Raw genomic sequence first — 144,179 nt, 5'->3', positions numbered from 1 at the left:
GGAGTGGGACCGTCAAGCTCTCATCCTTCAGGACACCATATTTGAAAAGAAGCAACATGGAACATTGATCACTGCAATCGATCTGACACACTTTTTATTGGGTGAAGTGATAGGAGTTAGGTCGATCTGGCCATGGTTCAAAAACAAAACCTTGTCACTACCCACCACTGTGAGAGTTGGTATGTTGTGATTGCCATAGAGGTGTGCTGATGGAGACTCAAGTTGATTCGACCAAGGTTCCACTATTGCTATAAATGTAGGTTCTTCTTCACTACTACTAGATGTATCTCTATCTCTTTCTTCATGATATGAATATGAAGATATAGAAGATAGATGATCCGTTTTTCTACATTTACAACAAAAGAACAACTTACTTTTACACTACATCTCGTTAGTGTCTTTTAAGTGATGATCAACAACTTGCTCATTAGGAAGTTTATTTTCAATCTTCTGGGTGTATTCCTCTTGGATGTATTCTTATTCGTCTTCTTCCTTTTCCTCTCTTTATCTCCAACAATAACATCTATGATAAGATAATATTCTTTAAGATTTTATTCATTAGAAGAGCAATAGGGTTATTCAATCTTTAATGGTGCTTATTGATTTTCTCCTTCATGGAGGATTTGCATCTTGTCCCATACATCCTCTACAGATTCATAAGGCATAATTTTCTCAAGTTCTAAATCATGTATACTATTGAAAATTACATTCAAGGCCATAGAATTATATTGTCATTCTTGATTTGATGTTAGATTTCTATTATGTCCATTAGTTACTAAATGCCTTGCATTAGATCCATGAGCTACTAGTTCAGATTTCATCATCTCCTTCCATACCTCATAGTTTGCATAATTAAACAAAGGCACACTTTGATGATCCATTAAGAAATGGTACCCCATCTAGTATAATCCAATCTTGGTTAGCAATGATCCCTTTAGATCTACCTTACAATGATTAAGTTGTTCCTCAAGGAACTTACTCTAATACCAATTGTTGGAAACCAAGTTAATACTGAGAGGGGGAACGAATTAGTATTAAATCCAATTTTAAGAATTAACACTAGATTTAAACATTTTATCATTCAACAGAATATCATGTAAACATCTCATAAAATACATAGCCACACCCTAAACATCATTCACATATGACATTTTTTTTATGTGGAAATTGTTGGCTTTAGGTTGGGATGATCTAGGTTCAAACATTTTACTGCGCACCAACAAAACCCTCAATCATTGGCCCTTTCGGCAACGAACTACAAGCATATCACAGTTTCTCTTGAAGTGATTATAGGAGGATGCAGAACCAGGTTTCTACAGCCTTGAGGGATGATGTGATGTGGTATTTTTATGTTTTCTGATACTTAACGTGCAATTATTACTTCCCATTCATACATTACTTTGCCACATTACATTCATCACTTAAAGCATATCATATAAACCCTTAATCATTACCACACTGTAATAAAATGCAACTGTAATAAAACTGTTATGCTACAACAGATAATAAGAAAAGATACACATGAAGACACAGATTGTACCATGGTTCATCCCAATGTGGGACTACGTCCACAAGCACTGTTGCTTATAGTAGAGAATTTGTACAACAAACAGTTCTTGTCCTGTGCAATCAGATGCAGGCAGTCCGCACACTCAGCTTTGGACTTAGGCCTCTGCAAACTCAGCTGCAGAGCCTTGCCTTCTTGCCCAAAACCCCAATTCACAAATATACAACCATTCAACACATGATGTAATTCTTCAAGACTAGGTTGTCCTCTTCTTAGTTATTCATCCCTATATACTATTACATCGAGGGATATATCATATACCACAGTCCATATACTATGGACTCCCTTAATACAAACTAATATGGTTCGAAAACCATTCATCACATAAAAAATAGTATTCTTTTACAAAAAGGGAGGGGCGTTGATCCGCTTCGAATCCCATATACTGATATATTGCGCAATCCACTTCGTGCTCCATTGCATCCTTTACTTCATACTCCACTCCCAAAAATGCAGAGTCTTCATCAAAATCTAAGCCAAGTTGGGCTGCGCCCAACAAGCCCCCAACACTCACATGTGACTCGTCTCGAGTCACTAAGGTGCTTTGCCTCTGATTTTTGCTGTGATGCTGTTGTAGGCCTGATTGAACTATTGCAGCGATTCTATCACTTGCTTGTCCTCAGTGCATGCTTCCTCCAACAATGCTTCTATCACATGTTTTGCAGCCTTCTAAACCAACATTATTTCCCTTTGTCGAAGCTCCTAAAGCTTCTCATCCACTACCTGTGATAACTAGAGGGCCTCATCTTGCCAAGGCTGAGTCCTTTCTATCAAAATATGCTCCTCCTTCTTTAGTTCCTCAATGTTCTTCTGGAGGGCCTTAATTTCAAAGATCTTTGAGAGCCTCTGTGAGATTGGTAAGGTCTTCACAGATGCCTGAATATCTTCTAATTGTTGTTACTTCTACCACATTTCTTCCTGCAGTTTCTGTACATTTGGATCTTCCTGCAGTGAAGTCCAAATTTGCAAACTTTCATCTAACAACTTCCCACAGTCTGCCAATGCTGCGGAGATGCTGGCCATTACAATCTTTAGGTCAGTCTCCCTCTGATCCCTTATTTCCTATGGTGTAGTTGGTTGTAGCTTCATTTGCAGCTCACTAATCTACATTTCATACTTAAATTGCACTTCGACAATTTTGTCCTTATACCCCTTCACTGCAAGGCCAAGCTTCATGACCTTTTCTTCTACTGGCTCTTCCTCTCGGACATCAAGGTCCAAAATCTCTTTACATGTGGCTTCAACCACCTCCTTGATCTTTTGGCATTCCTCTGCCATTTGATCCTTTTCTTGCATCACCTTCTCAAGTTTTTTCCACAACGCAACACACTCTTTTTCTACTTGTATATTCAGTTGCGATGTATGTTGTTCCCTCAGCTTCAATTCTTCAATTATCTCTATGTGCAACTTGTGTAGTCTTGGCAACGAAAGTGCTGCAATGTTCATGTCAACGTGCTTCCATTCTTTAGCCTATTGTTTCAGTTCGGAAGATTCAAACTATAAGGCTCCTGCAGGTATCTATGCTAGCCTCACTATAAGCATAGGCTCTATATGCCTTTCTGGTCCAACCCTTTCCTCTATCTGCGTAGGCTGTCTGCCCGTCTGTGCCAATATCTTTAATTCTGTGATGTGTTCTGCAACACTAGTCATAAATGCACCATAGCAATATTAGACTCTGTTCTAGGATTTTGTTGTTGCTTCCTGCATCTTTCCCCTGATTTGATCTAAGTCTTCTTCAGTAAGGACCATGAGATCCTTCGCCTGCATCAGTTTTTTCTATTTCTGCCTTTTCTATCTCCTTGGTCTGCTCATCTCCCACAAGAGGATATTGTTGACCATCATTATGCTGCTCTTCCTCCTTTGACTCATGTTCATCTTGCTCATCTTTTCCACTGGCTTTGCCATGCTGCAAAGTGTCCACCTCTTCTGCTTCTGTTTCACTGTCTCCTGTTACCTCCAGTGGGGTCATCCATTCTTCGGGTCATTCACGTATCTATGCCACAAGATCATATTCAATTACCATATATGGCAAGGCATTCCATTTCTTCTTTGCATCCCTGCGCGCCTGTATGTACACCTTGTGAAAATCTGCTTTGAACTTCGCCACAAATCTATATTGCTCGTATAAGCTTAGAGAGAGTCGGGGGTGTTGGTTTACTAGCATGTATAAATACATGTGGTACATTACAAAAAATATTTTTTTCTCTTTTGCACGTGATGTGTTGGTGGTACACCACACTGATGCATACCTCACAACTTCACAAGTATCTGTAGGCACCTGAGGGAACTGCGACTCCTCTGGTTCTCTCCATGCCAACATAGCAATAATCAAAATCAACCAAGCATAGTGGAAAGTTGTACCTTTCTCTTGGACCTCACGATAGTCATCGAGAAACTCTTTGCATAAGTATCCAATCCAGTTATACCGAACCCCATTGGCACACTGCATGGCTAATGACACCACCGACATAGGAACTTCATTCGCACGACATTTCCTCATAATCTTCCCGGCCAATATGTGCGTCGCGAAGTGAACTGCTTGGTCATTGATTGAATTTATGTCATAGCCCCTCTTTCCTTTGACCAACCTAAACTTTTTCTTCATATTTTCCACTATAGCATGGTCCTAGTCTTTTCCAATGAACTCCTCCATGGGGTTCCGTCCTTGGTATGGCAACCTTGTGATCCTCCATATCAGCATAGGGTCTATGTGGATCTTATTCCCCAACCATAAGTTTCCATTATGTACCAACACGAGCAATTGCCTCACACACGCTGTCATCGCTGTACTTTTGCCGAAGTGTGGCATGTTCAACATATTTAGCAGTCCTTACTGTGTCAACCCGTTCACCCATTGTTGTGGCTCTAACCTTGTCACTTCGCTGTTTGGTAGTGCACCTGTTTCAAATATCGGTCTGGTGCGAACTAAGGCTATGTTTTCCTGCCATTAAAATCATAATCCGTGAACTCGAGCTGTCAAATGTTTCCTAAAACTTCTCCTTTAAAGGGTATTGCTTCTGAAAATAAGGGTGTAAATGTGCCATACTTCACATCTTTTGATTCCTTTATAGGTTTGGCATTTGGTTTCCTCGACGAGATGTATGGTGGTAGGGGTGATAAAAATACCGCGTCGCCTTCCTCTGCCTGTATCTCCTCCACTTATTCATCATTGTCTTTGATTGGCTCAACTTTTTACTGAGGTTTAGTGGGTTTCTTATTTGGTTTCTTGTTGCTTCTCACTTCCTTAACCAAATTCTTTCTCAGGGATCTCCTTTGCTTCTACGGTGATGGTGATGGTACTGCGGGTATCTGAGCTGATGTTGTGGGAGCACCAACGATTGCTATGACGACTACTTCCATGATTCCTTCTATGCCTCTTTCCTCGAATATACACACAAATTCTTCAGTTGACAGAACGCTCATGTGTAAATTTTCTGCAATTTCTCCGCACTATGAAAACTCAAACTCTCGATTCAACAAAGTTCTTAATCTAGGTAGAAGGCGACTTATTTATAATAATTCTACACTTCAAACCCCATCATTATATTTTATTTTATCCATATTGCATTCAAATTTTCTCATTAATTCCATATCTATCCTTAGATTTTGCCAATCTGTCCTCATAAATGTAAATTTCCACGTATTTTTCCCTTTTAACTGTCATGTTTTTGTTTTCTGGTGAACTTCGAAGCATTCCACACTATAGTTCACATCCCATCTTCTGTCATGGCTTCTACGAACTTCGACATACTCCAGACTGTAGCGAAGTAACTTCCTACATCGAAGCTCTCTGTAGTGTAGTTTATAGTCCAGTGCCCACTTTCAACTACAGGTGGCACTAAGACTTTTCTTCTTTCTTCCTCAGAGCGAAGCTGTAGGGGTAGGGCTGTCCCTGTACAACTTCAACCTACTGCCATTTACTTTTCCCTGAATCACTTCTCCATTTAACTTCGCTAACTGAACTGTGCCTCCATAAGTAATATACTTGATAACATATGGGCCTAACCAATGCATTTTGAATTTTCCTGGGAACTTCACAAACTTACTGTCATAGAGGAGAACAAGGTCTCCTACCTGGAACTTATTTTGTTTAATATGCCTATCATGCCAGGCCTTTTCCCTTGCTTTTTGTACTTGCTGATGGAATCCTGCTATAAGTCTGTCTTCTTCCAAAGAAATCAATTGCGACATTCTTTCCTCCATTATGTCAGGGTCTACCATATTTGTAAAGGCTGCAATCTTTAAGATAAGGACAATGTTTTCCATGGGAATCACAACTTCTTGCCTATAAACCAACCTGAAGGGTGGCTGACCTGTCAACTTCTTGCATATAGTTCTATAAGCCCATAATACAGCTGGAATCCTAACGTCCCAATCATCTCCGTTTACATTGCATACCTTAGTTAGTGCATTCTCCAAATCTTGTTAAATGCTTCCACAACTCCATTGGCCTGAGGGTGATAAGGAGTACTCTTTTGGTGATAAACTTGGAATTCCTCAGTCATTGCTTCAATAGTCCTGTTCAGGAAATGTTAACCATGGTCACTCATCAAGATCTTTGGACACCCAAATCTAGATAGTATGTATTCAAAAATGAACTTCATAGCAGTCTCTGCGCTGCGATATCTTACTGGTTGTGCTTCAACCCATCTTGTCCAATAATCAATTTCAATAATTATGTACCTCGCACCAGTCCTCTTTCCAAGTGGATTGATAGGTCCAACAAAATCAATAGCCCATTTATCAAAATCATGTAATGTAACTTGTGGTATTAGCGGCATCTCATCTCTTCTTGAAGGTTTTCCTATTCTTTGGCATGTATCACAAGCTCTGTAATACTCCTTTGCATATCTATGTAGTGTAGGCCACCATAATCATGCTCTAAAAATATTCCGCACAGTAGCTTTTCCTGCATAATGTCCACCAGCTGTGACCTCATGAGCCTCTGTTAGAATGATTTTCCTTTCATGTTCAAGAACATATCTGCGCAATATCTCATCTTGTCCCATCTTATATAAGTGTCCTGCTATCAATGAAAAATCAACTGCCTTTACGAATAATTCTTTCTTCTGCTTTGAAGTATATTTTGAAGGATCCATTCCTGTGTTTAGAAACTGAATAATGTCTACAAAATGATCATTTGCAATTCTGATTGCAAATAGTTGTGCATCAAGGAGATTATCTTCTATACTGGTTGGTTCTTCACCTGTTTCCAATCTTGACAAATGATCAGGTCTTGCATTCAGTCTTCTTGGCTTAACAATAATTTCAAAGTCATATTCTTGGAACAACAATAACCATCTGCAAATATTCCCTCCTAAAATATGATTATTAACCAAATAATTTAGTGCATAATGATTTGTAAACATCTTGAAATGTGATCCCAGCAAATAATGTCTAAACTTCTGCAAGGCATATACCATTGCCAATCCTTCCCTTTCTATAGTTGTGTAATTCTTCTCAGCTTTAGATAGTTTCCTACTTGCAAAAGCTATAGGATGATCAATTTCTCCTATACCAGGCTGTGCTAGTACCACTCCCAAAGCTATACAAGAAGCATCCACATGTACATGAAATTCCTTATTCCAATAAGGGAATACTAGTATAGGAGCAACTACCCTCTTTTCCTTCAATATATGAAGGCTATTTTGACATTCTTCATTGCATTGAAAAGTAACATCTTTCTTCAACACTTTTTCCATAGGCGCAGTAATTTGAGCATATCCTTTGATAAACTTTCTGTAATATCCCATGTGTCCCATTGTAGTGCAAATCTATCTTACTCACTTTGGTGGAGGAAAATTCACAATGATAATAATTTTTGCAGGGTCCACCATCAATCATTGCTTGCAAACAATACGTCCAAACAATATACCAAAAGGTACACAATATATGCATTTATTTAAGTTCAGGGAGATATGATATTTTCTACATGTATCAAGCATAAGTATTAAACTTCCAGTACGTTTTCTCAAAAACCCAAATACTATCCAATCATCAAATTATACCTCTAGAAACTTGTGGATATATTCTTTGAAAGTTGCGACCACCACTCTTGAAAATATAGCAAGGGAATTCTTCAGTCCAAAAGGCATCATTGTGTATTGGTATGAACCCCATTCTATAGCAAAGGTGGTCTTATGTCGATCTTCAGGTGCAATTCTGATATGATGATATCTTAAAAATCCATCTGTAAATAAATAAACTTTCTAACCTCCTACCTTGTCTAATACTTCATATATTAAAGGGGTAGGGAAAGGATCATGCAAGCATGCATCATTCAACTTCCTCAAATCAACACAGATCCTGATTTCTCCTTGAGTTTTCTTTTCTTGTATCACCATAGGAATTACCCATTCTGATTCTTCCATAGGTTCAATGACTCCCGCAACTATCATCTTATCCAACTCAACTTTTACTTTCTCCTTATACTTTGGATTCAATCTGTAAGGTCATTGCTTGAATAGCTTCACATCAGGCTTAAGGGGGATCTTCATAACTCCTAAATCTCCTACTATACTCTTCATTACTGAAAACTTAGTGGGAAACAACTCCTGATATTCATGAAGCAATTCTCTCAATTTGTTTTCTATTTTTCATCCCAATAATATCCTATAGTTGCAAACTTCGGTACCTCTTCTGATCCTATATTTAATTTCTTTGTATTTACTAGCTTTGTTATATCTGGTATCTTTGGCTCAGATCCATTTACTTTGCAGTGCCCTTCTGATTCTGCTATGTCAATGTAGCGAGGGTCTTCTTCTTCTTGTGCAATAAGGTTATAGCATTCTAGTGCATGTTCTATCTGCGCAACCCAATCAGGTTGCTTCCATGTCCTTGAAGCTGTATTTTCAGATCTTTTGCTTAACAATCTAAAGGGATGAATCTATATATGGACAATCATATTCAAATCTAAATGTCAATATAAACCCATCAACCATAGCTTCCCAGCTCGCAGTACCATGTCGAAGATCTGTTTCTAAGTACCAGTTTTGAGGAATTGTTTCCAATGTATGAATGAACCCATGTACCCATTCTTGTTGTGGAATTTTCTTCCATGTTGTAGTACATGTTAGTTCTAGTCTTTGCACCCTGTCACCAGGGATCAAAGTGGGCTCTTACTATGTCTGGTTTTGAGATATTTTTTCTACATGATCTTCAGTGCAAAACATGTCATAAGCATGTTCATCAGAAGCAGCTTGGAAAGAGCTTTCCAATGGTATATCACACTCCCAAAACCGGTTCCTGGTTCAGAAGATATGACCAAATGAATGATTGACTCAAAGGTCTCCCCGTGCAGTAGTTCATGTGTTTAATGATCTTGAGGAAGCTAGGAGATGTTAGTGGCTGGATTGTGATAGAGAAGAAGAGAACATAGCATTTGAGGTTTATTACCATGTTGCTAATCCTCATCTCAACATATGGCGAGCTCATTTCTCTGCTTTAATTGAAAGAGATATCCATGAATCTGTGCAGAGGGCATTGTACATTGCAGACAATGATTTTGCTGGTGAAAGGTATACAGTTTCTGGTCTCATGGTTCTAGAGAAGAATTACTTGGAGATTTATAGGTATGAATCTTGGGGAGGTTCAACTATTCCAACATTTATGACTTGACAACAATTTGTTCCAACAAGATTACTAATGCAAATATGCATGATTATATCAAGAAAGCTATTAGATCAGCACTATGTTACCTAAGATGCAAAATACACGGTTTTATCCAACAAACTTGGGCGAGGCAATTGTTATGGACTATGATGCCGTGGGATATGAACTCTGGAAACCATACCTTCGTGCCATGATGGAAAGTGACATGAAAGCAGTGAGTATAGGTTCAAAGAGTAAAGCAGAGGTTTTGGAGACTTGCTTGTAGCAGGATTTCAAGGGACTGTCATGGTCTACCTATTGAGTTGAAAGTTTTGTAGTCTATGGATTTAGAGGCAAGGAAGAACCTCTCTCCATTGGAAGAAAGAAAGCTGCTGAATTTGCTAAGGAAACTGTCAATCTTCATAGGAGATCATTTAAGAGATATGGTGTCTGGGGAGATTGGGACAATCCTCATCTGACACTTGCACCAGAATATGAAGCTGCACAGATTGAAGTGTTTGGCCAAATGGTTCTTCTAGGTTACATATATAGAGGTCGGAAACTAGTTCATTGGAGTCCTTCCTCACGGACTGCACTTGCTGAAGCTGAATTGGAGTACCCTCAGGGACATACATAAAAAATTGTTTATGTTGTTTTCAAGTTGGTTAATTTGCATGAGACTTCCCCTAATGTTTTGAAAGATCTTTTTTCGAATGCGGGCTTGGCTATCTGGACTACAACTCCATGGACAATTCCTAGAAATGTTGCTTTTGCAGTGAATGAACAACTTCGTTATGTAGTGATCGAGGTACATCCATATGTGCATGAAGCAGAAGAGATTGCTTCTACCACTGGTAGAGATCAAAGAAATCTTGTTTCTACCCTGAAAAATGGACGAAGGAACCAGTTTCTTGTAGTGGCAGAAGATCTCATTTCCACTTTACAATCTAAGTGGAGAGTCAATCTTCAAGTTAAGGGAACATTTCTTGGTTCGGCTCTTGAGTATTGCAGAACATAAATATCCTTATGACTGCAGGACTAAAAGCCTACAATATTTAGAACAACAGAATAGTAGTTTGGGGCAGTGATGCATGGTGGTACATGAACACTGAGGAACTTCTCCTTGAAAATATTGTGGTGAAGCTGGAAAATATAAAAAAGGCACTGACACAATGGATGTTTGGTTTGATTCTGGGACTTCATGGGCTATTGTTGTGAAAGGAAGAGAGGGGCTGTTTTGGCCTTCTGATTTATATCTTGAAGGAAGTGATCAACATAGAGGTTGGTTTCAGAGCTCCTTGTTAACTAGCGTGGCAACTAACAAAAGCAGTAAGGAGATGGCCCTATAGTGTTGTTCTTTTTTATGAAGTTGAAAAGGCACATAATTCAATCCTCAACACTTTGCTTCAAATACTCGATGATGGTAGACTCACAGATGGACGAGGTCGCACAATTAGCTTCTCAAACACAGTCATTATCATGACATCCAACCTTGGAGTAGAGTTCTTGCTTGATGCGATGCCTGATAACACAAAAATAAAAGCTACCAGAGATAACATTATGAAAGAAGTTGGAAAAAATTTCAGACCGGAGCTGTTAAACAGAATTGATGAGAATAATAAAATATATATTGACTCAGTACCTGAGCAACACAAATTACAAATTTTATTTAATTTTTTTTTGAGAGCCAAAGGCCCAGCTTAGCTCCAAGTTCCATGTTCCCCTACATCCACAAACACAAGTCAAACATCAAAGCCAAGCCAATCTAAGGAGGTGGCACTGCGCTTCTGGCCGTGGCGCTGTGCATAGGGCCATCCTTAGCTTCACATCAATGCAGGACACTCAGCATTAGGAGGCATCACCCATCATCTGTGAGAATCATTTCCATGAGCAAGAGCCATTATAGCGTGCCAAAGACATCCTATGAAACCCATTACAATGCATGAGATCACAGGTGTAAAAAATGTTTTTGATTGTTTCAACGCAATTTTGTTTTATGTCCCAAAAGTTCCAGGCATAAACATGGCAAGACGGGAAGCTTCCATCTTCTTGCACGAGCTTGTGACCTAATATAGTGGGGAGGCAGATGACGATTCCATTTAGACTGTATACAAAGAGTGTAGCCATGATATAAGCAGTGATACAAAGAAGCTAGGGGCGCTGCACGTAGGGCGATTCTCAAGGGGCGCTGCGCGTAGGGTCATCCTATAAAAAAAGTTCTGAAGGTGCCCGAAATTGAGCAGAAGGTCCTTGATGCAATGAGTAGTGAGCCTTGGGGCCCTCATGGATCAAAGATGGCAGATATTGTAGATGCCACTAGAAATTTTCATGAATATCAGATGATCGTGGGTGTGCTTTGGAAAAGGGCAAATGATACTGGCAAAAACTGGTGTAATGTTTACAAGGCATTGATAGTTCTTGAGTATTTGGTTAGACACGGGTCAGAACGTGTTATAGATGAAGTTAGGGAACACGGTTACCAAATTCAGACTCTCTCAGATTTTCAATATATTGATTCGAGTGGGAAAGACTAAGGACAAAATGTTAGAAGGAAGGCTCAGGCTATTGTTGCTCTTATCAATGACAAAGAGAGAATACGAGAAGTGAGACAGAAAGCTGCAGCAAATAGCGACAAATACCGAGGAAGTTCATCAACTAGAGGAAGTTACAAGCCAAGCACATACTCAAGCACTGGTGGTGGATATGAATATGACGAAGATCGATCTAGAAGCCGTTATGGGGGAAGAGATGATGATCAGACTGGATATGGGAAAGAGAGGGAATTTGACAGATATAGGGATGATGATCGATATGGCAGAAATAGTGATTCCTCTAGCAGAGATGGAGACCGTTATGGATGAGATAGTGTTGAACGTTACAGTCGAGATGGTGGGGACAGGGATCTTGAAGATGAGCGGTACAATGCAAGAAGAAGTGATAGAAACTATGACAGAGGAAAAGATCGTGCCTACGATAATTATGAGCACGCAATGGTGGCAAAGTTTGTAGGCTTGAAAACAACAACTATTAAAACATTCTAGATTTCCACCGATGACACCTTCAGCAAATCGACAACAAACCTATTGTTCCGTTTTGATGAGATTTAATTAGGTTATAATTTAATTTATGTTATTTGATTGCAACAAATATTTTATTTTGGTTTTTGTTTTAATTATTTTGATTCCTATGTTTAGGAAATCATAATTAATATGTAATAGGGTATATATACGGTGATTTTGAAGATGCATGGGTTCAATTTTTGCAGCAGAGAGAGGCTACTTGGAACTGTGTAAAGTTTTTCTTGAATATTATTTTAACGAAGCAGTTCTTCCCTTTAGATCTGGGATCAAAATGGTGTTTAATGTTTAGTATGTTTTTCCTGTAGACTCACTTACATACTTTGTTTTTTCTACTATTTCTTGTTACAACATTATCTAAGAGACGTGTTAGGAACCCATCTACACGTGATGCTCCTTTCACAATGGTTTTGTTGTTAAATGTAGTGGTTGTCTTTACAGAATCCATCCTCTCTTAGATGCTCTGTTGAGTAACCCTGTGTTTCTCTGTCTTCTAACACTGCTATTGTAGATCCATCCCCTGATTGATGCCTGCAGGGTAGCAGGCTTTCTCCCTTATTCTTCTCTCATTTGTAATCTTTTATCTGGCTAAACATTGCACTTGCTTTGCCCCAAGTTTGCCGACGGAAACTAGCCTCGAATCCATACCCCAATGGTCCCTTCTCTTGCTGTTTTCAACCCACAACTTTTAAATCAAATCCCCGCACCTCATAGCTAGCCTAAGATTCACTTATTGCAGCCACATTTTGTTGGCATAGAGAGAGCCCTCTCTGATCTAGCAGGGCTAGATGCTAGATCAAAAGCATGGTCTATGGTTACCTCAGAATTTCCTTTTCTCAGCCTTGAGGTTCATTCCGAGTGCTAATAGTACATAACCAAATATGCTCCCTGGGACAGGTTTCACCATCATATTTCAATTCCATCTCTGTGTTTATCTAACCAAATATTATCCACATTAACCTTCGACATTCTTTCCAACCTTCTATATTCTTCTTATGTGTACCCCACCATCTAGCAGGAGTAGCTTTTAGGGCTATATCCAAAGCTAAGAATATTTGACTTTCTGGAACCTTTTCCTCATAATCTTTAAGAAAAACATTCACATCACCTAAGCCATCATAAGAAGACAGGTTACATACCTCAGATGGCATGCAACAAACTGATTTAGTATCTCTTGCACAATGCCTTGTAGATAATTCATGTAGTTTGTTCTACCAAATCTCCGATTCTTCTTTTGAGTCTGATGCACAAGAACTATCATGCTACCAAGTTAACTTTCCAGCTGCAGTAGGGTTAACAAAATCCTGTACCCTTTCTATCAATTGATAGATATTGTCTATATCAACTGCGCAATATTCTTCTCTAACTGGCCCTATATACATTGCTCCTTCTGATGGATCCAAGGGAAAAAGTACCCTCCTATTATTCCCTTCGAATATCATTTGTCTATTCTTTAGATTAATTATAGCCATGTTATTGAATGCCCAATCAAGTCCAAGAAATTCATGATAGGGTTTATTGTCATCCACAATTTCTATTACTTCAAAATTAGCAGCAGTGCGAACTCCTTCAATGTCCACTGTCACACCTGATAGTCTTCCTAAGGGGAAGATCTTCTGCTGATTTTCCATCCTTAGCTGAATAGGTGACCATTGTAAGTTTGAATTACCCATTAACTCCCATGTCTGCTTCGTCACAACATTAGCTTCAGATCCCAGATCTAAAATAACTTGATCCATCTCATAGTCTCCTATCTGTGCACTAAGTGCCATTTCTCTTCCTGTTCTCTTCTGCAAATGCAAATTGTTAACTGCACGTGTTGTCCTTTGAGATGATTCTAGGTTAATTAATCATGCCAGAGCATCTAAAATGTTTTTTTTGTTTTAAAGTTTTTTGGATGACCAATGTTATGAACAATTTGAAAACATGTGCTTAAACTTTAACACTTTCCAAATAGAAATAAAGGGCTGTTTATTTGTCTAAAATAGTTAATTGATTTTAATTGAGTGAAAAGAAGAGTCTTAAAGAATTACAACTTACTAAATATTCAAACAAAACATTTAATTGATTATAAGAAGGAATGCCGGTATACAATGTTACCTGCTCAACAAAATGTATTTAACCTAATGCGGATGGGTGTGACAATTTATTGATATAGAGGAGTTTATAATAACAAACAATTTTACAAAATAATCTTTAATTATTGTTTATAACTTCACAGGGGATTTAAGATAGACTGATATTCAGTTCAATCTTACCCAAATTTTCCCATAAAGACAAATACATGAAGAAAAACATAATGAAATGAACACATAAGAAAAACTCACGAGGAGACAAACTATTTGAGGCAAATCCAAAATCCTTTCATTATTTTGAAGCAAATCTCCAGCTTGATTACACTTCTGCTATGAAATCTCATCCAAGGGTTGAAACCTTAATAACTTGAAGGAAGAGTTATTTATACAAAATGAAAGATCTTCTAGAGGCCTTTTTAACAAAAATATAAAAATAGTACAAAACTATAAGAATCCTAAAACTGCTGAGTGCTAGCACTATCTTTAAGGAATTTGTTGATGATCTAGTCCCCAAAAAATATTGGCTATCTGTCTGTCAGTTGGTGATGAAAGTTATTCAATAATTTCACATAAGTGATCCCACCTATCTTCACTTGGTATAGAAAGATTAACCAATTTTCTGTAGACTTCATCAACCTTGATATAATTTTCAAAAGTAGGCTTATTAACAAAGATGTGTTTGATTTCATGCTTGATTATTAAATCAAAATCCAAAGCTTCTAAGATTTCCTTCCCTATAAGGTGACCCTTTATACCTGCAAATCTAGCTTTATCAGTTGCAATTGCATAAATCTTTTGACAATACTACTCCAAACTGATCAACTTGTCATTTGGTGCCACTAATCCTGGTGTTAGAGTCGGTCTAGTAGCCCTCCACCAGAGATCAAAGCTCTTTGCATTCCATGATTAGGTGTCTCATCAGTGTGATCATGTTGCATTCAGTTAGGCATGCCATAACCCTGGTGGAGGAAGTTTGTGTCTTTTATTCCCCTCCTGTTTGGCACTGCTGGTTCGGGTTTGCTTAAGTAAATAAAATCTTCATAGGGTCATTCATCTTGTTTTAAATTTCAAGGTCTTAGGTCTAGGGTTGAGTCAATTTTTGTCTTGAGAGGTCATAAAGGACCAGCAGGCCAGAGGGATGTCCTTCATAAAGCATCATTTCAATAATTCTCATCATTGTACAGCTAAATTTTCACCTTGTTTTCAAAACTCTGTTTTTGAAAAAACAAAGGTCATTATCTCGTTTTTGTAAAAATTGTAAAAATTTCAAATTCTCCAAATGTTGAAACGCAGCCTTGGTATCCTTTTCCAAAGCATCTTAGAAGCTATCCCTGCAAAAATTTTCAGAAGAAATCATCATTTCAACCAATTTTTTTCAAAAAAAGGAAACCAGAAGTCAGAGCCAATTAATTCAAAAAGTGTTAACACTCAAACATTATAAAGTGGGTTTTGAGCAAATAAAAATCAAAAGGGAGCCTATAAAAGCACATCACTCTTCATTAGCAACTCATTTGTCTCTCACAAGCCAAGTGAATCCTTGCAAAGGCGATTTCAAGAGTCATTGAGCAAATTGGGCAGTTTCAGGGGCGCGCTATGCATCAGGGTGGGCGCGCTACGCGTCAGGGGCGCGCTACGCATCAGCGCAATTTTCTCAGTGTAATTTTGTTCAGGCGCTACGCATCAGAGGGGCGCTACGCGTTGGGCAAGGCGCGCTACGCGTTAGGTTTTTCGCCCAATAAACTGCCAGTAAGCTACCAAATCCTCGTTTCTCTCAAGCAAATTTTAGGTAGGCCTCTCCTCCATGGCTAGTTTTGGTTTTGCAAGATAAATGAGAAATTAATATGTTAAAATGCCATGAAAATGAGAAGTCAAAACCCTACATTGCTGTGGAAGATTTAAAGACTTAATGGTGCTAGGGTTTCAAAATATTTTGCTGTCCAAGGTTGCCCATTTTTGATCCCTCTTTTCCCTCATCTTCATCAACATTCTCCTTCAAATTTTCCCATAAAATTTTATAATCTTCCTCTCTAAAATCCTTAAAACCTACTAAATTCCCAAACCCTACTTCCACCTTAAAGTCCCACAATATTATGATTTCCCATGTTGCCTTCCCTAAATTCCTTATTTTTGTTTATTGTCCCTAATTCCCTCATGTTCCCCTATCCCTAACAATCCCCTTGTATTTATGTCCCCTTGGTGACAGCATTTGAAAAAGTCAAAAAACAGTTACTTGGGTGCAAAGTCAGCAATACATTTCAACCATCTTGCCTTCAAAACTATGTCAGAAATCGAATTAGATTATGAGCAGAGTTATGACAGTGATTCAACACCGGAGGTAGAAGTGCCAAAGAGGCATCACAAGGGTGGTAAAGGTGGTCGGCATGTGAGGGAGGAGCCCACTTCTTTGGATCATTTGCAAGCTTGTCCACTTGCAATGACATGTTTTCAGTATCAATCATGCTTTGGATATTGTGAGCGGATCTCACAAATTCAACATCACAGAGAACTAGTCCGCTTGTTTGTCCTACATTTACACAATGGTCATGTGAACCTTGCAGGAGTGGATTTCACCCTATCACCCGAAATTGTTGCTCAAGCCACCGGGATACCAAATGTTGGGGAGGAGTGGAACAAGCGCCAGCAGTTAGATAGATTTCATTATCAACCATATATCAAACCCGGGTGTATGAGACACCTAACTGCTGTTTTTCCCTTCAGATTCCTAAGGGATGAGTATGCACCCTTGATGAGGCTCATTATGCGCTATTTCACTTGTGAGGGCAAATTTTCATGTTTATATTCGTACCATATTCGTTTGTTGATGCATTTCACCCGGGTACGAATGATGAACATTCCATTTTTCATGTGCTGAAATATAGAGAGGATGGTGCCCTTAGTGAAAAGGAAGAACCCCGCACAACAACACAAGAGTATATATCATTATGCACTAATCGAGATCATAGTGATGCATCAGTTGGCACAACAAGGTATTGCTTGGGAGGATTTCATCTCTCGCGACTTCTTCACGGTGCCACAACCACCCCCTGAGATTGTCCATGATGAGGGAGGGCCTTCACATCAGTTTCACATTCCAGAGCCCGAGCATGTCAGCACTCCAGCATGTGTTACATATCAGAGAGGCCACAGGGCCTTATTTGCATATGCACGACGAGTATTATCTCCACACCAGGTGGAAGGGGTCTCGCCTTCTTCGTCAGCACAACGAGTGTTATCTCCACATCAGGTGGAAGGGGCCTCGCTTTCGACAACAACACAGGTACAAGAGAGAGGCAAGCAACCCATGATTGATGAGGGGCCATCAGGTGATCCAGACATAGACATTATTGACTTTGACATCAGTTCTCCTAGCTTGGAGCTAAAGGAGATCATTCAGCAACAAAAGGCTGAAAATCACTTGTTGCAGCAGAAGTTGGAAATGAAAAATTGGACAATCAACTACTTAGAGCAGCGCAACAAATAGTTAGAGGATGAACACACTCTTGATGAGTTGCGGAGGATCCGAGAAGACCGGAACTTGGCTCGCAAGAGACCTGGTGATTTGACACCTATTGAGCAAGGGTCTATGCTCATTCAGGTGAACACTCATTTAGAGAAGTTGCTAGCCAAGGAAAACAGGGACAAAGATATGCTCTGCCACATGAAGAATCATTATTGGGCCCGCATGCATGTGTGCAAAGCAAAAATGAAGGTACTCAAAGGACGATTGGCCAAGGCACTAAAACGGAGGAAAAGGCCCGATCCACTTCAGATTTTGGTTGAAGCCTCCTTGAAGGAGCATGGTGCTCAATGATACACCCCAGCTAAAAATTCAGAAAATTTGGAGCAATTTTGGTCAATTTTGAATTTTTTTTTGCTAAAAACAGGTTTTTGCCCTCAACGCGTAGCGCGCCGCGCACTACCCTGAAGATGGGGAGGTACATTTCACAAAAACTCTACATTTTTGGATTTGTCATGACAAATTACACTTGCTCAGCCACTTCCAAGACATTTAATTGAGGTTTGGGCCCCCAAAAGGTCAAAAAACAAGCAAAAAATGACCTTCTGCCACTTTTTGGACACACAGGAAGCAGTCTTGGGAGATTGCATTTTTGGAGGGGCAAATGGGCACCAAATTGAGAAATTCCACTTGGGATGGAGAGTAGACATCCAGAAATTTCCAACAAGCCCACTTGATTCTCATTTGGATGCCAGGAAGTGCCCCAAAAGTGGGCTCAAAGGCGCGCTACGCGTTGAGAAATGGCGCGCTACGCATTAGGGAAATTTGCCAGTTTTTCATCTACAGTTCAGGACAACGCAGCTTTTGACTAGTTTTGACTTTTCATGGGATTTTTCACCCCCTTTGATGTAACTAATGTATTTTCATGATGACATGACACTTTTTTACCTATTCTAGAAGATTCATTCATAAAATAGTAAAAAATTAATGAATGAATTGGTTTCCTAACTTATAGAGGCAAGTTGTTTTGATTGCCTAGATTGTAGTGCTCAGTTTAGAATTGGTTGAAACAACTCCTAGGATGATGAGCTCGATCCCTAGAGGCAAGGGAATGTGTTAGCTTGCCTATATTATGTACTTTCTTAGTCATTTTCATGGTTGGACTCTTGAGGGATAAGCTTAGACTGTATTACTCTTTGTATCTCTGCAATTTTGGCAAAGGAAAGACCAGGGTTTTGCAGCACTATTTGGGATTCCTGTGGTGATTTGTGTTGATGGTGTTTTTCTCTCATGTACTTGCAAGTTTGTTATGTGTATCATTTTCCTACTCTTCTCTTCTGAAAATTAAGTAAATGAAGTGTTAAGGTAGAATTCATGGTTTCTATGCTCTGCCTTTAAGTTTGCTTAATATCTATGTTTTCATCTGTTTAAGGAGAACTCCTGATGGTTTCTTGCTCTCCTTAGCTCCTCACCAGTCATACCTATCCATTCACTTCCTTCAAAGGCATCAAGACAATTTCCTACCTTGCCCCAAAAAGACCTCTGCAAAAACTGTGTCTCATCCCCGCACCCAAAATTGCCGTGCTCAGTTTTCCAACAAAACCCTAAAAATTTGAAATCAAACTTTCCTTATCAGTTTACTAGCCTAAAATTAGTGTTCTTTATTGGTCATCTCAGCCCTTTGAATACCTTTTGTCGAGATAGACCCGGAGAGAGCCCTCTCCTGTCCTCGTAGGGCTAGCTACGAGGCCAAGTGGTTTGATGTTGCCTTGGATTTTGCCTTCTTTAGCCTGAGGCCAAATCCGAGCGCTAACACCTGGCAGTCCTCTCTGGTTGAGTAAGTTAAACTTGAAATGAAACCTTTGGACAACAATTTTCAAGGCTTGGCACTTGGTCTCTAACTGAGTCATGAGATTATTTTTCTGCAAAACCTTCTTAATCTACATAATAGTTTCTGTTCTGTCCAAAATCTGAATCTTCTCTAACTCGACTCTAGTTTTTGAATTGATAACTTTAATCATGTCCGTGGCTTCACTTGGTTTATCCTTAAGAGGTTATATAACTTCTTCAGTAGCTGTCTCACACCTATTTATGAGTTCTTCCTGTTAAAAAATAATCTATATGGAGGGCCAAATTTCAGTTATAGCCTGACTGATGTCTGCCCAAACATTTTCCAACTCTTCTATCCTTCTGGTCAATTTATGGGTATTCTGCATCTCTTGAACATAAAGAGTGTCATTTTTAATCTTCTGAGTCTCCAGATTCTTAAATTTCTTGTGAAGGTTTTCATTCTCTTGTTTCTGGAGAGACAACTCAAGTATGACTTTATTCAAAACTCCTACTGTTGATGTAGACTCTGATGATGCTGATTTCGATTCCCCTACTGTCCTTGACATTGTAATAGGTATAACTGTAATTGGAGCTATGGCTACTTGAGCAGATTCCTCTTTTTCTTTAAGCAATTTCTCAATTTGCTCTTCCATTATCTTTATCTATACATTTTTCTCAATGATCACCTTGAGCATTTCTTCTTTGTTCTACTCGCTTTCTGCTATCTCCTTGGTTTGAGGATCCTCTATAGAATGTAGTTTAAGTTGCTTCCTTAATTCTGCAATGTCTACATTCTTCTTTTTAATAATGTTCTCTGCAGCTTTAACATCAGTGGGGTCATACCCAACTTTGATCACTAAGTCTTCTAATGATTTTACCTTGTTATCCTTTGCCAAAGAGGATATCTTTTCTATCTTTAATTGTGATTGTACATTTGAAAGAGTTGTCCTTAGTTTTGATAATGCCATAGCAGTGTTAGTCATGGTTGAGAAAATCATCTCACTAGACTGCCTATGCATGTCCATCTAGTCGATTGGATGTATCTGGTTGGCATCAAAGGAAAATACAGTCTTCTTATAATCTGAAGAAACCTTTGGATAAGGAACTTGGGCTTGTAGGAATGCAATTTGCATTTTGCCTTTTTCATTGTCAAAAGCTGTCAATAACCTGTGTTGTGAAGTTGATGTCTGTTTCCAAAACCGAGCATAGGCATTTGCCTTCAATGATTCATTCTTCCATTTAATTTCAAGGAACTTAGTGAAGATTTTTGGCTCCTCTTGCTCACTTACTACTACAGACTGGGTGATCTCCAAAAACTTCTGTGAAACTGAAGAAGAGGATGGAGTGGTGATTACAGTTTCTTCTATCCTTGTAGAAACCTATGAATAATCCAAATTGATGATTATAGGCTCTTTCTGACTTAGAGTAGTCGTACCTTTGGAGTCAGTCCTTGATTTCTCTTGATAGATAATGAATTCTTTTTCACCTTTTTCTGATGATGAAGATTCTTCTTTGGGCCTCTTGTCTTTCCTGCTTTGAGAAGTGGGAGTCTGGAGGGTAGAAGGAGGTAAAGTTTGTTCTTTTGCTTCCTGAAGTGTATTCTCTTCCCATTGTTCTTTATTTCTGTAATTTTCAATCTCTGGTCTTGGAGTATGATTGTAAGGTGCAGTTTTGAGTTCCACCCTTAAGTTGGAGATTATACTGAGTGGGTCATAAGACCAGGTGAAACTTGGTTGGAATCCCATTTGTTTGAGGATTGAATCTGCTTCAATACCTGCTGATATGGTATTGCAAATAAATGATCCTACTTGTGACTTGATTTTGAATTGAGATTTCCTCTTCCATGAAATGAAATGTAGTTCATCCATATTAATCATTTGCCTAATATATTCTAGAGAGAAAATTCTCATTGGAACATATTTGGGCAATTTGTATGGAGCTAGTTCAAAACCATATACTCTAATCTCTGTATAATTCTGGTAAAGATACCAGTCCCCTGTCTTGGCTTTGTCATTGAGATGCAGGATCCTTTTGATTTCTGGACTGATCCCCGGCTCGCTCTGATTTCCGAGAATCTATGCAATTGGATGAATAAAACAGTCAATGAAATCTAAAAACTTGAACTCAATTTAGTTCCTCTTGATCAATGAAGTCCACTGTGTGACTGATTGAATCACTTGCTGATCATCCTTCTTGTATAAAATTATAGGCAACCTGTATCCTTGTTGAAAAAGGATCATATGCACTATCACAAAGGAATATTTAAATACTCCTTCAGTAGTAATTTTCATCAATTGTTCATGCATACTTTCAACCAAAAATTGATTGTAATTATACATGAAAGAAGGTTTGTTTTCTTTGGAGAAGATGGATAGATAACCTAGAATAGATTCATCTACCCATTGATCTATTTGGTAACCTAACAATCAAGAAATTAAGGAAATGATGTGTTTAGCTCTCTCAGGGAACATGGATGCTGGATAAGGAGGGTTCTTTTTAGGAAGTTCAACATCTTATGGAAGAAAGATCTCAAAAAATTGAGCTCTTTGGGGGAAAGTGAGCTTATGGTATATATCCATTAAGAAAACAGTGGAGAAAAAGCTAAGGTAAGTATTTTAAGGGATAAGAAGCATCTTATTAATAGTTTCAGGGGTGATGGATATCAGAATGTATCCATTTTGAGCTACCACAGTTCTCTATAGGGGATTGTACTTAGCTTGAAACCACATGACTAAGTCAGGAAAAATATGGGTATGAGGAAACATGTACATGGGAAATAAATATTCCATAAGTTGATTTCATCTTCAGAGTCCTGGTAAGTATGCTTTAACCAATGGTGCAATTCGAACATGTCGAATTCACACTCTGTGTCTCTAATTTTGAAGAACTGGTCAGCTAAGGGAATCTGATCAAGGTCTAGGATATCAAAGACTTTGGGATTTTCCAGTGATGAAGTTTTACTAGCAGAGGGCTGGTCTTTTCTTTTAAGAGCCATTATTTTCAGAATTAGGAGGAAGAAATAACATAAGGTTTAGGAATGAAAATACCTAACAAAACAAAGGTTTAGTTGTGATGGTAATTTTAGTTATGTCATAGAGCATAAACAAGGAATAATCGAACTTAGGAAACAAATGAATCTGAATAAAAGAAAATGTGAGGGAAAATTGTGTAACGAGGATGAAGGGCTTATTTATAATAGAGAATACATTACTGTTAAGGGAAAATGTTACTGAACAAAAATATTTTCATTTATGATGAAAATCGTTACTGAATAGACAGATTCTCATTTATGGCCAAAGGAAGAATGGTAACGGTTGGAAGAAACAGATAGGTGGATAGAATGGAATGGATATGGACACGTGGAGTGAAATGGTTGGGGAATGGAAGGCGCAGTAAAGGGAATGACTGTTAGCGGGATGACGTACGCGTGAGGTAGATAAGAGGATTTTATAGGGGACGTAGTGGTAAGTGGTAATGAGGGGGGGGGGGGGAGATGCGAAGTGAGGAGGGAATGACACATTGCAAGGGGCCCGCCTTGAGGAAAACCACTTTTCGGACCACCCCCCCACCGTTATTGCCTAATGGTGGAAGGGGGTGCAAAATGGCTTCCCCACCATTGATCTGGGCAGGGAAACAAATCACTGTCCAAAGGTGTCGGCTTCTTAGCACTTTGCGAAAAACTTGCTTTCTCGTTTATGACTTTGTTTTAAAACATAATAAAGTTTAAATTAATATAAAAATTAATCACCCTTAAGAGGTAATTATTGACTAATCAATCCAACCTTAATTTAATATATCCCTTGGCCAAATTTTGGGAATGATAGGCCACAATTTATTCTATTATATCCTATCAAATAATGTTCTACCAAGATTAACCAATTTGGTGAAATTATTCACTAATATAAAACATAAATTTAAATTATTTGATCATGATTAAAAAATATGATTCAATCGAACGATAGGTTGTGGCATTTAAACAAGCTGCACACAAAACCTTAATTTATTACAATGCAATTTATTTCTTTGAAGTGGCATTTAAACAGATTCACTTATACAAATTTTGATTTTCTTTTGATGGGGTTTCATTTTAATTTTAATTTTATTCTTTATTTTTTCATACCCTCTTTTATAAATAAAAAACTAACTTATCAAAAATAAAGGATGCTACAACATTGGCTCCAACTGGGGACTGCTTCCTCCTGCAGGTTGCAGAGAACTCGTAGATCCATGTGCCTTCTCCTCAGGCTAATGGGGTCTCTGCTGAAACAAATACACGCTGCATGTAAAATAAACTCTCTGGTGATATACATTGATGAATGAATGGGAACCTCTCAAATTTCCCATTGACAGGCAATGAGGAACACTGTCCTTCCAAATTCTGCCGGATGAAAGTGTTATTACCCTTAACCTCAACAATGCTAAAAGGTCCAAACCAGAGGTTATCAAACTTTCCATGTTTTCCTTTGTCTTCTCTTCTAGCATCCCATCTTAATACCAAATCACCTTCCTTAAAATCTCTTTCCCTAGCTTTTCTATCAAACAAACTTTTCATTTTGTTATGATATTTCCGAAGCTTGTAATGAACTTCATCTCTATCTTCATTAAGTTCTATAATCTGATTTATCCTTCTAGATAAATCATTAGGATCTTCATTTTCTTCTTGTAAAAACTTCATGACAGGAAAAGCTAAATGTGTGGGAAATATAGCTTCTTTACCATAAACAAGTTGAAAGGGAGATTTACCTGTCGATCTCTTTGGTGAAATCTTGTTGGCCCAAAGTGCATAAATGAGATGACTATCCCAACTCCTTTTATGATCCTCCAATGTTTTCTTTATGACTTTAACCAAACTCTTGTTTGAGGACTCTGCCAATCCATTTCCTTGTGGATAGTATGGAGTAGAATGATGCAACAAGATTTGGTATTTCTGACAGAATTCAATCATCTTGACACTGTTGAATGTTGCTGCATTGTTTGTCACTATTTGTTGGGGGCATCCAAATCTAGACAATATATATTCTTCAATAAATTTAATAACTACAGTATCAGTTTCATTTCTGACTGGAATGGCCTCTACCCATTTGGTAAAGTAATATGTGGCAGTCAATATCCATCTATGATGACTACTTGATGGAGGATAGATTTCACCAATGAAATCCAATCCCCATTGAAGGAAAGGTGCTTGGACTAGTACTGAAACTAATGGAAGTGCTGCTAAACTCCGCTTTCTAGCAAACATATGACATTGAGTACAACTTCTAACCTTTTCTCCGACTTGTGCAAACTTAATAGGCCAATAAAATCCTACTCTTAAAATCTTGTGTGCTGTAGCCATCCAAGCATAGTGCCCTCCACAAATGCCTACATGAAATTGATCAATAATCCCTTCTGTCTCATTTTATGTTAAGAAAAGTAAAAGGATGTTAAGAGGATCCTTCCAATACATATTTGCATTAACAATACAATATTTTATGGCCTTCAACTTCAGTGTTTTACATTGATTCTTTGTAAATTCAGATGGACACTCAAAATCTCTAAGAAAATTCACAATATCAGTGTACCAATTAGATAATAAAAATTTATCATCAATATGAATTAGAATTGATTGGTCTGATGAAGAAGGTTCTTGTGGATTCTTCTGTGTTGGGATTTTAGAAGGTTCTTGTGGATTCTTCTCAGTTGGGATTGCAGAAGGTTCTTGTGGATTCTTCTGTATTGGGACTTCAGAAGGTTCTTGTGGATTCTTCTTAGTTGGGATTTCAAAAACATAATTTATTCCCAAGATCTTACAGTTTGACTCAGCAAGAATCTTAACCAGGCCTTGACCTTTTACCAACTTTGTGGTTTTGATAATGATCATACTCTAAAATCTTAGTTATCCATCTCCCTCTCCTTCCATTAGTATCAGGCTGAGTCAACACAGTTTTAACAACACTATTGGGTACATAGGCAGTAATAAAAGAATGAAGGAGATAGACTCTAAAAGCTTTCAGGGCTTGAACTAAAGAATAGGCTTGCTTTTCAATAATGTCATATTTCAGCTCAACATCTCTCATGACTTTACTAAAAAAGGAAATAGGTTGGTCATCCCCATATTTATTCTTTTGCAAAAGAACAACAACCAAGGTAGTTTCAGAGGCAAAATAAAAGATACTAAATGGTTCAGAATAATTTGGGCTGGCTAAAATGGGAGCTTCTGCAATAGCCTTTTTAATCTGATCAAATGCATACCTTGCAGGAATGGTCCATTTAACTTCATGATTCTTTCTTAGCATATCAATGATATCCTTAACTATTTCAACATAATTAGGAATAAATCTTCTTAAACAATTTATTTTCCTAAGGAAAGCCCAAATTTCCTTCCTATTCCTTGGTAATAAAAGTGCTTGTATAGCTGAAACTCTTTTAGGATCAATGACTACTCCTTCCTTAGAAATAATATTTCCAAGCAATTTTCCTTCCTTGAGTGCAAATAAAGACTTTTTGGGATTAAGAGAAATCCCAAACTTTCTACACCTGTCAAAAACCTTTCTCAAATGCTTTAAATGTTTTTGGTCAGAATTGGAAAAAACAGTCAAATCATCAAGATAAATAACAACAAATTTGTTTGTCTTACCCACAAATGCTAAATCCATAGCTCTTTGAAAAGTAGGTCCAGCGTTAGTTAACCCAAAAGGAATTCGGGCATACAGGAATGTACCCCAAGGAGTTGTGAATGATGTCTTTTTTCTATCCTTTGGGCTAACCATGATCTGATTGTATCCAAAAAAACCATCTAACATAGAAATTCTATTAGCTCCCGAAAATTTCTGAAGTAATTGATCCATCTTGGGTAATGGATAATTATCTTTCAAAGATTATTTATTCAAATTCCTAACATCCACACATAGTATAATTTCACCATTCTTCTTTCTCACTGGAACTAAATTAGCTACCCAATCAAAATATCTCAATGGAACTATAATGTTAGCATCAATTAGCTTTTTGAGTTATTTTTCAATATCAGGAAGGAGGACAAGGTTACTTCTCCTTCGTTTTTGCTTAAAAGGTTTAGCCTATGGTTTTAATGGGATTTTATGTTCAATGAGAGATGTATCATATGTCTTTAGTTCATTATAAGACCAGGAAAAAACATCTTTATAGGCTTTAAGGAGGGCTAAATATTTGTCTTTGGCTTCCATTGACAGGGATAAATTTTAATATTTTTGATTTCTTCAGAACTTCCAATATTACAAATTTCAATATTTTCCTTAGGCGAATTTGATAATGGATTTTTGGGAACATCATTATGATTAAAGATCTTCTCAAGAGGGACTAACCCTTTAGGAATAAAATTGTTAGATAATTGAATAATGCTATGATCAACAATTTTTGAGTCAAATTGTGGTGTTTGATTTTCCTTGTTAAATTCATGATTATCAAGTTGTTCTTCCTCAACTTGCAGGGTTGAAAAATCATCAATTACTTACAAAAAGGATTTTAACTGCTCGTCATCATCAAATATTTGCCAATATTTAAGTTTGTTAGGAATAGATGGTCTATACATAACTTGAATTTGATATTAGACAAGCATTTGATTAGGAACTTTAAAAGAACTAGCAAAAACAACCAAGGAATCTGCATGAATGTTTTGATCTCTAGCAATAGTAGTGATGTTGAATGCTGAAAAGAAATTATCTATTGAATCCCAAATCTCATTACTATAAGATCTAAGTCTAGGGTGCTTAGTTTGGCAAATATTCCTTACATGTTTGACAATAAGTTATGAATCACTGAATACACTTAGATTTTGCACCTTAAGACTGCTTGCTAATTCCAATCCTAATAAGAAAGATTCATACTCTGCTACATTATTAGTCACATCAAATTCAAGCTTATAGGATTGGGTAATATTTTCTTTTTCTGGTGAAATTAATATAATTCCAGCTTGTGCTCCTTCCTTTGAACAAGAACCATCAAAGTACAATTTCCAAATATGAGTGTTGATGGTTTTAGGCTTGTCAACAATGTTTTCAATAGTAATTCATGAATTATTTGATGATAATTCAAAACATCCAAAGTCTTGATCTACTACATAAATAGGGTGATTCCTAGCTTGATCAGATTTACAAACAATATTCATGAATCTCACTTCTCTATATAACATGAGATGCTCCCCCCCATATACAGGAATGGTATCATAAGACATGTCCATTTGAAGGCTTCCTCCTAATTTGGGACAACAAGATCTTGATAATATCATGCCAAATTTGGGAGGGATATCAATGACTAAAATGTCTAAAACCACACTCTTAATAGGGATCTAAGCTAAAGTAACCACTAGATCTTTTATAAGTCCAAGACAAGGTACTTTCTTGGAGTCAAAAGTGTAAAGATCATGATAAGTTCTAGTGACCTCTAATTGCAGTTGGTCCATGATTACCTTTGGCATCAGATTATGGGAAGCCCCAGAATCTAACATGCAGTTATATAACAAGAAATCATGAATTTTTAGAGTCACATAAAAAGGTGGTACATTTTCATCAATCATGTCTAAGTTGGGACCAAAGACTACAGAAGGTTTTTCATCTTGTAGGCTTATTACATCCCCTTCAGCATCAACACTAGATGACTGGATCCATTTGAAACTTGGTTTTTATACCCTGGATTATTTGAAAGTTCAGATAAAGGAATGGGTATTTTAACTCTTTCCAGTTCCCTTTCAACATTGAAAGTGGTTAAAACAGTTTTATCAATTAGAGTTGTTTCAGCTGTTTGATTCAATGGTTGAATTGTTGTTGTTTGAGTTTCAGTAGATTTGATTTGAGGTTCATTTACAATGGGGCTTTTTGGAGGTCTACCAGGCCCTGACCTAGGTCTTAGATCGTATCTCCTATTCAATTCTACAATTAAAAACTCAGAAAAGGCCTGATATTTTGAAATTTGAGAGTCTTCTTGATCTTGAGAAGACTGATTTAAAGGGAGAGAAACAATAACATTTTGTAAATATGAATGATCTAGATTATTTATATCTTCAGAAATCAAAGGGCCATTGTATTTTGGTTGCTGGTCATCAATCATCAATGGGGGTTAGATCTGTTGATCAGTATTTGGTCTTTGCAAAATTTGAGTTTAGGGAGCTCTTCTAAATTGAGTTTGAGGTCCAGAAGCGGTTTGTTGAATTGTTCTAGGCTGATTTTCTATTTTTGAAATTCTATTTAAAAGGTTTCTAAGTAATGATGTGATCTCATCTATCTTTTGATCTTCATTTTTAGTTTTTGAGGAAGATCCTTATTCCTTGAATTTCATTTTCTTTTCATCTTTTTCAGCCTTGGCTTTAAGTTTCGCTGATGCTGACCTATTAGCCTCAACTTCTATAGCATTTGTTTGCATGTCTTGTAGGGTATGAGATGTCCTTTCCCTAAGCATGATTGCAAAGTCATCATCAAATGCTCTAGAAAATTGAACTTTTTTCTGCTACCACTGGTGGTTTACAGTTAGGTGGCATCTTATGATAAAGTTTATTGAATCTTTTATGAAATCTTCCACTGGTTCACCATGGTTTCTTTTCAGTTCTTCAAATTCTGTAAGATAGTAAACTGGATCCTTCTTAACACCCCATTGATTCTTAAATATGGTAGTTAATTCATTCCAAGAATGAATTGAATCAGCTCTCAGTTGTCTAAACCAAATCCTAACGTTCCCCTCTAGTGATTGAACAAATAATCTCATATATACATCTTCATGTTCAATGTTCATATTATTAGCAAAATCCAAAAAGGCAACTAAATGATCTTCAACAGACAAACCAATTTCTCCATTAAACCTTGGTAGGTGTTTTAAATACCCATCAGGAAAATTATTGAGCTGGTTAGGAAGATGTAAGGCAACATACCTAGCTTGAATAATAGGTTGAAAGACAACCATATTTGAAGATGAATATGAAGATGAATCAATAGAAGAGGTGTTAGATGATGTAGTATAGGATGAGGAGGAAGATGGTGAAGCCGTAGGTGAAGATGGAGGTGTAATGGTGGGCAGAGGAGGATGGGAAAGTGGAGGATCCCTAAAAGTTTTTAAAGATGTTTTGATAACTAGCTTCTGAATCTCTGTTTCAACTTCTTCTTTATTTTCAAACAAAGGGTTTGAACATATAGAAAAAGTTTCCCTAGTATGGGCAGAAGTAGATGGAAATGTATAATGAGTGGGGGAGATAAAACCAGTTTTAACTTCGGTAAATGTACATCTAATTCTTCTTCTGACTTGGGTGAATTCGAAAATATTTTAGGGATTTTATATGATTCCAAATAATGGACTAAGAGAGTTGACTGTAGATCAACCCCTTTAGATAATAGTTATAAAACCCTAGGTGTTATATAAGCTAAGTCTAATTGGGATGGAACAGACCTAAAGGGACCAAAAGCTGAATTATCTTTGGGCTGTAGTGGTACAAAAGAAGAAGCATAAGCTTCAAGTCTCCTTCTAAAAGAGGCTTCTCTTACCAGTCTCTCTGGATCAGATAATGGAGAAATAATTTGAGAATCAGAATGAGATCTGGTATGTTTTGAAAAAGCCAACTTGGGCTTGGGGAGTTGTCAGGTGAAATATTTTAACCTACAATTCCTTTATTTACCTTAAAGGAAAAGTATTAATCGTTCTCCCAGAGAAAATACTTCAATTTTCGCTCCCCAACAGTGGCACCAATCTGATGTTGTCCTTTGAGATGATTCTAGGTTAATTAATTATGCTAGTGCATCTAAAATGTTTTTTTTTTTTGTTTTAAAGTTTTTTGGATGACCAATGTTATGAACAATTTGAAAACATGTGCTTAAACTTTAACACTTTCCAAATAGAAACAAAGGGCTTCTTATCTTTCTAAAATAGTTAATTGATTTTAATTGAGTGAATAACAGAGTCTTAAAGAATTACAACCTACTAAATATTCAAACAGAATATTTAAATGATTATAAGAAGGAATGTGTATTGCTGTTTTAATCAACCTTAATTGACTTAGACTGCAACATTAATTATCAACCCAGGGTAGGTCTCGCTGTTTCAATGGAGTTCGCACTGTTTCTGCCGATACACTCCAGTGAAGCATAAGAAAATGCAGAAAAATTGTAAAAGATGTCGCTGATCTAAATTGCTGAATCAAAACATGCATGTAGATACAAAAAAAACTCTACAGAATTAAATCACAACTCGCAGCTATTGAAGTAAAGGTGATCCACACAACAACTAACATCTATTCCAGCTGGTTACTATTACTCTGTTGATTAACTTTGTGTAACAACATAAGATAAATAGAAACAACAACGAATGCGATACACGATTTGTACAACAACAACGAGAAACCATAAATCAATGAACTAAACTGAAATGTACACTACCTAATCACTACAATCCCTGCCGAAGAGGAGGGCCCTTCCTCCTCAGCAGGGCGCAAGAAGAACACAAAAACTGATTAATGAATCAGTTGGAAAGTAACAACATCACTATGCCAATTGATATTGAATAAGTTTAGGATTACAGAAACAGAGTAACGATACTCTTCTATATGCCGTCTGCTAATACATAAAAAGTTGAGTCTTTTATAACTATTACAACCCAAAAATTAGAAAGCAGATCAGTCATGAGAATATCTCGATTCTCATGTTGATAAAAAATAAAGAAGTTACAACTTATTACTAAATAAATATACACCGGTTGCAACTGCTTGAGTCTTTTTGCTTAAAAAATACACAATCCTATTGCTGAAAACTATTATGTGGAATAGTACCCACATTTCCAGCTTCGGTGCAACAACATTGAGAAAATGGTGGTTTGGGATGATGCGAAATAACTGACGACAACACTATTGATGTGACGACGGATCCATGTGAGGAGTAACAACATCTGATGTGTAACAGCTACCTGTAACAACATCCAATGTGTAACAACAACAACCTGTAACAACAACAACTTGTAACAACAACAACCTGTAAAAGCACCTAGTATATAACAACGGTCTGTAACAACACTCAGGGTGTAACAATGAACCGTTCTACCCTTTCCTGCAGTTAATCCTTACTGCCTGTCTACTTCAAAGCTTCATTAGCGTAAGCCAACATCTGAAAAAGATGAACTTCCCAAAATACTCCTTCAATGCTCTCCCAGTTAACCACAAAAAAATGAATAAAGCCTCGTATTATTCGGTAAAATACAACAAAGTAACATGACAGTAAAATGGATTAAAAAGGTAGAAAAACAAAGAGTTTGGTCATATAAGGGCACAAGCTTGGAGGACAGAAAGGTCAAAACAGGGGAAAGAATGTACAGAAAATAAGTAAAAAACCACACCCAACATCTCCCCCCAACTGAAGCAATTGCATGTCCCCATGCAGAATCTCAGTTCCTTCTACTTTGCCCCAAGTGGAAATCTGTGAAATTGTAGGTACCAACAGTATCATCACCCGGAGCTATGAATCCTTGATCGGCCATTAACTCACATGGCCAAGATTCCTCTTCATAATCACATAACTGATAATCGGGCTGATACTCCTTCAATGGCAACCAGATCAAAGGGAATTTGAACATGAGGCTAATCCAGAATGCCCCCAGTGTCAGCACAATCTGAGCATATTCTGGCACCCGTATAACAACAACCACAAAGTTCTTGTATTCAAAGGGGTCTCCTTCCTGCAATTCTGTATTACAAGCCTCAGTGCACTTGAGACATTCAACTAGTGCTTGGATCCTCATGTTTGCAAACAAGTTGAGGCAGATCCTCATGATTCTCTTTTTGTAAATGGACGATTGATATTTGATTTCCGGATTGCTTAGGAACTGTTTGAACTCTGGCTAGAGTTCATAAGACATTCCTGGTTCAGCTCTAACCCAAAATGCTGTCTTTTCCTCATTGGTCTCTATTGTTTTCTTGGCCAGTTGCCGCTCAATCTGATTCCGCATAAATGAGAGGAATGCCCGCAACTACAAGTCTCCCATGAAAGAAAGGAGACTCGCCACCATCATCGTGCTCATATGTTCACACATCATATTGTATAAGAACAACTCGCACAACAAATTATGATCATCAAAATCACAGGAACGGAAAATTTCCAGAAAAGTGTGGGTTAAAGAACCCATATAGGACTTGTTCTCATAAACTGCCCTTAACTGGAATAAGTAGTAACGTTCCCACAGGAACACAGGGTATGATGGGGATGGACGTCTGCATGCTAACAGGTTTAGAGCAAGGTCATGGAGTTTGGTCTTATCAAACGTCAGGTCAGAGACCTCCCGATGTAGCTGATGCAACTGTTCATCCTTTTTCTTCATAATTTCTTTATGCCTCCGTGCCTCCTCTTCTCTTTCCCATTCTTCTTTTAACCATTTTTCTCTCAGGGAATCTGTTATCACTTAAGAAGTCTAATGCCCAAATTTCTCACACTAGTTTGATGGTAAACGTTAGTGCTAGTCTAAGTTTGATTTTTGTTTGCCTTAGAGTCTGAGTCTTAGGAGTCTTGATGGTATACCTAAATAAATGTCAATTATGCATTCTCATTCATCACTGGTCTCATAACCATGTGTCAGATTTGTTCAAAGATTACTATGTGCCACAAATCTCTTTAGGTGATTTCGTAGCACATAAATAATTTTGAAGTGTTTTCACAGCACATGGATCCTTTTTAGCAGTTTTGTAGCGCAACATGTTTTAGGTGATTTCGTAGTGCATAATCCAGATTTTACACTGGATACGCTACGAAATCAGATATTCGTGCAATCCGCAGCGAATCTTTCCTAACTGTCAAATCTGTCAAGTTTAGTTATGGTTGCATCATTCACTGTCAGCTTATACACTCCACATATCATGTCCAACCGCTTATCTCCATCATTACAACCGCTAGGTACATTGGTACACACGGATTTCAAGTTCCAAGAAAAGCCAGGTATTCACAGTCTTAATGATGATTGTATTTGTTGCATGAGGAACAAGTCTGCAAGTTTTCAATTTGAATGCATTGTTATCAAGCGAGGCAGTTATCAAGCGAGGCAGCCATTCAAGCAAGGCAGAGATTGAAGTTTGAGCAGCAACAGTGTTTCAAACCTTCATGGAGGGATCGACAGAAAGAAAAGACCACAGATCAGGTAGATGTTTGAGAAACGAACCTGAAGGTGTAGACATTATCTTGAAACACAAAGAAGTTGAGCATGCATTCAAGCAGGTTGGATGTTGGAATTTTTGTGAGAAACTACAGGGAGGTCATGCACAAATCACCAAGGAATTTGCTTTGAATTTCACAGGGCTGAATTCAAAGGTTGGGATGCTCGAATTGCAAGTCTCACCAGAGGTAATATCCACAGTTACTGAGATTCCAAGGGGACAAGAAACTTGGTTTAAGAATTTCAAATTTGATATGACTCCCTATAAAGAGTTTCTGAAGCCAGAATACATTGACTCAGATTTAAACAAGTATGTGCCTAGAAATTATGTCAAAGACTCATATGCCAATCTGCTTACCTGTATACAGAGGTACCTTACCTGTGAAGGAAGATATAAAAAGGTGTATTCATATCATTTCAAGCTTCTGCTACATTTCACAGGAAAGATATCCATTGATCTACCTTTTTACTTATTCCGTAGCTTAAGTAAAATGTGTGATAAGGTGTAGCTAAGGAAAGAAACCTGTGAGACCTCATTGTTTCGCCACGGTTTAATTAAGTTGATGGTTCTGCATGAAATCCAGAGAGTCGGTAGAGACTGGCCCACATTCATATTCATGTCTGGTTTCAAGAACAAGACCGGTCTCAGTCCTCAAGCTACAAAATATATTCCAACAACAACTGGTCATCAGGTAGAAACAAGATCCAGGAGGTTTTCAAAGTTAAAGGCTAGGAAACAAGTAAGAGAATCCACCAAGCCACTGACTATCCAGGATACACCCCAGCAGTCCCTTAAAGAGAAAACTTAGGTCAAAGAAAGTGCACATGAATCAAGCACAGGTGAAGGAGTTCAAAGAAGAAGGACTAGGAGCCAGGTAGCTAAAGAAAAAGGCAAGTTAGTGATTATTGAAGAAAGCCCTGTTTCAAAGGGAGACTTAAATGACTTACTGCAAGCCATTGATATTGAAGAATCTCCCCTAGTTCAAGCAGATTTTATAGAGTCAGGAAAAGACAAAGAGAGTCAAAGCCTCGAAAAAACTCAAGTTTGATGATTAGGTTGATCAATTTGTCTTTAAGCCCAGAAGACCCATAACGAGGAAGTTTAAACAAATACAGGAGGTACTGCCAAGAGAAGATGAAACAGGGGAGGTGACACAGCCTCATGAAGGAAAAGATAAAGAAAAAGCAGTTACCCTTCAAGAAGAAGATAATGTGGAAGAGTTGAAAAGGAGGTTGGAATTGGAAAACTTTGAAATTGCTAGACTGAAGAAAGCTTCCAGGAAATTTGCAATCAAGGAGGCTTATTTTAACCAAATGCAAGCTCGGTGGGAGGACAAAACATTTCAAATACCCGAGGTGGTTGATTTTAATGTTCAATTCCGTAGCTGGACTGTCCCTGCCATAAAGGAAGTGCAATTCATCAGAAAGGTCAATTCAAACCTGAGAGCTGGGATTAGAGTCATGAAGAAACAAATTGAGGACTTAAAGATACAGTTAAGCCAGCAGAAAGAATCTCCTTAAAGAAGTCCCACATCAAGTAAGGTTATGTTTCAAATTTTGATGGTTTTCCTTGTTATATTCTCTCTTGAAGAATCATACATGTTCACTCAGTTTTGGAGAGCTTTGGAGCAATGGAAAAGGATGAAATAGCAAAATTTTGGGTTGAAACTGTGTTTTTGGAATTACACAGCAGTTTCGTAGCGCGCTACGAAACTGCTGAAAATGGTGACTAATGCACAGCAGTTTCGTAGCGCGCTATGGAACTGCTGAAGCTACATAATTTAAACTTAGTCAACCGATTTTCAGAGACCAAGGGAAAAGTTTTGAAAAAGAAATATCTTCAAAGGATAATCTAAGGTATCAACTTTCAACAAGGTCAAGACAGGTGGAGGAAACATATATTCGAACCCAACTCTAAACTTTTTGTTATAAAGTGATCATATTTACTATAGTCCATGATATGTCAGACAACTTGGAGGAGCTTGTGTATTCACACATGGAGAAGGTTGACAACACATCAAGGACGTGGAATTCTGATATATTTTGCATAATCAAAGATGAAGGGCATGGTTCATTGGATTCGAATATCTTTGTGGAAAACTAAAGGCAGATAAACAGGGGCAATTCCCTACTTTTCAGGGGCAATGGAGAAGATGTGACATTGAGGACCAGTATGGAGCTTTGAACATCCACCACAACCAAACTAAAAAAAGACCACTTGTCAAAGAACGAGAATGATTGTGATTAAGGTTATTATTAGCATGATATGGAGTTAGACTCCTATTTGCCTTAGATTTCTAAAAAGTCTACTTAGTAGTTTGTGACATTTAATAGGTAGTTAAAATTTGAATAGGTGTCATAAGAAGTAGAATTCGAGTTCCCCTCATGTTGGAGGAGGAATCTAAACTTTATAGAAGAATGCTATATATAGGAGAAAGAGCAATATACCAAGGGTTGGAAATTGATAAAAAAAAAAGCTCTGATATTTGGCTTATGTAAAGACTCTGTTTTTTTTGGTAATACAGTACTGGCTTATGCTTCTCAAGAATCATAGAGAGTTCAATGTATGAGTTTATTTTGTTGTCTTTTCAGGTTATCTACAGTGTTATGAGTATTTGATTACTTAGAAATCGCTTACAGTGTTCTAATTTCCTTCATATACTCGTAAACTGCCTTCTATGTGTTTGGTGTGCTCTATATATGTTGAAATCTGAATGCCTTGACTTTTATGCAAAGCCAACCCTACTATTAATTGTTAGGCCCCTATACTACTAGTGTAACACCTTATTGTTATTAGTATAACCCACTTATTATATTGATGTACCCATGTAGTGCCCATATTGTTACTATTGTGCCTCATAGAAGCCCACTATTGTTATTATTATGCCCTTACATTATTATTGTTATGTCGGCTCTGATTATGTTATAACCCCTTAGACTCCTATATATAGAAAGGAGGTCTTTTCATTTGTATCATCCAAGAATTGTTCATTTATGTAATGTAAAGGAGGTTTCCCCCTCGAAAAGGCTGAATTCTAAGGCGTTGATCTTTCTTTTCTATCTTTTCTTGAGCTGGTTTCATAACATTTGGTATCAGAGCTTTGGATTCTAGAGTTTCGCTGCTCCAAACAGGTCATCGTGGCATTTTCGCTATAAATTTTTTCTGTGACGTTTCAGAAGCCGAAAAAAAAACCCATTTGAGAAGAATTGACGTTGAACCTTGGGTCCGAATTTCAGATATTTTTACGTGATATTTTCGGAGATATGATCTGAGGAAGTTGGTCTTTTTGTAGACTCCTGAATTACACTCAAAACAGGTGACCTGGGGAAAATCGTCATAACTTTCTTTCTGAGCATCGGATTGAAATTTCGTAAGAAGGTACAGAAAGAGGACAGACTGTAGTTTCTGTTTATATATTGTTCAGAGTCAAAGGTTGAAACAGCGACACGTGGCACTTCATACAAGTTCGCTCTACTGAACTAGTCTATAATCAGGTCACTGCGGGAGATTGTGCATAACTCTTTCTTGGAGAATCCAATTTGGATCAGACTTGTGGAATTAGAAAGAGGACACAGAGGGCTACTACAGATCATACTTTCAGAACTTAAAGATTCGAAAGTACAGAGTTACAGTCGTTTCAAGGTAGAGCTCCTAAAATCAATAAAAAGCAAGATGAGGAAGTTTGATGGCAAGGATCCGGTAAATTGGATACTTCAGATGGAGCAATATTTTGATATACATGGTGTACAATTGTTACAAAAGGTATGTATTGCATCTTCATATTTAGAACCAGATCAATTTTTAAGGTACAAAGGGCTTTGTTCTCGTAAAAAACTTGTTACGTGGTCAATTTTCACGGAGGAAATGATAGCACATTATGAGGATACAAAGAGCAACACCTTCTTTAGAGCAACGCCACAACAATTGGAAAGAGTAAAAGGGCTTTGTGACATAATGGAAAGCAAAATTATGGAAACCAGGAAGCATACCCCTCACAACTATAAAGATGGAAGTGTTGTTTCTCCCAGCCTTCCACAACCTACAAGGGTTACACCACAACAATTGGAAGAAAAAAGGGAAAAAGGGCTTTGCTACAATTGTGATAGCAAATGCACTAAAGGTCATAGGTGTGCTGAGAAGAAATTATTTTACATAGAATATGAAGAGGAGGAAGAAAAGGATCAAGAAACATCAAAAGAAGAGGATATACGTCAGGACACCACCCCAGAGAAAGAAGAAATGAATCAGACCATATCTTGTAAAGCATTGGCAAGAATTACCACTCCTCAAACTCTCAAGATAGAAGGACATATCAAGAAGAAAAAGGTGCAAGAAGTGAAATATCACATCAGGAAAGAAGAAATGAATCCAACCATATCTTGTAATTCAATGGATGAAATTACCACTCCTCAAACTATCAAGATAGAAGGACACATCAAGAAGAAAAATGTTCAAGAAGTGAAAGATCACATCGAGCATCAAGAAATATATCCGACCATATCTTGTAAAGGACTGGAATAAATTACCACTCCTCAAAAGATAGAAGGACATATCAAGAAGAAAAAGGTTCAAGCAGAGAAAGATCATATCGAGCATCAACAACAAGTTCTCCAACTTTTAAAGGATAACGCCACTTCGGTGCAAAATCAAATGAAACAACAGGTAGATCAACATTGTAGTGAAAAATGTTTTGATGTAAGTGACTGGGTATTTTTACTGCTACATCTCAAGCAAGCTATTTATGAGAAGGAAATGTTGGTAATACTACATGCACTTAAAAAATGGCGACCTTACCGAATGGGAAGACGCTTCAAGGATGAGGATGTGGAAGCATTGTTTTGTGCTATTTATATTATCCAACCAAATTGGATAAACGAAGCAACGGATGGATGGAAGAAGAACGAAGAAGTATGGCCACTTATTCAAAAGTTGCAAAAGATCCCAATTCAAGCAATATTGCCAGAAATTGAAGAGGAAGGAAAAATCATATTGGAACCTGGAGCAATCACAAAAACAAGAACCCGACAGCTACGAAATCGATCAATTTCAAAGTATCTCATCAAGTGGAAGAACTTACCCGCTGAATATTCCACATGGGAGGACAAGAATTTTATATAGAAGCATCAAGAACTACTCAAGCGTTGAGGACAACACTTTTTCAAGGAGAGGGGCATGTTAGGCCCCTATACTACTAGTGTAACCCCTTATTGTTATTAGTATAACCCACTTATTATATTGATGTACCCATGTAGTGCCCATATTGTTACTATTGTGCCCCATAGAAGCCCACTATTGTTATTATTATGCCCTTACATTATTATTGTTATGTCGGCTCTGATTATGTTATAACCCCTTAGACTCCTATATATAGAAAGGAGGTCTTTTCATTTGTATCATCCAAGAATTGTTCATTTATGTAATGTAAAGGAGGTTGCCCCCTCGAAAAGGCTGAATTCTAAGGCGTTGATCTTTCTTTTCTATCTTTTCTTGAGCTGGTTTCATAACATTAATACTGAATCATATATGACTCCATAAGCCCAATGGACACTTGTTAGTTGTGTTTCCACCATTTTCATTTTTATTTGTTTCACAAGAGTTAGCCATCTTGATCATAATAAAAAACCTTTAATCCTTTGAGAGAGCCCTCTCAGGCTAAGGAGGCTAAGCCTTAGCTAAAAGATTGGTTTGAAACAGTTACTTGAAGTCTTCCTGGTCTTCAGCCTTCCAGGGCTTGATTTTGAGATAACAGAATCCATCATTCTCTTATGTGTCTTGAGTGGACTAACTCCCACCTGTAGAGAGAGTGCCAGCTGCTTCCATTTTTGCAGCTCTGCCAATAACAATAATTTCTTAGAACACCATCCTTCAACAGGACCCAACATTCTCCTGCATGCATCATCAATTAAAGGTGTAGCAGCCTCCTGAGGTTGAAACTGTCCCACCTCGGCTGCTAGTTCTTTTGTAACAACAGCTTCGTAAGTGGGTTTTATCACAATTTCGTTATTTTCCTGGTCAACTTCCATTTTTGCTGCCGGTTCTTGTGTGGCAGCAGTAATATCCACAGGCTTCTGTTCATCGCTTCACTTCAGACCAGCTTTGGGCTCTGCTGCTAGTTCTTATGTAACAACAACAGTGACCATCGACTCTTGGATATTATCTTTCTCTTCCTCCTCTTGGCTGATTTTCTCCTCCACTTATGTTCTTGGTGAAACAATAGTGTCAGCCAAGGGTTCCTGTGTATCCATTTCTTGATCACTCTCTGTGGATTGTGTTGTCTCGGTTGCTGGTTCTTGTGTATCAACAATGTCCTCGACATGTTCTGGTGTAACAACTTCCCAGTTTTCAGTTTGAATTCCCCTCGAGGTAGTGTCTGTTGCACAGACTTTGAATCCAGCTTCCACCAACTTCTTAGCACAGGCTACGCACAGAGTGCCTGGGATTTCTCCCCTTTTGGCCCTATCCACGACCTCTGCCAAAGTATCCAACCCTAGGGCTCTTGGATCTGCCTTTCCTACTGCTAGTTGTTCCCTCAGTTCTTTAATTTCTTTTTCTAAAATTTCAATTTTCGACAGCAAAGACTGGGTTTCGCTCTTACCAGGTGAAGGAGGTTTTTCTGGTTGAGCTTGCTCCTTGTCCTTTTGCTCGACTGCTTCTTTGTCCTTTATCAACATGGATGGGGACTTTGGGTGCCCACTAACCCTTATTCTCTGCTTCGGCCTTCTATCGCCAATCGGTTTATAACCCGACTTCTTGCTGACCCTCACTGTCAATCACTGGGGTTGCTCCTTTGTTACCTTTGGAGTTTCCTCAACCGCCTCTGTTTGCCTTCTGCGAGTGGTTGTTAGGCCCCTATACTACTATTGTAACCCCTTATTGTTATTAGTACAACCCCCTTATTATATTGTTGTACCCATGTAGTCCCCACATTGTTATTATTGTGCCCCATAGAAGCCCACTATTGTTATTATTGTGCCCTTACATTATTGTTGTTATGTCGGCTTTGATTATATTATGACCCCTTAAACTCCTATATATAGAAAGGAGGTATTTTCATTTGCATCATCCAAGAATTGTTCATTTGTGTAATGTAAAGGAGGTTGCCCCCTCGAAGAGGCTGAATTCTAAGGTGTTGATCTATCTTTTCTATATTTTTGTGAGCTGGTTTCATAACATTTGGTATTGAGCATCAATAACAAGTTCTCCAACTTTTAAAGGATAACACCACTTTGGTGTAAAATCGAATGAAACAATAGGTAGACCAACATCGTAGTGAATTTTTTTTTGATGTAGGTGATTGGGTATTTTTACTGCTACATCTCAAGCAAGCTATTTATGAGAAGGAAATGTTGGCAATACTACATGCACTTAAGAAATGTCCACCTTACCGAATGGGAAGACACTTTAAGGTAAAAATGGATCATGATAGTCTTAAATACTTTTTAGAACAACTATTATCTTTAGAAGAATAGAAAAAATGGGTCACAAATATGTTGGGTTATGACTTTGACATCATGTATAGAAAAGGGAAGCAAAATTTTGTTGCAGATGCACTCTCAAGAAAGGATGAGGATGTGGAAGCATTGTTTTGTGCTATTTCTATTATCCAACCAGATTGGATAAACGAAGCAAGGGATGAATGGAATAAGGATGAAGAAGTATGGCCACTCATTCAAAAGTTACAGAAGAATCCAATTCAAACAATATTGCCACAACTTGAAGAGGAAGGAAAAATCATATTGGAACCTGGAGTAGTCACATAAACAAGAACCCGACAACTATGAAATCGATCAATTTCAGAGTATCGCATCAAGTGGAAGAACTTACCCACTGAATATTCCACATGGGAGGACAAGAATTTTATACATAAGCATCAAGAACTACTCAAGCGTTGAGGACAACACTTTTTGAAGGAGAGGGGCATGTTAGGCCCCTATACTACTAGTGTAACCCCTTATTGTTATTAGTACAACCCCCTTATTATATTGTTTTACCCATGTAGTCCCCATATTGTTATTATTGTGCCCCATAGAAGCCCACTATTGTTATTATTGTGCCCTTACATTATTATTGTTATGTCGGCTGTGGTTATATTATGACTCCTTAGAATCCTATATATAGAAAGGAGGTCTTGTCATTTATATCATCCAAGAATTGTTCATTTATGTAATGTAAAGGAGGTTGCCTCCTCAAAGAGGCTGAATTCTAAGGCGTTGATCTATCTTTTCTATCTTTTTGTGAGTTGGTTTCATAATATTTGGTATCAGAGCTTTGGATTCTAGGGTTTCGCTGCTCCAAATAGGTCATCGTGGCACTTGAGCTATAACTTTTGTTCTGCGACATTTCAAATGCTAAAAAAAAAATATTTGGGTTGAAATTTTTATGAATCTTGGGTCTGAATTTTATAGCTTTTCGTGCTATATTTGCGGAGATATGATCTGAGGAAGTTGGCCTTTTTGCAGACTCTCAAATTAGTCTCCAAACAGGTGACCTGGGGAAAATCGTCATAACATTTGTTTTGAGCATCAGATTGAAATTTCATCAGAAGTTACAGAAAGAGGATGGACTGTAGTTTCCTGTGTATATTTTTCAGATCCTAAGGTTAACACAGTGACACATGGAACTTCATACAAGTTCGCTCTTCTGAAAAGGTATATAATCAGGTCATCTTGGGAGATTGTGCATAACTCTTTCTTGGAGAATCTAAATTTGATCAGACTGGTGGCATTGGAAAGAGGACATAGAGGGCTACTGCAGGTCGTAATTTCAGAACTGGAAGAACCAAAATTACAGAGTTATAGTAATTTCAAGATCGAGCTCCTAAAATCAAGAAAAGGTGATATGAGGAAGTTTGATGGCAAGGATCCAGTAAATTGGATACTTCAGATGGAGCAATATTTTGATCTACATGGTGTACCACTGTTACAAAAGGTATGTATTGCATTTTCATATTTAGAACCAGATCAATTTTTATGGTATAAAGGGCTTTGTTCTCGTAAACAACTTGTTACGTGGTCAATTTTCACGGAGGAAATGATAGCACATTATGAGGATACAAAGAGCAACACCTTCTTTAGAGCAACACCACAACAATTGGAAAGAGAAAAAGGGCTTTGTTACAAAGTGGAAAGTAAAATTATGGCAACAAGGAAGTCTACCCCTCACAACTATAATAATGGAAGTGTTGTTTCTCCTAGCCTTCCACAACCTACAAGGGTTACACCACAACAATTGGAAGAAAAAAGAAAAAAAGTGCTTTGTTACATTTGTGATAGAAAATGCACTAAAGGTCATAAGTGTGCCGAGAATAAATTATTTTACATACAGTATGAAGAGGAGGAAGAAAAGGATCAAGAAACATCAAAAGAAGAGGATATGTGCCAGGACCCAACCCCAGAGAAAGAAGAAATGAATCCGACCATATCTTGTAAAGCATTGGCAAGAATTACCACTCCTCAAACTCTCAAGATAGAAGGACATATCAAGAAGAAAAAGGTTCAAGACGTGAAAGATCACATCGAGAAAGAAGAAATGAATCCAATCATATCTTGTAATGCATTGGCCAAAATTACCACTCCTCAAACTATCAAGATAGAAGGACATATCAAGAAGAAAAATGTTCAAGAAGTGAAAGATCACATCGAGCATCAAGAAATGAATCCGACCATACCTTGTAAAGAATTGGAAGAAATTACCACTCCCAAAACTCTCAAGATAGAAGGACATATCAAGAAGAAGAAGGTTAAAATAGTGAAATATCAGGAAGAAAAGTATCAAGAAACATCAAAAGAAAAGGATACTCACCAGGAACCAACCCCAGAGAAAGAAGAAATGAATCCGACCATACCTTGTAATGCATTCATCAGAATTACCACTCCTCAAACTGTAAAGATAGAAGGACATATCAAGAAGAAAAGGTAATAGTGTTGATTGATTCGGGTAGTACCCATAATTTTATTAATTGTAATATAGCCAAGGACTTGAATTACTTCCTAGATCCAGCACCAGAGTGTCAAGTGACGGTTGTAAGTGGAGGAACCATAAATTTCTCTGGAAAGTGCCATAATATCAAGCTATCCATGGGAGAATATGTATTGAATAGCTCAATGTTTTCCGTTCCAATGGGTGGTGCTGATGTTGTACTAGGAGTCCAATGGCTACAATCCTTGGGTACAATAGCTTTTAATTTTCAAGAACGTTTTATGAAATTTTCTTCAGAAGGAAAGGAAGTTGAATTAAGGGGTATCACAGGGAAACCAGGAAAGATAATCAACTCTGATGGAATGACAAAGCTTCTAAAGAAAGAACAACGAGGAGTAATTACACTATTATCTTCGCTAACTATTCACACATTGAAATCATGTTTTTCTCCAGATCTCCAAAAATTCTTGGACAATCATTCCAAGGTATTTGAGACTCCCAAAGGTCTCCCACGTATTCGTGATCATGATCATGCTATTCATTTTATTCCAGGATGTGTTCCTCCAAACGTCAAGCCTTATAGATATCCATATGCCCAAAGGAGTGAAATTGAACATGTTATCTCAAAATAGGTCCTGATAGGCTGCTGGTCAGGTTGACTCTAAGTAACTATTTCAAACCTACTTTAGGCTGAGGCTTAGCCTCCTCAACCTGAGAGGGCTCTCTCTTGATGGATTAATGATTTTGATTAAAGATAAGATGGCTAACTCTTATAGAACAACTGTAAAAAATATGAATGGTGGAAACACATTAAACAACTATCCATTGGGCTTATGGAGTCAACAACACCTCAATATAACAATGAACTCAACCTTACATGGAAGTCAGGGCATTCAGCATTTAAACATTCAGAACATAAACTGATATGGGACCACACAGTTTATAAATGTATACAGGAAGTCAGAGCACATTCAGTGAATTCTGAGTGATTATACATCCATACCACTGTAAGAATTAAGAAAAGGACAACATCACATATTCTGAACATAAAAAATCCTTCATGAATCCTGAGAAGTAAAGTCAAGCATGTATTACTGAAAATGAGTCTTACATAGGCCAAATACAAGCTTTTGCATAAAATTTCCAACCCTTTGTACAATAGATCTTATTCTATATATAGAGCTCTTTACATAACTGAGATTCCTCCTCTAGCATGAGGGGAATTCGAATTCATCCTACTATGACACCTATTGATACATAAAACTAATTATTAAATGCAAATGACACCTAACTAGCAGTCCTAGAGACCTAATACAACTAGGAGTGTAACTCCTTATCATGATTCAACAACCTTATCTAAGAATTTAAAGCATTATTTGACAACTTGCAACCTCAAGAAGTCGAATTTGATGAAGCCTCCCACGTGGTCACCCAACTGCTGATGACAAACCCTAGAAATTAGGGAACATGTTTCCCTGTTTTTAGGTTTAGATCCTTGAAAATTGGCACGTGGGACAGATCCTTTATATCTTCATCCATGACACATTTTACGAAACTGAAGGAGGTTTTTGTAGCCCATGTTGTTCAGAACAAAAACCTCTCCTGGTTTTTGAAAACATTTCTCCAGCTGTCTAGAAACTGTCATTGAAAAACATGTGGCAAACAGGAAAAATCCGTTTTCTGAAATTAGGGTCTCAATGAAAGCTTAGTATATCCCAACTGAAAACGCTTATGAATAAAGTGAGATAGGTTATTGTAGCTGGAAATTTTATGAAGAGAAACCTCCCTCAGAATTCCAAAATATGTCTTCCTGTAACCAGAAACGGATCTTGAAAAAGACTGCTAAAACTAGAAGACAAAGCCTGACTTTCAGCAGTTTCGTAGCGCAAGTTTAACCATAAATTTCTCCCACCTCAGAATGGAATTGAAGAAACTGAAAGAGGTTTATGTAGTGCAACATGTTAGGAAGAAAAGCCTCTTTCAGTTTGCAAAATTAAGTTCTCGGTTGCTCAGGAAAGCTTTTGGAAGTTAACTAGTAAAAACAGTTTTTCTGCTAAAACAGGCTGCTACAGGGGTTTCGTAGCGCACTACGAAAACTCCTAGTTCAGTGATTTCGTAGCTACTTTCAAAATTTATCCAAAATGATGTGAGATATGACTTCCAAACTCATGGTGAGGCTTCTAGGACATGGAATGAGGCTGTCAAACTTTGATGGAAAAGAGATATGACCTTGAAAGACTTCTAACCTTATGACCTAACTCTTAAAGCATGGAATGACCTAGAGACCCTTTAACACCATGACTAAAAGAAGGGTTTGTAAATGAGAATGACACTAATTGTGATGAGCTGACTCAAAACTTATAAGACTATGATTAGAAACAAGGCAACTTACCAAAGCTTAGAGACAAAGATTTTAGGGTGATAACAGAACATATGGTTGCAGAAATGGTAGAGGTTGGTACAATTATCCAACCAAATTTGATAAACAAAGGAAGGCATGAATGGAAGAATGGCGAAGCAGGGTGTGAACTCATTCAAAATTTTCCGAATATCCCAGTTCCAACAGTATTGCCAGAACTTGACAAGGAAGGAAAAATCATATTGGAACCTGAAGCATTTACAGAACTGAGAAGTCGACAGCTATGAAGTCGATCAATTTCAAAGCATCTCATCAAGTGGAAGAACTTACTTGTTGAAGATTTCACATGGAAGGACAAGAATTTTATATAGAAACATCAAGAACTACTCAAGGGTTGAGGACAACACTTTTTGAAGGAGAGGGGCATGTTAGGCCCCTATACTACTAGTGTAACCCCTTATTGTTATTAGTACAACCCCCTTATTATATTTTTGTACCCATGTAGTCCCCACATTGTTATTATTGTGCCCCATAGAAGCCCACTATTGTTATTATTGTGCCCTTAACATTATTATTGTTATGTCGGCTCTGATTATATTATGACCCCTTAGACTCCTATATATAGAAAGGAGGTATTGTCATTTGTGCCATTCAAGAATTGTTCATTTGTGTAATGTAAAGGAGGTTTCCCCCTCGAAGAGGCTGAATTCTAAGGCGTTGATCTATCTTTTCTATCTTTTTGTGAGCTGGTTTCATAACAGTGGTCCTGGGCCTTTTCCACATGAACTCTTCCCAATTCTTGCCCTTTCATCTCAAGGCATCCATCACAATGAGTTTAATAAGGCCATGGATCGTAACACACGTTTCTAGATGTGTAACTGTTACAGGGAAAACTAGTGTCGATTCGAACTGCTAGTCCCACTAAGACGGGTAACTATCTTAGAAACAAACAATGAAAGCTTTTTAAGAGTTCCTTTAAATGTGATAGATGGAAGAGAAGAAAAGAGGACCAACCTGGATCTTCCGCTTTGATCCTAGCTTGATTTCTCCTTCCCTTGATAGAATTTTCCACTCCTCTCCTACTTATCCCACTTCAAAGAGTACCCGTAGAGTCAAAGTAACAACAAACTATCAAAGAATCTCTATATAAAACATCATAAAAAATGCGGAATCAGAAACACATTGACCATACAATTGCATTCATAAACAATAAGATTCACAAATACAAGATCATATGGAGGAAAACTCAAAGAACTTTATTAATAGTAATGTAAGAGAGGATTACAACCTAGCTATCTGATCCAGCGTCATCCTCCCAGTTGTAGAAGCCCTCTTCACCTCATGAACAAGAAAATCACCCAACAATGCAATGTCTCTTCTCACCAAACCAACAACACTTCCTTACAAAATACAAAATTCCAGCCTCTAGATCTCTCAGATGAGGGATCCATTTATAGATGTCTTGCAAGGGTGTGAGTCAGCTCTGGGTTTTTGATTAGTGTCATTTCGCTGATAACTCTTGGTTCCGCTTGGATATTTCATGATCTCTTACTCATCCTTGGGAAAATTCAGAGAGGCAAGTGTCACAGGAGAAGTTTCTGGAAGATTCCATGATCATCCACCTTGCAAACTGTCTCTGCCATTTGTCTATTCTCGCTCATCACACCCCACAGAAGGCCATTTGAGTATGCATTGCACCTGGCCAGTTAGGCAGTCAGTATGCATCGCACCTTGCCCATGGAGTAGTCTGTATGGTCCAGTTTTGGCCAGTTTTGAGTAGTTTTTCAGGTGGAACTTCTGGGAAATGATGTAATCAGTTGACCATGATCCTTTAGGGTGTGAAACAACACTTTTAGGGACTTAAGGAGCCCTTAGTTTATGGACATATGAGTTTGGGGTTGTAGTGCCCAAATATGTCTATAACAGCTGCCCCCTAAAGCATGAGGTCGTAAATCTTCTGATGTCAGGTGAAATGCTTTATTCATGAGGATCCGAGGTATTCGAACTGGAAGGTGACCTGTATAAGATACAATACAATACATCATCATCATATATTTTCATGATCTAGCTGAGGCGGGCATTCCCATGCTCAGCTTTATAAATTCATTTTCATGTACATAGGATGGACAATCGTCTGCTGTTGTAGACTGGTGATTCTTCGCATGAAGAGTCATCTTCCCTGGCTTAGATGACTATCGGTGCAGCTTCTATGTACAAATATGTCTTTATTTTCCTGAATATATCGTAGCTCGGATGGATGAAACTAGATCTGGGGTCTTCAAAACTCGTCCAATCTTCGCCCGATGTACAAGTCGGTCCATGTGAAAAGATGTTCTGAAGTCGAACATGGAAAGACATTGCCTGACTACCAGCTAATGATGTAAGCTGTTAACATATGCGAGAGGAGTCACCGATAATGATGATGACCCTCAAGGTACTACAATACAATTTACGTGGTGTGAATATATGAGCCAATGTCGAACACCACGCAAAGTCTTTCGGTCGAAGGTCATTGATGTAAACCTGTTGCCGGAAGTGAGAAACTTGCCATTGAGGCATGCAAGATTCAAAGTACTGAAAGGGTTGTTTCTAAGTCAACTTCTTAGATAATGAGTTGATGTCGACAAGAAGTGACATGTCGTAGGAGGGCCTTGATGTATCCCACATCTACGACGTGAAACAGAGAAAATGATTTTGTGGAGGTGAAAACGATATGATGATATGAGGTTCAGGAATGGCGGTCATGAAAAATGAAGCGTGGATGTAATGCAGTGGATGAGGCGTTTGCTGGATGGTGAATTATTTGAATGACTTCTCTTGAACATATTAGTGACACTGATATGGAATGGTGGCGTTAACCCCATGGATGGCACGGTGGACCAATGGTGATGGTGAACGGAAAAACCCAACCCAACTCAATCACGGTGATGGAGTGAAAGTGTCATGTTCAAGAGCGACTTGCTACCAATAGAGTTCTCAAGTTTTCTTCCCATTTTGCCCTAGTCATTGCTGACCAGTACCTCTTTATTTTTGACAAGATTGAGGAGGATAACATATGCTTGGTCTATAATTTTCCCTTCAGGCAATCCTGTCGCTCTGTGTTTAGCGATCCTAGCGTCAGTGAGACTCGTTCTTGTCTGGGTGGACAAGTTTGTTGCTATTGTTTTAACGAGTTTAACGACAAAGATAACTCAGTCCTTTTCATGTTTAGAGAGTTTGAAAATGGACGAAAAGGAAACTCCAACAGTCCTTTTTCGTGGCATAATCCCTTAAGTTCGAAAAAGTGTAAAATAATACGAAAGGGATGGCTTTTCGATAGTTTTAACGAGCTGACAAAGACAAGCGCTCGATCTTTTTGATTAATAATCCCTCAAGTCCAAAAAGATTAAAATATATTAGAGGGATGGCGTTCCCCTTACTTTAACGAGCTGGGAAGGCCAATAGCTCGACAATCTTTTTATATTTAACAAGTCTAAAAAGAGTTTAAAAGAGGCTCGTTTTTGAGGAACGAGTGGTATTTCTGGGTAGCAACTGGTTCCAGGTAAGTTTGGAACTTCTCAAAACATGGCAGTGTGAAGAGGGTGGCAATCAGAATCACTTGTCGTAGATGTTCCTCAAAAGGGTAAACAATCAAGTGGAAGTGTATGGTTGGACAAATGAAATGGAGGTGACGAAAGGAACACAACCAAAGTTCAATAAAGGCAGATAGCAAAGTGATCACAAAGATTATTTACCAAAGACGGGTTTATTTTTTAATGAGCTTGAACCTTGTGCCAACATGTGCTTAGTGTAGGTTGATTTTTTAACGAGCTTGAACCTTACGGGAACATTGCTCTTCCCAGTCTTTTGATAATGTCTCTTGGTAGATTTATTTTTTAATGAGCTTGATCACTACTATAACATGTGCTCATGACCTTTTCATGTAAGCTAGAAACGACCGAGCTACGAGGTTAAAGCGTTAATAACCTACAAACTAAGAAAATCAAAGGCCGCTTTTCACTTGCATGCAAAGGTTTGCATGCCCCCGGGTCTTTCAGTAAAAGCAAAGTTTCCAGGTTACCAAATGGAAGTTCCTGCGGTTAGGCAGGATTGTTTTTGTCGACAGACAAAACTCTTCCTTTGCTTTATCTATCGAAATAGACAAAGGTGATTGTTGTGAGCCCCAATCACATAACGTACGAAGGTGAATGCTGTGAGCTTCAAAATTGTACAAAGGAAATAATCGCATCATACTGATCACATAAACTATACAGGAATGTTATCTGGTCCAAGTATTATGACCTTTCAAGAAAATCTCTCTTTTCCTCTGGGTTCGCCTGCCGAAGCAGACTAGGGTGCATGCCCCCTAATCTTCATCACACTCACCAAACTACTCGCGGTAATTAGGTGGATGGGATGAAGATGGAAGAGACATTGTTGATGCAAAGAGACCATTTAGGGATGATGGTTGATTTATAGCTGTGTTTGAACCGGGAAATGAAAGCTGGTCGACAAGTTGCACCAGTCTGCCTTCATGTGGAAAACACATCACTCGAAAGAATGTGGAGACAATGGCTTCCATGCTATATATATAATCACGTCCAAGGAGTAGATTGTAATCTAGTGGACCTTAGACTACCATCACGTTCAAATAAACGGTTTTCTTCCTCAAAGTTATCGGTAACTTTGGAAGGATCCCTAATGGTTGACTGGCTCCTTTGTTAAAGCCCAACAAATTTTGTTTTTCAAGCAAAAGTGATGGTTAACCAAGCGCTTTCCAAGTAGTTGAGGAAAGGATACTCACCAAAGCCCCTTCATCTATGATTGTGCCAGATACGATCATTTTGTTAACCTGTACTATGATTTGGAATGGTACATTAGGTTGAAGGTGAGGTTTCGCTAGTTGGTTCCAATCAAAGAAAATGACTAGATTGCTCGGAGGAGGTACCGAATAAATGTACGGATAAGATTCATGAACTGGGGGGGTCTCTTCCTGTTGTGAAGGATGGGTGGATTGCCCCCAAGTTCATTAGACTCTATATCGATAAAAAGCATTTGAATGGTGTCATTCTCATCCTCTTTGGAGACTATATCATATGAAGGTGGATTTTCTTAAGGCAAGACTGGATCGATTTCCATCTCGACCAGTTGACTTTGGTCCAGTATGGACTCAGAAGGTTCACTTTCAATGATAGGTGATTTGATCGACAATTGAGGTATGTCAATCGGGTTTTCAACTAGCGAAGGACTTGGCAAGAGTTTCTTGTATCCAGGTGGAAGTTGCTGCGGTGAAGCAAGACGGTTATCCAAAATGCTTTTGGCTTCGTCCAAAAAAGGACAACGGTGAAGAGTGTGATCACCTTCACATAACCTACATGGAACTCTGAAGAGTGTCGATTCGAACTGCTAGTCCCACTAAGACGGGTAGCTATCTTAGAAACAAACAATGAAAGCTTTTCAAGAGTTCCTTTAAATGTGATAGATGGAAGAGAAGAAAAGAGGACCAACTTGGATCTTCCGCTTTGATCCTAGCTTGATTTCTCCTTCCCTTGATAGAATTTGCCACTCCTCTCCTACTTGTCTCGCTTCAAAGAGTACCCATAGAGTCAAAGTAACAGCAAACTATCAAAGCATCTCTATCTAAAACATCATAAACAATGCGGAATCATAAACACATTGACCATACAATTGCATTCATAAACAATAAGATTCACAAATACAAGATCATATGGAGGAAAACTCAAAGAACTTTATTAATAGTAATGTAAGAGAGGATTACAACCTAGCTGTTTGATCCAACATCGTCCTCCCAGTTGTAGAAGCCCTCTTCACCTCATGAACAAGCAAATCACCCAACAATGCAATGTCTCTTCTCACCAAACCAACAACACTTCCTTACAAAATACAAAATTCTAGCCTCTAGATCTCTCAGATGAGGGATCCATTTATAGATGTCTTGCAAGGGTGTGAGTCAGCTCTGGGTTTTTGATTAGTGTCATTTCACTGATAGCTCTTGGTTCCACTTGGAGATTTCATGATCTCTTACTCATCCCTGGACGAATTCAGAGAGGCAAGTGTCACACGAGAAGTTTCTGGAAGATTCCATGATCATCCACCTTGCAAACTGTCTCTGCCATTTGTCTATTCTCGCTCATCACACCCCAAAGAAGGCCATTTGAGTATGCATCGCACCTGGCCAGTTAGGCAGTTAGTATGCATCGCACCTTGCCCATGGAGAAGTCTGTATGGTCTAGTTTTGGCCAGTTCTGAGTAGTTTTTCAGGTGGAACTTCTGGGAAATGTTGTAATCAGTTGACCATGATCCTTTAGGGTGTGAAACAACACTTTTAGGAACTTAAGGATCCCTTAGTTTTGGACATATGAGTTTGGGGTTGCAGTGCCCAAATATGTCTATAACAGCAGCCGTTTTCACAGCCCCATCCATGTGTATAATATTGCCCAACAAGAAATAAGGAAGGATGATCAGCTGCTGATGGCGGAGATGGTTCAACAATGGGAAATGGTAATTAAACAAAATTGTTGGCCTTCCCTCACAAGTAATGTACTTAATGAGGAATAGAGCAACATCCACCCATGGCTGGGGGAGTGACAGCCTATCAATTCCCCTGCCTTTCTTAACCAATGACTCGCTTTCCTAAAGAAAATCCCCTTTTAGTGAGGGGTCATTAACCTTCCTAGTAAAACATCTCTTCCATTCTGTTGGAAATCCTGTTACTCTGGTGATAACTTCTTCCAGGAAATCCAATTTCAATCCTTTGAATTCCATCTAGTTTCTTTCCAGGTTCTTTGCGAATTCCATGGCCACACCATTATCCGATCCTTCCAATCTTCGGAAGAATTCAAACCAGCCCGCATCTTTAAAAACCTAGCATGCATCAGGGCAATCTTCCAGGGATTCTGTATACCCTGGCTTGTGCCGTATTGTTGCTCCTCCCATTGCCTATGCAATTCAGTGCTGTTTCACCTTCTTATCCTTCCCTCCGGCACACACTCTAGCTGTTTCAGCCTATACTGCTATCTTCCTCCTCTCTGAACACTCTGAATGGGGATTCAATGCTTCCAGCAAGGGTAAATGGTAGGGTGGCAGGGTGGCACAGGTGAAGATTTTGGATTAATATTTGGCACGCATGGTTCATACTGCTCAATGAATTTTGCCTTAATGGTGAGTCATGGGGAGGTCTCGTCAATGGTGCCCTTACCCTTTTTGGTATGATTCAACATTAAGTAACAATAACTACCAAGTCACATGCATTAATTGCTGGATTTTTTTTAAATAATTACAAATCATGCGACAATCAAGTTGCGATGTGATTCATTCCCCCTAGCTTAGTTATGATAGTCGTCCTCAGCCGTCAATAGTCACATTAAGTTGCCATAATTACAAAATAAAACGAATTCATTATTACCTTTTTTATGATGTACCTGGGTGACGTGGGACGAAGTAATGGGCGGCACGATGTCGAATCATCCTCGGGCAACGAGATGCACGAACTTAAATCTGATGATGAGGCTCACGGTGATGTTTTTGCTGTTTATTACAATAGAATATCTCGTTTTATTCCTAAAAAGTCGTCGGCTGTTACAGGTGTAACAGCCAAGACGACTGATATATATTAATTTAATTTCTTCAAAAAGATAAAGAACAAAAGATCATGTAACAACACTTATCACATGATATACTTTGGAATAACAAATGCTGTTACAGAGGGTGTAACAGCCGCCACCAGGTGATTTTCAACTGCTACAAAAGTGTCTGTTTGCACCTGAGAAAGGTTTTCACAACCAAATTATTGTTATTATTATTTTTATTATTACTGTTATTTTTTTTTGATGGTGTAACAGTCGCCACCAGGTGGTTTTCAACTGTTGCACTTAGTGGAAAAATTAAAATTTTTGCAGCACAGGGGGGCTTTCCCCTATTCCCGTTTGTAGATACGAATTTGTGACAATGTTGAAAAATGAATCCTTCGAGGTAGGTTTTTGATACAACTGAAGATGGTGCCCGTTTGCAAGTAATGGTGTCCTTGCACTGTCAATGGTTACCAAATTTACAGTCCCATTGTCAAAGACTGCATCTACCTCATAAGGACCTAGCCATTTGGTGTAGAGCTTACCCTTGAAGTCTTTAAACCTTGAGTCATATAAGAGAGCCCAATCTCCTTTCTGGAATTTCTTCTTCTTTATAAATCTATTGTGCCACTTAGCTCTCTGCTGCTGGATAATCTTTGTTTGCTGGATACCAGCCAACTGTTTCTCCTCCAGTTCATTGAGAAGGTTCAATCTCTACGTTTGTGCTGTAGCCAAATCCAAATTGACTTGCAATGTTGTCCTTAGTGTTTTGATTTGAAATTCAATGGGGAATAAAGGGTTCTTTCCATACACAAGTTCATATGGTGAGAATCCAATGGTGTTCCTCCATGTAGTCCTGTATGCCCATAACACTTCTAAAAGTTTGTTAGCCCAATTTCTTCGATGATTGGCCACAGTCTTAGTAAGGATTCCATCAATGACTTTATTAATGCTTTCTACCTGGCCATTCGACTGTGGATGGTAAGGTGTTGTGATTTGGTGATAGATTTTATATTTTTCGACCAACTCCCAAATCTTATGAGATGTGAACTACGGTCCTCCGTCTGTGACTATCTCTCTGGGTATGCCAAACTGGACGAAGATGTCTTCAAACAGAAATTCTGAGACAACATGCTCTGTGGCTCTAGTTAGTGCCTTTTCTTCGACCCATTTCGTAACATAGTTAGTATAGACCATGATGTAGGATCTCTGTTTAGATGAAGGATTGATTGGTCCTACAAAATCTAGAGCCCACTTCTCAAAAGGTTCTATGACGATCTGGGGCTGTAACGACATCTCATCTGATTGCAGTGGTTGGCCCATCCTTTGACAACTATCACATCCCTTCACAAACTTCTTGGCATCCTGAAATATTGTTGGCCAGTAGTACCCTGTTGAAAGGACTTTGTATCCTGTCTATTTGTCTGCGAAGTGTCCTCCACAAGGTTCCTCATGGCAGGCTTTGAGGATATCAAAGACCTCATCCTCTCTAACACAACATCTGATCTGGAAATCAGGTCTAGTGTGATCGAGATTCCCATATATCCAGGTATATGTAGCACTTTGTTGTATGATTTTATTTTTCTCCTTGGAGGACAAATACTGGGGAAAATTCCCTGCAACAAGATAACTGGATATATCTTCATACAAAGGTGAGTAAGTAGAAATAGAAAAAATATATTCATCAGGGAAAGAATCTTCAGTAGGAGTGCAACTATCATCAATAGTTAGCCTAGAAAGAAAGTCAGCTACTACATTGTCTTTTCCAGGCTTATCTACAATAGTGATATCAAATTCTTGTAACAACAATAACCAGCGTGTAATCCTACCATTTGTAATTGGCTTATTCATTAAAAAACGAATGGAAGAATGGTCAGTGTGTACAAATACTTGATATTCGGTGATGTAATGCCATACTTTATTAATGGCGTGCACGATTGCTAAGAACTCCTTCTCAGTCATCGTGTACTTGAGCTTAACTGGAGTTAGATTTTTACTTATGTAGTAAATAGCGTAAGGTTTATTATCCTCCAGTTGGCCCAAAAAACACCTACAACAATAACCGATGCTTCCGTAGCTATGTGAAACGACAGTTCCCAATTAGGTCCTCACAAGACAGAGCCGCTGATACACAACATTTCAGCTTTAAGAAGGCCTGCTCACACTTTCATGTCCACAAGAAATAAACATCCTTCATGAGCAAGGAAAATAATGGCGATGCAATTCTTGAATTTTTTTCTCTAAATCTTCTGTAATACCCTGCATGCCCCAAGAAACTATGTACCTCTTTCTGCGTTTTGGGGGTTGGAATTCTTAGAATGACCTCTATTTTTGTAGGGTGTACCTTGATTCCGTCAGCAGAAATGTAATGTCCAAGCACGATCCCTTCAGTCATCATCATGTGACATTTCTCAGTGCTTAAGGCAAAATTAGTCTGTACACATCGCTCTAGCAATTTTTCCAGATTGACTAATGTTGTTTCAAAAGAATCTCCATAAGGTGTGAAATCGTCCATGAATATTTCTAAGCAGTCATTCAATAAGTCAAGAAAAATTCCTAGTATTTCCCTTTGAAAGGTTGCTGGCACATTATAGAGCCCAAAAGGTAGCACTCTATATGCGTAGGTTCCCCAAGGACAAGTAAAGGTCATTTTATCCTGGTCTTCTGGGGCAATATGTATCTGATTGTAGCCACTAAATCCATACAAAAATGAAAAGTATTTCTTTTCAGAGAGAGTATCAAGGCCCTAACCTACAAATGGTAATGGAAAATGGTCCTTCTGAGTGGCCTTGTTGAGTTCTCTATAACCAACACAGACTCTCCACTTGCCATTCTTTTTAGGAACGATGACAAGCGGTGACACCCACTGATTGTCAGATATTGGATAAATAAAATTAGCACTCAGGAGTTTTTGTAGTTCTTCTTTCACCACTTCCTTTAGTGTAGGGTTCATGCAGCATTGTGGCTATCTGACTGGTTTGCAGCCATCCTTCAAATAAATACGGTGAGTTCATAGGTTAGGCTGGATCCCTTTAGTATCCGTACAATCCCATGCAAATGCCTTTTTATACTTCTGTAACAGCTATAGCAACCATTGATTCTGTTCAACAGTCAAATTGGGATTAACATTCAAAAAATTTCTAGATTCAATCTCAGTTGGGTTGCTAGCAATATTTGGAGTAGTTCTCATTTGTTCAAAATCTATATCTTCCACCTCTTCCTCCTCATTTGCATTTTTAATAGAAGCAACAGAAAGTGAATTACTAATAAAACCATTAATAACATCATCTTCTGTCTCATCTTTGAAATACTGGGCTTTCCCCAGAGTGAGGAGTGGTAGGGAAAGATTTGACTTAGGCTCAAACTCATCCCACCAAGGGTTGTACACATCCACTTTTGGTTTTGGGGGATAAAGATTAAGGTTTTGGGTTGCTTGGCCATCTGAGATCACCATGGATCCCATCCTGCAGCCTATGAATGCGTCTGTAGTGGCCAACCAAGGTCTCCCTAAGATCAAAGGATGCCCCCCCAAATTGGATTTGGGTTGTAGAATAAGGAAATCAGCCAGGTATCTCCAGGAAGCTATCATAATCACTATATCTTCTAACATCCCCTCAGGTTTAACATAGGATCTGTCTGCCAATTCTAGCACAGTAGGAGTGTGTCTGAGTCCCTATAGCCCAAGAGCGATAAAGAGATCTTTCATCATTACATTAATGGTAGCCCCAAGATCAATCAATGCATTGGTAATGGGATGATCATTAATGTAGACGATGCCTATGGGATTTCCTGGATCATGGTACTTAATAAGGAGAGGCTAAGCAGACATTAATTCAGATAACTTTACCATCACATGTATGGTGGCAGGGTCTTTAGGCTTCCTCCCAGGCTACTTGATGCATAAATCTCTCATTGTCTTGGCATAGATGGGTACTTCCTTAAGGGCTTGCAACAAAGGAATTCGTACATACAAATTTTTCAACTCCCTAAGGAAATCAGATTCAGGCTGTGAAGTCATCCTAGGTTTGGCTAGTCTCTAAGGGTACGGGGGTTCCTGCGTAACAATAGTTGAATCTATTGTTACATGTGTATCAACGTTCCCCAAATTAGCTATTACAGATGTAACAGTTCTTCACGGGTTGGCTATTACAGATGTAACAACTTCCTCTGTATCAGCTGTTGTAGACGTAGTAGCCACCTCAGAGCCTCCTACTTCTCCTTTGGATGGTTCACAGTCCTCCTCTGTAATGGTAGGGGAGTGACTGGGGTTAATTACTGTGCCCAATCAAAATTGTATTTCATTAAGTTCCACGGGGATAATAAAGTTGGTCTGGAAGGTTGTAGGAGCCTCTATGCCTTGAGCTACTTTATTGTTTGGGTTTAGGTTAGGTTGCATAGGTAGTTAAGGCTGCACAGGTGGTGGAGGAGTAGGAGCTTGGAAAGGAGGTAACTGCAGCTATTGCTGCATGGGTGGTGTAGGCAAAGCTAAATTATGGGCATTTCCTCTCCAGTTCTGGTTCCAAGGGTATGGTTGGGATTGAGGATATTGAACAGGAGGAGATGGAGACCATTGGTTCTAGGGTGAAGGGAACTGAGCTGAAGGAGGGGCAGAATATTGCCATGGATATGGTTGGTTATTATATGCATTGTTCCATGAATTGAAAGGGAAAATGTCTTGAGCAGACATGGAGGTCGCGGTTGCCATGGCCTCCTTGGTGCGATGAAGTAAGAGGATTGCACCTCTTCGCTTGATTCTTTGAGTACTACCTTTAGTCTAGGAAGATCTAGACACTTCTCTGTCGAATGCTCCAACTCACAGATGTTACACAGGCTGATGCTATTCAATTCGCATTCCCTATGATGATGCTTCTTCTGACAAGTCAGAAAGAACACGGCCAGGGGTGTATCAACTTCTTCTTGTGTATTTTTGATCTGTGCTACTGTTATCTAGGTTGAGAGAGTACTGAGGATATCGGTCTTGAAATTTTTGAACAAATTTTTGATCTCCGCTCTAGTTACTCCTTCACCTGCAGATTTTTGTATTCAAACTGAGGCATCCCAAATTGTACTTCTTCCTTTAGACGATCCTTGGGAGCATCGTAGGTAGAGCTTTATAATTTTGGCGAACGGCTCTTATGATATATCCCCATTTCCTAATAGGTTCAGGGTGTCAAGGTAGTCATCCCTCATTCCTCTGATGAATATGGTCTTCAAGATTTCCGGGCCTAAATCGCTATGTTTAGACCTCTTTAGATTGTAGTGGAACCATTCCACATAATCTTCCAGGCTTTCTTCCTCATTTTGTGTCATTCTACATATCTCTTCCCTTAAGTTCCTGGTCCTACAATAGTCCTGGTACTTTGACAAGAGCGTCTCCTTCATAACATTCCACATTGAAATGGAAGTGGGACCTAATCCCATGAACCATCTCAAGGCTTCTCCTTTTAAGGTAGCAGGAAATAGATTTAGCTTTTGAACATCTGCTATATAATAATAAATTCTACATAGGACATCAATCTCAAACAGAAATGTACCTGGATCTTCCATAGTCATCCCCTGAAAGGATGGTAAGGATGATAGAGGAATTTTTTTCATAGGAGCTTCACCTCCGATATTCCCGATTGGGAACTCAAAGGTGGTGGTAGTGGTGTCTGTTTTAGCATTTTTATCATTGTTGTCTCCCATGATGAATTCTTCTAACCCTTCCTGTAGCAGACGTTCTTCGAGCTGTGTTTGTGATGGCCCTGCAGACGTGATTAATGCCTCAGATACCACTGGGGTTGGCTGTTTCACCGCACTACCTGTATCCGGATATTGATAAATCAACAGGTGTTTTCCACCTCAGGTGTTTGATGTTCGCCCTTAGTTTCTCCTTGACCCTCGATCCTCAAATTCTGGCTACTAACTTCCCCTTCTCGCTCATAAATCAAATCCTTAATCTTGGGGGTATGAGTGCTAGCCTTAGAACGATATGGTCCTGAGATGGAGGGATTGGAGGTTTCTGCTTTCGCTATGGGAGTAACAGCCTTCTGCGGCCCTGTTTTCCTTGCATTCCTTTGAGAGCTGGACTGTTCTTTTTCCGCCTTGGAGATTAATTCTTGGATAAATGTCTTCCTTCCCAAATCTTCACCCTTCGTTTCCTTTTTACGACCCATCATTCCTATGACTTATTAGAGTGGGGGTGATTTCAGTGTCTCTATAAGTCCTACAAATGCACACATGGACCCTATGTGTATTAAATCACACTCTAAGTGCCTCAGTCTTCGACAGTGGTGAGCTCGCCCAAGTATGTTAGAGCGATGTGCAGGTTCTTACCTCTCATCTTACCACCCAACGACTGAAGAGCTGAAGACACACTAATCAAAGCATCAAAATTTCCTAAGTGTCTTAGTGATCACAATGGTGAGCTCGCCCAGGTATGTTAGAGAGATGCGCAGGTTCTTAACTCTCATCTTACTGCCCAAGAACTGTGGACTAGGAGCACTATATATCAAACAAACAACTTGGTTGACTGTATCGTCAACTTGCCATCCTCGGCAACAACGCCAAAATGTAGTGTCGTTTTAATCAATCTTAATTGACTCAAACTGCAACATTAATTATCAACCCAGGGTAGGTCTTACTGTTTCAATGGAGTTCGCATTGTCTGTGCCAATACACTCTAGCCAAACATAAGAAAATGCAGAAAAACTATAAAATATATTGCTGATCTAAATTGCTGAATCAAACCATGCATGTAGATACAAAAAACACTCTACAGAATTAAATCACAACTCACAACTATTGAAGTAAAGGCGCGCCACACAAGAACTAACATCTATTCCAGCTGGTTACTATTACTCTGTTGATTAACTCTGTGTAACAACATAAGATAAATATATACAACAGCGAAGGCAATCCACGATTTGTACAACAACAGTGAGAAACCATATATCAATGAACTAAACTGAAATGTACACTACCTAATCACTGCAATCCCTGCCAAAGAGGAGGGCCCTTCCTCCTCAGCAGGGCGCAGGAAGAACACAAAAAGTGATTAATGAATCAATTGGAAAGTAACAACATCACCGTGCCAATTGATATTGAATAAGTTTAAGATCACAGAAACAGAGTAACGTTACTCTTCTATATGTCGTCTGCTAATTGTTATAGACATTTTTGTGCCTGCCTCGAGCATGAAATGTCCATAATCTAAGGGATCCAAAGTCCCTAAACATGTTTTTCCTACCCCTAGAGGAACAAGGCAAACTAACCACAGCAATTCACAGAAGTTCTCCACCTGAAAACACTAAAAAACAAGCCAATTCTAGATCATGTCAACTGCTCCACTGAGCATCTGCGCTGAATGTCAACTGCTCCACTGTCTACCTGCGTTGAATGTCAACTCCAACAAAGGCTACCTGCGCTGAGCGTAATTGGACAAGTGGCAGGCTCATTCCTCAATGTGTCAATGCCCAGGAAGCTTCCAAAATGACACTTGCATCAAGGAATTCGACTGGTGATGAGTAAGAGGTTCCAAATCTCCAAGTGGAAGCAAGAACCTCCAAGTGGACTCAAGAACTGAGAGAGAAAGAGGACACTAGTCAGATCTCAAGCTGACTCATCCTCTCTCCAAAACATCTATATATAGATCTCTCCTCCATGAGATCAAAAGGCTGGAATTTGGTTATTGCAAAGAATTGTTGTTGGTTTGTGACTGGAAACATTGGGTGTTTAATGCTTTGAAGGGAGCTGAAGAAGGAATTCCATTTTGCTGGGAAGGAGATGCTGGATTGGAGCCCTATGGGTTGTATCTCTTCCTGAACCTTGTTATCAATCAATAAAGCTATCTTGATTCTTTCCTATATGCTGGTGTATTTTGTATGATTGCATTAGTGTATTTGATTTACTTCTAATCCTGAATCATTTATGAATATGTATATTTGCCTTTGTATTGTGTTCTTCTCTTGTCGCAAGTAGTTGTTCTCTTGTCACAGGTAGCTGTTCTCTTGTGATCTCGTGGGAATCAAGTAGCTGTTCTCTTGAGCAAGTGAGGAGACAAGTAGCTGTGGACACACAAAGAGAAGAGGATCTAGATCGAGGGACAACCGGAAGACAACGGTAAGTCTGCCGATCTCCCCTCTTTCACATTTCATAAAGGAAGAAATCATAATAGCTGTATTTGTTTGTTGCTAAGGCGCTGTCACACCTTAGGTGGATAGGATCTTCCTGCATAGGCATTTTTCCCCACAACAAATTGGCGACTCCACTGGGGAGAATTTGTTTATTCATTTCATTTGTGTTTCAGTCATTTGTTTACTTCATAAACTTGACAGCAACTATCGAACTGCATCTTTCCCGGATGCAAAGTAGAAAGTTGCTGCTTTGATCCAGTTGCTGGACTTGTCTATGATCTAAACTAGATCCACAAATGATTTGATGATCCTTGTGATAGTCTTTAGTACCCTCTCAAAGCATCCCTCTGTTTATACCTTGCTTGTGTTTCTGATTTGGCCTAAAACAGTTGATTTTTGAGCATTTTATGACCCAGAACCCAGGGGAAACGAGAGTTTCTCCTTCAGCGCAGGCACTTTGAAGGCAGTCTGCATTTCAACGCAGGTCCCGTGAAGGCTACCTGCGCTGAATGTCAACTCCACAGTGTTAGACTTGCGCTGAACCAGTTTAGCCTTGTGCAGCTGGGGTTCTTTGCTGTCTATTTCCCTGTTTTGATCTCTGTTTTTTGTAGCCTTTAACCAGCATAGGTACCAGTCAGATCACTCCTTTTCTTTGCTTAGATTCCGCCTCCTTTTGTACAAAAAGATTGTGAATGTTTTTATGTGTTTGTGGCGTCATTTACAATTTTCCTTTGCATGAGTAAAGTAATCATTCTGTAGCCTTTGATTCAGATCTGATTGTTTGTGATCTTAGAAGAGAGTTCATTGGCTGTTTTCAGATTGATTATAGATTTACTTTTGCTTATTGGTTTGAATTTGTCTCTTTTGAAGTGTCAAAACAAGTCTTTATTTCGAAAATCGCAAAGTGATTGTAATCTCTTCTACCCTTGTTGATTTCAAAGAAAGTGAACTTGTTTGTATTGATCATTTTAAAAACAAATTCAAAGTTGTGCAAAAAGCTTTCTTTGTAGGCATTTATACTAAGAAAGTGGAAAACAAACACCTGCATTGTGCATTTTGCATTTGATAGTTTGCATGTTGGATTTAGGGAAAGTGCATTAGAGTGTGCTGATTGCTCTTTGAGAAAAGATAGTATCTTTCTTTTCCCTTAGTAGCTAGGATTTTCAAAGTTGAAAAGATAATAAAGCTTGCTTATCATCTTAGACTGCATTTAGGAATTTGTATCATACATCTCGCGGTGAACCTTGAAAGGCAAACTTTAAAAAGATCAACCTAAAATAAACTGAATGAACATAACAACGCTTTGTAACATAACGCACAACATAGAGGTCTAGGCTAGAGACGTGTTCCGGCGTCGTTAAGCCTAGTGACTGTCGATCTCGTGGAAGGTGGGTGATTCCTCCTGAGGGACGATAGCGCTAGTACGGATTGTGCTCCCACGTACCGTCGCGTATATATTGGGAGACCCCTATAGGCATATATCTTTTATCCTTAGGAAGCCGTGTCGGCCGCCCTACTGATCGCAATGCAGTGAACACAGCATTCACGAAGATCGACCGCCCGTACCCTAAAAAGTATTCTGCAGTTTTGCGAAAAGTTTGGCACACCCTCTGCCTAGAACTCCAGAGCAGTTTCTTTTGGCCTTTTTCAGACTCTATAACAGAAAAAGTCCATCCGAGCATTTGTCACTTCGGGCTCGTTAAAACATCGAAGGAGACTAGAGTCATCTTTAGCTTTTTCTCGACTCTTTAAAACTAAAAAAGCAAGTTGTGTCTAAAGCATCGTTAATAATTTATTTTAAACGGAACAATCACCCTTTAATTCCTGCGTTGATCTTTAGGTTGAAAAGATGGAGCACACCAACCAAGGAATTCCTCTTGGTGGAAATCCTAGTCCTTTCTCCTCTTGGGGAGATGTTGGTGCACCCCACATGGCCACATTGTCGCTTCCAGGACTGACAATTGGCCTACCAGTTTGGCTCTTTTCAACCAGTGCCGTTCAGAACACCACCATTCCTGAACAGTCGAGTCAACAGTTAGATCAGACAAGAGTTGCCTCCCAGCCTTCAACTTCATCTTCCTCCCCTCCTTCCTTTTCGCTTGACGGAACCGGTCGAATTAAGAACCAGGTTGCTAAGGAGAAGAAGGAGAAGAAGAAGAAGGAGCCTAAGGCGACTGGGGGCAAACAAATGTCATCTAACAAAAATCCACACACAGCACTCGTAAGGCCTAAATCGCCATGCGTCATATGCAAGGGAGACCACTTCCATAGAGATTGTCCCTGTATCCCCCGGATACTAAGAGACTGGTCCCCCCGTTTGCACAATTCGGTAGCATCGACCTTTGATATCCATGCCGATTGCTCACCGTCAACTAGTGGGAGTGAAGCCCCAGGACAGAGCGGGAAAGCTAAATTTCCCTGCAGACTGTGTGAAGGCGATCACGCCATCCACCGTTGTCCCTTCTTAGACGAGGCAAAAAGAGTTCTGGAAGATCGCCCAATTTTACGAGCGCATCTCCCTCCTGGATATCAAAGACTCCTGCCAAGTCCCTCACTAGTTGAAAACCCGACTAACCCGCCCAGGTGGTCAGCCGAAGCACCTGTCATTGAAGATGAACCGTCTGGATCCATGCCTGACGAAAGTCAAAAGGTTGATATGGCAGTTGACCCGGTTTTGCCTTCAGAGGCTCCATCTTCGAATGACACCATCACAGAGGAGAATAAAGACGACACCGTCCAGATTCTCTTCATCAGCACTGACTCTGATGATCAAGGGGGCAATGCCACCATTCCTTTATCGCAGGAAGGAAGTTCATCGGAGCGATATCCGACAGTTATTCGGTCCCACCACCAAGCAACCTCGTTGTGTCCTTTGATTGGAACCAACTAGGCAGACCCCGGTTGCCAGCCAGTATACCGTTCAGAATTATTTGTCAAATATACAGAATGGTAATGGCTGGCACTATCATTGATGAGGGGGCATCTGTGAGTATCCTTTCCTCTATTTCTTGGAAACCGCTTGGTTCGCCAGCGCTTTTACCTGAGATGAGAAATCTATCAGGTTTTGATAAAGGAACCAGTCGACCTTTAGGGATCCTCCCCAATGTGCCTATAACATTGAAAGGGAAGACCGTTCAAATGAACGTGATGGTCGTTCAAGGACCCTTGGATTATAACCTACTCCTTGGACGAGACTATATATATTGCATGGGAGCTGTAGTCTCCTCACTCTTTAGAGTAATGTGTTTTCCGCATGAAGGAAGAATGGTCAAGCTCGTGGACCAACTTTCGTTTCCCGGATCACACATCGCAAATAGTCATGTACCATCCCTAAATGGTCTATTCATGCAAGAAGTGTCTCAACCCACGGTCCGTCCTCCTGATGAGCGCGAGTAATCCGGGAGGATATGACTGGAACCCAGGGGGCATGCGTCCTGGCCTGCTTCGGCAGGAAAACTTTGGGTATAGAGTAGGTTTCCGCGGGAGAATATGACTAGTCCGTACCCCGTCCGTGGTTGGAAGAGGGGTTGTTCTGGAATAAGATTCTTTTGTCAAAGTTATGTGAGAGGGCGGGGGTCGTCACTCACCTCTGTCTATTTCGGTAGACATTGCCGAGGAAGTGTTTTGTTTGAAAGATTAACGAGACAATCTTTGGGTAACCTGAAAGAGGTAAGCCTCTCCCGGTGAAACGAAAGTTTCGATGGCAGAAAAGTAGAGGTGACCTTGAAACTCTGTTTTATACCTGGGGGCATGCAAACCTTTTGGAGTGCAAGCAAGGGACGACTATTTATTTTTTAAATTTTTAGGTCCTCCCTTTAAACCTGTAGGTCTAACCCTTTAAACTCGTAGGATTAGCCGTTTCCGAACTTGCATGAAGAAAGGATGGGGAGCAAAGCTTAGTGAGATGAAGCTCCATAAAAAATAGAATCTTGATGAGACACTCTTATCAAATGACTGGGTAATCGAGCAGTTTTAGCATAAAGTTCATGCTCGTTAAAAAATAAACGCAAGATCCGAGCAGTTTTAATGCGGTCTTCATGCTCGTTAAAAAATAAATATAAGTAGTGAGCAGAGTTTCCTCCAGTGTTTAAGCTCATTTTTAACTAAAAAATGAACCTATCCCGGTAAATAACCACTGTGAATGTAATATTATCAGCCGTTAAAGCCTTGGTCGTGTTTGCACCTGCCACCTCCACTTTTCATTTGGCCGATCGTTCACCTCCATATGATTGTTTACCCATTTTGAGGAACAGCTGCGAAGAGTGATTTCACCTAGCCATCCTTGTGACACTGCTGTGATTGGAAAATTCCAACCTGTACCTGGAATCAGTTGCTATCCCTGTTTATCACTCGTTCCTCAAAAGACGAGTCTTCTTTAAGCTCTTTTCAATTGACTCGTAAAATATGAAAAGATTGCCGAGTTTTGGCCTCCCAGCTCGTTAAAGGACAGGAAGAGCTATCCCTCCTCTAGATTTTAATATTTTTGGACCTGAGGGATTATTGCACAAAAAGATCGAGCGCTTGTTTTGTTCGGCTCGTTAAAGATATCGAAAACTCATCCCTTCTGTATTGTTTTATACTTTTTCGGACTTAAGGGATTAGATGACGAAAAAGGAATTTTGGAGTCGAATTTATGTACCTTTTCAGACTCTCTAAAAATGAAAAGGACCGAGTTATCCTTGTCGTTAGACTCGTTAAAATTGTTAAATAGCGACAAACTTGTCTTTAGACGAGAACGAGTTTCACTATCGCTAGGCTCGTTAAAACATAGCGATGGGCTTGCTCGAAGGGCATGTTATAGAACAAGCATATGTTATCCTCCTCAAGCTTGACAAAAATAAAGAGGTACTGGTCAGCAATGACTGGGGAAAAATTGGGAAAAAATCAAGAAAACTTTGATGGTAGCAGGTCGCTCTTGAACATGACACTTTTCCTCCGTATCATAATCGGGTTGGGTTGTTTCATTCACCGGTCACATTACCATGGTCTCGCCATACCATCCATATTTGGGGTAATGCTACCGATCCATCGCATCAGTGTCGCCATATGTTCAAGAGAAGTCGTTCAGAAAGAGTCAACCGGGTCCCATCCACTGCCATACATTATCCTTCATCCATTCATGACCGCCACCCTGAATCATATGTCACAGATCGTTTTCACCTCCATTAAAATCATTAGCTCCGTTCCATGTCACTGATGTGGGATTCATCAAGGCCCTCCTTTGACGGATCGCTTCTTGTCGACATCAGCTCATTATCCAAGAAGTTGATCTAGGAACAACCCCTTCAGTACTTTGAAGCTTGCATGCCTCAATGGCAAGTCTCTCACTTCCGGCGACATGTATACATCAATAACCTTCAACCAGAAGATTTTGCGTGGTGTTCGACGCCAAGTCCTTTATTCACACCACATGAATTGTACTGCAGTACCTTGAGGGTCCTTATCATTATCGGTGATTCCTCTCGCGCTTGTTAACTGTTTACATCATTGACCGATACTCAAGCGATGTCTTTCCATTTTCGACTTCAGCGCAATTCTCACATGGATCGACTTGTACTTAGAGTGAAGATCGAACGAGTTTGAAGACCCCGGATCTAGTTTCATCCATCCGGGCTGCGATATATATTCAGGAAAGATAAAGACATTTGACATGTACATCATTGCAGCAGATGATCATCCTACTCAAAGGATGATAATTTCGCCAAAATTATCAGTCTACCATCAGACGATCGTCTGTTCTATGTACAAAAATGAATTTATAAAGCTGAGCATGGGAATGCCCGCCTCAGCTAGATCATGAAAGCAGTATGAATCATAATGTATTGTATTGTATTTTATTACAGGTCTCCTCCCAGCAGATGGATGAACTTCGGACCCTCCTGGATAAAGCATTTCACCCGATAAACGGCCTCATACTTTAGGGGGCAACTGTTATAGACATTTTTGTGCCTGCCTCGAGCATGAAATGTCCATAATCTAAGGGATCCAAAGTCCCTAAACATGTTGTTCCTACCCCTAGAGGAACAAGGCAAACTAACCACAACAATTCACAGAAGTTCTCCACCTGAAAACACTAAAAAACAAGCCAATTCTGGATCATGTCAACTGCTCCACTGAGCATCTGCGCTGAATGTCAACTGCTCCACTGTCTACCTGCGTTGAATGTCAACTCCAACAAAGGCTACCTGCGCTGAGCGTAATTGGACAAGTGGCAGGCTCATTCCTCAATGTGTCAATGCCCAGGAAGCTTCCAAAATGACACTTGCATCAAGGAATTCGACTGGTGATGAGTAAGAGGTTCCAAATCTCCAAGTGGAAGCAAGAACCTCCAAGTGGACTCAAGAACTGAGAGAGAAAGAGGACACTAGTCAGATCTCAAGCTGACTCATCCTCTCTCCAAAACATCTATATATAGATCTCTCCTCCATGAGATCAAAAGGCTGGAATTTGGTTATTGCAAAGAATTGCTGTTGGTTTGTGACTGGAAACATTGGGTGTTTAATGCTTTGAAGGGAGCTGAAGAAGGAATTCCATTCTGCTGGGAAGGAGATGCTGGATTGGAGCCCTATGGGTTGTATCTCTTCCTGAACCTTGTTATCAATCAATAAAGCTATCTTGATTCTTTCCTATATGCTGGTGTATTTTGTATGATTGCATTAGTGTATTTGATTTACTTCTAATCCTGAATCATTTATGAATATGTATATTTTCCTTTGTATTGTGTTCTTCTCTTGTCGCAAGTAGTTGTTCTCTTGTCACAGGTAGCTGTTCTCTTGTGATCTCGTGGGAATCAAGTAGCTGTTCTCTTGAGCAAGCGAGGAGACAAGTAGCTGTGGACACACAAAGAGAAGAGGATCTAGATCGAGGGACAACAGGAAGACAACAGTAAGTCTGCCGATCTCCCCTCTTTCACATTTCATAAAGGAAGAAATCATAATAGCTGTATTCGTTTGTTGCTAAGGCGCTGTCACACCTTAGGTGGATAGGATCGTCCTGCATAGGCATTTTTCCCCACAACACTAATACATAAAAAGTCGAGTCTTTTATAATTATTACAACCCAAAAATTAGAAAGCAGATCAGTCATGAGAATCTCTCGATTCTCATGCTAATAAAAAATAAAGAAGTTACAACTTATTACTAAATAAATATACATTGGTTGCAACTGCTTGAGTCTTGTTGCTTCAAAAATAAACAATCCTACTGCTGACAACTATTATGTGGAATAGTACCCACATTTCTAGCTTCGGTGCAACAACATTGAGCAAATGGTGGTTCGAGATGACGCGGCATAACTGACGACAGCACTGTTGATGTGACGGCGGATCCACGTGAGGTGTAACAGCATCCGATGTGTAACAACAACCTGTAACAACATCCAATGTGTAACAACAATCTGTAACAACAACAACCTGTAACAACACCTAGTATATAGCAATGGTCTGTAACAACACTCAGGGTGTAACAATGAACCGTTCTACCCTTTCCTGCAGTTAATCCCTGCTACATGTCTACTTCATAGCTTCATTCGTGTGAGCCAACACTTGAAAAAGATGAAATTCCCAAAATACTCCTTCAATGCTCTCCCAGTTAGCCACAAAAAGGAATAAAGCCTCGTATTATTCGGTAAAAAAAAAAAAGTAACATGACAGTAAAATGGATTAAAAAGGTAAGAAAACAGAGAGTTTGGTCATATAAGGGCACAAGCTTGGAGGACAGAAAGGTCAAAATAGGGGAAAGAATGTGCAGAAAATAGGTAAAAAACCACACCCAACAGAATGCAGGTAAACAATGTTTACCTGCCCAACAAAATGTATTTACTCTAATGCAGATGGGTGTGACAATTTATTGATATAGAGGAGTTTATAATAGCAAACAATTTTATAATCTAATCTCTAATTATTGTTTATAACTTCATAGGGGATTTCATATGGACTAATATTCAATTTGATCTTACCCATATTTCTCCATAAAGACTTAAATACATGAAGAAAAACATAATGAAATGAACACATAAGAAAAACTGACGAGGAGACAAAATATTTGAGGCAAATCCAGAATCCTTTCATTAATTTGAAGCAAATATCCAACTTGATTACAATTCTTCTTTGAAAGCTCATCCAAGGGTTCAACCCTTAATAACTCCAAGGAAGAGTTATTTATAAAAAATGAAAGATCTTATAGAGACTTTTTTAACAAAAATATAAAAATAGTACAAAACTATAGGAATCCTAAAATTACTGAGTGATGACACTATCTTTAAGGAATTTGTTGATGATCTATTCCCCAAAAAGTGCTACCTAGCTGTCTATCAGTTGGTGATGAAAGTTACTCGATAATTTCACATAAGTGATCCCACATATCTTCAGTTGGTATAGAGATATTAACCAATTTTTTGTAGACTTCATCAACCTCAGTATATGTTTTAAAAGTAGGCTTATTAACAAAGATGTGTTTGATTTAATGCTTGCTTATTAAATCAAAATCCAAAGCTTCTAAGATTTCCTTCCCTGTAAGGTGACCCTTTATATCTGCAAATCTAGCTTTATCAATTGCAATTGCATAAAGCTTTTGAAAATATTCCTCCAAACTGATCAACCTGTCATTTGGTGCCACTAATTCTGGTAGTCCTCTTTGGTTGAGTAAGTTAAACTTGAAATGAAACCTTTGGACAAAAATTTCCAAGGCTTGGCACTTGGTCTTCAACTGAGTCATGAGATTCTTTTTCTGCAAAACCTTCTTAATCTCCAGAATAGTTTCTGTTCTATCCAAAATCTGAATCTTCTCTAACTCAGCTCTAGTTTTTGAATTGAGAACTTTAATCATGTCTGTGGCTTCACTTGGTTTATCCTTAAGAAGTTCTCTAACTTCTTCAATAATTGTCTGGCACCTATTTATGAGTTCTTCCTGTTTAAAAATAATCTATATGGAGAGCCAAATTTCAGTTATAGCTTCACTGATGTTTGCCCAAATATTTTCCTTGGCTTGGGCCAAGGTCTAAGCCATTAATGACTCATTTTTCAACTCTTCTATCCTTCTGGTAAATCTATGGGTCTTCTACATCTCTTCAACATAAAGAGTGTCATTTTTAATCTTCCGAGTCTCCAGATTCTTAAATTTCTTGTGAAGCTTTTCATTCTCTTGTCTCTAGAGAGACAACTCCTATATGACTTTGTTTAAATCTCCTGTTGTTGATGTAGACTTTGCTGATGCTGATGTCGATTCCCTTGCTATCCTTGACACTATAATAGGTATAGCTGTAATTGGAGCTATGGCTACTTGAGAAGATTCCTATTTTTCTTTAAGAAATTTCTCAATTTGCTCTTCCATTGTCTTTATCTATACATTTTTCTCAATGATCAACTTGAGCATTTCTTCTTTGTGTTGCTCACTTTCTGCTATCTCCTTGGTTTGAGGATCCTCTGTAGAAGGTAGTTTAAGTTGCTTCCTTAATGCTACAATATTTGCATTCTTCTTTTTAATAATGTCCTCTGTAGCTTTAACATCAGTGGGGTCATACCCAACTTTGATCACTAAGTCTTCTAATGATTTTACCATGTTATCCTTTTCCAAAGAGGATATATTTTCTATCTTTAATTGTGACTATAAATTTGAAAGAAATGTCCTTAGTTTTGATAATGCCATAGCAGTGTTAGTCATGGTTGAGAAAAGCATCTCACCAGATTTCCTATGCATGTCCATCTGGTTGATTGGATGTACATGGTTGGCATCAAAGGAAAATACAATCTTCTTATAATCTGAATAAGCCTTTGGAAAAGGCACTTGGGCTTGTAGGAATTCCATTTGCATTCTTCCTTTTTCACTGTCAAAAGTTGTCAATAACTTGTGTTGTGAAGTTGATGTCTATTTCCAAAACTGAGCATAGACATTTTCCTTCAAAGATTCATTTTTTTGTTTAATTTCAAGGAAATTAGTGAAGATGTTTGGCTCCTCTTGCTCACTTACTCTGCAAACTGGGTGATCTCTAACAAATTCTGTGAAACTGAAGAAGAGGATGGAGTGGTGATTATAGTTTCTTATGTCCTTGTAGAAACATGTGAATCATCCAAATTGAAGATTATAGGCTCTTTCTAACTTAGCGCAATAGTGCCTTTGGAGTCAGTCCTTGATTTCTTCTAATAGATAATGAATTCTTTTTACCTTTTGCTGATGATGAAGATTCTTCTCTGGGCCTCTTGTCTTGCCTACTTTGAGAAGTGGGAGTTTGGAGGGTAGAAGGAGGTAAAGTATGTTCTTCTGCTTCTTGAAGTGTATTCTCTTCCCACTATTCTTGATTTATGTACTTTTCAATCTCTAGTCTTGGAGTATGATTGTAAGGTGTGGTTTTGAGTTCCACCTTTAAGTTGGAGATTATACTAAATGGGTCATAAGACCATGTGAAACTTGGTTGGAATCCCATTTGTTTGAGGATTGAATCTGCTTCAATACCCGCTAATCTGGTATTGCAAATAAATGATCCTACTTGTGACTTGATTTTGAACTGAGATTTCCTCTTCCCTAAAATGAAATGTAGTTAATCCATATTAATAATTTGCCTAATATATTACAGAGAGGAAATTCTCATTGGAACATATTTGGGCAATTTGCATGGAGCTAGTTCATAGCCATATACTCTAATCTCTGTATACTTATGGTAAAGATACCAATCCCCTGTCTTGGCTTGGTCACTGAGATGCAGGATACTTTTGATTTCTGTACTGATCCTGGGCTTGCTCTGGTTGCTGAGAATCAGTGCAATTGGATGAATAAAACAATCAATGAAATATGAAAACTTGAACTCAATTGAGTTCCTCCTAATCAATGAAGTCCACTGTGTGACTGATTGAATCACTTGTTGATCATCCTGCTTGTGTAAAGTTATATGCAACCTGTCTCCTTATTGAAAACATATCATATGCATTAGCACAAAGGAATATTTAAATACTCCTTTAGTAGTATTTTTCATGAATTGTTCATGCATATTTTCAACCAAAATTTGGTTGTAATTATACATGAAAGTAGGTTTGTTTTCTTTGGAGAAGATGGATAGATAGACTAGAATAGATTCATCTACCCATTGATCTGTTTGGTAAACTAACAAGCAAGAAATTAAGGAAATGATGTGTTTAGCTCTCTTAGGGAACATAGATGTTGGATAAGGAGGGTTCTTTTTAGGAAGTTCAACATCTTCTGGAAGAAAGATCTTGTTGTATCTTTGAGATAATAATGGTTAGTTATTATGCCATAGCATCTAAGATAAATGTTTTGGGGGTTCTGTTTTAATTTGGGAGACCAATGGATGAAACAGATATAGAACTGATGTGCCTAACATCTTGAATAATATCAATATCTCAGCAGAGGACTGCTATAAATATTTACACAGTGAAAAAGCTTTTGTGATGATGAGCAGAAACAAAAAAGTAATATGATTGCCACAGTTTTCAAATTGAAAGCTAGATAATCATAAGTATGAAAACCTTTAAACTATGTTTAAAGGTTTGACAAAATACACATGAGCTTACAAAAGATGCTGATGATTTATTAATTTTGAGGGAATTATTTAAACAAAAAGTCCATTAATTCATTCTCTTTATAGATTATCACTTTAGAAAGCTTATAGGAATAGATTGAAATACAATTATTCCTACCTAGTTATCTCTGCAAGACACAAGTATATGAAGAAAAAACATAATGAATGACACTGCAAAAACTTACAAGAAACGAAAACTGTGTAAAATAGAATTTAGAATCCTTCGCTTCATATTAATGATCCAGAAAGATTAATTACATCAGATGTCTAGAAATGCTTCTTCAAGGGTGAAACCCTTAATAACTCATGAAGAGAGTTATTTATACAACAGTAGGACAAAAAATATCCTGAACTGCTTTTACAAAAACATGTTATTTACATAATAAAAAATAAAATTGTCTAATGATCTGGCACTATTTTGGTGCTGTGCTGTTTGATGACTATTATTGAAAAAGTTGAAAAGTGGTTGAAGCTGGCTGACTGTTCCCTCAAAAATTGAATGCTGTTCAATTATCCTTAATTAAGTAAATATTTTAATTCTTCCCAGCGTTTCTTATCTGGGATAGAAATATTTGTTACCCTCCTGTAGATTTCATCCATCTCGGTGTATTTAGTAAAAGTGGGTTTTACCAAAAATATATGCTTGATTTCATCCGGGATGAAGAATCCCTGGGTGTTTTTACTATGATAGCTGGTGTTGCTGATCCTTTGATATTGGCGACTGAAGCTGCATGGGTGCCCACCTCTGTTAACTTCTTGACATAATCCTCAACTGGCATTAATTTATCATTAATAACCATCATAGAAGGTAAACCTTTGCTGACCAAAGTTCAATCATGTTGAAAAATCTCTGAACTATGTTGTTAACATTGCTGCACTTTTCTTGTAGCTGAAGGGTGAGATTTTTCTTAGTGATAATCTTCTTTACCTCTAATATTGTTGCAGTTCTATCACTTATTCTTAACTCCTCAAGCTCATAGTCATCCTTGGAATTCAGAAATTTGATTATATCAGAGGCAGTCTCTGGCATATCCTCCAGCTGCTTAGTTATGGATTCCACTGCTTCCTAAGATTTTTCCAAGAGATATTTCTGATTGAATATTATCTTAATGGAGGGCCAAATCTCCTTGATTGCTTCTGTGATTTCTTCCCACATAATTTATTTTGCCAAACCTAACTTGTTCCCTATGAAGGAATCTATGAGTTCTCTCTACAACATTTCCACTTGGCCTTTGATTCTGTTTGTTTCAGTTGTATGTGAACTGTCTGATATAGACTTCATAAGACGTAATTATTTGAGTTCATCCTTTACTTTATTAATTTCTCTTGTCTGGATAGATAGGTTCTGAACAAATTCAGTAAGTTTTTCAGCTCCTTATACTGTACCTGTTGCTAATGTAGTGGTTGTAGTAGAAACTCTCATGATGGGAACTACTGCAAGAAAGCCATTTGCATATTCCCCTTCTCAGAATCGAAGACTGAAAGAAGCCTGGCTTGAGAGCTGGAAGAATGCTTCCAGAACTGGGTGTAAGTATTTAACTTCAATTCTTCATTCTTTCTTTTGATTTCACTAAAGACATGGAATATGTCTTCCTCTTTATTCTCTGGAATGCCTCCAACAATTTGGACTATCTGCTCTTCATGAGAAGTGGTAGATTGAGTTGGAGATTGTATAGACTGATCACCAGACTGTGAATCAATATTCATAGAGACCCTCTGTTTCTTTTTCCTATGAAATACCTTGAGGAATTGGCTTGTTGCCTCTGTTGCGGGTGTAGATTGTTCTTCCCTCCCTCTCTTGGTTGTCTTTTCCTGTGCAATTGGAGTTTTCATATTTGATGTAGAGACTACCTGCTCCTCAGCTTCTTAGAGGGTATTCTCTATCCATTCCAATTACTTCTTGAACTGTTCTATCTTAGGCCTAGCTGTATGATTATGTGGTGTGGACTTATTTTCCACCCTGAGTTTGGAGATGACTCCTAATGGGTCATATGACCAAGAGAAAATGAGAGAAAATTTCATTTCTTTTAACAAATTATCTGCTTCCTCCCCTGCTGCCCTAGTAGTACAAATGAAGGGACCAATTTGAGCTTTGAGCTTAAATTGTGATTTTCTTTTGGCAGCTACAAAATGTACTTCATCTGCATTCAATATTTGCCTCAAGTAATCTAGTGCAAAGATTCTAATAGGGAGGTACTTTGGCAGTTTGTAGGGTGGAAGCTCACAGCCAAAAACCATGATTTCTGTGTAGTTTTGGTAGCAATACCAATCTCCTGTTGCAGCTTGATCTATGAACTGAATTTCTTTGACAATCTCCTCATTGATCCTTGGTAATGGAGTGCTACTCATAAGGCTGAGGTCTAGATGAATAAATAGTTCTATGAACCACTTGTATGTGAATTCTTCTTTCTCCTTCATCCCCATTGAAGTCCAGAAAATCACTGACTGTTGTTGTCTTTCTTCTTCAAGTTTCTGCAAAGGAAATAGGAATTTGTCTCCCTGAAAATATAAAAAAAGATACACAAGTACTGAAGCATACTTGAATACTTCTTCAGTGTTAGATTTGACAAACTGCTCATGTATGGCTTCAGTTATGAAATGACTTAAATCATAAATAATAGTAGGCTTTGAATCATAAGAAAACATGGATAAGAAACCAAGAATGGCTTCATTGACAGACTGATCAAAATGATAACCAAGCAAATAGGACAGGATAGTAGTAATATGCCTGGTTCTATCAGGAAACATAGATGAATAATAAGGGGGATTTCTCTCTGGTAGAGGACTACCAATTGCTAAAAACAGTTCCAGGGTCCAAGATCTCTTGGTAAAGTCCAGTTTGTTATAAGATTCTATCAAGTTTTCTTGAGAAAAAAGATGATTTGGTGTAGTGGCAGGGGCTGCAACATTTTCTCAATTGAATCAACGTTAATGGGATAGAGGATTTCTCCAGTAGGTGAGATAATGGCTCTCTGGTTGGGATCATAGGATTCATGGCATTTTCTCACAAACTCTGGGGCTCTGTGTATTTGTGGAAAAATATAGTGGGGTAATTGAGATTCCTAGAGCCCAATTTCATCACTCTGGTCAATTAGCTGCTCTTCCCACCACTAATAAATTTCAAATATATCAAATTGAGAAGAAGTCTCAATGATTTTTCAATCCTTGTCAACTAATGGAGTATGGTGGAAATCAACTAGTGGGTGAGTTAGAGGATTTGAAACTTCTGCAATCGTTTTTCCTTTGGGAGGCATTTTGTCAAACGAAACTGCGAACTGTAAATGACAAAATGGTAAAAAAAAAAGAGTTACCAGAGTGGAGACAGGCAACTGACAAGTGGACCTGGAAGATGTGCTTGCGAACAGGACAAGTGGCTGAGCTATATGAGCAGGCGGGCTTGAAGAATAATATTGGTCATAGAAGTTAATTGTGTAACCTTTGAAATGCATGACACAATGTTTATAAAGAGAAAAATGGAGTGGGAGGGTGGCCCCGAATGTTTGAAAATTCATTAATTATCCAACGGGTTAATTAACAGACATCTAGTTATAATTGCGCAGGAGTGGAAATGAATGGGCAACGGATGGGCGACAGATGATTGGACGAGAGATATGAAGTGAAACGTGACGTGGAGGTGATATGGGGTGGCAGTAAATGACTATGAAGGATACCACGTTTGGGGGTAAGGTAGAGTGGTTTGTCGTTTTGGGATTTCTAGTCCCGAAAGACTAAAAGGTAATTTTGTGGTTTATGTAGGCGGTATTAAAGACTGCCCATTTCGCCCCCCTCCCGAAAATAAACTTCAGACAACAAATGAGGGCTGAAAGGGAGTATGGGCCGTATGATTGCAGAGGAGTGTGCAAGATGAGAGGTGAGGTGGAGGGAGTTTAACGTGTGAGTGAGGAATGAACGGTGGGGTCGTGATATGATAGGTGGATGCTGTGGCTGTGGGTCCGGATGATTTAACGAATGGAATAATAGCATATGAATGAAATATCATAAGGTAAAAACTTTGGTTATTCGAACTTCCGTCATCAATATGTTTCCTAATGTTTTGATCTTTAGGAAATAACCATTTCAACATCTCAAACTTTTACATTTCTACCTACCCTTCTATTCCTAACATTTTTACTTATCCTTTCAGAGTGCATTTGAACTAGCAACCCAATATTTTTTTTTTTTTTTTTTTATGAACAATCTATCTCTATATCTTATTCCCTCCACTGGCTCAGATTAAACTGTTGAGCCAATTTGTTTTCTACCTATGAGAATTAAATTAAAACAAATCCAATTATGATGCAACTGTATAATTGGATAAAATAACCTAGTGTGGCATCTAAACAAATTGCACACAACTATTATTTTTCAAACTAAATTTAGAACAAAGTAGTGGCATTTAGATTTCCAACACTTTCAGAGTTGATTTCTTTTTCTTTTCTGTCTAACCTGACATTTTTATTTTGCCTTCATTTTTTAGGGCATCTACCCTAACATTTTCTTTGATATGAACATGTTTATCAAAATATTTTCCTAAATTTTTTTATTCAATATTCTTTTTGTCCACATCCTATCTTAACATTTTGTAAATATATTTTCATTTTTTGTCTAATTTATTCTAAATTATCAAAACCAAAAAATGCTACAACATTGGCTCCAATGGGTGCACCTCACGCTGGGGGAAATGAGAAAGCAAGCAAACCAAGTTCATCATATCCAGGGATAGCAAGATCTCCACCTTCGGCAAGGAGCAAGTGGTATGGATCAGCAGATAGGTTAACTGTGTACTTTAGGTGTTTTCTACAACTCGCCTCTTATGCTATCCCTAGTTACCGAAATCATAACAGAACGAAGTGAAATACCGGCTACGATATAGAAAATATAGCATTACTGGACTAGTGATCCAGTGACAGGACAGATCTAATGGGACTATTTCTCCCAGGACAGAGCAGGACAGAAAAGGACTAGAAAAGTAAAAGAAACCGGAGTTTTTACAATGAAATGTATTCCAACTTCTTAGTATTGAATGAAATGTTTGAGAAACCTTTCATTAGGATAAGTGGAATATAGTCCCTCAAGATTTTGTAGCACAAAAGTGTTTTTGCCCTTCACTTTAGCAATTGCTAAAGGACCAAACCATAGGTTATCAAAGTTGCCATGCTTTCCCTTTTCCTCCCTCCTAGAGTCCCATCTTAGAACTAGGTCACCTTCCTTGAAGTCCCTTTCCTTGGCTCTTCTATCAAACAGGCTTTTCATCTTATTCTGATATTTCTTCAATTTGTATTGAACTTCATCTCTGTTTTCATTTAGTTCAATAATCTGATTTATCCTTCTTGCAAAATCATCAGGTTCATCTATTGAGTCTTGCAAAAATTTTAAAACTCGGAAAGCCAAATTGGTGGGAAAAATTGCATCTTTCCCATAGACTAACTGAAAATGAGATTTCCTAGTAGATCTTTTTGGAGTTATTCTATTTGTCCATATTGCATAAATTAAATGAGAGTCCTAGATCTTTTTTTGATCTGCTAGGGTCTTTTTGATTACCTTCACTAGACTTTTATTTGAGGATTCTGCAAGGCCATTACCTTGAGGGTAGTATGGAGTTGAATGATGTAACAAAATCTGATATTTCTGGCAAAACTCAATCATTTTAACACTAGAGAATGCTGTTGCATTATCTGTGACAACTTGAGTTGGGCAACCAAACCTAGATAAGGTATTTTCTTCAATGAATTTAATTACTATTGAATTGGTAGCATTTCTTACTGGAATTGCTTCCACCCATTTAGTGAAGTAGTCTGTTGCTGTGAGGATCCATCTGTGCTGATTACTTGAAGTGGGATGGATCTCTCCAACAAAATCTAATCCCCATTGAAGGAAAGGTGCTGAAATTATTGATGGTACTAGTGGAAAAGTTGCTAGTTTCAGCTTACCAGCAAACATCTGACAAGGAACACAACCTCTGACTTTTTCCCCTACTTGAAAGAACAATGTTGGCCAATAAAATCCTCCCCTTAAAATCTTGTATGCTGCTGCTCTCCAAGCATAATGTCCTCCACAAAATCCTGTATGAAACTGATCAATGATTCATTCAATTTCTAATTCTGTTAAACATAATAACAAAATATTCAATGGATCTTTCCAGTATAAATTTGCATTTATGATGTAGTACTTGACTGCTTTCAATTTAAGAGTTTTACACTTGGCTTTGAAGAATGATGTCGGGCATTCAAAATAGAGCAGAAAATTTACAATGTCTTGATACGAATCTGACAATAGAAATTTGTCATCAATAGGTAAAGGGTTGATTTGATCTGAAGGTAAAGGTTCTTGTGGATTCTTTTCTTCAGGTTGAAGAGAAGGTTCTTGTGGATTCTCCCCTTCTACAAGGACAAAAGGTTCTTGTGGATTCTTCCCTTGTAAAATTAGGAAAGGTTCTTGTGGATTATTCCCTTGTGCAAGGACATAAGGTTCTTGTGAGTTCTTCCCTAATACTTCTAAAATAGAATTGATTCCAAGCACTTTTCAATTAGATTCAGCTAGAAGCTTGGCTAATCCTTGGCCTTTTACTAGCTTTGTAGTTCTGATAGTTAGATCAAACTCAAGTATTTGAGTGATCCACCTACCTCTTTTCCCATCAGTGTCAGGCTGAGTTAAAACGATTTTTACAGCACCATTAGGAACATAAGCAGTAATAGGTGAATGTAGGACATACATCCTGAAAGACTTCAGGGCTTGAATGAGGGCATAGGCTTGCTAACCGATTATGTCATACTTAAGCTCAAGATCTCTCATAACCTTACTGAAAAAGGCTATGGGCTGGTCATGGGAATCTTCATTCTTTTGTAATAGAACAACAGAAAGGGTTGTTTTTGAGGCAAAAGAAAAGATATTGAATGGTTTAGTATAATTAGGGTTGGCCAAGGTTGGAGCTTCAGAGACAACTTTCCTGATCTGATCAAATGCATGCTGGAAGAGACAGCGCATTTAACTTCATGATCCTTTCGGAGCATGCCAGTTATATCTTTTACAATCTCTGCATAATTTGGGATGAATCTCCTAAAAAAATTAATTTTGCCCAAAAAATCTTGAATTTATTTCTTGTTTCTAGGTAAGGTCAATGTTTCAATGGCAGACACAGGCTTGGGATCAATTACCACTCCTTCCTTTGAAATTATATGGTCCAACATTTTTCCTTCTTTGATAGCAAACAAAGACTTTTTAGGGTTCAATGATATCCCAAATTTCCTACATCTATCAAAAACCTTGATCAAGTGCTTTAGATGGTTTTGATCAGATTTAGAAAAAATAGTAATGTCATCAAGATAAATAACCACAAATCTTTTTACCTAACCCATAAAAGCTACATCCATAGCTCTCTGAAATTTTTCTCTAGCTTTTGATAAGCCAAATGGAATTCTAGCGTACATAAATGTACCCCAGGGTGTAGTGAAGGTTGTCTTTTCCCTGTCTGCTAGATCAACATTGACTTGATTATAACCTGAAAAACCATCAAGCATAGAAAGTCTTTGTGCTCCTAAAACCATTTGAAGTAACTGATCCATTTTGGGCAAAGGGTAATTATCCTTTAATGATGCTTTGTTCAAATTTATAAAGTCCACACAAAGTCTGATTTCTCCATTCTTCTTCCTAACAGGAACTAAATTTGCAACCCAATTAGAATATCTAAGAGGGAGAATGATTTGAGCATCTAGCATTTCCTTAATTTCCTTTTCTGCAGTGGGTAGAAGGGCTAGATTAATCCTCCTAAGTTTTTTTTGATAAGGTATTTCTTATGGCTTTAAAGGGATCTTATGCTGTATTAATGAAGTATCATAGGTTTTTAGATCAGCATAGGTCTAGGAAAAAACATCCTTATAATTTTGAATTAACTTAAGATATTGAGTTTTAATCTCAGGGTCTAGAGATGCACAGATTTTGATGCTTTTGACATCATCATTTGTTCAATTGTTAATTTCTTCTATGTCCTCTTCCGAAGAAATGGACTGAGGATTTTGGAGGACATCATTTTGATCAAACAATTTTTCTAAAGGTATCAAACCTTTGGGAATAAAATTGTTAGACAATTGAATAATATCATGATCAAAATTTTTTGAATTGAAATCTGAAGTATCATTCCCACTTGTATTTTAATTTATTTTGGATCTATCTTCATCAATTTGTAGAATAGAAAATTGATCTACAACTTGCAGAAAAGATTCAAATGTGCATCATCTTCAAATATCTGCCAGTGTTTTAGATTGTCTGGGATAGATGGTTTGTACTTGACTTGTATTTGGTAGAGTAAATTAGTCTGATCAGGGATTTGAAAGGAACTAGCAGAAACAGTTAAGGCATCTGCATGAATATTTCCATCTCTTGGAATATAAGTCAAATTAAAAGCATCAAAGAAGTTTTCAACTGAATCCCATACTTCATTTTGGTAAGATCTAAGTCAAGGGTGTTTACTCTGGCAAATATTTCTCAATTGCTTCCCAATAAGTTCTGAATCAGTAAAAACACTTAAGTTTTGAACCTTTAAGATTTTGGCTAATTGCAATCCCAAAAGGAAAGCTTCATATTTAACCACATTATTTGTAACTTCAAAGTCGAGCTTACATGATTGGGTAATATTTTCTTTTTTCTGGTGATATTAAAACTACTCTAGCTCCTGCTCCATCTTTTGTACAGGAGCCATCAAAAAATAGTTTCCATATATCAGTTTTATTTGGTGCTGGAATTTCAATTACATCTTCAATTTTAACTTGAGTTTCATGCACTTGATTTGAAGAGAGTTGAAAGCAACCAAAATCTTGGTCAATTGCATAAATGGGATGATTCCTTGGCTGGTCTGTTTTGCAAACAGTGTGCACAAACCTCACCTCTCTATATAATCTTAGTTGTTCTCCCCCATAAACTAGAATAGTATCATAAGACATATCCATTTGAAGAGCTCCCCCTAATTTGGCATAACAAGACCTAGAAAGGAGCATTCCAAATTTGGGAGGGATATCTGTGACAACTATATCAAGTACTACACTTTTCACTGGGATTTGGGCAAGGGTGATTACTAAATCCTTAATCAATCCTAAGCAAGCAACCCTTTTAGAATCAAAGGTGTACAAGTCATGATAGGATCTAGTTATGTCAAGTTTCAAATGGTCCATGATAGTTTTTGGCATGAGGTTATGTGATGATCCAGAATCAAGCATACAATTATACAACATGGAATCATTTGTATTAATAGTTACATAGAAAGGAGACACTATTTCATCTATCATATCTAAGCTAGGGCCAAAAACAACTGCTAGTTTTTCATCTTGCAGACTAATGATATCACCTTCAGCATCAACCGAGGTATTTTATATCCATTTGGAGACTGGATTTTTATACCCATGGTTTTTAGAAAGTTCTGAAAGAGGAATTGGGATTTTAACTCTTTCTAACTCTTTTTCAACATTAAATGTAGTCAAAGCATTTTTGTCATTTTGAGGAGTATCAATTGACTGATCTAATGGTCGAATAAAAGTCATTTGAGTTTGAGCAGTTTTGGCACGAGGTTCAATTACCAGAGTTTTCTTAGGAGGTCTTCCAGGGCTAGGTCTAGGCCTAAGGTCATATCTTTTGTTCAACTCTACAATTAAAAATTCAGAGAAGGCATGGTATTTAGAAACCTGTGAAGATTCTTGATCTTCTTGAACCTGATTTTGTTGTGTAAGAGGAATAATAACTGTTTGATCAGAGGAAGTATCCATATTATTTATATCTTCAGTGATGGTCATAGCATTATCATCAGGTTGTTGATCATCTATCAACAAAGGAGTGGGAATCTGCTGATCATTACTAGGTCTCTGAAGAATTTGTAATTGTGGATTTATTTTATACTGACCTTGATTTTGATTTTTGGGTCTGGTAACTGTTTGTTGAATTGTCCTAGGTTGAGTCTCAATCTTGGAAATTCTACTAGATATATTTCTAAGAAGAGAAGTTATTTCATCTATTTTAGAATCTTCAGTTTTAGTCTTAGAGGAACTAGAAGCCTCTGGTGTCGATATTAGTTTTCTTTGGGCCTTTTCCTCTTTAGCTTTCAAAGAAGTTGAAGAAGCCCTTTTTGCTTCTACCTCAATAGCATTTGTTTGCATATCTTCAAGAGTTCTTGAAGTTCTCTCTTTCAGCATAACAACAAAATCATCATCAAAGGCTTTAGAAAATCTAGACTTTGCTGCTGCTATAGGGGGTTTACAATCAGGGGGCATTTTAAGATAAAGCTTATTGAATCTTTTGATAAGTCTGATACAGGTTCACCAAAATTTCTTTTAAGTTCATCAGACTCAGTGAGAAAGTAAAGAGGATATTTTTTCACACCCCACTGGTTTTTAAATATGTTTGTAAGTTCTTCCCAATTTCTAATGGAATTTGTAGGTAACTGCATAAACCAAATTCTTACATTTCCTTCAAGTGATTGTACAAACAACCTCATGTAAACATTTTCTTTTTCAATATTCATGTTATCTGTGAAGTCTAAAAAGGCTTGAAGATGGTCCTCAATAGAGGGACCGATTTCACCATTATACTTGGGAAGGTATTTCAAGTATCCAACTGGGAATGCATCAAGATTAGGAGGTAAGACTAAAGCTACATATCTAGCCTGTATAATAGGTCAGAAAGCCATAGTGGGAGGTGGTGTATGAGGTGTTTGTGTGGATGAAGAAGTTGAGGAAGATGAAGAAGGGGTAGAAAAGGTGATTGAGTGGGTGAAGAACTAGTTGGAGGTGAAGAAGGAAGGGATCTCCTAAATGATTTCAAAGGAGTCTTAATAACTATATTCTGGACTTGTGGATGAATACCCTCCTTTGTTTCAAAGAGTGGATTCAAATACACAGAGAGGGTCTCTTCAGGTTGTTCAGAAGTAGAAGCTTCAGGATGTCCAGAAGTGGGAGGAAATGAATAAGTGGCAGGGGATATGAAATCTGTTGGTTTGTATTCTGGTAAATTAACACCCAATTCAGACTTAGTTTTAGGTGATCCTGGTGGTAGTGAGGGTTCTAGATGAGATTCAAATTAATGAATGAGGAATGCTGATTTAAAATCAACTCCCCTGTCTAAGATTTCAACAACCCTAGGCGATAGGTGGGAATAATCTGGATTAGGTCGAACGTTACTATAAGGATCAAATGATGTTAAATCTTCAGACTACAAGACTGAAGAGGAAGAAGAAGAGGGTTGATGTCCCCTTTTAGAACTGGATTTTCTCAGAATTTTTTCAGGGTCTAATAGAGGATTAACTAAGTCAGCCTCTGAACAAGATTTGGTGTGCTTAAAAGGTGTCAGTTTGGGAGAGTGAAGTCACCAGGTGAAGGATTTCAACCTTTCTAGACCTTTAATCACCTTAAAGGAATAGAGTACATATTGTTGCCCCAGGAAAACTTAATGAAATTCGAGTCCCCAACGACGACGCCAATTTGATGTTGTATCTATGAGATAATAATGGTCAACTATTATGCCAAAGCATCTAAGATAAATGTTTGGGGGTTTTGTTTTAATTTGGGAGACCAATGGATGAAACAGATATAGAACTGATATGCCTAACCTCTTGAATAATATCAATATCTCAGCAGAGGGCTGCTACAAATATTTACACAGTGAAAAAGCTTTTATGATGATGAGCAGAAACAAAAAAGTAATATGATTGCCACAATTTTCAAATTGAAAGATAGATAATCATAAGTATGAAAACATTTAAACTATGTTTAAAGGTTTGAGAAAATACACATGAGCTTACAAAAGATGCTGATGATTTATTAATTTTGAGGGAATTAATTAAAAAAACAGTCCATTAATTCATTCTCTTTATAGATTATCACTTCAGAAAGCTTATATGAATAGATTGAAATATAATTATTCCTACCTAGTTATCTTTTGCAAGACACAAGTATATGAAGAAAAAACATAATGAATGACACTGGAAAAACTTACAGAAAACACAAACTGTGTAAAAAATAATTCAGAATCCTTCGCTTTGTATTAATGATCCAGAAAGATTAATTACATCAGATGTCTAGAAATGATTCTTCAAGGGTGAAACCCTTAATAACTCGTGAAGAGAGTTATTTATACAACAGTAGGACGAAAAATATCCTGAACTACTTTTACAAAAATAGATTATTTACACAATCAAAAATAAATCTATCTAATGATCTGACACTATTTTGGTGCTGCGCTGTTTGATGACTATTACTAAAAAAGTTGAAAAGTGGTTGAAGCTGGCTGATTGTTCCCTCAATAACTGAATGCTGTTCAATTATCCTTAATCAAGTAAATATGTTAATTCTTCCCAACGTTTCTTATTTGGGATAGAAATCTTTGACACCCTCCTGTAGATTTCATCCATCTCGGTGTATTTAGTAAAAGTGGGTTTTACCAAAAATATATGCTTGATTTCATCTAGGATGAAGAAAGAATCCCTGAGTGTTTTTACTATGAGAGCTGGTGTTGCTGATCCTTTGATATTGGCGACTGAAGCTGCATGGGTGCCCACCTCTGTTAACTTCTTGACATAATCCTCAATTGGCATTAATTTATCATTAATAACCATCATAGAAGGTAAACCTTCGCTGACCAATGGTTCAATCTTGTTGAAAAATCTTTGAACTATGTTGTTAACATTGCTGCACTTTTCTTGTAGCTGAAGGGTGAGATTTTTCTTAGTGATAATATTCTTTACTCTAATATTGTTGCAGTTCTGTCACTTATTCTTAACTCCTCAAGCTCATAGTCATCCTTGGAATTCAGAAAATTGATTATATCAGAGGCAGTCTCTGGCATATCCTCCAGCTACTTAGTTATGGATTCCACTGCTTCCTAAGCTTTTTCCAAGAGATCTTTCTGATTGAATATTATCTTAATGGAGGGCCAGATCTCCTTGATTGCTTCTGTGATTTCTTCCCACAACATTTCTTTTGCCAAACCAGACTTGTTTACTATGAAGGAAACTGTGAGTTCTCTATACAACATTTCCACTTGGCCTTTGAGTCTGTTTGTTTCAGTTGTATATGAAATGTCTGATATAGACTTCATAAGCCATAATTATTTGAGTTCATCCTTTAGTTTATTGATTTCTCCTATCCGGATAGACATGTTCTGAACAAATTTAGTAAGATGTTCAACTCCTTCTGCTGTACCTGTTGCTGATGTAGTGGATGTAGTAGAAACTCTGGTGATGGGAACTGCTGCAAGAAAGCCATTTGCATCTTCCCCTTCTCAGAATCGAAGACTGAAAGAAGCCTAGCTTGAGAGCTAGAAGAATGCTTCCATAACTGGGTGTAAGTATTTAACTTCAATTCTTAATTTTTTCTTTTGATTTCACTAAAGACGTGGAAGATGTCTTCCTCTTTATTCTCTAGAATGCCTCCAACAATTTGGACTATCTGCTGTTCATAAGAAGTGGTAGTTTGAGTTGGAGATTATATAGAGTAATCACCAGACTGTGAATCAATATTCATAGAGACCCTCTATTTCTTTTTCCTGTGAAGAACCTTGAGGCCTTGGCTTGTTGCCTCAGTTGCAGGTGAAGATTGTTCTTCCCTCCGTCTCTCTTGGTTGTCTTTTCCTGTGAAATTAGAGTTTGAATATTTGATGTAGAGACTGCTTGCTTCTCAACTTCTTGGAGGGTATTCTCTGTCCATTCCAACTGATTCTTGAACTGTTCTATCTCAGGCCTAGCTGTATGATGATATGGTGTGAACTTATTTTCCACCCTGAGTTTGGAGATGACTCCCAATAGGTCATATGACCAAGAGAAACTGAGAGCAAATTTTATTTCTTTTGACAGCTTATCTGCTTCCTCCCCCGCTTGCCATCGTATTACAAATGAAGGGACCAACTTGAGCTTTGAGCTTAAATTGCGATTTCTTTTTGGCAGCTACAAAATGTACTTCATCTGCATTCAATCTTTGCCTCAAGTACTCCAGTGCAAATATTCTAATAGGGAGGTACTTTGGCAGTTTGTAGGGTGGAAGCTCACAACCAAAAACCTTGATTTTTGTGTAGTTTTGGTAGCAATACCAATCTCCTGTTGCGGCTTGATCTATGAAATGAAGTTCTTTGACAATCTGCTCACTGATCCTTGGTAATGGAGTGCTGCTCATAAGGTTGAGGGCTAGATGAATAAATAGTTCTATGAACTGCTTGTATGTGAATTCTTATTTCTCCTTCATCCCCATTGAAGTCCAAAAAATCAATGACTACTGTTGTCCTTCTTCATCAAGTTTCTACAAAGGAAATGGGAATTTGTTTCCCTGAAAATATAAAAAAAGATACACAATCACTGAAGCATACTTGAATACTTCTTCAATGTTAAATTTGAAAAACTTCTCATGTATGGTTTCAGTTATGAAATGGCTGAAATCATAAATAACAATAGGCTTTGAATAAGAAGAAAACATGGATAAGAAACCAAGACTGGCTTCATTGACAGACTGATTAGACTGATAACCAAGAAAATAGGATAGGATAGTAGTAATATGCCTAGTTCTATCAGGAAACATAGATGAATCATAAGGGGGATTTCTCTTTGGTAGAGGACTACCAATTGCTAAAAATAGTTCCAGGGTCTAGGATCTCTTGGTAAAGTCCAGTTTGTTATAAGCTTCTATCAAGTTTTCATGAGAAAAAGGATGAGTTGGTGTAGTGGCAGGGGCCTGCAACATTTTCTCAATTGAATCAACGTTAATGGCACAGAGGATTTCTCCAGTAGGTGAGATAATGGCTCTCTGGCTGGGATCATAGGATCCATGGCATTTTCTCACAAACTCTGGGGCTCTGTGTATTTGTGGAAAAATATAGAGGGGTAATTGGGATTCCCAGAGCCTAATTTCATCACTTTGGTCAATTAGCTGCTCTTCCCACCAACAATAAATTTCAAATAAATCAAATTGAGAAGAAGTCTTAATGATTTTGCAATCCTTGTCAACTAATGGAGTATGGTGGAAATCAACCAGTGGATGAATTAGAGGATTTGAAACTTCTACAATCATTTTTCCCTTGGGAGGCATTTTGTCAAACAAAACTGCGGACTGTAAATGAAAAAATGGTAAAAAAAAAAGAGAGTTACCAGAGTGGAGACATACAACTGACAAGTGGACCTGGAAGATGTGCTTGCGAACAGGACAAGTGGCTTAGCTGTATGAGTAGGCAGGCTTGAAGAATAATCTTGGTCGCATAAGTTAACTATGTAACCTTTGAAATGCATGACACAATGTTTATAAAGAGAAAAACGGAGTCAGAGGGTGGCGCCGAACGTTTGAAAATTCATTAGTTATCCAACGGGTTAATTAACGAAAATTTGGTTATAAATGCGTGGGAGCGGAAATGAATGGGCAACGAATAGGCGACAAATGATTGGATGGGAGATATTAAGTGAAACGTGACATGGGGCGGTGGTAAATGGCTATGAAGGATACCGCGTTTGGGGGTAAGATGGAGTGTTTTCTGGTTTTGGGATTTCTAGTCCCGAAAGACTAAAAGGTAATTTTGTGGTTTATGTAGGCGGTATTAAAGATTGCCCATTTCATCTTGTTGTGGCCACCAACAACCCCCCTCCTTATTTAGTATTAGCAATAACACGAGGTAAGTGGGGACCCTTAGTAAAAAATTCAAAAAATCAATTAAGGCTCATGTATTTTTACTCCTTAAGAAACATCGCATCACGCAAAGAATGATAGGACATTTCCTTATGAGTAAAAATGATAAACTGCGAGATTGCGATGCGAACTCCATCGCATCGCATGCATTAATAAAAAATCACATTGGAAAACCTTAAAAAATCGCCGATATGCGATATCGCATATCGCATATCGCAAAATTACATGAAAAACACATAACGATTTAACGATTACAGCGATCTGCGATTTTGCGATACTGCGATCCGCGATCTTGCGATAGCACGATCAAGCAACCTTGCGATAACACAACACAATGAAATTGCGATAATGTGATACAGTGAAATGCGATACTGCGATGCAGATCGCAGAAACATTCCATCGCAAATTTTCCTGGCTCAATATTCAAGAAACGTTTTCCATAAACCAAGAACTGGATACGCGCTTTAATGATAATTAATGAATTATACGCCAGTTGTTAATGAAAGATGGTTTTGTGTTGTTCAAAGAGCCAGTTTACGTCAGGTGGCATGTTTTTGCATATCCGTAGCATTTAAAGCTTTCCTGTCGATTTTTATTATCATTACTCTCCTCACTTATGAACTGCAGGAACGAAAAACAAAAAATTACACAAAGCAATGTGCAGGAAGCTATGAGGAAAAAGGGTAAAACTCCAATGTTCAAAGACATAGAAAAGACGCCCGCATGCAATAGAGCCGCGGATTCACAGAACCCTGCTGAGCCATCCATTACAGATCTTTCATTTACAACCATGGTTGAATGAGTATTGAACGATGCTGATATCAATAAGCAGTTTAACGCTCAAGGTCAAGAGCTCACGAAAGCGTTATTTTTACAAATTTTGAAGCTTTATACCTAGTGAAGAAAAAGGCGCCAAAGGCGAAAAACGCATCAGAGAAGCCCGGATAAAAAAACGGAGGCAGTTTCCGATGTGCGATTAGTGCCTATCGTTGAGAAAATTGCTCAAAAAGTAAAGCCTCTAACTGCTCAGTCACTTGTAAGCCTGGAAAATGCAAGAAAGCAATGGTAAAGAACAAACTGGAAACATAAAGCTAAAGAAAAGGCAGAAGCGATTCAAGGGTTAACCAAGTTGAACTTGGATTATTACTGAGCATCCATGGTGAAGCCACATAGTCAGAAGATGACTCTCCAGTATATCATCAATTTTGCTGAAAAGATGGTGCCAGCTCTTACCATTTCGGTTTGCTTAGCTCAACCAAAAGCGGAAGACAGTCAGCCGACTCTCCCAGGCAAATACTGAATGCTTGCAACATTAAGGAGCAAATGCAAAAATAGTTAGATATTAGATTTATTTTTTAGAAATAGTTTTGCTTAGAAAAAGGGCGGTCATTTAAACCGTATCCTGAATCTGTGTAATTAAGTTATTTAGTTAGTAGTATTTAAACCCTTCTCATGCATTTAGAGAAGGGTCCAGAAATTTATCAAAAACTTGTCGTCAGAACATGCACTTTTGCACCCTCAGAGGAGGTTTTCGTGAATGAATGGATCAAGATTTGTTGATGTTTGCATTTGATATCTGCTACTGATGTTGCACTTCTGTACTCTTAGTGGATGTTAGAGCAAGGAGAGATAAATCATTGTCGCTTGAAGCTTATGAGTAGGACTAGTCATAAATGGTACTTTTATCTCTTGACCATTTCTGCTTATATGTTAAAGTGATATACAGTTTTTAGTTGTTTATGTATTATTGCATGAATGCTTGAGTTATCATTTGGCACTCTTGTACGGTGATAGCTATTTATTTATGCTTAATGTATGAATAGCTCATTATGCGATATTTTTTTCACAACTGTTTCGTCTAACTTTTTATGCGAAGTGGTTCATCTTTATTGATTTCCTTTCTTATAATCGCTGAATGATCTTTATTACTAGTTGTTATTTGAAATCCCTTTAGATCACATAATAGAAGAATTACATCCCGGGTTAGTATAGACTTAGATGTGTTGTTTATTAGATTACAATAGCATAGAATTAGATTAAAGTTTGAATTAGAATATCTTAAATAGGAACTGTTAGATCAGCAACATCGAATTCTACACACACACACTCATAGATTGGGAAACTGGTCCCATTATCCCCAGTCGGACCCGCTATACCAAACGGATAAGGAGCTGCCAACCAAGGTACGGACCGGGTGGGTATCCCCCTTGTTGTCGACCCGATTTTCGGGGCTTCAACACATCCCCATCGATAAACTTTGGACAATGAATGAGGGCCGAAAGGGACTATGGGTCGTATGATTGCGAAGGAGTGTGCAGGATGAGAAGTGAGGTGGAGGGAGTTTAGCGTGTGAGCATGGAATGAACGGTGGGGTCACAATATGATAGGTTGACGCGGTGGCTATGGGTCCGGATGATTTAACAAATCGAATGATAGCATATGAATGAAATATCATAAGGTAAACTTTGGTTATTCGAACTCCCGTCATCAATATATTTCCTAATGTTTTGATCTTTAGGAAATAACCATTTCAACAGCTCAAACTTTCACATTTCTACCTACCCTTCTATTCCTAACATTTTTACTTATCCTTTCAGAGTGAATTTGAACTAGCAACCCAATATATATATATATATATATATATATATATTTCTATGAACAATCTATCTATATACCTTATTCCATCCATTGACTCAGATTAAATTGTTGAGCCAATTTATTTTCTCCCTATGAGAACTAATTTAAAACAAATCCAATTATGATGCAACTATATAATTGGATAAAATAACCTAGTGTGGCCTCTAAACAAACTACACACAACTATTATTTTTCAAACTAAATTTAGAACAAAGTAGTGGCATTTAGATTTGCAACACTTTCAGAGTTGATTTCTTTTTCTTTTCTGTCTAAACTAACATTTTATTTTGCCTTCATTTTTTAGGGCATCTAACATTTCTTTGATATGGACATGATTATCAAAATATTTTCCTAACATTTTTTATTCAATATTATTTTTGTCCACATCCTATCTTAACATTTTGTAAATATATTTTCATTTTTTGTCTAATTTATTCTAACTTATCAAAGCCAAAAAATGCTACAACAGATCTCATAAATTTGAGCTCTTTGAGGGAAAGTGATTTTATGGTATAGATCCATTAAGGCAACAGTGGAGAAAAATCTAAGGGAATTATTTTTAGGGATAAGAAGCATCTTATTGATAGTTTTGGGGGTGATGGATATCAGAATGTCTCCATTTTGAGCTACCATAGTTCTCTATAGGGAATTGTACTTAGATTGACACAACATGACTAAGTAAGGAAATATATGGATCTGAGGAAACATGTACATGGGTAATAAAGATTCCCATAAGTTGATTTCATCTTGAGAGTCCTGGTAAGTCTTCTTTAACTAATGGTGCAATTCGAACATGTTGAATTAGCAACTTTGTGTCTGTAATTTTGAAGAACTGGTCAACTATGGGAATGTGATCAAGGTTTAGGATATCAAAGACTTTGGGATTTTCCTGTGATGAAGTTTTACTGGCAGAGGGCTGGTATTTTATTTTAGGAGCCATTATTTGCAGAATTAGGAGGAAGAAATAACAAAAGGTTTAGGAATGAAAATACCTAACCGAACGAAGCTTTCATTGTGATGGTAATTTCATCTATGCCACAGAGCAGAAACAAGGAACATTCAAACTTAGGAAACCAGTGAATCTGAATAAAAGAAAAAGTCAGGGAAAATCGTGTAACAAGGTTGAAGGGATTATTTATAACAGAGAAGACATTACCGTTAAAGGAGAATGTTACTAAATAGAAATATTTCCATTTATGAGGAAAATTGTTACTGAATGGACGAATTCTCATTTATGGCCAAAGGAAGAATGTAACGGTCGGAAGAAACGGATAGGCAGATATAATGGAACAGATATGGACATGTGGAGTGAAATTGTTGGAGAATGGAAGACACAATAAATGGAATGATCATTGGCGGGATGACATACGCGTGAATTAGATAAGCGAATTTCAGAGCGGGGGGTAGAAGTAAGTGGTAATGAGCGGGGGGAAGTGGGGTTCGAAGTGAGGAGGGAATGACATGTTGTGAGGGGCCCGCCATTAGGAAAGCCACTTTTTGGACCCCCCTACCATTATCGCACAATGGTGGAAGGGGGTGGGAAATGGCTTCCCCGCCGTTGATCTGGGTGGGAAAGCAGATTAATTTCCAAAGGTGTCGGTTTCTTAGCGCTTCACGACAAACTTGCTTTGTCGTTTATGAATTTGTTTTAAAACATAATAAAGTTTAAATTAATACAAAAATTAATCACCCTTAAACGGTATTTATTGACTAATCAATCTAGCCTTAATCTAATATATCCCTTGGCCAAATTTTGAGAATGTTAAGCCACAGTTTATTCCATTCTATCTTATCTAATAATGTTCTACCAAGATTGAACAATTTGGTGAACTTATTCACTAATCTAAAACATAAATTTAAATGATTTGATCATGATTAAATAATATGATTCAAATCAAACAACAGGTTGTGGCATTTAAACAAGCTGCACACAAAACCTTAATTTATTACAATGCAATTTATTTCTTTGAAGTGGCATTTAAACAGGCTCACTTATACAAATTTTGATTTTCTTTTGATGGGGTTTCATTTCATTTTTTTTATTCTTTATTTTTTCATACATCTTTTATAAATAAAAAACTAACTTATAAAAAATAAAGGATGTTAAAACAATGAGCAACTCATTTCATGGTCTTTCTTTAAACGCACATGAATCTATCAATTCCTGAATTCCTTCTACAACCTTTTGATCTCTTAATAAATTCATACAGGTTTGCAGAAAATATTTTAAAATACCTTCTTGGTTCGTTGAATCCTGATCTTGTGTCGAAGTTGATGCTATGTCGTAGTTACTTTTCTGTTTCGGCTGTGCACTAGATGTCGAAGCTCCAACATCCATAAAGCTTCACTTTGCTTCCATAAACACCTCTTTTCCTTCTGAATATCAAAGACAAGATTTTTTTCAGCAGTCTTTCTAACCCATGCAGTTTCAGATTCCTTCTTTTCATTTACTTTATCATCATTGGTCGCAACTCCACTTCTAGTAATAATATTGATTTGAGGATCATCGATTCTCCTTTTGGCAGTCATCATTTGGATATTCTGTGTCAGTTGCTGGTTTCTCTTTTCTTGCATTTTTTCCATAAGTACTAGACATTCTTCAATTACATGATCAAAGGCTTTACAATACTTACATGTTGTAGTGGGATTCTAACAATCTCTCGCAAAGTGTCCTGGTTGGATGCAGTTATAGAAAATAATTTGTCCACATTCTCGACTAGATCCACCACCTCGACCTCTTCCTTGATAACCACCTCGAATACAATGTTGTCCATTATCCTCATGTCAATGTTCTTCCGCTTGCATTCTATAAGTGTTAGCACTGTGCTCCATCATTAGTTCATAAGCTCGACAATGGTTCTCATCATGCCCTACTGATTTATAGAACTTGCAATATAAGTTCCTGGGAGTCTGTACATATTTTTGCAATAAATAAAAATCTTCTGATCTATTTTCGCCTCTAGTTTTTCACATCTCGCACCATAGGCTGGATTCGGTATTCAAAGGATTTAATGCTCCACTAGAAATGTAATTTCTGAAGAGAGGGCATTGTTCTTTAGAGTGGCCTTCTGATTTTCACTTTGTACACCACACTTCTTCTATGACTTCTTTACTTTTCTTCATATCTTGTAACTGCAGAGTCAAATTTTCCATATGACTCTAAATATGTTGCATACTTGCATTGGTATCTCCTATAGGTGAAGCTTATAATTTCATCGCTAGTTCCAGAGCTTCGACTTGAGTTTATATCTTTTTTTGTGTCAAAGGCAATATGATATGTGGCAGCAATGCAACTATGAACCATTCCTTATGTTGCTGCGGAGCTATGTCAAAGCTCACTTGATCCAATAATACTTTGGATCTATGGTCAAATTCCCAAAAAGACTCAGTAGGACTTTGTTTAATCTCCTTTAACTCCGTGATACACTGTGATTCAGACTTTGACTTCTTAAATTCTTTTATCAGTGATGTTTTAATATCTACGAATGATCTGATCTGATTGCTTGAATGCTTCATGTACCATGTTAATGCTTGATATCAGAACATCGTGAAAAGTTGTGCCTTATTTATATTTTCATCATGGACCTGCTTCACTGTCCATACTTGCTTCACAAAAAAACTAGAATTGTTCCGGATCATTTGATCCAGTTGCTTTAAAAATAAGTAGCTTAATATCATTGATCCAAATTGGATCCATAGAAAGACTGTCAAGAACCATGACTGAATCAAGTCGAACAAATTTCTAATTAAATTCGAAACAGTATCAAAAACACCTTGAACCAATGGCCATGGCAGCCGACGTGGAACGATGAGGACCTTGGTCAAAGCGCGCTGACTGAGGCCCATGGAGTAGGAGGCCAAAGTAGCCCTTGGGAGCCCCGGAATGGAAAGAGGGTGAGGTTTTTGATGCATGATCGAACAGGGCCAAAATGGGAAAGCCCGAGCACCCGGTCGCGTGGGGGAACTGGAGGGCCGCAGGGGGGAAAAGGTAAAAGCGCTAAAGTACAAAGGCGGGATCCGCGCTCTGGAAACCGGCGGTTTTGATTGGGGTGCCCTTGAATGGTAAGAGGTTTTGGATAGGAGCAGAGCAATTCCATACACTGATCGATGCGTGGCAGGCGAAGGTGAGAGAAAACTGCCATCGATCGCATGCTATCGGTTGAGCAAGTCAACTGCGCGAAATGTGCATATGGCGTCGGATCTGGAGGGCCCAGATCGGACGACTGAGATTGCACCCGATGGAAAGAAGCGGAATCAACAGAGAATTAAGTTGCATTCTAAAGGGATTTGGAATTCGTTTGACTACCATGGTGGAGGAAGAATGCATCCACGGCGTAACTAAAGAAACGAACCAACGAAGCATGCTGGCACCATTTAGAGGAGGACAAGTGGCCACTCCCTGAGCGTTCATGATGACGCCGAACACAGGGAACTCCAAGCGTAGCTGCAGAAGGTGAATCGACACAGGCGGAAGAGGAACTGAACAGGCATAGGGATCGAATGGCTAAAGCCATGAACAAAGACAATCGAACCAGTCGGAGTTGATTTGGAATAAGAATCGAGAAGAGTCCAAGCGACCAAGAGAGATAGTGAACAACGAACCTTGAGAGGAGGACTGAACACAAAGAACAGTAAAGCGAAGCAGAAGAGACATAGGGCCGAGCTGACCACAGGTAGCGTCGAGCACCAGAGAGCTTGAAGATTCAAGCCTTCCCATAGAGGAATCTGTCCGGACTGAGCATCACATTTGGCTCTTTCCACTGTAGACCAAGGGTCACAGAGCTGGTAGGAAGAAGAAGAGTCTGTGTACTCCGAGTGGCTTGGGGAATCTAAGAACCACCCTGCCAAGCAAAATCTGCTTCAGGAGAACTCATATTGAGTCCCTGTATTGTAATTTCTCTACTGAAAGACACAATAAAACAAGGCCACCACTGAAGCTGGAATGGAGATGTAGCCCTGGAGAATAGGGTGAACTCCTTATTAAAACTGTTTGTGTCTTTGTGTTGCTTACTATATTTCTCTACTGTCTTTCCATTTATTTTCTATGTATTGGCAATCTGATCGATCCGTTGTTTCAATAACACAGAACACACACACCAGCACATGAGTCTGTAATACCTTTAGTTTAATAAATCTTTAACTGATGGCACTCATAGGGTGAATATCAGATCAAGTGGTATCAGAGCATAAGGTTGTAAGGTTAGACAAGCTTGTGTTGGTATAGCTGTGAATGCTCACAAGATCAAATGTCAAATTAGGAGAAGGAGAGTTGGTGGAAACTAATCTTGAAATTGGGAGAGTCTATCCTTGAAATACCATGTCAGAAGAAAGTTCTATAGGGCCAAACCCTCAATTCATAGAGAGTTTCCTAGCTATGAAGTCCATGGTTGAAGAAATGTACCAAGACTTTAGAAAGAAAAAGGTGGAAGATGCATCAGGCTCTAAGCAAGAGAAAGAAGAAGATGAGTCTCACTTCCATGACAACTCCAAAGGAAAAGGGAAAGAGAAAAACTTTCTCACACCTCCTAATAGCCCTGCACATAATAAGAAAGCATCTTTGATTAAGTTAGATGTTAAATTTGATTTGCCTATATATGATGGAGAGCCAAATGCCGAAAAATTTGACAATTGGATTAGACAAATTGATGTGTATTGCAGGGTACAGAACATAAACTCAAACAAGAGTAAGATTTAGCTGGCAAGCCTATGCCTAAGAGGCACTGCCTTGGTTTGGTGGGAAGGTAGAACCCAAGCTGATATGAAAAGCCATGGTAAGACCATCTCTGCGTGGAGTGACTTCGTTTCTGTAATCAGAAAACAGATCTATCCATTGGCCTACATGCAGCAGGCCATGATGAATTGGCAAACTCTTCCGCAGTTGAAGGGGAAAGTGTACAAGGGTATACTCAAGAGTTCAGAAAGAGAGCATTGACGTTGGGTATCTCACTAGACTCACCAGAGACTCTTTTGAAGTACATTGGTGGTCTACACAGCTACATGAGGCATACCATCCTCATGTTTAATCCCACTAGTATAGATGAGGTGTCTATACAAGCTACTCATCTAGAGGCTAGAGGAAAGAATGGCAATCCAGAAGTTGGGGGACCATCCCAACCCACTGTAAGCAAGAGCAAGGAGAAAAGAAAATAGAAGTGGAAAGCAAGGAAGGCTAACACTGCATAGAAAGCCAAAGCTTCATGCACTCACTGTAAAAAGGAGGGGCATGATGATGAGCATTGTTGGATTCTGCATCCAGAGCTGAGACCTAAGAAGTCCGAGGGCAAGAAGAAGAAGACAACTGCAGCTATTTAGAGAGATTTGGGGTCAGACTTGGGAGATGAAACAACCATAGTAGCCACAGGTATAAAAGGTAAGAATTCTGAAGCATCTACTAGTAATTCTGCTCAATATGTTATTGATGAAGAAAATGAGAGAAAAAGACATGAGCTTTTCCATATTCGAGTTATTTCCAAAAATCAAAATATTGATACTTTGTTTGATAGTGGCTCTCAAGTAAATTTGATTTCTGAAGAAATTGTAAAGAAATTGGGATTAGCAACTACACCTCATAAGAAACCATACCCATTAGGATGGTTGAATGATAAAGCACAACTACAAGTGACTAGACAGTGCAAACTCATGTTTTCTTTTGGGTCAGCATTTGTAGAGGAGGTTGAGTTAGACATAGTTCCTTTGGATATATGTGGATTTTTTTTTTAGGAAGTCCTTACTTGTACGATAGAAAGGCTATTTTCTATAGAGTTGAGAACAAGTATCTACTGGTTAAATATGGAATCGAATACTTTGTAAGAGCTCATAAGCTCAAGAATAACTATACTCTCATAAACTCAGGGCAGATGAAAAGAATGATTAATTCATGCAAACAATTCTTACTGATGGTTGTAAAGGAAAAGAAACCCGATAAAACCAATGTATTTGAGGGCTGTAATGTTGAACAACAAGCTGATATAGAAAAGGTTGTTTCAAAGTATGATGTCTTGTTTCAAGAACCTAAAGGTATGCCAACCAAAAAGGGAATAGTACACGATATTATTTTGTAGCAAGATGTTCCATTGCCTAACATTGGGATGTACAGGTTGTCTGCTTTAGAGAATGCTAAAATCAAGAAGCAGGTGCAGGAGTTGGTCGAGAAGGGCTTCATCAGGCCTAGCACATCACCATGTGGGTCACCAATCGTTTTGGTGAGAAAGAAATATGGCTCGTGGAGAATGTGCATTGATTACCGAGCACTGAATAAGATAACAATCAAGAATCGTTATCCCCTTCCTCGCATAGATGATCTCTTAGATCAATTAAAAGAAGCTATTTATTTCACCAAGCTGGATTTGCACAGTGGATACCATCAGGTCAGAGTTATAGAGCAAGATGCATGGAAGACTTCTTTCAAAACAAAGCAGGGATTGTATGAATGGCTAGTTATGCCTTTTCGCTTAACTAATGCTCCTACTACTTTCATGAGATTATTGAATGATGTACTCAGACCTTTTCTTGATGATTTTGTTATTGTGTATTTGGATGACATTCTGATTTTTAGTAAAATGTGGGAAGAACATTTAAAGCATGTTAAGCAGACATTAGATTTTTTGAAAAGAGAAAAACTTTATGTTAAACTCTCAAAATGTGAATTTGGAAAAACATCTCTAAACTACTTGGGTCACATAGTAGGGGGAGGTGAATTGAAAATAGATCCCTCTAAAGTGGCAGTCATTGTAAACTGGCCTAAACCCAGGTCTGCTACAAGCTTCTTAGGAGCAACACAATATTAGAGGAAGTTCATCTCTAACTTCTCCACGATTGCAGCTCCCTTACATGCTTTAACAGGATTGAATAAGGTGTTTCAGTGGGGAGGCAAACATCAGAAAGCCTTCGACACCTTGAAAGAAAAAATAAGTACAACACCTGTACTAGCACTGCCAGATTTGCAAAGACCATTTGAGATCCAAACTAATGCCAGTGACTATGCCATGGGAGCAGTGTTGACACAACACGACAAACCCATATGCTATCATTCTGAGACTTTTAATCCTGCAGTAGTTAACTATCCTACATATGATAAAGAATTGTATGCATTAGTTTAGAGTGTGAAAAAGTGGAAACATTACTTAATGGGCAAAGAGACAGTAATACATACTAATCACCAACCACTCCAATATCTACACTCCCAAACTAAGTTGCAACAATCAAGACATTACAGGTGGATGGGTTTTCTACAACAGTTTCACTTAGTCATCAGATATAAAAAGGGCATACATAACAAGGTTGCAAACATGTTATCTAGACCCATTATAAATGCATCTACCATACTTAAGCATAATTTTGTACTACATGAAAGATACATAGAACAATATGCTCAGGATATGGATTTTAAAGATGTATATGCAACTTTGAGTCAAGGCAAAAGAGTAGAAGAATTGGACTATCATATAAAGTACCGACTCTTATACCATTGTGGGAAACTCTACATTCCACAAACTAAGAGGATAGAGATAATTAGGGAAGCACACACTTCTTTGATATCAAGTTACTTTCGGGTAAGCAAAATAATTGCACAGCTGCAAAGATTTTGCTATTGGCCGAAAACGAATGAGATAGTTTCTAGATATGTAAGAGGGTGTGCCATGTGTGCTAAAAGCAAGCCCAGTAATAGAAAACTAGGCTTGTACACTCCATTTCTAGTCTCTTCTCACCCTTGGGAAAGCGTTTCCATGGATTTTGTAGGAGGACTGCCTAAATCTAGGAAAGGTCATGATTATCTATACGTTGTTGTGGATAGGTTCAACAAAATGTGCATTTTGATGCCTTGTAGTAAACAGGTCACAGCTGAATAGACTACAAAATTGTTCTTTGAACATGTATGGGTTCATTTCGGATTACCCACTTCCATTGTATCTGATCGAGACACCCAATTTGTGGGGAAGTTTTGGTCTAGTCTGTGGGAACTGATGGACACCAAGTTAAAGAAAAGCATAGCTTTTAATCCACAAACAGATGGCCGGACAGAAGTAGTAAATAGGACTGTGATCCAGTTACTGACAGGATATTGTAGTAAACATCCTAAGCTTTGGGATGAACATTTGTGTTATGTGCAACATGCTTACAACAGAGCCAAACACTCTTCTACACAGAGATCTCATTTTGAGACCTGCTTTGGTTTCACACCAAGGTCTCTTTTGGATTTTGTCTTTGGTAAAGATACCATGGTTGATGGACACAGTGATGTGGATAAGGCAACCAGGTTCATTGAACAGATCCAGGAGATCCATCAGGCAGTACAGGAACAGCTGGAAAAGAGCCAGGCCAAGTATAAGGCTAGGCATGATAAGCATCGGATGGAGCATAGTTTTCAAGTTGGAGACCAAGTCTGGCTGTATATCAGCAAAGACCAGATGCAAGGTGAAGGTAAAAAGCTAAAGCCTATCAGGTATGGACCTTTTAGGATACTTGAGAAGATTGGTGAAAATGTGTTTCGCCTTGATCTACCAGCTTACATGCACATCTACTCAGTCGTAAATGCAGATTGTTTGAGATTGTTTGAACCTTCAATGATTGAGGACCCTGAAGAGCAAAGTCAATTGCCTTCTATTGATGACCTGCTACCTGAATACCTCAATGAGTTGCAGGAAGACACAGTGCTGGATAGGAAGGTGAGGACAATGCGTAGGGGAGAAGTTGAGTACCTTAGTATTGGGCTCAAAGGTTCAAAGCCGAGCAGTGCAAAGTGGATTGAGATTGGACAAGTGAAGAAACAATATCCTCACTTAGTCGATGCTTGAAAACCAACTTTTGGTGGTCCAAAAGCTTTTTCAGTAGGGAGGCCATGATCCAAATTGGATCCATAGAAAGACTGTCAAGAACCATGACTGAATCAGGTCGAACAAATCTCTAATTAAATCCAAAATAGTATCAAAAACACCCTGAAGCAGTGGCCATGGCAGCCGACGTGGAATGACGAGGACCTCGATCAAAGCGCACTGATCGAGGCCCATGGAGACCGTGCAGGAGGCCAAAGTAGCCCATGGGAGCCCTGGAATGGAAAAAGGGGGAGGTTCTTGATGCGTGATCAAACAGGGCCAAAATGGGAAAGCTCGAGCACTTGTTCGCATGGGGGAACTGGAGGACTGTGGGCGGGAAAAGGTAAAAGTGCTAAAGTACAAAGGTGGGACCCGCGCTTTGGAAACTGACAGTTTTGATTTGGGCGCCCTTGAACGGTAAGAGGTTTTGGATAGGAGCGGAGTGATTCCATACACCGATTGACATGTGGCAGGTGGAGGTGAGAGAAAACCGACATTGATCACGCGCTATCAGTCGAGCAAGTCAACTGCGCAAAACGTGCATATGGTGTCGTATCTGGGGGGCCCAGATCGGACGGTTGAGATTGCGCCCAATGGAAAGAAGCGGAATCAATAGGGAATTAAGTCGCGTTCTAAAGGGATTTGGAATCCGTTTGACCACCACGGTGGAGGAAGAATGCATCCATGGCGTAACTAAAGAAATGAACCGACGAAGCATGCTGGCACCATTTAGAGGAGGACAAGTGGCCATTCCCTGAGTGTTCATGATGATGCGGAATGCAGGGAACTCCAAGCGCATCTACAGAAGGTGAATCGACACAGGTGAAAGAGGAACCGAATAGGCATAGGGATCGAATGGCTACCGCCATGAACAGAGATAGTCGAACTAGTTAGAGTTGATTTGGAATCAGAATCAAGAAGAGTCCAAGCGACCAAGAGAGACAGTGAACAACAAACCCTGAGAGGAGGACTGAACATAGAGAACAGTAAAGCCAAGAAGAAGAGACAGAGGGCCGAGCTGACCACAGGTAGTGTCAAGCACCAGAGAGCTTGAAGATTCAAGCCTTCCGTTGTGGGGAAAAATGCCTATGCAGGATGATCCTATCCACCTAAGGTGTGACAGTGCCTTAGCAACAAACGAGTACAGCTATTCTGGTTTCTTCCTTTATGAAATGTGAAAGAAGAGAGATCAATGGACTTACTGGTGTCTACCGTTTGTCCCTCGATTCGGTCTCTCTTCTCTTTGGGTGTTCACAGCTACTTGCCTTCTTGCTTGTCCAGCTTCCACGGGTTCCTGCAAGATCACAAGAGAACAACTACTTGCGACAAGAGAACAACTACTTGAGACAAGAGAAGAACACTACACAAAGACATATGTTCACATTCATAACTAGTTTAGGATTAGAAATAAACCAAATACACTAATACATTCATACATCAAAATACATCAGCATATAGGAGAAACCAAGATAGCTTTATTGATGAATAACAAGGTTCAAGAAGAGATACAACCCAGAGGGCTCCAATCCAGCATCTCCTTCCTAGCAAATGGAATTCCTCTCTTTTCCCCCTTCAAAGCATTAAGCACCCAATGATTCCAATCTCAAACCAATAGCAATTCTTTGCAATAACAAAATTCCAGCCCCCTAGATCTCATGGAGGAGAGATCCATATATAGATGTTTGGAGAGAGGATGAGTCAGCTTGAGATCTGACTAGTGTCCTCTCCCTCTGTCAGTTCTTGAGTCCACTTGGAGGTTCTTGCTTCCACTTGGAGATTTGGAACCTCTTACTCATCACCAGTCGAATTCCCTGAGGAAAGTGTCATTTTGGAAGCTTCCTGGGTTTTGACACCTTGAGAAATGAGCCTGCCACTTGTCCACTCTCGTTCAGCGTAGGTAGCCTTTGTTCCAGTTGACATTCAACGCAGGTAGCCAGTGTTGGCTTTGACATTCAGCGCAAACAGCTAGTGTAGCCACTGAAATGATCATGAATTGACTTGTTTTTGAGCAGTTTCAGGTGGAGAACTTCTGTGAATTGCTGTGGTTTGTTAGCCTTGTTCCTCTAGGGGTAGGAACAACATGTTTAGGGACTTTGGATCCCTTAGATTATGGACATTTCATGCTCAATGCTGTAAGGCACAAAAATGTCTATAACAGTTGCCCCCTAAAGTATGAGGCTGTTTATCGGGCGAAATGCTTTATCAGGGGGATCTGAAGTTCATCCAATGCTGGGAGGAGACCTGTAATAAGATACAATGCAATACATTATTTTTCATACTGCTTTCATGATCTAGCTGAGGCGGGCATTCCCATGCTCAGCTTTATAAATTCATTTTTCTGTACATAGAACAGACAATTGTCTGATGGTAGACTGATAATTTTGATGAAATTATCATCCTTTGAGTAGGATGATCATCTGCGGCAATGATGTACATGTCAATGTCTTTATCTTTCCTGAATATATATCGCAGCCCGGATGGATGAAACTAGATCCGGGGTCTTCAAACTCGTTCGATCTTCACTCTAAGTACAAGTCGATCCATGTGAGAAATGTTCTGAAGTCGAACATGGAAAGACATCGCTTGATTACCGGTCAATGATGTAAACCGTTAATAAGCACGAGAGGAATCACCGATAATGATAATGACCCTCAAGGTACTGCAGTACAATTCACGTGGTGTGAATAAAGGACTTGGCGTCGAACACCACGCAAAATATTTCGGTCGAAGGTCATTGATGTATACCTGTCGCCGGAAGTGAGAAACTTGCCATTGTGGCATGCAATCTTCAAAGTACTGAAGGGGTTGTTCCTAGATCAACTTCTTGGATAATGAGCTGATGTCGATAAGAAGCGATCCGTCACAGGAGGGCCTTAATGAATCCCACATCAGTGACACAGAATGGAGCTAATGATTTTAATGGAGGTGAAAACGATCTGTGACATATGATTCAGGGTGGCGGTCATGAAAGGATGAAGGATAATGTATGGCAGTGGATGGGACACGGTTGACTTTTTCTGAACGACTTCTCTTGAACATGTGGCGAAACTGATACGATGGATTGGTAGCATTACCCCAAATATGGATGGTATGGCGAGACCATGGATGTGACCGGTGAATGAAACAACCCAACCCGATTGTGGTACAGAGGAAAAGTGTCATGTTCAAGAGCGACCTGCTACCATCAAAGTTTTCTTTAGTTTCTCCCAATTTTTCCCCAGTCATTGCTGACCAGTACCTCTTTATTTTTGTCAAGCTTGAGGAGGATAACATATGCTTGTTCTATAACCTGCCCTTCGGGCAAGCCCATCGCTATGTTTTAACGAGCCTAGCGATAGTGAAACTCGTTCTCGTCTAAAGACAAGTTTGTCGCTATTTAATGATTTTAACGAGTCTAACAACAAGGATAACTCGGTCCTTTTCATTTTTAGAGAGTCTGAAAAGGTACATAAAGTTAACTCCAAAATTCCTTTTTCGTCATCTAATCCCTTAAGTCCGAAAAAGTATAAAACAATACAGAAGGGATGAGTTTTCGATAGTTTTAACGAGCCGAATAAAACAAGCGCTCGATCTTTTTGTGCAATAATCCCTCCGGTCCAAAAAGATTAAAATCTAGAGGAGGGATAGCTCTTCCGGTCGCTTTAACGAGCTGGAAGGCCAAAACTCGGCAATCTTTTCATATTTTACGAGTCAGTTGAAAAGAGCTTAAAGAAGACTCGTCTTTTGAGGAACGAGTGATAAACAGGGTTAGCAGCTGATTCCAGGTACAGGTTGGAATTTTCCAATCACGGCAGTGTCACAAGGATGGCTAGGTGAAATCACTCTTCGTAGCTGTTCCTCAAAATGGGTAAACAAACATATGGAGGTGAACGATCGGCCAAATGAAAAGTGGAGGTGACGGTGCAAACACGACCAAGGCTTTAATGGCTGATGATATTACATTCACAGTGGTTATTTACCGGGTAGGTTCATTTTTTATTTTAAAATGAGCTTAAACGCTGGTGGAAACACTTGCTCATTGCTTATGTTTATTTTTTAACGAGCATGAAGTCCGCGTTAAAACTGCTCGGATCTTGCGTTTATTTTTTAACGAGCATGAACTGTGTGCTAAAACTGCTCGAATACCCAGTCATATGATAAGAATGTCTCATGTAAGATTCCATTTTTTATGGAGCTTGCGCCTTACCAAAGCTATGCCCCGCATCCTTTCTTTATGCAAGTTAGGAAATGGCTAACCCAAAAAATAGATAAATAACCGCTCTTTGCTTGCACTCCAAAAGGTTTGCATGCCCCTAGGTATAAAGTATGATTTCAAGGTTACCCCTCAATTTGCAGATAAAACATTTGTTTTACCGGGAGAGGCCTACCTCTTTCAGGCTACCCTAATATTGTTCTGTTATTCTTTCAACAAAACACTTCTTCGGCGATGTCTACCGAGATAAACAAAGGTGAGTGACGAGACCCGCCCTCTCACATAACTTTGACAAGAGAATCTTATTCCAGAACAACCCCTCTTCCAACCACGGACGGGGTACGGACTAGTCATATTCTCTCGCGGAAACCTACCCTATACCCAAAGTTTTCCTGCCGAAGCAGACCAGGACGCATGCCCCCTGGGTTCCAGTCATATCCTCCCAGATTACTCGCGCTCATCAGGAGGACGGACTGTGGGTTGAGACACTTCTTGCGTGAATAGACCATTTAGGGGTGGTATATGACTATTTGCGATGTGTGATCCGGGAAATGAAAGTTGGTCCACGAGCTTGACCACTCTTCCTTCATGCGGAAAACACATTACTCTAAAGAGTGAGGAGACGATGGCTCCTATGCAATATATATAGTCTCGTCCAAGGAGTAGGTTATAATACAAGGGTCCTTGAACGACCATCACGTTCATTTGAACGGTCTTCCCTTTCAATGTTATGGGCACATTGGGGAGGATCCCTAAAGGTCGACTGGTTCCTTTATCAAAGCCTGATAGATTTCTCATTTCAGGCAAAAGCGCTGGCGAACCAAGCGCTTTCCAAGCAATAGAGGAAAGGATACTCACAGATGCCCCCTCATCAATGATAGTGCCAGCCATTACCATTCTGTATATTTGAACGATAATTCTGAATGGTATGCTTGCTGGCAACCGGGGTCTGCCTAGTTGGTTCCAGTCAAAGGACACAACTAGGTTGCTTGGTGGTGGGACCGAATAAACGGCCGGATATCGCTCCGACGAACTTCCTTCCTGCGATAAAGGAATGGGGGCATTGCCCCCTTGTTCATCAGAGTCAGTGTTGATGAAGAGAATTTGGATGCTGTCGTCTTTATTCTCCTCTGTGATGGTATCATTCGAAGATAGAGCCTCTGAAGGCAAAACCGGGTCAACTACTGTCTCAACCTTTTTACTTTCATCAGGCATGGATCCAGACGGTTCATCTTCAATGATAGGTGCTTCGGCTGACCACCTGAGTGGGCCAGCCGGGTTCTCAACTAGTGAAGGACTTGGCAGGAGTTTTTGATATCCAGGAGGAAGTTGCGCTCGTAAAATCGGGCGATCTTCCAGAACTCTTATAGCCTCGTCTAAGAAGGGACAACGGTGGATGGCGTGATCGCCTTCACACAATTTGCAGGGAAATCTAGATTTCCCTCTCTGTCCTAGGACTTCACTTTCACTAGTCGACGGTGAGCAGTCAACATGGTTATCAGAGGTTGATGCTACCGAATTGTGCAAACGGGGAGACCAGTCCCTTAGTATTCGAGGGATACAGGGACAATCTCTGTGGAAGTGGTCTCCCTTGCATATGACGCATGGCGATTTAGGCCTGGTCAGTGCTGTGTGGATTTTTGTCAGACGACACTTGTTTGCCCCCAGTCGCCTTTGGCTACTTCTTCTTCTTTTCCTTCTTCTCCTTAGGAACTTGGTTTTTCGTTTTACCAGTTCCGTCAAGCGAAGAGGAAGGAGGAGTGGAAGAGTTAAATGAAGTAGAAGGCTGGTTGGCAACCCTAGTTTGGTCTAACTGTTGACTCGACTGTTCAGGAATAGCGGTGGTTTGAACGACATTGGTTGAAAAGAGCCAGACCGGCAGGCCAATTGTCAGTCCTGGAAGCGACAATGTGGCCATGTGGGGCGCACCAACATCTCCTCAAGAGGAGAAGGGACTAGGATTTCCACCAAGGGGAATTCCTTGGTTGGTGTGCTCCATTTTTTCAACCTAAAGATCAACGCAGGAATTAAAGGGTGATTGTTCCGTTTAAAATAAATTTTAACGACGCTTTAGACACAACTTGCTTTTTCAATTTTAAAGAGTCGAGAAAAAGCTAAAGATGACTCTAGTCTCCTTTGATGTTTTAACGAGCCCGAAGTGACAAATGTTCGGATGGACTTTTTCCGTTATAGAGTCTGAAAAAGGCCAAAAGGAACTGCTCTGGAGTTCTAAGCAGAGGGTGTGCCAAACTTTTCGCAAAACTGCAGAATACTTTTTAGGGTACGGGCGGTCGATCTTCCTGAATGCTGTGTTCAGTGCATTGCGATCAGTAGGGCGGCCGACATGGCTTCCTAAGGATAAAGGTTTTATGCCTATAGGGGTCTGCCAATATATACGTGACAGTACGTGGGAGCACAATCCGTACTGGCGCTATCGTCCCTCAGGAGGAATCACCCACCATCCACGAGATCGACAGTCACCAGGCTTAACGACGCCGGAACACGTCTCTAGCCTAGACCTCTATGTTGTGTGTTATGTTGCAAAGCGTTGTTAAGTTCATTCAATTTATTTTAGGTTGATCTTTTTAAAGTTTGCCTTTCAAGGTTCACCACGAGATGTATGATACAAATTCCTAAATGCAGTCTAAAGATGATAAGCAAGCTTTATATCTTTTCAACTTTGAAATCCTAGCTACTGAGGGAAAAGAAAGACACCATCTTTTCTCAAAGAGCAATCAGCACACTCTAATGCACTTTTCCTAAATCCAACATGCAAACTATAAAATGCAAATGCACAATATAGTTGTTTGTTTTCCGCTTTCTTAGTATTGATGCCTACAAAGAAAGCTTTTTGTACAACTTTGAATTTGCTTTTAAATGATCAATACAAACAAGTTTACTTTTTCGAAATCAGAGAGGGTAGAAGAGATTACAACACTTAACGATTTTCGAAATAAAGACTTGTTTCGACATTTAAAAGAGACAAATTCAAACCAATAAGCAAAAGTAAATGTATAATCAATCTGCAAACAGCCAATGAACTCTCTTCTAAGATCACAATCAACAGATCTGAATCAAGGGCTACAGGATGACTATTTCACTCATGCAAAGGAAAACTGTAAATGACGTAAAAACACATAAAAACACTCACAGTATTTTTGTACAAAAGGGGGCGGAATCTAAGCAGAGAAAAGGGGTTTTCAGACTGGTACCTATGCTGGTTACAGGCTGCAAAAATCAGAGATCAAAACAAGGCAAAACAGAGCAGAGAACCCCAGCTGCACAAGGACAAACTGGTTCAGCGCAACCTCAACACAGGGGTTTTGACATTCAGCGCAGGTAGTCTTCACGGGACCTGTGTTGAAATGCAGAATCCCTTCACTGGGTCTGCGCTGAAGGAGAAACTCTCGTTTCCCTCAGGTTCTGGGTCACAAATTGCTATTTAATTCACTGTTTTAAGCCAAATAAAAGCAACAAGAAAGGTGTAATCAAAGGGATGCTTTGAAGGGCTACTAAGATCTATCACAAGGATCATCAAATCATTTGTGAGTCCATTGTTCAGATCATAGACAAGTCCAACAATTGGATCAAAGCAGCAACTGTCTACTTTGCATCCGGGAAAGATGCAGTTCGATTGTTGCTGTCAAGTCTATAAAACAAACAATGATAGAAACACAAATAAAATGACTAAACAAATCTGCCCAGTGGAGTCGCCAATTTTTTGTGGGGAAAAATGCCTATGCAGGACGATCCTATCCACCTAAGGTGTGATAGTGCCTTAGCAACAAATGAGTACAGCTATTCTGGTTTCTTCCTTTATGAAATGTGAAAGAAGAGAGATCAATGGACTTACCGGTGTCTTCCGTTTGTCCCTCGATTCGGCCTCTCTTCTCTTTGGGTGTTCACAGCTACTTGCCTTCTTGCTTGTCTAGCTTCCACGGGTTCCTGCAAGATCAAAAGAGAACAGCTACTTGCGACAAGAGAACAGCTACTTGAGACAAGAGAAGAACACTACACAAAGACAGATGTTCACATTCATAACTAGTTTAGGATTAGAAATAAACCAAATACACTAATACATTCATACATCAAAATACATCAGCATATAGGAGAAACCAAGATAGCTTTATTGATGAATAACAAGGTTCAGGAAGAGATACAACCCAGAGGGCTCCAATCCAGCATCTCCTTCCCAGCAAATGGAATTCCTCTCTTTTCCCCCTTCAAAGCATTAAGCACCCAATGATTCCAATCTCAAACCAACATCAATTCTTTGCAATAACAAAATTCCAGCCCCCTAGATCTCATGGAGGAGAGATCCATATATAGATGTTTGGAGAGAGGATGAGTCAGCTTGAGATCTGACTAGTGTCCTCTCCCTCTGTCAGTTCTTGAGTCCACTTGGAGGTTCTTGCTTCCACTTGGAGATTTGGAACCTCTTACTCATCACCAGTCGAATTCCCTGAGGCAAGTGTCATTTTGGAAGCTTCCTGGGTTTTGACACCTTAAGAAATGAGCCTGCCACTTGTCCACTCTTGTTCAGCGCAGGTAGCCTTTGTTCCAGTTGACATTCAACGCAGGTAGCCAGTGTTGGCTTTGACATTCAGCGCAAACAGCTAGTGTAGCCACTGAAATGATCCTGAATTGACTTGTTTTTGAGCAGTTTCAGGTGGAGAACTTCTGTGAATTGCTGTGGTTTGTTAGCCTTGTTCCTCTAGGGGTAGGAACAACATGTTTAGGGAATTTGGATCCCTTAGATTATGGACATTTCATGCTCAATGCTGTAAGGCACAAAAATGTCTATAACACCTTCCCATAGAGGAATCTGTCTGGATTGAGCATCACATTTGGCTCTTTCCACTGTAGACCAAGGGTCACAGAGCTGGTAGGAAGAAGAAGAGTCTGTGTACTCCGAGTGGCTTGGGGAATCCAAGAACCACCCTACCAAGCAAAATCTGCTTCAGGAGAACTCATATTGAGTCCCTGTATTGTAATTTCTCTGCTGAAAGGCACAATAAAACAAGGCCACCACTTAAGCTAGACCGAAGACATAGCCCTGGAGAATAGGGTGAACTACTTATTAAAACTGTTTGTGTCTTTGTGTTTCTTACTGTATTTCTCTGCTGTCTTTCCATTTATTTTCTGTATATTGGCAATCTGATCGATCCGTTGTTTCAATAACATAGAACACACACACCAGCACATGAGTCTGTAATACCTTTAGTTTAATAAATCTTTAACTGATGGCACTCATAGGGTGAATATCATATCAATCATCGACCATATTTGTTCTCGAAGGGGGAGGGGGAGGGAGAGGGGGATGGGGGGTAGGGGAATGGGGAAAACCAAAAGCACCCTGATTATTACTTGATTCTGGCTTCAATGAGCTTTTAGGATGGAAGGGTGAATATTGCGAGGTTACTTCGAGGTTTTTAGTGAGACTTTCTTCACTTTCAGATTCACCTAAAAGAGGGCTATAGTTAGTTTCTATGAAAGTCTTCAGATATTCACCATGAGATGTCTTTCTAGTGTCTATTCTATATCTTTTTCCACTTCGTGTTGTTCTAGTCTCTTCTTTAGATCTTCTCCCAAACATAAGTAAACTAATAATCTGACTACATTCGTAAAACTCCCTTTTAACATAAAATCATCTTAATCCAGATTTTCAGAGATCTCAAGTACTTACCTCATTGTCCTTTGAAAAATTGTCGTTCTACTTTGCTATAAGACATAGTCGAGTCTACCGTGAACTCAATAATGAATCCTCCCAAGATGCTATGAATCTAGAAATCAACAAACCTTGAAATTCTATTGTCAGTGTTCTTGAGTCACTGTATTAGTTCAGGAGTCCACTTCTTAGGTTTGTATCCTTTAAAACAATATTTTCTTTTGGTCAACCTTGATATCCACTCATACAACTCCACATAAAAAAAACTGAAGAAAATTTTGTATTGCTATTCGAAGATGTACTTCTGTAACCACCTTTCAAATGATACATAAGGGCTTCTATTCTCCTGATCTACAAATTCTCGTTCCTTTTGTTCTACCCAATCTCAAATTTCATTCTTCGAGGGATGCCACATAAATATATCCCTCAAACAGATCCTGGTCTCGACAATGGAACCATTTGTTGGCTTTTAGGTTGGGATAACCAAGGTTTGAACCTTTTACTATGCACCAACAAAAAACTCAATCGCCGGCCCTTTCAGTAATGACCTGTAAGTAGATCGCAGTCTTAGCCGAAGTGATTATGAGAGGATGCAGAACTAGGTTTCTGCAACCTTGAGGGATGATGCGATGTGGTATTTTATGTTTTCTGATACTTAACATTCATAGATTACTTCGCATTCATAGATCACTTCACCACATTACATTCATCACTTAAAACATATCATATAAACCCGTAATCATTACCGTGCTGTAATAAAATGAAACTGTAATAAAACTATTATGCTACAACAGATAATAAGCAAAGATACACATGAAGGCACATAATTTACCATGGTTCATTCCAATGTGGGACTACACCCACGAGAATTGTTTCTTATAATAAAGAATTTGTACAACAAAAAGTTATTGTCCTGCACACTCAGCTGTAGGCAGTGCGCACACTCAACTGCGGGCGGACTTGGGTCTCTGCGCACTTGGCTGTAGAGCCTTGCCTTCTTGCCCAAAACCCCAATTTACAAAGATACAATCATTCAACACATGATGCGATTCTTCAAGACTAGGCTGCCCTCTTCTTTATTATTCATCCCTATATACTATTACATCGAGGGATATATCATCGCAATACCACAATCCATATACTATGGACTCCCCTAATACAAGCTACTATGGTCCGAAAATCATTCATCAAATACAAAATAGTATTGTTTTAAAAAAAGGGAGCGGTTTCAACCTGCTTTGAAGCCCATTTACCGAATGGTATCTACTGCACGGTCCACAAACGGGGTCTAGCAACAAACTGAACAAACTAATGCAGACTTTCCTAGCTTATGTTTAAAAATACAAAGAGAAGGAGAAACCTACCTTGCTCTGATGCTAATCGCTCAATCCTTTGGTGATGGCTTCGATCTCCTAGCTTCCAGGCTCACTCCTTGCTTGTTATTTATGTTCGAGTACCTGCAAGAGAGATCAAAAGACAATACAAGATACAAGAGCATACATAGTACATATCAAACATAAACTACTTGATAGATCAAGGAGTATCAAGCTAAATGCATACATATTTAGATATTTACGGAAAGTGAACATCAGAAGTATATATTAATGAATAAAAAAGGGAAGCATACAACCATTGCCTTGATGTTGGAGACCTCCTTTTGGTGGATGTCCAAGTCCAAGCCAAGACTCTTCAAGCACACATTCTGTAAGTTAGATGGGCAACATTTAGGCATAATCTCAGGATAGAAATGTAGGCAGTCAACGACCAACCATTTAGGGATGGGAGGGATTTGATTTATAGGAAGGGAGAGGGAGTTAGGGATCCAAAAAGGAGGGAGGAAAGTCCACATATCAAGGGGAAGGCCCTTAAACGTAAGATCAAGAGCTCATAATGGGGGAGCTTGACCATATCTCTACCCAACAACATCAATCTCTCTGTTTCTTGAAGTTTACAACATATGAAGCTTCTCCTTCGTTTTGAGAAAACCTGCCAGAAGAGGTTCAACACGAGTTTTCATATCAAAACTGCACTGACAACGCTAGGTCAAAGAAATGCAGCCTGCCATCAACATTGGAAGGCAATGGAGCAAAGAGCGCTGATCCTGAAATTTAGGGTTTCAGTTAACCTTCTCCAGAATTGACTCAAGGCAGTTTTTCTTCCATTCTTTAGGGATGTTTCAATATGTGTTTCATGATGAATACACTTTATAGTTGTCAACATTTTGGCACTTCAGGATGTGGAACAGGAAGTGGAAAGAAGGTGTGACAAAATACTATGTAACAGATGTCCCCTAAATCATGAAGGCATAACAGGGAGTGATGGGTGAAATTCTTTAAAAGTCAAGGCAAGGACAAGAAAAACATCACCAGGAGACCTGCAACTAAAGCATATACATATACATATCTCACATATCTGATATAAACATGCCTAATGATACATGTATATGCATCTAATAATACAAGAACCCATGACATGGGAGCAATCATCTGAATATAAGGGATCATGTGCATGGATCCACGGTATGGACACAACCACCTGAATACAAAGGATCATATATATGGACCCATGGTATGGTCGCAACCATCTGTATAATCATGTGTACAATCTTAAATAACTCACAACTCCACACAACCTAGATTTTATCAGATGGAATCCAAGTTCTTGAGCTCTATCTCGATCCAATCAATGTATGAGCTCTAGCATGCGAATAGATGTGTCAAAGTTGAACATGATAGAAAACCACATGATTACCTGTCAATGATGTAAACCATTAACAGGCATGAGAGAAACCACCAATAATGACAATGGATATCAAGGTACAATCAACAAAATCTATGAGTGTGAATAATGAAGTTGAAGTTGAACACCTGAAGAATCATTCAATCGAAGGCCAGTGATGTAAACATGTCGTCAAATGTGAAGAAATTGCCATTGAGGCATGCAAGCTCTAAGGTATTGGAAGGGAGTTTCTAGATAATCTTCCTGGATAATGAGCTGAAGTCGATAGGAAGCGATCCATCAAAGGAGGGCCATAATATATCCCACATCATTGACACAAAACAAAGGATATAGTAGAGTAGGTAAGTGCTATTCAAGATTGTGGTAGAAAGGTCAGATGGTGTATAAGCCTTAAAAACTAAAGATAAGACTTCTCTTAAACATATCGATGACACAACTCTGGAGTTTGGCAACATTTGACTCAACATGGGATCAGAGGTCATGAAGACAAATCAATGTAATTAAATGAGAGGCAAAATGGATTTCCCAAACCCAGGAAGGCAACTAATGAAGTGAGGATATCCCAAACCCAACACGAGCAATAAATAAGTGTTATGTTCAAGAGCGACATGCTGCCTTTACACAAAATAAAAGAGATGTTTGCTTTCATTCCCCCCCCCCCCCCCACTATTTCTAGTGAGTACACCATTATTTTTTATCGAAAGCTTGAAGGGGATAGCATATGCTTACCATATAAGTTCATCCTTCAGATGAATCCATCCTAGTAAGTTTAATGAGTCCTAGGAAGGAGAAACTCGATCTCGTCATGATGAAAAGTCCTGTGTCATTTAAGTTTTACGAGTTCGACAAAGGTAAAACTCGACATATTTTTCATGTTTAGAGAGTTTGAAAAATAGGCGAAAAAGAAAACTCCAAAGGTCTCTTTTCGTAAATCATCTCTTGAATCTGAAAAGGTAGAAATTGATATTCAATACAACCTCTTAGCCATGTTCGACTAAGGTATTCCTTTTTCGTACAATAGTCTATCTCAGTGATCCGAATCGGATCCTTAAACATTTCCATGATTGTTTCAAATTATGTCAGGCTTCAAAATCTTATGAATTACGAGCTTATCAGAAAAGACCTCTGGACAATGGCAATGTGTGGCCAGCACGGAACAACGAGGACCCTTGGTCAAAGCCTGTTGACCGTTGGCCCATGGAGACCGCGCATGGATGCAAATTGGCAATCAGAAGCCTAGATCCAAAAACAGAGGTAGTTTCTGATACGCGATTAGCGTGCGTATCGTAGGGCAAAACTCTCAGTGAAGGAAAGCCCTGAGCACTCAGTCACGAGGAAAACAGGAAAACGTGCGGAAACCGTCAGAAGGCGGGTCCCACGCCCAAAACCGGCAGGATATCGCGTGCACTTCGAGCGGTAAGCGGGTTTGGCCGAGTTCAGCGCAATGCCACACACTGGGTGACACGCGTCCAACAGATGAGAGAGAAAACCACTTACATCGCGTGAGTAATAGTTGAGCAACTTACCCGCGCGATATAGATGGAGACCGTAGGATCTGGAGGCTCCAGATCAATGACAGAGAATCAACTCGATGGAAGACTGGATTTAACGGGGAAATAGACTGAGGTACATGAGATTTGGGGCCCAACATGACCGATGAGTTGGTAGAGGAATCAGTTTCGTGGGCAATCTTAGAGCAATGGAAATAACGACCGTTCAAAGAGAACTGACACTCAGTTTGTGAGGAAACAGGTGGCCACCTCTCTGTGAAGTGTTACACAGTGTGATGATGCAGAGCAGGGGAATTCTAGCGGGCAGAGGCAGGAAATTCAGAGAGCTAGGAAGCGGAAACGAAAAGTCAGGGAGAAGATTGGTTTTAAGCCACGAACAGACAAAGAGCAGAAGAGAGAAAAGTAGAGAAAGAAGTGAATTGCAGAGAACAGAGAAGCCGAGATGACCTGCAGAGCAAAGGTAGCATCGAGCAGACAGAACAGAGAGAGTCCGAGAGTCTGTGAACTCCAGAGAAGGCTTGAGAGGCTCAAGCAACTCCTTTGTGTATTCCTGTCGGGTATTGAGTACCAAATTGGACTCATATCACTTAGACCAGTTGAGGTCGAGATTCAGTAAGGGGAGTCTGTTTACTCTAGAGACTTGGGGGATCCAAGTACAATCCGATCATTCTCTGTTAAGTGAGACTCAAATTGAGCTCCTTATTGTAAAATCTCTTCTTTAAGACTCAATAGAAAGGCCACCATTGAAGGCTGGACCAGGAGATGTAGCCCAGGAGGATTGGGTGAACTCCTCATTAAATTTTTTGTGTTTTTGTATTTGCTTACTATATTTCTCTTACTGTTTCAAGTGCTTGTGTATTTCGCAATATTATCAATCCATTGCTTAAAATAACATAGGCACACCCCAACACATGGGTCTGTAATACCTTCATTAATTAATTGAGATCATTCACAAGTGTTTTTTAGATCAAGTGGTATCAGAGCTCCTAGGTTATTTAAGGTTAGACAAGCTTGTGCTGGATTTTGTTGTTGAATGCTAACTAGATCAAAGATTAAATTAGGAGAAGGAGAGTTGGTTGAAACTAACCCAGAAATTGGAAGAGTCTGTCCTAAGAAGAAAATGTTAGAAGAAAGTCCCTTGGGACCAGATCCCCAATTTATAGATAGTTTCCTGGCCATGAGGTCCATGATAGAGGAAATGTATAGTTTCCTGGCCATGAGGTCCATGATAGAGGAAATGTATAAGGACTTCAGGAAACATAAAGATGAAGATTCATCAGGCTCCAAACAAGAAAAAGGAGAAGAAGAATCTCTCCTCCATGACCACTCAAAAGGCAAAGGGAAAGAAGAAATATTTCTCACACCTCCTAATAGCCCTGAACATAAAAAGAAGACATCTTTGATTAAATTAGATGTTAAATTTGATTTACCAATATATGATGGAGAGCTGAATGTAGAGAAGCTGGATAATTGGATCAGACAAATTGATGTTTATTGCAGAGTGCAGAGTATCGACTCAGACAAGAGTAAGATTCAACTGGCTAGCCTATGCCTCGGAGGCACTGCCTTGGTATGGTGGGAAGGCAAGACCCAAGCTGACATGAAGAAACATGGTAATATTCTTTCTGTTTGGAGTGAATTTGTTTCTGTAATCAAAAAACAGTTCTATCCACTAGCTTACATGCAGCAAGCCATGATGAGCTGGAAAACTCTTCACCAATTGAAAGGGAAAAGTGTACAGGGTTACACCAAGAATTTAGGAAGAGAGCTTTGATTCTAGGAATTTCACTAGACTCACCTGAGACTCTGTTGAAGTACATAAGGGGTCTACAGAACGACATGAGGCACACTATCCTCATGTTTAATCCCACTAGTATAGATGAGGTATCTGTTCAAGCTACACATCTAGAAGCTAGAGGAAAGAATGGGAACCTAGAAGTTGGAGGATCATCCAAGCCCATTGCAAGAAAGAATAGGGAGAAAAGAAAATAGAAATGGAAAGAGAGGAAGGCCAACACTGCACAGAAAAGCAAGTCTTCATGCACTCACTGTAAGAAGGATGGGCACGATGATGAGCACTGTTGGATTCTGCATCCAGAGCTGAGACCTAAGAAGTTCGAGGGCAAGAACAAGAAGACTGCTGCAGCGATTCAGAAAGATTTGGGGTCGGACTCAGGAGATGAAACAACCATTGCAGCCACAGGTATAAAAGGTAAAAATTTTGAAGCACCTACTAGTAATTCTGCACAATCTATTAATGATGAAGAAAATGAGAGAAAAAGACATGAACTTTTCCATATTCGAGTTATTTCCAAACATCAAAAGATTGATACTTTGTTTGATAGTGGCTCACAAGTAAATTTGATTTCTGAAGCAATTGTAAAGAAGTTGGGATTACTGACTACACCTCACAAGAAACCATACCCATTAGGTTGGTTAAGTGATAAAGCACAACTACAAGTGACTAGACAATGTAAACTTAAGTTTTCCTTTAGGTCAGCATTTGTAGATGAGGTTGAGTTAGATATAGTTCCTCTGAATATATGTGGAATTGTTTTAGGAAGTCCTTACTTGTATGATAGAAAAGCTATTTTCTATAGATATGAGAACAAGTATCTACTCGTTAAAGATGGAATCGAATAATTTGTAAGAGCTCATAAGCTCAAGAATAATTATACTCTCATAAACTCAGGGCATATGAAATGAATTGTAAATTCATGCAAACAATTTTTACTAATGGTTGTAAATGAAAAGAAACCTGATAAAACCAATGTATTTGAGGGCTGTGATGCTAAAAATCAAGCTGATTTAGAAAAAGTTGTTTAAGAGTATGATATCTTGTTTCAAGAACCTAAAGGTCTGCCACCCAAAAAGGAAATAGTGCATGATATTAATTTGTAGCAAGATGCTCCATTGCATAACATCGGAATATACAGGTTGTCTGCTTTAGAGAATGCAAAAATCAAGAAGCAGGTGCAGGAGTTGCTCGAGAAGGGGTTCATCAAACTTAGAACATCACCATGTGAGTCTCCAATCGTTTTGGTGAGAAAGAAAGATGGCTCGTGGAGAATGTGCATTGATTACCGAGCACTAAATAAGATAATGATCAAAAATCGCTATCCCCTTCCTCGCATAGATGATCTATTAGATCAATTGAAAGAAGCTGTTTATTTTTCCAAGTTAGACTTGCATAGTGGGTATAATTAGGTCAGTGTAGAATTTTGTAGAATTTTCCCTACAAATCAGCTAGCTTTGATACCATGTAGAACTTTTTCTACAAATCAACTAGCTCTGATACCATGTAGAAATTTCCCACTTGCAGATCAACCTGGTAATGCAATGTACTAAAGCAAAACACTTGATCTACTTCTACAAACAATTTAGCGGAAGCTTAATCAACCATGAGCAACATCAAGCATGAACACATATAACTGATAAGAAGGAATCAATCACATAACACAGAATATATCAATGGGGAAAGCACCAGCATAAAACCCCAACACTGTATTATCAATCAAGTGGAACTCCTCAACAACATACAAAATGAATCAACTCAATAGCTATCCTGCTCTCTCTATACTCTGATGATTTGTCTCATGAACCAATCTAGCCTTGTATATAAAGGCTGCTCCTCTGGTCTAATCCCCTATTTCCTTGCACAATTTTGATTGGAATTCAATTACAAAACACATGTATATTGATCTAATCACACTTGCTATCAACCTCAGGTCCAACTACGCAATCCTTGAGGACACTAGTTCCACCTGCATGCAAGGAATATTCACTAGGAAGATCCAAGCATCTGATAGCACACTGTCCCACATATGATCTCAACTGGGTCTCTGACAAAACTGACATGCATCAGTTATCCATGAGAAAATACTCATTTATCTAAAATAATAGTTGTCACATGCATGCAAGCATTAACAAACTATATTTTATTATTTTAACAACTTGTTAAAATAATCTAACTGGACTTGACTAGTTAGAACTAAGTCAACTGATTCTCTCATTATAGAACTCATCCTTAATTCCTCAAACAATGGAGCAAATCAAGGAAACATTCCCCAATCAGTGGAGAAATAATTGGATGTTCTCACAAAGACTTCAAGTTTTCTTTCCCTTAACTAATTAACTCATGGAGAATTAATTAATTAATATTTTAAACTGTTGTTATGGCCAAATTCGATTTTACTTCCTATAGATAGACCAGGGACTGCTATAAATAGGAAGGGACCCAAAAATGCTATTTTTAGAACTTTCTATTTTTAGCAGTTTCACCTCTCACCAAAGGTGGCCAATGACCTCACTGGCCAAACTACTATTTTTAGACATGCTATTTTTAGGACTTCTATTTATAGCACATTCTAAATTTAACATTTCTTGTTGCACATTTTTCAATAGTCAGAGTTGCAGAGCAAGATGCATGGAAGACTGCTTTCAAAACAAAGCAGTGATTGTATGAGTGGCATGTTAAGCCTTTTGGCTTAACTAATGCTCCTGCTACTTTCATGAGAATAATGAATGATGTACTCAGACCTTTTCTTGATGATTTTGTTATTGTATATTTGGATGACATTCTTATATTTAGCAAAAAGTGGGAAGAACATTTAAAGCATGTTAAGCAGACAATAGATGTTTTGAAAAGAGAAAAACTTTATGTTAAACTCTCAAAATGTGAATTCAGCAAAACATATTTGAATCATTTGGGTCATATAGTAGGGGGTGGTGAATTGAAGATAGATCCCTCTAAAGTTGCAATCATTGTAAACTGGCCTAAACCCAAATATGCTACAGAAGTGAGAAGCTTCTTAGGAGCAACACAATATTGGAGAAAGTTCATTTCTAACTTTTCCTTAATTGCAGCTCCCTTACATGCTTTAACAGGATTGAATAAGGTGTTTCAGTGGGGAGGCAAACAGTAGAAAGCCTTCGACACCTTGAAAGAAAAGATTAGTACATCACTAGTACTAGCACTACCTGATCTTCAAAGACCATCTGAGATCCAAACGGATGCCAGTGACTATGCCATGGGAGCAGTGTTGATACAACATGGTACACCCATATGTTATCATTCTGAGACATTTAATTCTGTAGTAGTTAACTATCCCACATATGATAAAGAATTGTATGCATTAGTACTGAGTGTGAAAAAGTGGAAACATTACTTAATGGGCAAAGAGACAGTTATACATACTGATCATCAACCACTTCAATATCTACACTCCCAAACTAAGTTGCAGCAATCCAAACACTATAGATGGATGGGTTTTCTACAACAGTTTCATTTAGTCATCAGATATAAAAAGGGCATACACAATAAAGCTACAAATATGCTATCTAGACCTATTATAAATGCATCCACTATACTTAAGCATAATTCAGTACTGCATGAGAGCTACATTGAACAATATGCTTAAGATATAGATTTTAAAAATGTATATGCAAATTTAAGTCAAGGCAAACGAGTAGAAGAATTAGATTATCATGTTAAGGACCAACTCTTGTATCATTATGGGAAGCTATGCATTCCACAAACTGAAAGAGTAAAGATAATTCGAGAAGCACACACTTCTCTAATATCGGGTCACTTTGAGGTAAGTAAAATGGTTGCACAGCTGCAAAGATTTTGTTATTGGCCAAAAATGAATGAGGCAATTTCTAGATATGTAAGAGGGTGTACCATGTGTGCTAAAAGCAAGCCCAACAATAGAAAACTAGGCTTGTACACTCCATTGCTAGTTCCTTCTCATCCTTCGGAAAGTGATTCCATGGACTTTGTTGGAGGACTGCCTAAATCTAGGAAAGGTCATGACTATTTATATGTTGTTGTGGATAGGTTTAGCAAAATGTGTATTTTGATACATTGTAATAAACAAATTACAGCTGAACAAACTGCAAAGTTGTTCTTTTAGCATGTATGGGTTCATTTTGGATTACCCACTTCCGTTGTATCTGATTGAGACACCCGATTTGTTGGGAAATTTTGGTTGAGTCTGTGGGAACTGATGGACACCAAACTGAAGAAAAGCACAACCTTTCATCCACAAACAGATGGCCAAGCAGAAGTAGTCAACAGGACAGTGATCCAGTTGCTCAGAGGCTATTGCAACAAGCATCCCAAACTTTGGGATGAACATTTGTGTTATGTGCAGCATGCTTACAACCGAGTAAAACATTCTTCTACACAAAGATCTCCTTTTGAGACTTGTTTTGGTTTCACACCAAGGTCTCCCTTGGATTTTGTCTTTGGTAAAGACATAACAGTTGATGGACACAGTGATGTGGACAAAGCAACCAAGTTCATTGAACAAATCCAAGAGATTCACCAAGCAGTACAGGAACAACTGGAAAAGAGCCAAGCCAAATACAAGGCAAGGCATGACAAGCATCAGATGGAGTATAGTTTCCAAGTTGGTGATCAAGTCTGGCTATATATCAGCAAGGACATCATGCAAGGTGAAGGTAGAAAGTTAAAGCCAATAAGGTATGGACCTTTCAAGATACTTGAGAAAATTGGTGAGAATGCTTTTCGCCTTGATTTACCAGCGTACATGCACCTCAACTCAGTCGTTAATGCAGACAACTTAAGACTATTTGAACCTTCATTACTTGACGATCCCGAAGATCCTGAAGAGCAGAGTCAATTGCCTTCTATTGATGATCTGTTAACTGAATATCTTAATGAATTACAGGAATACACAGTTCTGGACAAGAAGGTGAGGACGATGTGTAGGGGAGATGTTGAGTACCTCAGGATTGGACTCAAGGGTTCCAATCCACGCAGTACAAAATGGATAGAGATTGGATAGGTGAGACAGCTATACCCTCACTTAGTCGATGCTTGAAAACCAACTTTTGGTGGTCCAAAGGCTTTTTCAGTGGGAAGGTCGTGATCCGAATAATATCCTTAAACATTTCCATGACTGTTTCAAATTATGTCACGCTTCAAAATCTTATGAATGAAGAGCTTATCAGAAAACACCTCTAGACAACGGCAATGTATGGCCAGCACGGAACAACAAGGACCCTCGGTCAAAGCGCGCTGACCGTTGGCCCATGGAGACCGTGCATGGACGCAAATTGGCAATCAGAAGCCCATATCCAAAAACAGAGGTAGTTTTTGATACGCGATTAGTGCAAAGCGCTAATCGCGTATCGCAGGGAAAAACTCTCAGTGAAGTAAAGCTGCAAGTGCTCGGTCACGAGCAAAACAAGAAACCATGCGGAAATAGTCAGAAGGCGGGTCTCGCGCCCAAAACTGGTAGGATATCGCGTGCACTTCGAGCGGTAAGCGAGTTTGGCCAAGTTCATCGTGATGCCACACACTGGGTGACACGTGTCCAGCGGATGAGAGAGAAAACCACTTACATCGCGTGAGTAACGATCGAGCAACTTACCCGCGCGATATAGACAGAGACCGTAGGATCTGGAGGCTCCAGATCAACGACGGAGAATCAACCCGATGGAAGACAGGATTTGACGGGGAAATAGACTGAGGTACATGAGATTTTGGGTTTGACATGACTGATGAGTTGGTAGAGGAAACAGTTTCGTGGGCAATCTTGGAGCAACGGAAATAACGACTGTTCAAAAAGAACTGACACTCAGTTTGTGAGGAAATAGGTGGCCACCTCTCTGTGAAGCGTTACACAGCGATGATGACCTAGAGCAGGGGAATTTCAGCAGATAGAGGCAGGTGATCCAAAGAACCGGGAAGTGGAAACAAATAGTCAGGGAGTAGATTGGATTTAAGCCACGAAAAAACAAAGAGTAGAAGAGACAGAAGTAGAGAAAGAAGTGAATTGCAGAGAACAGAGAAGCTGAGCTGACCTACAGAGCAAAGGCAGCATCGAGCAGACAAAACAAAGAGAGTCTGAGAGTCTGTGAACTCCAGAGAAGGCTTGAGAGGCTCAAGCAACTCCTCTGTGTATTCCTGTTGGGTATTGAGTACCAAATTGGACTCATACCACTGAAACCAGTTGAGGTCGAGATTCAGTAAGGGGAGTTTGTGTACTCTAGAGACTTGGGGGATCCAAGTACAATCCTACTGATCATTCTCTGTTAAGTGAGACTCAAATTGAGCTCCTTATTGTAAAATCTCTGCTTTAAGACTCAATAGAAAGGCCACCACTAAAGGATGGACCAGGAGATGTGGCCCAAGGGGATTGGGTGAACTCCTCATTAAATTTGTTGTGTTTTTGTATTTGCTTATTGTGTTTCTCTTACTGTTTCAAGTGCCTGTGTATTTCAAAATCTTATCGATCCATTGCTTAGAATAACATAGGCACACCCCAGCACATGGGTCTGTAATACCTTCATTAATTAACTGAGATCATTCACGAGTGATTTTCGGATCACTCAGTTTGGAAAAGGGTTAAACTTATATTGAGTAGACATCATTTCATTTACTTTAACAAGTTTGAAATGACAAGTACTCAACAATCTTTTGATTTTCCGAGAGTCAGAAATGATCTTAAAGATAACTCTAGGGGGTCGCTTTTTCGTTATTTTTTACTAGTCCGAAAAAGTGATAAAATAAAAATCATTGAAATAGTCATAATTAATCACGTCACCATGTTCTATGACATGTCGCTACAGAAGTGAAACGTACATTACCAATTTCGAGGAAAAATATTAAAATATAAGTGAACATTGCCCTAATTTGGTAAAAATGTCATTTAAAAACTTTTAAAAGCTCAAAAAAGTAAATAAATTTCACCATTTTACCATTTTACGAATCATAGAGCATTTTTACCCTATTTTACCATAATATTCAGGTGGAGAGTACGATCAATCTCGGACAGCATTCGTCAAGTTGTTTGCTACATGTAAGGGATCTGTCTCTTCCCTTCCATTTGGTTGTATTTTTATGCATTTTCATCCATAGACTAGGCTACATGGAGGGCTTAGAAAAAATTCACGTCGAGGGTGACCAACGCGGGTTTTACCCATTGGAACCACGCTATTCACCCTACAACCAACTTTGGCAGTGCGTTGGAAGCGCAAAAAAATTCATAAATCGTCGAGATGGCACAGAGTAGAGAATTTTTTTAAAAATCCTCCAAATTTAATGCTTTATTTTTGGATTTGCTTCCATATAAACTCATGAAATGTTGTTTGATGGATGTTTTATGGTTTAATCAACCAAAAATGATGAACTAATGGAAAGAAAGAGGACACGAAGCCGAAGACCATCAAGTAGCCTAGGACCCAAATTGCATTGCTGCCCTTCGAGACTATGGGTTGTTGAAATTCTTCCAGATTCCTAGGATTAGGAGCCAGGTAGAGTTACTGCAACATTTGATTAGTTGGTGGGATGTGGATCACCAACTATTCATGATTAGGGACCAAGAAATCGAAATAGATGTCGCAAACATTTATTTCATTACTGGTTTGTCTAGAAAGGGACAATGGATTCAGTTGTCTAGTTCTCGGACTAGAGGGGAGAGAACGAATATGTTGATTACTAGACATTGTCCAGGCACTCGAAAGATCCAAAGTGGGAAGATAGATATAAATACCATCACAAATCTCCCACTACGAACAATCCTTCATACTATGGTTTGAATAGCTGGGGCTCAGGCGTTGCATTAAGCAACAAAGTCTCATTTCCAGTACACAATCGATTGTTTATGTCCCACGGTCTTCAACTAGTGTGAGGGTTTGGTGGTCAATATGAAGAGCCAACTCACGAAGTGCAAGTCAGGAAGGCTGATTCGGTTTTTGATCCATCTTGGTGACGTTCTTCCTGGAGGTTTTCCACTGTTTCAATATTAGTGGATAGAAGTGGATGCATTAGTGCCTAGAGATCCATGGTTGATGAGGTAGGGTGAGTTCATGCCTTGATCGGGAGGTGGTCAATGGATGTCTTTACCCCCAACATTTTTTAGATGGTTGCAAAAACAACTAATCATGATATATGATTGGGCATATCACATGAATTTTTGAGGAGATCTTGATCTTCCACTTCCACTAGATGCACAGTGGACCGATGCAGGTAAAAACCAATTTTAAAGTTTTTGAAGTTTTTAATTTTTTTTATATGTGTACTGAGATTTGACACTTGTGATTTTTGCAGATGTTGGACCAGAGAGACCTCCAAGGGTTTCTCCAATAGCCAGGCAAGTGGCACACTAGATAGAGGATTCTCCTTATGAGGAAGGAGCATATCCGATCATTGATGTGGCGCGTAATTTGGATGTCCTGACAAGGGGCATTCTAGAATATGCATCGATTGATGAGGTGCCACTATGATATCAAAGGCACACTGTAGGAGTAATTGCCATATTGCATCAGTTACTGAACCGAGTCATTAGAGATGTGTCATGCTATCATGAGCACCATGTGGGTGAATAGTCGTCTCTAGTCTTTATTTTTCACACTTATGTAGGCTTGAGAAGCCATGTGTCTTAGAACATAGTTTTTGACATTTTGATGTAATAAAATTTTTGCAAACACTCTCACTTTATCTCTCTCTCTCTCTATACATATACTTTTTTTCCTGTTATGTTCATTATGTGATGGTTTTATTTTACATATGTCACATATGTCTATCTAATACATAATTAACCAATGTATCTGTTAATGTGTTCAAACATCTCAGAATATGTTGATAAGTGATATAATCAAAGTCTTGTTCCAAAAGATGAACTCACAAATATATTTTCAAAATTTAAGGGTTTTTAATTGAACATTGTCTGTTAAGTTGTAGTACAAGGAGTTGTGAATCGATATTAACGACTAACTCTCTAATGCCAAGAGCAATGGCTTTTGACAAAAGCTCGATAACCGCATTATATTCGACAATGTTATTAGTAGTACGACCTAAACATATGCCTTGTAAATTCACTAACTCACCATTAGGGTCATAGATTGCCCATGTGGTGGAAAAAAAATTCCGTGTACTACGACAAGCTCCATCAGCGAAACTGACATAAAGGTTCGATGACATCTGCAAACCAAGTAGAACACATGGTAAGAAGAGGAAAGAACATTTGAAAAAGAAAACAAACACACCAAAACCAAACTGCACACTAATTAATAATCACACTAATGTATAAAGTATTTACACGAAATCATGTATAATACTTTCAGATGGAGCCCATTTCGGGACTCGGGTAATCGATAAAAAGAGAGTAAAACCGTAGATTCACCATTGGCGTGACATGTAAACATAAACTTGGCCAATTAGTGGAATAGCACACAAAAATGACAATTCCCCCATGCCCCCTAGGGCGAGTGAGGGTTACGAGTTAGAAAATCAATGCCCCATTGCGATAATGGGCGAACGGTAAAAACTAGGTGAAGAAATATCATGAAGGAGGACATAAAAACCTTAAGCTCATCGTGAGAAAAAGATGCCTCCAAGTGAAATATTTTGATAGCCTCAGGCTGTGCTGAGATGTCAATGGGCAAGGTAGCCAAAATGTTCCCCATGTTTCTTTCAGACAACACTTCATGAACCAAAATAAGTGTTTGAAGTGGATGAGTCGGTACATTAGAAACAAGGGTTTATAACCAAGAAGAGATCTCACTAAGGCTTGGGAGAAATGAGGAACGATGATGGGAATCATTCATTGGAGTTTCCTTAAGAGACATAACTTATGTGATACTCTTGTCAGTTGGAAATGTCCCATTCAAAGGACCCAAAGAATCCTAAGAACCGAGCCAAGGAGATTGCGAATATGCTTCTAGACTCAGATCATGAATTTCAGAAGTTGCCGCAGAAGCCGAGACGACAACTTGATATACTTGCTCTATGGGCTAAGCGGAATAACATCGCCAAAACTGTCAATCTGATCAGGATGGGGAATGACCCAAGGATCATGACAAGTTTATATCATGTTAATTGAAACGACATTCAAAGGTGGAAGGGAAAAATTTCCCCTAAGGGAAGAGTCTTTAAAAAGACCCACCCCAACACTCTCATAAGGGATATCAGTATTCCCAATAAATGGTACATTACCATTCGAGGAATTGGAAGAGAAAAAGGCGAGCTAATCGACTGCGACTATTTTTCCTTGATGAGGAAAACGGAGCACTCGGAATAAATTGGAAACCACGCAAAACATTGCATGGGTCCAACTACGACCAAGTAGAATATTATAATATAGATTGGCATTGACAATTTCTACTTCCAGGTTAACGATTGTTCCTTCCAATGATATTGGCAAGTCATTGAGAATACCATATGGATGTGAAACTCTACCATCAAAGGCTTCCAAGGTATTGGGGGACTGGTTGAGAGGCGGAGAGCTAATAAATTTCCAACATGAAAGGGACGTGATGCAAGTAGAAGCACCCTCATCAATAATAGTCTTATGAATAGTCTTCCCCTTGATAATAACTTGTATCAAGGAGGCAAGTTGATGCAGGGGACGAGGAACGTGGTTCTTGAGGTCAAAAGTAATTAGATTTGAATCAATATGATTAATTCCTCCTATGGCGAATAGTAATGCTTTCCTTTGCAATGTACAAGTCTGGAGGACCTCCAAAGTTAACATCGCCAAAGGTGCTTGAGCTAAATCTTCCATAATATTATAACGCTAAGAAGCTCACGCATTTGAATTATATGATGATTTCCAAAGAACACTTTTGGGAGGTGGATGAATAATGGAATGATTACTAGGTCGTTCATTATGAAGAGGACCAGAACTAGGTGGAGTGGAAGTAGAAGGCATATTAGTGGAATCATTTTCCACAATCAGTTTGGTAGGAGTCTCATAATATTTTGATTGAGTAGCAACAGAGATAGGTGTCATTCCACTCGTAAAAACTTGAGAACCTGAAGATGTAAAGAATTGAGGTTGATCTACCAGTGAAGTCTGCTGTGATGTAAAGGGTTCTTTCAACACAACCAGTGTCCCTGGGGTGCCTTTTAATAAATGACTAACCTCATCATGACAGGGACAATCCTTGGTATAATGATCTTCATCACATATAAGACAAGGATATTTCGACTTGTGTTTGGATGTATCATCAACAGATGGTTTAGGAGGATCTTGTCACGGGGTATCAGATTTAGCCTTACCTTTACCCTTCTTCTTCCTTTCAAGGCTTTATCTGCCGTGATAGTTTGAACAACATTCACCTCAGAATTTTTACCAAGATTTTTGGGAGTATTAGAAGGAGGAGAAGGTACAGTAGCTGTAGTAGATTTATACTTCGTAGAAACAAAAGAAGCATTACTAGAAATTTGATATATTAACCTAATAATACCATCAATGGGTGAGGCCTCCGCAAGTTTAGAAGATGTCGTATTGGTTGAAGGTCGTTGAAAATCAAGTAAGAGATCATAAAGCATGCCAGATTATGAGTATAATAAATCTAGACACTGAGCATGGGTGATGGCTTTTTGTTTAGTCACACAACCACCCATAGCTATGTCTTTGGAAATTTTATTAACTAATGACTTAGTAAACCATTCAGTTAAAATGTCATCAAGGATTTCGAACTTAATAAGGCGATGCAGATGTCTCCATTCATGGATGTGATTGGAGATGTTGGTAGCAATATTCTGCTTCAAATACGTTAGGAGATGGGTACCAATTTCATACCGAAATGGTAGATGGAAATGAGTAAGAAAATCCATAGCCAAATTGTTGAAATCTTGAAAGGCACCTCGAGGTAACTCAATGTACCATTTGGCGGCAGCACTTGTTAGGGTTCACTGAAAAAGATGCAATCGAACAGAATCTTCGACCCAAGAGTTAGATGAACAACATAAATGGTAGGCCATGACGTGAGATTGGGGGTCTTCTGTAGATTTTGCTTTGAATTTTGGATTATCACTAGGAATTTTGATAGGAACCAGAGGCTAATACGGTGAATGAAGTATTGGGTCATTTGTGAGCCTCGACACATATGGTAACTCCAAAGTAGCTAAAAATGGAAATTGAGGATTAAAAGGCATGAAAGGCCTTTGATAAGGTCCAAATTGAGGATTCCAACCTTGTTGGTACTGATTTTTCCCCCATAGTGGCAGATTTTGACCATAGGGATTTTGATACTGCCCCCACTAGGAGGAATTTTGACCATATAAAGGTTGAGTTTGTCCCCACAAAGGTGGGTTTTGACTAGGAAAAGGTTGATATTGACCCGACACAGGTCGTTGAGAACCATAGGGTGGATAAACAACCTGTGAGGAGTATTGAGCATAAGGTTGTTGATGTAATGGTTGACCTTGCTGATACAACGATTGACCTTGCTGTTGCAATGGTTGACCTTGCTGCTGCAATGGTTGACCCTGTTGATACAAGGGTTGACCTTGTTGCTACAATGGTTCACCTTTCAGCTGCAAAGGTTTCCCTTATTGCTGCAAAGGTTGTCCTTGTTGCTGCAAAGGTTGTTGATAAGACCCTTGTTGCATGTAAGGTCCTTGTTGCTGATGGGTTCCTTGTGGAATTTGATAGGTTCCTTGTTGTAAAGGATTTCTAGCTCCTAAAGGATAAGTTCTAGAAGCAGAATGAAACTGATCAGATGCCCCAAATGAGGGATTAGGACTAGACTACATTTGGGATCCTACTTGTTGATTGAAAGGTGAATTTTGAGGTTGTTGTGAACCATACGGAGGGTATGGTTGTTGGTGAGGTATTTGAACCGAAAGAGGTTGCTGATAAGGAATTTGACTAGATCTAGAAGGAATACTACCAACAGTTTGAATTTCTCCCATAACGCGAGTTTGAGATCCACTCGCATAGGTTCCACCAGAAACAAGAGGTACATATGGAGGAGGTGGTTTTCCCCCATGTGATGGGATAGGGGGTGGTACATATTGCCCACTCAATAGAGGAGGTGTAACTACTGTAGAGGCCAAAAGACGAGTTGAAGAACCTAAAGGGACATTATCTATCCCAACTATGACTGTAGGTTGAAAAAGAATCGAAGAAACCACAGTTTGAAGAGGAATTTGGGAAGCCACGTTCAATATGAATGGGCCAGAGGTAGGCGTAGTGCTAGATGACCATATCAGATGATGATAAAGTGAAGATGCACTTGGAGTACCTAAAAGTAAATGACCAAGAGAGGTATAACTTGGTGGGAATAAAGGTTCACTACTTTCAGGTGGTGGAGTTGGCCCACTCCCCATATGAGGAGAAGATATATATGGAAAGACTTAAGGTGGAAAGTGATATTCAGATTCATCACCAAGACTCGAAGTACGAGTGGCTGCGACTTCCGAGGAGGATCTTGAGGAGAGGTTGGAATCTCACTTGCTGATGCCATGGGTGGAAACGGTTGGTGAGGAGGAATCCGCGGTGATCGAGGAGAGAGTTCCAAAGGTACGTCAGGATTACCAAACATACCATATGGGCATTGAGGAGATATAATCAAAGGATCATAAAGAGGATTCAGGGGAAACAACAAAAACCGTTGAGGAACCTAAGGACTTTCAGGGTCAGATTCCTGAGATGATGACGACGACTCTCGAGGTGGAGGAAGAGAAGCAAGGGGTTGAATACTCGGGACAATTCCAAGTTCAAAACCTTGAATTTCAAGTGATTCTAGAATCTCAGGGTGGAATCCTTGTGGTTACCCTTTAGTGTTAAATTGTGAAGGGGATAAACAAGGCGAAATCGACGGTTCTGCCATGATGACCTTTTCTAAAAAACAAAAGGAGAGGAGGTGATTTATTTGAGCTTAAATTATAATTTACCATTAATAAGCCATAATGAAGCCAATGAAAATTGCATGGGTAAGACATGTTATCATGGGCAGTAAATTTTAGAACTTAAAACAAAAAATAAAACAAAAAGGGTAATCTAGGCAAGAGGGTTTATGAAGTATCTGTGAATCTCTATATACACCTTAGCCGAAACAAGGACTTAACATATGGTGGCTAATCTCCCCAAATGATGTGTTCGGTGTATCACGTTTATAAGGCGTCTTACTCGGTTACCTATGGCTAAAGGGTAAAAACCTAGTGGGGTCACCCAATATATACACGGCGGTACAGGGGGTACAAGTCCCTGTTAGCGCTGTCTAATGCATAAACGTTCGATGAGAGTGTTCCCATATATTTTCCATACACGGAGTGCCTTCGATATACCCAGGAGTACTAGAGAATGATCCTGTATACTTCCATACGTGGAACGAGATTTCACCCCCCAGATACAATGCTAGAAAATAACAACAACTGCTAGGTTTATAGACACTGGAACACATCTCTAGCCTAGACCTATAAATATTTGCGTTAGGTTCCAAATTCTCCTTAGGTTGATTGAGTAAATTTTAACGTTCATCTTGAATTATGTTTCAATTTTGGGCTCAAAACGATGTCACCTGAATCCCTAAGATGCAACTATATGAGAAAAAGAAACTTTCCATTTCAATGAAAGCTAGACTAATCAAGGGAGGAAATTTCAATCAATAATGCATCAAGCAACATGCCTTCCACTAACTTTCACTTTCACTTTCCAAATGTAATGCTTTAAAACAAAAATGATCTTCATGTTTCACTATCCTAAATGCAACTTTTCCGGAATCAAAATGATCTTTACTTTTACTAAGATGCACTTATATAAATGATGTTTTTCTTTGATTTTTGAATGCTCTAATGCAACTAAAGCATCAACTAAAGAAAAATGAAAATTTGATTCAAATGCTTCTAATTCAACCAATGCATCAACCAAAGCAACACCAATTCAAATTCAAAATAACTTAAATGTAAACACTTTTCACTTTTTCCTTTTGAACAAATAAACAATGCACTCTTTTCAGTCTGTAAATCAGAAAATGTAATATATGCTTGATGGACAACAAATATGGTTTCCAAATGCAATATGACCTAATGCAATCGAAAAGAAACTTTGTAAAAGACAAGCTAAAACCAATGCAATTAAGTGTTTTGAATGATTTCCTTAGAAAACAAGATCTAATCAACCAACAAATCAAGATCTCTATGACACTCACAAACAACAAGTGACAATCAAATGACCTAAGAACCTAGAATCAATCCAATCTCACTCCAAGCAATTGAAATCCAAAGAGACAAAAACTTGTTAATTAACGAAGATGACCAGAAAAAACACTAATAAATGCAATCACAAAAGACAAGAAAAATACCTCCGGGGCTAAGACACACTGGATTTTGATAGAGAAACCCTAATTTATTCCAAATATTTGAGATCAACGCAATTATTTTAAGGAAAAACACGCTAGAAGTGCGACTATCCAAGTCAAAAGCGCGCTGGGTGAGGAATATGGGAAAAAACAGGAAAAAAAATAAAAAATTCAGACTCAGCACTCTAAGGCAGTAATCAGTGAATGTGCAGACCTATACAGGATCAAACTAATTGAGAACTCAATGTTCGGTCAAAGTGATCAAAAGACCAAATCAAGAAAAGAGGTTGAAGAGGCTATAGCCTCCTGAACGAAGTTGCCATTTTGTTGTGAATATAAATCCCCTTTGCGGACATAGGCGATCTCTCTAGCCCAATGAGTGGGTCTAGCAACAAACTGAACAAACTAATGCAGACTTTCCTAGCTTATGTTTAAAAATATAGAGAGAAGGAGAAACCTACCTCGCTCTAATGCTAATCGCTCAATCCTTTGGTGATGGATTCGATCTCCTAGCTTCTAGGCTCGCTCCTTGCTTGTTCTTTACGTCTGAGTACCTACAAGAGAGATCAAAAGACAATACAAGATACAAGAGCATACATAGTACATATCAAACATAAACTACTCAATAGATCAAGGAGTATCAAGCTAAATGCATAAATATTTAGACATTTATGGAAAGTGAACTGTTAGGTCCCTATAATACTAGTGATTCCCCCTTTACTGTTGTCATTGTATCCCTTATTGTTATTGTTGTGCCCTTATTGTCCCCATATTGTTATTGTTGTGCCCCATAGAAGCCCACTATTGTTATTTTTGTGCCCTTATATTATTATTGTTAGGTCGGCTTTGGTTATATTGTGACCCCTTAGACTCCTATATATAGAAATGAGGTTTTGTCATTTGTATCATCCAATAATTGTTCATTTGTGTAATGTAAAGGAGGTTTCCCCCTCTAAGAGGCTGAATTCTAAGGCTTTTATCTCTCTTTTCTATCTTTTTGTGAGCTGGTTTCATAACATTTGGTATTAGAGCTTGGATTCTAGGGTTTCGTTGCTCCAAACAGGTCATCGTGGTATTTTCGCTATATATTTTTTTCTGAGACGTTTCAAAAGAAAAAAAAAACCCATTTGAGTTGAAATAGCTATGAACCACAAGTCCGAATTTCAGATCTTGTCTCGCGATATTTGCGGAGTTATGATCCAATGAAGTTAGGGTTTTTGCAGGATCCCGAATTATATCTCAAACAGGTAACCTGGGGAAAATCATCATAATCTTTTTTACTGAGCATCAGATTGAAATTTCATAAGAAGTTACAGAAAGAGGATGGACTGTAGTTTTTTGTGTATCAGTTTCAGATCCCAAGGTCAAAAAAATGACACATGGCACTTCACACAAGCTCGCTCTACTGAACCAATCTATAATCAGGTCATAGTGGGAGATTTGGCATAACTCTTCATTGGAGAATCCAATATTGATAAGACTTATGGGGTTAGAAAGAGTACTCTGAGGCTTACTGCAGGAAGAAATTTCAGACCTTGGAGATCCAAAATTACAGAGATACAACAGATTCAATGTCGAGCTCCTAAAAAGTGAAAAAAAGGTGTGCAGTTTCTTTAAATTTATGCATAAATTTGGCTTGAAAATTTAGTTTGAAGGAATTCAAAGGGCATAGTGAAGCATTATTATCAGTAACTGATGCCCTGAAGAAAGAAAATGGAAACACCTAGTAAGCATCTTTAAATATCTAGCATGACTCATGAAGAAGAGGAAGAAATGCAACATGATAGATCAAAATTACCAGACCAAGTGCAACAAATTTCATTCACACAAAAAGTAACAGAAGCTAAGATGGATGGTTTAAAGAAAGACGTAGAAGCTAATATGTATGGCATGGAAGATAAGATGGATGGTTTAAAGAAAGGCGTAGAAGCTAAGATGGATGGCATGGAAGATAAGATGGATGATTTAAAGAAAGGCGTGGAAGCTAAGATGGAAGATTTGAAGACATATTGGACAAAGTTTCTACAAGAAATTCTTACTAATGACGAAAGGGTAGTACAGGAAACTCATGATGAGAACAAAATAAATGTTAATCATGATTTCATAGACTTTAACGTTGGATCAAAGAACAACCATGTTCCAAAGATCGATATGAGGAAGTTTGATGGCAAGGATCCTGTAACATGGATACTCCAGTTGGAGAAATTTTTTGATCTCCATAATGTCCAAAACACACAAAAGGTACGCATTGAAACTTTATATTTGGAACCAAATCAATTTGTATGATATCAATGGCTTTGCTCTCGTAAACAAATTTTCACTTGGACTATTTTTACGGATGAAATGATAGCACATTATGAGGATACAAAAAGCAACACTTTTTTTAGCCAATTGATAAATCTCAAACAAAAGGGTTCAATGATGGAGCACATTGAGGACTTCCAAAAATTGAATATAAGGGTAAAAGATATTCCAAAGGAGCATAGGATTGATGTGTTCATAGGGACTTTAAAGGATAACATCCAACATGAGGTTCGCCTTTGGGAACCTAATTCATTGGAGAAGGCATTCAGGTTGGCAAGAAAAATGGAAAACAAAATTATGGTAACAAGGAAGCCTACCACTCACAATCATAAAGATGGAAGTGTTATTGCCCCTAGCCATCCACAAAATACAAGGTTGACACCACAACAATTGGAAGAAAAAGAGAAAAAGGGCTTTGTTACAATTGTGATAACAAATACACTAAAGGTAATAAGTGTGCTGAGAAGAAATTATTTTACATAGATTGTGAAGAGGAGGAGGAAAAGGAACAAGAAACATCAAAAGAAGAGGATATGCACCAGGTAAAAACCCTAGAGAAAGAAGAAATGAATCTGACCATATCTTGTAATGCATTGGCTAGAATTACCACTCCTCAAACTATTAAGATAGAAGGGCATACCAAGAAGAAAAAGGTAATAATGTTGATTGATTCGGGCAATACCCATAATTTTATTCATTGTAAGATATCCAAGGAATTGAATTGCTTCCTATATCTAACACCAGAGTGTCAAGTGATGGTTGCAAGTGGAGGAACCATAAATTGCTCAGGAAAGTGCCATAATATCAAGCTATCCATGGGAGAATATGTATTGAATAGCCCAATGCTTTCCATTCCAATTGGTGGTGATGATGTTGTACTAGGAGTCTAATGGCTACAATCCTTGGGTACAATAACTTTTAATTTTCAAGAACTTTTCATGAAATTTTCTTCAGAAGGAAAGGAAGTTGAATTAAGGGGTATCGCAGGGAAACCGAAAAAGATAATCAGCTCTAACAGAATGAAAAAGCTTCGATAGAAAGAAAAATGAGGCATAATTGCATAATAATGTTCACTAAAGGTTCCCACATCGAAATAATCTATTTCTCCAGATCTCCAAAAAGTCTTGGACAATCATTCCAATGGTATTTGAGACTCTCAAAGGCCTACCACCTATTCATGATCATGATCATTCTATTCATTTGATTCCAAGAAGTGTTCCTCCAAACATCAGGCCTTACAGATATCCCTATTCCCAAAAGAGTGAAATTGAATGTATGGTTGCAGAAATGCTAGAGGCTGGTATAATTCAACCTAGTCAAAGTTAAACAAAGTCTTTCGGTAGAAATCACATGTGAGAATTTTTTGGCCAATGTGTTTCGAACCAACAAGTGTGGTTCATCATCAGGACCAGATGAAGAGGCAGACCATGGCAAAGGCTTAAATAGAGAGCAATGTAGAGACATAATTTCAAGTAATGACTATATTTGAACAATAATGTTTAAATTATAATATTAATTTATTAACATATAAAAAACAAATGTTATTAAGTAACGACTATATTAAACGGCTAGTTTTTGAAAAAAATATTTGAATAATGATATTATTTCATTAATTTATTAAAAATATTAATAGGTAATGGCTATATTAAATGGTTAGTTTTTGAAAAATAATATTTAAATTAATTTATTAAAACCAAATATTACTAGTTCTTGAAAAATAATATTTAAATAATGATATTAATTTATTAAAATATTAATATGTAACGTCTATATTAAACGGCTAGTCAAAGTTCTTTATCTACTCCAATAGTATTGGTTCACAAGAAGGATGGATCATGGCACATGTGTCCAGATTATAGGGAGCTCAACAAGCTCACTATTAAAGATAAATTTCCCATTCCTGTCATTGATGAATTATTGGATGAATTGCATGGATTAATTTACTTCAACAAGTTGGATCTTCGTTTAAGATATCAACAAATCAAAATGAAGGCTAAAGACATTCCAAAAACAACATTTAGAACTCATGAGGGTCACTATGATTTTTTGGTCATGCCTTTTGGCCTTACCAATGCACCTTTTACATTTCAAGGTTTGATGAATTCCATTTTCAAACCCTTCCTTAGAAAATTTGTGTTAGTATTTTTTGATGATATACTAATATACAACAAGTCTTGGAAGGATCATGTTCAACATGTTGACAGGGTGCTTAAACTATTGGAGGAGAAAAAATTATATGCAAAAAGCTCCAAAAGTTTCTTTGGAGTACAAGAGGTGGAATATCTGGGTCATATTGTATCTCATGAAGGTGTTAAGGTAGACCCTAGCAAAATTAAAACCATTAAGGAATGGAAAATCCCCACATCCATAAAGCATCTACGAGGATTTATCGGGTTGACAGGGTATTATCACAAGTTTGTTAAGAATTATGGGAGAATAGCAGCACCTTTAACAACATTATTGAAGAAAGATGCATTTTCATGGACTCTAGAAGCAACGACGGCCTTTGAACATCTTAAAGAGGCAATTTGCCAAGCACCGGTCTTAGCTACACCGAACTTCACAAAAACCTTTATTGTGGAATGTGATGCCTCAGTAAACGGAATTGGTGTTGTTTTAATGCAATAAGAAAGACCCATTGCTTTTGAAAGTCGTCCAATCAAAGGAAAGTATTTACACAAAGCTATTTATGAGAAGGAAATGTTGGAAATACTACATGCACTTAAGAAATGGCGACCCTACCTAATGGGAAGACACTTCAAGATAAAAACAGATCATGATAGTCTTAAATAATTTTTAGAACAAAGATTATCTTCAGAAGAGTAGCAAAAATGGGTCACAAAGATGTTGGGTTATGACTTTGAAATCATCTACAAAAAAGGGAAGCAAAATGTTGTGGCAGATGCACTCTCAAGAAAGGATGAGGATGTGGAAGCATTTCTTTGCGCCACTTCTATTATCCAACCAGATTGGATAAACAAAGCAAGGGATGAATGGAAGAATGACGAAGAAGTGTGGGTACTCATTCAAAAGATACAACAAGATCCCAGTACATATGATACATTTAGCTGGAAAAATGATTTGTTATGGTACAAATATCAGTTATACCTATGTAAGAATTCCCAACTCAAACAAAAGATTCTTAGGAAATTTCACACCTCTCCCTTAGGAGGGCACTTAGGATTTCTAAAAACTTACCACAGGGTTAAGAAGGAATTTTTTTGGGATGGCTTAAATCGGATATTCAAAAATTTGTGGCGGAATGTTTGGTTTTCCAACAAAATAAAGTTGAAACAATTAAGACCCCAGGTCTATTACAAGCTTTATCCATTCCAAGCCAACGTTGGGAGGAGGTTTCAATGGATTTTATCATAGGTTTACCCAAGTACAAAGGAAAGAGTGTTATCATGGTGGTAGTTGACAGACTTACCAAGTATGCACACTTTTGTGCATTATCTCATCCATTTAAAGCGAGTACAATTTCTACTGCATTTATGGAAACAATTCAAATGCTAGTACATGGAAACTGAAAGATTATTGTAAGCGATAGAGATCCCATTTTCACTGGAAATTTTTGGACATAATTTTTTTCGTCTTGGTACTTAGTTAGCTCATAGCTCATCTTATCATCCTCAATCTGATGGGCAAACTGAGATAGTAAACAAATTTTTGGAAGGATATCTTCGTTGCTTTGTATTTGATAAACAAACACAACGGGTCAAATGGTTGCCTCTGACTGAATGGTGGTATAACACTTCCTTCCATACTGCAACAAAAATGACCCCATTTATGGCACTTTATGGATATCATCCACCATCCATCACATCATATTTAAGAGAAAATTCTAAGGTTCAAGTAGTGGAAGATCACATCGATCATCAACAACAAGTTCTCGAACTCTTAAAGGATAACCTAACCTTGGCACAAAATAGAATGAAACAATAGGCAAATCAACATCGTAGTGGAATAAGTTTTGATGTAGGTGATTGGGTATTCCTACGGCTACAACCATATAAAAAAATGTCCCTCAAGCAAGATAAGAAGGATAATAAATTATCACCAAAGTATTATGGTCCGTACAAGGTGTTGCAAAAGATAGGTACTATGGAATACAAATTGGAGCTTCCTGCAGCTTCCCAAGTGCACCTAGTTTTCCATGTGTCATGCTTAAAGAAGGTTATAGGTGACAAGCTCCCAGTTCAAACAATATTGCCAGAACTTGATGAGGAAGGAAAAATCATATTGGAACCTGAAGCAGTCAAAGAAACAAGAACTCGACAGCTACGAAATCGATCAATTTCAAAGTATCTCATCAAGTGGAAGAACTTACCCATTGAAGATTCCACATGGGAGGATGAGAATTTTATACAGAAGCATCTAGAACTACTCAAGCGTTGAGGAAAACAATTTTTTGAAGGAGAGGGGCATGTTAGGTCCCTATAATACTAGTGATTCCCCCATTACTATTGTCATTGTATCCCTTATTGTTATTGTTGTGCCCTTATTGTCCCCATACTGTTATTATTGTGCCCCATAGAAGCCCACTATTATTATTTTTGTGCCCTTATATTATTATTGTTAGGTCGGCTTTGGTTATATTGTGACCCCTTAGACTCCTATATATAGAAAGGAGGTTTTGTCATTTGTATCCTTAAGTGGGCCTAATGGTTAAGAGCATGTGTTTCCTCCTAAGAGGTCACAGGTTCAAAACCAGAGGGGGTAAAGTATGTATGCCTTTGTAGACTTAGCAGTCAAATCGCTGCACGGAGGTGGGTCCCTTGTCCCACAAACAAGGGGGTCTCATACACCAATTTGGTGTCTAGCTTGGCTGTGACCTTAAAAATAGATATTATTATTATTATTATTATCATCCAAGAATTGTTCATTTGTGTAATGTAAAGGAGGTTTCCCCCTCGAAGAGGCTGAATTCTAAGGTGTTTATCTCTCTTTTCTATCTTTTTGTGAGCTGGTTTCAGAACATGAACATCAAATGTATATATTAATGAATAAAAAAGGGAAGCATACAACCATTGCCTTGATGTTGGATACCTCCTTTTGGTGGATGTCCAAGTCCAAGCCAAGAATCTTCAAGCACTCCTTATACAAGTTAGATGTGAAACATTTATGCATAATATCAGCATAGGAATGAAGGCAATCAATGACCAACCAATTGGGGATGGAAGGGATTTGATTTATAGGAAGGGAGAGGGAGTTAGGGATCCAAAAAAGAGTGAGGAAGGTCCACATATCAAGGGTAATTCCCTTAAAGGTAGGATCAATAATTCCAAATGGGAGAGCTTGACCATATCTCTACCCAACAACATCTAACTCGTTTTTTCTCAAAGTTTCTAGCATACGAAGATTCGCCTCCATTTTGAAAAAACCTGTTAGAAGAGGTTCAATGCGATTTTTCATATCAAAACCTGCGCTGACAATGCTAAGTCAAATAACTGCAGCCTACCATCAGCACATGCAGGTAGTGGAGCAAAGCACGTTGGTCCTGAAATTTAGGGTTTTAAGTCAACCTTCTGCAGAATTGACTTAGGGCAGTTTTTCTTCCATTCTTCAGGGATGTTTCAATGTGTGTTTCATGATGAATACACTTCATAGTTGTCAACATTTTGGCACTTAGGGATGTGGAAAAGGAAGTGAATAGGATGTGTGAAAAATTACTGTGTAACACACTTAATATCTTCATGCTCACACACAACCTTAACCAAATCTTAGCTCTCTGCAAAAAACACACTCAATACAACATGCTCTCTTCCTTAAACATCGTGACGTCTCATAGATTAATCCCTTCCCCACTTTGAAATTATGCTCGACCTCACTTACAACACAACATACTCCACTCAGTCTCTATTTGAACAATCCAATGGGATAAAACCTTACAGTCTTGGCTTTCCTCAACTTTTCAATGAAACAAACTTGTTCTTCTCGACTCTTGATCTTCTCATATATCCACTTATGCAACTCTCAACCTTTTGATTTTCAATACACTGTCCAACCTTTTCTTCGCAACTACTACACCTTTTATACCTATTATGGGAATTTTGAGGTCTAAAAGTGGCATCCTATGGAAAATAATAAAAATATAGTTAAAATAACAAAAGAAGAGTTATGAATTTTTAAAGAAAAATAAATAAACAACCTTTTTTATTGTATTTTTTTCTTATCATCTTATAGGTTTATTTAGATGTGAATTGTAGAAACTCTTTGGACGTGGAATGAAATTACACATCCAATGAGTACCCACTTTTCATACTTCTGAGTAGACCCACATTGAAAAAATTGAAAAGACATGAAAAATCATGTTGAATACACTTTTTCCATGTATATTCAATTTTTTTGATGTGGGTCGACAAAAAGTATGAAGAGTGGGTACTTGTTAGATGTGAAATTTAATTCCACATTCGACGGGTGTCTACACTTGATATTTGAGTAAATCCATAAGGAGATTAGCCATAAATATAATGAAAAAAGTAGTTTTCTTCTTTTCCCTCCAAAATATTTACCCCTAGGGATGACATCATCATCTTGAATCCTATTGGTTATTTAAAAGTCAATTTTGTTGGTACATTTTTTTGTTTTGAGGCCCATTTTTTACCTCAAAAATCCCCTAATGTTCCCTCTGTAGATAACTTTTCTTTAACCGCCACATAACATAGCTGCACTTTGCTAAGGTCTGTTAATCACACATGGCTCGAGGAGAGTCTTCATTAGTTGTTACACTGCTCAAGAAAGAAACTTCATTGATTGTCCCACAACTCAAGAAGGTACTTCAATATGGATTACCCATCTTAGGACACAATTTCTCTTATTTGATGCAGTCAAATTTCATCTACCGCAATTGTTTCTCCTATAATATTCTTCCTTTGAATTCTTAGAGCGAAGTTTTTACTCAACCTTGGCCCTTGACCTTTGATTGAACTACCAAAATATTCTAATCAATTGGTATGATTTTTATAGCTCCTACACTCAAAAATACCACAGACATCAATCCATGGTTCTACCCATGGAATTTCCTTTCATGATTGGATCAACATTCAATATGCTTGACTGGGTCTACTGATATAACCATTTTTAGTGCTTCAATCAAATTTGGCACTTTAACTAACTTTGGCGCTTCAATGTAATTAACGCTACGCCCTTCAACTTTAGTTCCTAGTTGCATGTGACCAGAATATTAAGACCATGTCCTTAACTCTTGGAGTGCATTCTTGGACGTCATGCTTATGTCTTAATGATATCATCGTGCCACATGGTGGCATCTAGGTGGTACCATGTGTCTGTTGGGTGTGGATCCTGATTATCTTCTATATTCAGCTGTCTTTGTTTCAGATAGATGTATACCCTAGGAAGACTGTACACCCCTCCACGCGAGGGGGAGTTGTCCCCCCCAGCGGGGGTTCGGGGGCAACACCCCCGAAGCTAAAAATAGATGTAAATTTCCTTGTAAAATATTGTAATTTCGTAGTCAATATGGGTTGTTCATTAGGCAGATGATTTGATGATAGAATTTATGTTTAATTTAGGGTTTTTTCCATAGAAGGAAACCACTCTCTATATATGAGAGAATTGTATTGCGGTTGTATATTTATATGTGTATTTTGAGCGAGAAAGAGAGAGGAGTCTGTGTGAGAGAGAAGAGGAAATTACAACAGATTTGTTTTAGGTTGTATCTTTTCATTTTGCTAGATAATATAAAAGGAAGGATTGACTGTTTCTCTGCGGACATAGCCCAAATTGGGTGAACCACGTATATCTGTGTCTCTCTTGTTTTATGTGTTTTCTGTGTTTGTGTTTCTGCAATATTTTATGTGTTTCATTGCTCTGTAATATATATTTTTTCTAACAACTGCTATCAGGGCCGAAGGTCTATTTGGTTGATAAATCGTAGGAGATAAGGGTTCTTGGTTCGAGTGGGAGCAATGGTGGAAGATGGTAGGTTTAGGGTCTAAAAATTTAACGGCCAAAACTACTAGCTGTGGAAGATGCAGATGGAAGATTTTCTGTATCAGAAAGATTTGTACCTACTATTGAGTTGAAAGACAAAGAAGCCGACGAGTGTGTCAGACACAGAATGGGATATTCTCGACATAAAGGCACTTGGAATAATACGATTGTTCCTATGTAACACCCTCCTCAGACATCTACCCAAGTAACTAGCCAACCGGGGTAAACATGTGATAGGAGGATACTATGATTGAATTCGACCTCCTATGTGACCTTAAGGAAGTGGAATTGTCGGAACATATCAACCAACTTGTCCACATTAGCAACAGAACCCTCAGGAGAGATGTTAGCCACTCAGGCATCATTTCACTAGGTCCCACTAATGTTCTGGACATCTTAAGCCTCAGTCGTTCTCATGCTATAGGCATGAGAGCATCCAGAAACCCAGAGTCGCTCTCACAGGCTTACTTTCCAGCGTCTGGAGACCCAATTTTCCAGTTCTGTGCCAACGTCCACGAGATTTGAGCCACTTTTTCAGTCCTAGAACCCGGTCATTGCCTAGAATGGAATGATAGATTAAGATTAGTCAAAGAACAGGGAAACAATGATGCAAAAACAATAATTTAAACAAGACCTTAATTAGACCCCTACTAGCCATGACAAGCATTTCGTCAAACATATCATCAACATGTAACCTACAGGTGTAAACAACAAAATTAAGTGTAGGGATCTCATACTTATCTGAGAATCACTATGAACCATTTTTCCCTCATGTCATTTGCTGCATTATCATCTATTAGGCCATAGATACATTATCCATTCATTTACAAGTAAAAACATGCTGAGATCCATACATAGTTGTTGTCATAAAACACACATATAACCAGCATAATAACAACATAAATACTCATGAAAGTAAAACCATATAGACCACATATAATCCATCAAAATACTCATAGAAATACAAGGAGAAATAACCTTTCATTAATGATGAAATAAGCCAACCGGAGATGGGACTACCATGTTCCACCCGACCATAGATTGGCTGAGCCAAGTCTCTCTTCAGCCAATCACCCTCGTGCCATATTCCAAGCATGAATGTGGGACTCAGAGGCCAAACCAAAAACAAAAAATAAGCATGGATGCCACTATTTTTCTCCACCTACACCGTGAGGAATTTGAGTGCCTCCTAGTCTCTTAGGCTTTACCATAATCCACAGTCTGATCCAGGGATCACTAGGTCCTACACTGAGACAGACTCTCCAAGATTTACTGTACATCCCATCCCAGGACTACTATGCCCAACAGAGAGAAATCCACCTCTTGCCTTTACCATATATCCCTCCATTCACTGACAAGGATTCCGAGGCCCATTGAGGCACACAATCCTAGATTTACTGCAACCCATAGTTTGGTTCAGGGGTTACTAGGCCAGTGGCTTTACTGTGATCC

This window comes from Pinus tabuliformis, chromosome 6 (genome assembly GCF_031772625.1).
Source record: "Pinus tabuliformis cultivar Carrire ecotype Pingquan chromosome 6, CPIR1, whole genome shotgun sequence".
In the NCBI taxonomy this organism is placed as follows: domain Eukaryota; kingdom Viridiplantae; phylum Streptophyta; class Pinopsida; order Pinales; family Pinaceae; genus Pinus; species Pinus tabuliformis.
Note: the sequence above shows the minus strand (reverse complement) of the source record.